Source organism: Myxocyprinus asiaticus, chromosome 30, assembly GCF_019703515.2.
Source record: "Myxocyprinus asiaticus isolate MX2 ecotype Aquarium Trade chromosome 30, UBuf_Myxa_2, whole genome shotgun sequence".
Taxonomy (NCBI): Eukaryota; Metazoa; Chordata; class Actinopteri; order Cypriniformes; family Catostomidae; genus Myxocyprinus; species Myxocyprinus asiaticus.
In genome coordinates, this window is record NC_059373.1 from 1,675,327 (window position 1) to 1,793,138 (window position 117,812).

Genomic DNA, 117,812 nt, shown 5'->3' on the forward strand with positions numbered 1-117,812 from the left:
GTAGGCAGCTCACTAAATTTTAAATAGTCAGCTGGAAAAGTTTTAAGATGCCTAACAAATGATGTCTAGGTAGGCAGCTCACAAAGTTTTGAGATGCCCAAAATGAGGTCTAAGGAAGCAGCTCACTACAGTAGGTAGGCAATAATGCTGTTTATGGAGGCAGATCACTAGGTTTTGAGATGTCCAAAAATTATGTCTAGATAAGAAACTTGGTAGGTTTTGGGATGCCCAAAATGCTGTTTAGGTAGGCAGCTCGCCAGATTGTGAGACACATGCCCCAAAATGTTGTCAGCTCAAAAGGTTCTGAGTTGGAAAAGGTTGAGTTTGTAGGCAGCTCACTAGGTGGGCAATAATGCTATCTAATTAGGCAGCTGCAGATCACTAGGTTATGGGTTGATGAAAATGCTGTCTAGCTGTATGAAGCTCGCAAGATTTTAAATAGTCAGGACTAAAAGTTTTAATATACCCAAAAAATGATGTCTAGGTAGGTAGCACACTAGGTTTTGAGATGCATAAAATGCTGTCTAGGTAGGGGGTTCACTGGATTTGAAGATGTCCAAAAATGCTGTCTATCACATGTATGCAACTCAACTAGTTCTAGGGCGCCCAGAAGTGCTGTCAATCTCATGTATGCAACTCAACTAGTTCTAGGGCGCCCAGAAGTGCTGTCTATCACATGTATGCAACTCAACTAGTTTTAACGTGCCCAGAAGTGCTGTCTATCTCATGTATGCAACTCAACTAGTTTTAAGGCGCCCAGAAGTGCTGTCTATCACATGTATGCAACTCAACTAGTTCTAGGGCGCCCAGAAGTGCTGTCTATCACATGTATGCAACTCAACTAGTTTTAACGTGCCCAGAAGTGCTGTCTATCACATGTATGCAACTCAACTAGTTCTAAGGTGCCCAGAAGTGCTGTCAATCTCATGTATGCAACTCAACTAGTTTTAAGGCGCCCAGAAGTGCTGTCTATCACATGTATGCAACTCAACTAGTTCTAGGGCGCCCAGAAGTGCTGTCTATCACATGTATGCAACTCAACTAGTTTTAACGTGCCCAGAAGTGCTGTCAATCTCATGTATGCAACTCAACTAGTTCTAAGGTGCCCAGAAGTGCTGTCAATCTCATGTATGCAACTCAACTAGTTCTAGGGTGCCCAGAAGTGCTGTCTATCACATGTATGCAACTCAACTAGTTTTAACGTGCCCAGAAGTGCTGTCTATCACATGTATGCAACTCAACTAGTTCTAAGGTGCCCAGAAGTGCTGTCTCATGTATGCAACTCAACTAGTTTTAACGTGCCCAGAAGTGCTGTCTATCACATGTATGCAACTCAACTAGTTTTAAGGTGCCCAGAAGTGCTGTCTCATGTATGCAACTCAACTAGTTCTAAGGTGCCCAGAAGTGCTGTCTATCACATGTATGCAACTCAACTAGTTCTAAGGTGCCCAGAAGTGCTGTCTATCTCATGTATGCAACTCAACTAGTTTTAAGGTGCCCAGAAGTGCTGTCCGTGTAGGCAGTTTTGAGTGGTTTTGAGAAGCGCAGCGGCAGGAAAAGAGACGCTTCCTCCTCCCTCATTGTTTGTTCTTCAAGTAGATTTCCTGTCTAACTCTGAATGACTCATGTTCTTCTAAACACGTTTCTTCGCAGATGAAGGAGGAGTAACAGAACTAAATCAGACGGATATAAGAGCATCGATCAGGACTGAGACGCGATCAGATTGATGGACGTGTGATGGAGCGGTTCTGTTTATTTAGATCGGTTCTTCTCGCGTGCTGTCTGGTATCTGGTGAGTTTCGCTTCAGACCCGTTATATCTGCTGCTATTATAATCAACACAGTAAGCGCGCGACGCGGCAAAACTGCGCAGTATTTAACGATGTTACAAGCGCGCGTTTCCTTGGGTACGTTCGCACCGAACTCGTTTCCATTTCCATTTTTCATTGTTTTCAGTGTAAACATGCGATAGACGGACGTCTTCCATCGGAAGAAGTTCAACTTTAAAAACGCGTCACGAAACACCGGTGGCGCTGCGTCTAGCTTTTTATTTATTTAATTAATTTTTTGGCGCAAATACGCGTTCGGTGTGAACGGCACCTTATAATGGAAGTGTTTGTTTCTTTTTCGGAAGCAATCATGCCACGCTCCAAATCACTGAGATCACATTTTCCCCCATTCTGATGGTTGATGTGAACATTAACTGAAGCTCCTGACCTGTATCTGCTTGATTTTATGCAGTGCACTGCAGCCACACGATTGGCTGATTAGATAATCACATGTTTGATTGTTGGTGCCAGACGGGCTGGTTTGAGTATTTCTGTAACTGCTGATCTCCTGGGATTTTCACGCACAACTGTCTGTAGAATTTACTCCGAATGGTGCTTTTGTCAAGGTGATTTTTAGTGGATGTATGAAGTTATTTCCTTTAAAGTTCACACAGGTGTTCCACCATAGCAGAGAAACCACAGGTGTATGGTGTTATATTTGTGCCACAACTCTGCACACAAGATGATATTTTGAGCCAGTGGCGTAGCCAAGGGTGGGCCCAAATTAGACCCAGGCCCACCCAGAATATTAGAGATTATTTTATGACTTCAGATATATATATAATAGTTTTAAAAAATGCCTAAATTCGGATTTCTGAAAGTGTGAAAGAACTGTTTGTATGCGCTGGTAAAGAAAAAAAAAAAATGGGGTGAAAACTTGGCCCGTCCATTTTTATTGAGGCTCACCCAAAAGTAATTTCCTGGCTATGCCCCTGTTTTGAGCACACAAAAAGTAATTTGCACGTGCGTGAACTCAGTGTAACTTCTTGCAAAGATGAATTCATCTTGAGCAAACAAAAATATATTTTGATTTATTTAAAGGTGAATTTGCACAGAATTCTGACATTTACGTTACTCCAGAAATATTTAAAAATAAATGTCTGTGGGACTCCAAATGTATATTTAGCATTTGCACTTGTGTCTTTTGTGAATTCAAACACGTTGTATTTGATTCTGCTGCATTCATTGATGCATTTAAAGACGTGTGACGGTCCATGAATTCTGATGTGCTTCTCTGTTTGTGTGTCACAGGTGCATCAGTGATGGTCCATACAGCCAAGCACAGTATGTGTAAGTCATGTGGCCCTCAGCCGGCTAGAAGCAGGGCACATTATTGTTACCCAGACTGCAACGTGTCAAAAGTCTGCCCGAATCCAGAGGACATCTGCGCTGCCGCCTGGTATGACTACACATGTAAACATGAATAATTGAGCTGTGCAGAGTTTTGTTCTAACATGTCCTCACCATCATGTGATCCAGCATGCAACAGACTGACACAGAGGGAAGATTTAGGAAGCCTTTGTACTCTTAAAAATATAGTTTTCAAATAGAAGCCAAAAAGATTTTATAGCCTGATCATAGGACAGTTCCCACGTTTTTGGAAAACCTGGAAATTTGATAAGTCGTGGAAATGGAGAATGGGGTGGAATAATAGGGTTCAAAACAGTGTTATATGAATTCAAACTTTCATCCAGTGAAAAATACACTCTATTAGCATAAAATATAATACACATTTCCAACATTCTTTTGAATGTCCATGTACTAAAATAAAATATTTGATGCCATGAGTGTACCTTCATTTACTATTACTATTATTTTGAATGGCCATGGAAAATGAAGCAATGTGATAACAATTTTACCTGGTTGCAAAAAGTAGTCTGTTAATTTACCTGATGAACTTTCACCTTTTGCTGACCCTTTATGCTTCGCAGAGCTAATGTGTGCTTCTAAATCACTTGCACCTTAATTAGCAACTGACACATAAGTGCCAGCTTTACATTCTGCTTCCCACGGATCTCGACCTGGACGAAAGCATGGGAATTTTGTGTGCAAATCTTCTGTAAATTTGCACTTTCGTTTGGGCATTGTTTCAACTCAGCTGTCATTTGCTGCTACTGCCAAGCAACTGTTTGATGCTGAACACAACAGCGCTTCACGTGTTCGCGGAGAGATTGACATGCAGGAATTTGGCCAATAGTTGCTGCAAGCCTCTTATAATCGACCAATTGGTGTGCGAGAAGGCGGGACTTACAAAGACGGGTTAAAGCAATGCAAATATGCGCGCGCACACAATGAAGTATAAGACCAGATGCACATCATAATGCGTTTTTTAAGGTCCGAAAAAGAGGACATGTCCGGGAAAAAGAGGACGTATGGTCACCCTACGTAATAATGTAATAATAAGTAATAATAATAAGACTTTTTATTGATATAGCGCTTTTCCGAAAGCTTTACAATCAGTAATCAAATGTTCAAGATTTCTTGATGTTTTATTATGCTTTTTTTTTTTTCAGATCTGTGTATTCTGGTTCTTTAAAGCACAGTCCAATCAAATAATTTATGGAAGCCAATTTCCACTAGAGGTAGACCGATATATCAGTTTTACCGATTAATCGATGCCACTAGTTGCTTTTTGGAACTATTGGTTATCGCCAAAAATCTACGCCGATAGTTGCCGATAGTTTTAATCTAGTGAATGTAGGCTATAAAAAGCTTAATTTGGTAAATACTTAAATATAGAGGATTGTAACGGAGCAAAGTGTCCATCATTTTAAATAAAAAAAGGAACTTTCATTATATTTTTAGATTTTTTTGAATCACATTTCTATTAAAAACATATATTTTGGCCTATGTATCTTCACTGACCAGAAATGTAAAGAATATGGCAATAGTAATGCACATTTGTGATAGGTCACCCAGGTGTTCCACGTATATAGAGAGGATTTCGCAAAGTAAACATACTGCATACTTGTGAAATAGTACTGTATAAAAAGTATGGTGTTATGCTATTTGGAATGTAGCCTTTGAAATTGTCTTCCAGGTGGAGGGAAGCTGGAATTGTTACCATGGAGACCATGTGTCATAACCCCGCGCGGCCGCTGTACAGCGTGACGTTAAAGGACTACAGCAGCGCAGACTGTCTGTTGATATCGAAACATGTAGCAGGTCGCAACCTTCGCGTGTGCGCCTGTACTGGTGATGACTGTAATGAGCGCGTGCTTCTGGCCAAACTGTCAATTGAGGAAGAAATGACACGTAAGTTCTTAAAGGTACAGTATGCTGCATTCAAAGTACCAGTTTGGACACACTTCACTAAATTTTTCATTCTCATGAATTTTTGATCTAAAAGCTTCAAATTAGCTTTTCTATTAAATATTAATTATGTAATGTAAAGAACAAATGAAACACAAGTTTTCAAGTTTAGTACTGTATGAAAACATTAATTTCTCGCTTTTTTCTTCTGTTTTGGCACATAAAGTGCCTTTCAAACTCCGCAAAATCTGTAGGTTCTGTGACATTGAATCCACAACCTGCAACGCCACAGGTGTCTGCGACTCTGCATGCAATATCACATCCATCTGCGAGAGTCCAAACGAAGTGTGCGTCGGTGTATGGTACGTCCTATGCAGTTCTGTCACTCAGAAGTTGCTCTCTGAGCACAAACTAAAGAGAAACATCTGAGACAAAGTTGATACTTCAAACTCCAAAGGATAAATAAAAATAGATACAAATGAGTGAATTGTTGACATTAGATGTTGACCGATATATCGGTTTTACAGATTAATCGGTGCCGATAGTTGTTTTTTGGAACTATCGGTTATCGGCAAAAATCTATGCCGATAGTTGCTGAAAGTTTTTTATTTAAATTATTATTATTATTATTTATATTATATCTGTGTTCCTCTGTGGCCGGCCCTGGAAGATTCTAAATTTAGAACGTTGCTGTTCTGTGTTCTGTTCTTATCAGTGATAACGAGAGTTCATTAGTGATTGTGACGGCTGAATGTGACCAATTCCGTCTGGTCCTGCTTTATATAAGTCTGTCACGACTCATAATGTAATTTTCTGTTTCAGGAGGAGAAATGAAGGAATCTCCTTCGTGGAGACGGTATGTCATGATGTGGCATTTCCGTTTTATGGTCAGTACCTGACCGACTATAACAGCAGCACCTGTGTGTTGAAACCGGTGAAGGGGATGGAAGACGAGTTCTACATGTGTTCTTGTAATGCAGAGGAGTGTAATGACAAACTCATCTTTGGGTTACGTGCTACTGAAGGTACGTGTGTGAGTCCTCTACGCTCTCGGTTTGACAGTGATGACAGAACCAGAGAGATTTTGGAGAGCTGACGAAGAGCAGCTTCACACTGGGAACTGAACGCCTGATACATCAAATTTATTTATTTATTTTTATTGATTTGTTCATTTTGCAATATTGCAATACTATATTTTGTTAGTTTTTTTGTCTTTATTAGACCACAGACAGCAGGATCAGTCACATGCAATAAAATCTAATAACTGCTAAATAGGGCTGTCACTATTATGAAATTTGACTGACGATTAATTGTCAAACAAATAATCGCAATTATGACGATTCATTGTCAAACAAATAATTGCGATTATGATGATTAATTGTCAAACAAATAATTGCGATTAAGACGTTTAATTGTCAAACAAATAATTGCGATTATGACGATTCAATGTCAAACAAATAATTGCGATTATAATGATTAATTTTCAAACAAATAATTGCGATTATGATGATTCATTGTCAAACAAACAATTGCGATTATGACGATTAATTTTCAAACAAATAATTGCGATTAAGACGTTTAATTGTCAAACAAATAATTGCGATTATGACGATTCAATGTCAAACAAATAATTGCGATTATGACGGTTAATTTTCAAACAAATAATTGCGATTATGACGATTCAGTGTCAAACAAATAATAGCGATTATGTCGATTAATTTTCAAACAAATAATTGCGATTAATTGTCAAGCAAATAATTGCGATTAATTGTCAAACAAATAATTGCGCTTATGTCGATTAATTTTCAAACAAATAATTGCGATTAATTGTCAAACAAATAATTGCGATTAAGACGTTTAATTGTCAAACAAATAATTGCGATTATGACGATTCAATGTCAAACAAATAATTGCGATTATGACGATTCATTTTCAAACAAATAATTGCGATTATGATGATTCATTGTCAAACAAATAATTGCGATTATGACGATTCAATGTCAAACAAATAATTGCGATTATGACGATTCATTTTCAAACAAATAATTGCGATTATGATGATTCATTGTCAAACAAATAATTGCGATTATGCTGATTAATTTTCAAACAAATAATTGCGATTATGATTATTTATTGTCTGTTTTAAGGCTATGATGATTAATTGTCTTTTTCAGAGCTTTCACAATTACTTGTCATATAAATTGTCATATTTCTTAAGGTGAATCATGTTTGCTTCATACACCTCAAGAAGTCTTTTTTTACATATTTTACTTCAAATATATAAATCAAATAATAAAACAGGCATATTTGATTTCCTTTTAAGGCTTTAAAATGTTTTTGAAGGACATGAAATATGATTTCAATATCAAAATATTTCTAACTACTTAAAATATCTCTTTCTTTTTGGTCAACATTAGTTTGGGTCAATTTTACATTTACATTGTTGATTTTGGAACTCATTAAAAATTGTATATTTTTTTAAATAAAAATTGTGATATAAAATATTTATTTTGACTATATTTATATTATATTATATTGTGCAATAGTAAGTCTTTATTTCTTCACTTTCACATGCTCTTTGATTAAACCCACGAGCTCTTATTTCTCATGAAGCAAAACCTTTGAGATTTCGTTTTCATCATTTTATCACTCCACAGAAGTAGAGTAAGCGTGCGTCTCCTCTTCTGCGTCACGGTGTGTATGAACCAGGAATATTCAACACACTCTCATGTCAAAATCGTCAGGATTCGTATGAATTTTCTAAATTTGGCTAATTCGTATGAAATTGGGTTGACTGCACTCATTTGAATTCCTACGACTTTCACTACAGCCAATGACGTCGCTGGACATCGTTTCCATCTAATATGCGACAATTACTTGCTTCTGTCACACACAACAGCTTCCTTATCATGTTTATACACTCTACTGATTGGTTAAGTTTAGATAAGGGTTTGGGTAAGGGCATAATATTACTAAGCATGTCCTTAACACCTCGTGCTCGCACTTACTTCTAATTACTAATTTGAAGTGCACAATAATTGCGGTTATCTCAAATAACCACAGTTAGATGAAATAACCATGATCAGATGATTATTTAAGAATCACAACAGGCCTACTGCTAATAATAATAAACTGTTCTCATCTCATATGAATACAGACACAAACTGTCAGACATTTAGAAAGTACAAAAACAACTTTCAGCAAGAATTGCAGAACACTACGAATTATATTTCACTGTGTTGTGTATGTATTATATGGACAACATGTTGTTGACATTATGAAATTGAATTTAGAAGCATTCTTCATGTGCTAAACGTTGCTTAAGTCATGTCATTACAGCTGTCTGCTTCTCTCTGTCTCTGTCTCTCTCTCAGACATGTGGTTTCCTGTCTGTTTAAACAGCATTCTGAAAATATTTCATGTAGAAATGTCTCGTTGTTTTAACAAGCACATGTTGTTTTTGTGTCTGTGAGCGTGCTCGTGTTCGTGCAGTATGTCTGCTAGCATGTGAGAACATTTACAGTAACATGTACTGTGGGAAGTGCTTCTATTTTGCAATTCTTGTATTTAATACAGCATTTCTCATTACATTATCATCAGCCAATCAATTTGAGTGAGAGGTTGAGCTGAAACATTAACATGAAATTTAGAATATTTTAGTATTTTGTTTGACCCTCTTTTACTGGCATGAACAAAACCTGATGATCATGTTGTCCAGCCTGGATTTTTAACTGAGATTAAAATCGATTATTATAGGGCAAACGTAAGCACATGCTGAGACCTGTGTTTGATGTGGCATGATCGTATCTGTACATGCGTCTTGTGAAACTGTATGTTGTTTTACGCAAAACCTCTTTGCACAAATGCGATGTTTGATATCTTGTTAAAAACAGGAAGTTGCATCATGTGATTCGGTGGGGATCTGATGTTAAGAGTGCTGTTGCCCTTGTTTTGTTTTATGTACAAATACATTTACATTTATTCATTAAGCACAGGGATTTTTTAAAGTGGGGAACCCCAGAGGGCCTCGGGGCGTTGCTTGGGGTTCTGTGAAAATGTTCTGGGAAAAAAAAAAAAAGTGAAACTCTGATTCTTGAGATAAGGGACAAAACATGTCTTACATACAAAAGTCATCTTAATGTTAAAAATCAAGAAATTCATAATAATAAAAACACTTGAAAAGTTAAATCTAAAGGAAATGTGTATAGTCAGGGCATTTATTACTTATATTTTTAAATAATTTCATTATAATTGTTAAAAATGCATGCTCTAAACTTGGAAGCACATGTAACTTAACCTGTCCTCAGCATGAGGTCACAATGTGAAACTGCCAAACAAAGGGTTTAAAAATGCAACATAATAATTAAAGACTTTACACTCTTGTTGGATGGATCATATTAAAATAGCATGCTTTTAGTGTGTCTGACAGAGTTGACACAAATGACAGTAAGATGTAAGTTATAAAGTGAATTAATGTTCATTTTCAGAAAAAAAGCGTTTTTATAAAAACCTGTTCCCTTACATGGTTCGTTAGCTGAGACCTTTGATTACAAATACATCCATTTCAATTTAATTTAGTATTAACAACTAAAAACTCAGATTTTAAACATGTTTTGTCCCTTATCTCAATAATCAGTGTAAAATAAAAATAAAAAGTTAAAAGGTTTTATTTGAACACAAGTTCACAACAAAGTTTGACACTAATGTGTAATTCTAATTTCTAAAGACTACTTGTTGAACTGAAAAAGTGCAATGCCCAGCCTTCTCGCTCATATTTTTCTCTACTTGTTTTGTTTTATTTGAAGACAAGAGGACCTCTCTGCTGGTTCTCTTGGTCAGTCTGGTTCCTCTCCTGGTCGTTGTTGTCCTGCTCGCCTCGTGCTTCTACACCTGTCGAGTGTTACGCCAGCAGAAGCTGAAGGTGTCCAAACACAAGACAAAAGGCATGGACAGCGAGACCTGCGCTATCTTCAGCAACGATGACGACCATTCCGATAGCAGCTCCGCCAAAGCCAACAATCTGAACCACAACAACGAGCTGTTGCCCATCCAACTGGACTCCGTCGTCGGAAAAGGTCGCTTCGCCGAAGTCTACAGAGCCAAACTCAAGCAAGGACTCATGTCTGCCGGAGAAGCCTTCCAAACGGTCGCCGTGAAGATCTTTCCGTATGAAGAGTATGCTTCATGGAAAAACGAATGGGAGATCTTCTCTGACTCAGAACTTCGGCATGACAATATTCTGCACTTCTTGACCGCTGAGGACCGGAAGGCCGAGAGGCAATATTGGCTGATAACGGCATATCACGAGCGAGGAAACCTGCAAGACTTTCTGTCCAAGCACGTTGTGAGTTGGGAGGAGCTTTGTCGATTGGGCGTGTCACTGGCGAGGGGCGTGGCACACTTGCACAGCGACCAGACGGCATGCGGCCTAGCCAAAGTGCCCATCGTTCACAGAGATCTGAAGAGCTCCAACATCCTGGTGAAGACGGATCTCACCTGCTGCCTGTGTGACTTCGGGCTCAGTCTGAGACTAGATAACGCCATGTCTCCGGATGAACTCGCCAACAGTGGACAGGTGAGAACATGAGTGTTGCATGTACCATCTGAGAGCTTCAGAACTGACTAAAAAGTGCGAATGCATGCAAAATAGGGTTGTTTTGGATAGACTAAATAAGAGGTCTCAAACAGATAGTTTCATACGGCCCCTTAAGTTTTAATGGTTAATCCTAAAATCTGACCTGCAATTCAATTTACACTTTTGATTTTTTTGGTTTGGCCTTTAATGTTATGTCATAGTTTGCTAAAAATGATTGTTTAACATTCGCCTAATATTTAATGCTTCAGAATATTTAAGTTACCGATACTATAAGATTTTGAGTCAGGGTTAGGGGTAGTTCCAATTTTCTCTAGCAGAGGTTTTGCATGTTGGTTTCAAACTCCTAGTTCAAAAGCCTCTGAAAGAAGGCCAGTATTTGGATGCAATCTTTGGGGGGGCATTTTGATCTTTAGGTTGGCAGAGTGGTTGTCTCTTTGTCCTGGCCCCTTTGATCGTTTTACTGTCCAACCGAGCTGGGGGTGCAGAAGGAAAATCTAGGGGGCCAATGCCCTCCTAGCCCCCCCTTGATTTGAAATTAGAATATTTTTTTTGTGATTTCTGTCATCCAAAGTATATTTTCACATTCATCATATTTCTGTTATAGCCCTTGGGTAAACAAGCGAACATAATGAAATGGGCATGCATTCAGGAAAGAGTGAACTGTATGGTGAAAACTGAAAGGTTTAAATATGTTCTTAAAGGCCCATGTATCCATCGTTTTTCTGCGTTCCAGATCGGATCGCGCTCGGTTGACCTTGTTGCTTTCAAAGTATACTCTTTAGAGCACGAGCGAATACAAACGCGTTTGATGCATGCCACTACAACTGCAGGCGTATACGCAGATGAGGACTGTCCGCATGTCGAGAAAACCTGGCCCGCACACGGTCTGTGCTGATGACGAAATTTGCGTCACGCATTCTGTATGCAGAGCGATCAACAACCGAAGTATACTTTGGCCTTAAGACAAAGGTGCTTTTCAAGACAGGTCAGGGCATGTTTTCAATTTTTTTTAGTCAGGTTGTCATGTATGTTTTAATTGTCATAAATTTATACATACCTGTATACAATTTTAGTGGTTTAGTGAATCATTTTATAAATAATAATCATTTACTTTTTTAAAAATGTGCTGAAAATCCTATCATTTGTTGTGTAATTCAGTTGTAAATTTAAAGACGGCCTTATTTTTTTGATGTGGTGTTTGTGACTGCGAGGTGATGGGACAACGAGTCCCCCACATTTTTTTGGGGCATGTTATTGGGGCATATTCTCACAACAGGTCTTTTTTTACTGGGCAGTAACAGTGAAAATATTCACTTTAATGTGTATGTGGCTATGCAGAAACTGACTTTCCACAAATCAACCTATTCTCTGACAAACACTCACTGAAGTACAAAGTTTGACAATGAGCAAAGGCACAAATATTAATGTGCAGTTGTAGCCTACTGTAGGTGACAACAACAATTAAGCTTGTGCACTCATTTCCATCAAGAATGTGTGCATATGGGGGTCTGGGTATCTCAGCGAGTACTGACGCTGACTATCACACCTGGAGTCGTGAGTTCGAATCCAGGGTGTGCTGAGTGACTCCAGCTAGGTCTCCTAAGCAACCAAATTGGCCCGGTTGCTAGGGAGGGTAGAGTCACATGGGGTAACCTCCTCGTGGTCGTGATTAGTGGTTCTCGCTCTCAGTGGGGCGTGTGATGAGTTGTGCGTGGATCGCGGTGAATAGCATGAGCCTCCACATGCTGTGAGTCTCCGCGGTGTCATGCACACCGAACCACGTGATAAGATGCACGGATTGACGGTTTCAGAAGCGGAGGCAACTGAGACTTGTAAAATCTGTGTTAACCCTGAATATTCCTTTAAGCAGTAAAGTGTAAATATCAGTTAAAAATGTCGGTCTGTCTCTAATGGAGTTCCCCACCTGAGGTTTCCAAGCCATTACAGTTAGTGTGCCATGATAAAGAATGTGAACGAGCATTGAAAAGTGTTGTATTTAAACTTGTATGTCTTCTCAGGTTGGCACTGCCAGATACATGGCTCCTGAAGTTCTGGAGTCCAGAATTGACCTGGAAAACATAGAGTCCTTCAAACAGGCTGATGTTTATTCCATGGCTCTGGTTCTGTGGGAGATCACGTCCAGGTGCAGCGCGATTGGAGGTAATAAATGTCCATGAAGTCATCTGACCAATGATTGTAAAGAACACATACTAGAGAGAGCCATGTCTGCAAAACCTGAACGTGCACAACGATTGACAGACAGAGAGTGTTTCTGATTGGCTAAAAACACAGGTGTCAGGTAGTTGCAACATTTTAAGTGTGCAATTCCCAAGTATGCTGAAAAAGTACGGCAGAGTTGCAATGTTCACTGCTGAATACTACACGAGCAGTGATCCAGATGTGTGCTTGAGGAAAACTGTCCCACCCCGTCTTTAACCTGTTAAAAACCACACCAGCTAAGTGAAATTCTAATGTTCTGTTTAATAAAAAACAAATCTGATCCGATTGATTACTTGCTCGTGTGCTTTCAGTTCCTTATGCTGACACACAGATAAATGCTCTCCTCTCATGGACTCAAACTCTCTTTCACTTTCATTATCTCTGTTTCGCAGCACTACATCTGGCTTTTCAGATTTGGCTGAATTGCTTTCCATTTAGCGCTTGAAACAAGGAACTGTTTCGCTTTTGTTTCGGTTTAGTTTAGAGCTGCAGTTGATTTTGAATCCCATTTAAACTCCAAAAACAATTCCAGAAAGATATTTATTGAGCTTTTTTGTAACGTTTAGAGGAAGTGTGTGTGTTAAACAGGAAGTACCAGTGTTCTAAACTCAGCTGTGACATAGAGCCCACTTCCTCTCTTCCTGCACGTGTAATTCCGGAAATTGTTTGTTGTAGTTTTGCAGTCATTGATCTTTGCTTCTAGTGTATTTACTGTAAGTTACTCAATAGTTTGATGTAATACTGCCTATAAAACCTCTGGTTTCCATCATGTGTATGAGCATTAGAAAAATGTATGTTTGACCCTGATTATTTGGGCTGGTAGTTCTTCCAGCTTAACAAAGACCTATTACTATTAGTATTACTATTTATTTGCGAGTAAAAAGTGACCACTGAAACAGGTCAATAGACCCAAACAGACCAACTCAGGCCAATTAAAATGTAAACAAACCCACAAAAGGCCTCGTTTTATATTGTGCTCTCTTTTCTCTTTCTGTCTGACAGTTTATATGTCTATCTACAGTATCTAGCTAGCTGGTGATTTTTCTTACTGTAATGTCTTTATAACCATTAAACTTCAAACTTCTGAAACTGGTTTAAACTTTAAGACAGGTTTTGTCAAGCCAACATCATAGTTCGTCTTGACAAACCTTACTGTCTGCTTCTAATAGTTCTGTTCTTTATTAAATGTTTGCTTTGCAAGTTGTGTGTGTGAGCAACTGATGTTTTTTTTCTCTCTCTCTGTAGATGTTCGGGAATATGAACCTCCGTTTGGGAAGCTCAGAGAACATCCGTGTGTGGAGAGCATGAAAGATGATGTCATCAGAGACCGACTGAGACCAGAGATACCAGCCAGCTGGAGTCAACACACGGTAACACGCATGCAAACCTCAGAGCTATTAATGGAATTGTTGTGCATCCATGCAGAGATTGCGTATCCTATGGCACCGAAGGGGTTAAATTGTCTAACATGAGTTTTATCCGCTCCACATCTGCTGTCGAATCTCTGACAGTAATGGGATTTTACATTTTAGCAATTTGCTCTTATCTTTAGTTCATTTTATCAAGCTAACTAATTATGAACATCAGATAACTTTCCTGAGGTAAATGTACCGTTAGGTGAAAATTGTTATCTTCTCTCGGTTAAAACTGATCCACATTTCAGCCAATGGCACTGTATCTTTCAACATCCTTTCTGATGTTCATTCATGTGTCGTTTTCTTGCTGTACTTTGTAGTAAAGAGGAGCGCTGATCAGATTTCACACACAACAAAACATTTAGAGTTTGAATGTTTTATCAAAAACTATAGAAAAGCCAAACAGAGTAAAATTTCAAGCTTTTCCTAAAACGGCCTATTGGGACTGCTGACTCATTTTGATGGAGCATTTCACATATTTTCTGTGCGCCTAAACCTTTACGCAGACCAGTTAATATCAGAAGATTTCAAGCAAAACATGTCATATTTTACTATATTATATACACTATAATTATACTATATTTACTCTATTAGTGAGTCATATTTTACTATATTATATATACTATAATTATACTATATTTACTATAATAGTGAGTCATATTTTACTATATTATACATACTATAATTATACTATATTTACTGTTTTAGTGAGTCATATTTTACTATATTATATATACTATAATTATACTATATTTACTCTATTAGTGAGTCATATTTTACTATATTATATATACTATAATTATACTATATTTACTATAATAGTGAGTCATATTTTACTATATTATACATACTATAATTATACTATATTTACTGTTTTAGTGAGTCATATTTTACTATATTATATATACTATAAATATACTATATTTACTCTTTTAGTGAGTCATATTTTACTATATTATATATACTATAAATATACTATATTTACTCTTTAGTGAGTCATATTTTACTATATTATATATACTATAAATATACAATATTTACTCTTAGTGAGTCATATTTTACTATATTATTTATACTGTAATTATACTATATTTACTCTATTAGTGAGTCATAATTTACTATTATATATTATAATTATACTTTATTTACTCTATTAGTGAGTCATATTTTACTATATTATATATACTATAATTATACTATATTTACTGTTTTAGTGAGTCATATTTTACTATATTATATACACTATAATTATACTATATTTACTATAATAGTGAGTCATATTTTACTATATCATACATACTATAATTATACTATATTTACTGTTTTAGTGAGTCATATTTTACTATATTATATATACTATAAATATACTATATTTACTCTTTAGTGAGTCATATTTTACTATATTATATATACTATAAATATACAATATTTACTCTTAGTGAGTCATATTTTACTATATTATATATACTGTAATTATACTATATTTACTCTTTTAGTGAGTCATATTTTACTATATTATTTATACTTTAATTATACTATATTTACTCTATTAGTGAGTCATATTTTACTATTATATATTATAATTATACTTTATTTACTCTATTAGTGAGTCATATTTTACTATATTATATATACTATAATTATACTATATTTACTGTTTTAGTGAGTCATATTTTACTATATTATATATACTATAAATATACTATATTTACTCTATTAGTGAGTCATATTTTACTATTATATATTATAATTATACTTTATTTACTCTATTAGTGAGTCATATTTTACTATATTATATATACTATAATTATACTATATTTACTGTTTTAGTGAGTCATATTTTACTATATTATATACACTATAATTATACTATATTTACTATAATAGTGAGTCATATTTTACTATATTATACATACTATAATTATACTATATTTACTGTTTTAGTGAGTCATATTTTACTATATTATATATACTATAAATATACTATATTTACTCTTTAGTGAGTCATATTTTACTATATTATATATACTATAATTATACAATATTTACTCTTAGTGAGTCATATTTTACTATATTATTTATACTGTAATTATACTATATTTACTCTATTAGTGAGTCATAATTTACTATTATATATTATAATTATACTTTATTTACTCTATTAGTGAGTCATATTTTACTATATTATATATACTATAATTATACTATATTTACTGTTTTAGTGAGTCATATTTTACTATATTATATACACTATAATTATACTATATTTACTATAATAGTGAGTCATATTTTACTATATCATACATACTATAATTATACTATATTTACTGTTTTAGTGAGTCATATTTTACTATATTATATATACTATAAATATACTATATTTACTCTTTAGTGAGTCATATTTTACTATATTATATATACTATAAATATACAATATTTACTCTTAGTGAGTCATATTTTACTATATTATATATACTGTAATTATACTATATTTACTGTTTTAGTGAGTCATATTTTACTATATTATATATACTATAAATATACTATATTTACTCTTTTAGTGAGTCATATTTTACTATATTATATATACTATAAATATACAATATTTACTCTTAGTGAGTCATATTTTACTATATTATTTATACTGTAATTATACTATATTTACTCTATTAGTGAGTCATAATTTACTATTATATATTATAATTATACTTTATTTACTCTATTAGTGAGTCATATTTTACTATATTATATATACTATAATTATACTATATTTACTGTTTTAGTGAGTCATATTTTACTATATTATATACACTATAATTATACTATATTTACTATAATAGTGAGTCATATTTTACTATATCATACATACTATAATTATACTATATTTACTGTTTTAGTGAGTCATATTTTACTATATTATATATACTATAAATATACTATATTTACTCTTTAGTGAGTCATATTTTACTATATTATATATACTATAAATATACAATATTTACTCTTAGTGAGTCATATTTTACTATATTATATATACTGTAATTATACTATATTTACTCTTTTAGTGAGTCATATTTTACTATATTATTTATACTTTAATTATACTATATTTACTCTATTAGTGAGTCATATTTTACTATTATATATTATAATTATACTTTATTTACTCTATTAGTGAGTCATATTTTACTATATTATATATACTATAATTATACTATATTTACTGTTTTAGTGAGTCATATTTTACTATATTATATATACTATAAATATACTATATTTACTCTATTAGTGAGTCATATTTTACTATTATATATTATAATTATACTTTATTTACTCTATTAGTGAGTCATATTTTACTATATTATATATACTATAATTATACTATATTTACTGTTTTAGTGAGTCATATTTTACTATATTATATACACTATAATTATACTATATTTACTATAATAGTGAGTCATATTTTACTATATTATACATACTATAATTATACTATATTTACTGTTTTAGTGAGTCATATTTTACTATATTATATATACTATAAATATACTATATTTACTCTTTAGTGAGTCATATTTTACTATATTATATATACTATAATTATACAATATTTACTCTTAGTGAGTCATATTTTACTATATTATTTATACTGTAATTATACTATATTTACTCTTTTAGTGAGTCATATTTTACTATATTATTTATACTTTAATTATACTATATTTACTCTATTAGTGAGTCATATTTTACTATTATATATTATAATTATACTTTATTTACTCTATTAGTGAGTCATATTTTACTATATTATATATACTATAATTATACTATATTTACTGTTTTAGTGAGTCATATTTTACTATATTATATATACTATAAATATACTATATTTACTCTATTAGTGAGTCATATTTTACTATTATATATTATAATTATACTTTATTTACTCTATTAGTGAGTCATATTTTACTATATTATATATACTATAATTATACTATATTTACTGTTTTAGTGAGTCATATTTTACTATATTATATACACTATAATTATACTATATTTACTATAATAGTGAGTCATATTTTACTATATTATACATACTATAATTATACTATATTTACTGTTTTAGTGAGTCATATTTTACTATATTATATATACTATAAATATACTATATTTACTCTTTAGTGAGTCATATTTTACTATATTATATATACTATAATTATACAATATTTACTCTTAGTGAGTCATATTTTACTATATTATTTATACTGTAATTATACTATATTTACTCTATTAGTGAGTCATAATTTACTATTATATATTATAATTATACTTTATTTACTCTATTAGTGAGTCATATTTTACTATATTATATATACTATAATTATACTATATTTACTGTTTTAGTGAGTCATATTTTACTATATTATATACACTATAATTATACTATATTTACTATAATAGTGAGTCATATTTTACTATATCATACATACTATAATTATACTATATTTACTGTTTTAGTGAGTCATATTTTACTATATTATATATACTATAAATATACTATATTTACTCTTTTAGTGAGTCATATTTTACTATATTATATATACTATAAATATACAATATTTACTCTTAGTGAGTCATATTTTACTATATTATATATACTGTAATTATACTATATTTACTCTTTTAGTGAGTCATATTTTACTATATTATTTATACTTTAATTATACTATATTTACTCTATTAGTGAGTCATATTTTACTATTATATATTATAATTATACTTTATTTACTCTATTAGTGAGTCATATTTTACTATATTATATATACTATAATTATACTATATTTACTGTTTTAGTGAGTCATATTTTACTATATTATATATACTATAAATATACTATATTTACTCTATTAGTGAGTCATATTTTACTATTATATATTATAATTATACTTTATTTACTCTATTAGTGAGTCATATTTTACTATATTATATATACTATAATTATACTATATTTACTGTTTTAGTGAGTCATATTTTACTATATTATATACACTATAATTATACTATATTTACTATAATAGTGAGTCATATTTTACTATATTATACATACTATAATTATACTATATTTACTGTTTTAGTGAGTCATATTTTACTATATTATATATACTATAAATATACTATATTTACTCTTTAGTGAGTCATATTTTACTATATTATATATACTATAATTATACAATATTTACTCTTAGTGAGTCATATTTTACTATATTATTTATACTGTAATTATACTATATTAACTCTATTAGTGAGTCATATTTTACTATTATATATTATAATTATACTTTATTTACTCTATTAGTGAGTCATATTTTACTATATTATATATACTATAATTATACTATATTTACTGTTTTAGTGAGTCATATTTTACTATATTATATACACTATAATTATACTATATTTACTATAATAGTGAGTCATATTTTACTATATTATACATACTATAATTATACTATATTTACTGTTTTAGTGAGTCATATTTTACTATATTATATATACTATAAATATACTATATTTACTCTTTAGTGAGTCATATTTTACTATATTATATATACTATAATTATACAATATTTACTCTTAGTGAGTCATATTTTACTATATTATTTATACTGTAATTATACTATATTAACTCTATTAGTGAGTCATATTTTACTATATTATATACACTATAATTATACTATATTTACTGTTTTAGTGAGTCATATTTTACTATATTATATATACTATAAATATACTATATTTACTCTATTAGTGAGTCATATTTTACTATATTATATATACTATAAATATGCAATATTTACTCTTAGTGTGTCATATTTTACTATATTATTTATACTGTAATTATACTATATTTACTCTTTTAGTGAGTCATATTTTACTATATTATATACTCTATAATTATACTATATTTACTCTATTAGTGAGTCATATTTTACTATATTATATGCTCTATAAATATACTATATTTACTCTTTTAGTGAGTCATATTTTACTATATTATATATATTATAATTATACTATATTTACTCTATTATTGAGTCATATTTTACTATATTATATACACTATAATTATACTATATTTACTCTATTAGTGAGTCATATTTTACTATATTATATACACTATAATTATACTATATTTACTCTATTATTGAGTCATATTTTACTATATTATATACACTATAATTATACTATATTTACTCTTTTAGTGAGTCATATTTTACTATATTATATACACTATAATTATACTATATTTACTCTATTAGTGAGTCATATTTTACTATATTATATACACTATAATTATACTATATTTACTCTTTTAGTGAGTCATATTTTACTATATTATATACACTATAATTATACTATATTTACTCTTTTAGTGAGTCATATTTTACTATATTATATACACTATAATTATACTATATTTACTCTTTTAGTGAGTCATATTTTACTATATTATATACACTATAATTATACTATATTTACTCTTTTAGTGAGTCATATTTTACTATATTATATACACTATAATTATACTATATTTACTCTATTAGTGAGTCATATTTTACTATAATATATACTCTATAATTATACTATATTTACTCTTTTAGTGAGTCATATTTTACTATATTATATACACTATAATTATACTATATTTACTCTTTTAGTGAGTCATATTTTACTATATTATATACACTATAATTATACTATATTTACTCTTTTAGTGAGTCATATTTTACTATATTATATACACTATAATTATACTATATTTACTCTATTAGTGAGTCATATTTTACTATATTATATACACTATAATTATACTATATTTACTCTTTTAGTGAGTCATATTTTACTATATTATATACACTATAATTATACTATATTTACTCTATTATTGAGTCATATTTTACTATATTATATATACTATAATTATACTATATTTACTATATTAGTGAGTCATATTTTACTATATTATATATACAATAATTATACTATATTTACTCTTTTAGTGAGTCATATTTTACTATATTATATATATTATAATTATACTATATTTACTCTATTATTGAGTCATATTTTACTATATTATATACACTATAATTATACTATATTTACTCTATTAGTGAGTCATATTTTACTATATTATATATACTATAATTATACTATATTTACTCTTTTAGTGAGTCATATTTTACTATATTATATATATTATAATTATACTATATTTACTCTTTTAGTGAGTCATATTTTACTATATTATATACACTATAATTATACTATATTTACTCTTTTAGTGAGTCATATTTTACTATATTATATACACTATAATTATACTATATTTACTCTATTAGTGAGTCATATTTTACTATATTATATATACTATAATTATACTATATTTACTCTTTTAGTGAGTCATATTTTACTATATTATATACACTATAATTATACTATATTTACTCTATTAGTGAGACATATTTTACTATATTATATACACTATAATTATACTATATTTACTCTATTAGTGAGTCATATTTTACTATATTATATATACTATAAATATACTATATTTGCTATATTAGTGAGTCATATTTTACTATATTATATATACTGTAATTATACTATATTTACTATATTAGTCAATCATATTTTACTATATTATATACACTATATTTATACTATATTTACTACATTAGTTTGTCATATTTTACAATATTATATTTACTATATTTATACTGTTTTTACTATATTTTACAGTGTTAGCCAGATCTTTAAAATCTCTCTCTTTCAGGGTGTTCAGTTCGTGAGTTCTGCAATAGAAGAGTGTTGGGATCATGATCCAGAGGCCCGTCTCACAGCACACTGTGTCGTGGAGCGTTTTGATGACATCATCAGTGCAGTGATCCTCCCCATCAGCTCGGAGCCCAAGAGTCCGGAGGATTCTGGGAATGATGACAAGTAAACGACTGTAGAACAAGCACTGCGATGCTTGGAAACCAAACCCATAACATCCTGTACAATCATTCATGAGATCACCAGATTACCATGGAAACAGACTTCAGACAGATTTTATTTCACACAGAGACACGTGTTTTTGTTGGGCAGCAAACTGGAGACTTGTAACATTTGCACTTTGCGTTTACACACATGGAAATATTACAATGCAAATTATTTTTATATAGCTTAAAAACTCATTACCAGAGAGCAAGATTATGAAATCAGTTGTTATGTTATTCTGCTTAAATGATATTATTATTATTCTGTATAAATAACAGAGGAAAAGGATGGAGTTGAGAGAAAAGTTTTGAGTATTTCAAACCAAAGAGTGTTCCTTAACTCCAGCAGCCAATAAGAAGAGAGAATTCTGACACAATAGGATTGTAGGACATCATGAGAACATACCGACTGAATCAGTTCATATGAGCAACAGTGGATCGGATGTGACATCATGCTGATATAACCTACAGAGACATCTACAATTGAGTCAAATATATACGAGAGAAAACAGGGATGCTAAGGGAATGATTGTAGCCTGAGCTGAGCCAGATTACCTTCACATAAAGGATATTTATGATGGATAAAACCAGATTAAATCCAGCTGATGTTAAACAGAAGAGTGCACTGAGGTTCCAGAGATGAAGTATTAAATCTGCCATACGTAAGGACTGTCTAACAAAACACATTTAAAAATAAATAATAATTAAAAACTGGATAGGTAAAGTACTCAGAATTGGAAATTTTGGTTTCTGTTTCAAGATTCTGGAAAACCCCTAAACCAAATCTGTAGAATAACAGTATGTTGACTTTTTCAAGCCAACATAATTAAAAGAAAAAAAGGAAAGACTTCAGTTCTGAGATGGTGTGCATCGAAAAACAAATAAATCACCGTCATTTGCTTTCAGTGGCTTTTGTTAATATCTAGGGCTCTATTTTCATAAGTGTGCAAAGCACAGCGCAACGTGCGTCAACTGTGCACTAATTCTAATTGCTATTTCGTGCCAGCGCAAAGCGCAAGTGGGCATGGGTAGGAGTGTTTGCGCTATCTGTGTGTGTATGTGCACAAACTGTGGGTGTGTTATATGTTAATGAAGTTTTCCTATTTTCCTGAGAAATAGGTCATTGTGCCAAGACGTTTGACAAGCACGTCTGTTTTCATCGCAAAGTCTAAACTCAGTTCCTGCATTTGCAGTTTGGAGATTCCACCGGTGAGTGGTGATAAAGTTCACGTCCAAACTCTGAAAATATGCTGGAACATCAAATTATGTCACTGATGATGAGTTGTAGCCGTTTTATGAAACAAAAATGTATGAGATTTGTGTGAAAATTTTAGACGTCATGGTTTATTTTTCAATTATTATTATTATTATTATTATTATTATTATGTTTATATTTACAATTGTATTATATTTACTCATTTGTATTGGTAGTTTGAGCTGGAGGAAAAGTTGGAGAGGATTATATATATATAATAACTTCATTATTTTGATTATATTTTTGTGTTATTTGAATTTAGAAATATATTTGGTTTAAGTTTTTCGTGTTTCAATAAATGAATTTAATTTAAAGCAAAATCGACTAGTAGAAGTGAAGTGCGTGCAAAAAACGATCCCTCGATCCTCAGCCAAACCAGTTACAATCAGTTAACACTAGCCATGATTCTTGAGTCAGTAGATGAAAATGATTCATAATACTTACATTCTCTATAATTTAATGGAGCATACATCCAAATCCTGACAAGAATCGCATTCTCCATGTGTATTAAAGAACGTAAGTCCATATTTCTATTCTATTCTTTCTATTTACACTTTCAACTTCTTATAAATGTGCTGTCTTTGTTTATATTGCTGGTGCATGGCAGGGAATAAACTAAATAATAGGATACAGATGATGGAATTGAAGAACCTCAGGATTAAATTGCACTTCCATTAGCGCTTTGCACGTGCAATTACGCCAAACCCACTTGCGCCAACACTTAGTGCATGCTTGCACTAAAATTCAGAAACTTCATGGCCATGCGCACTGACTTTGCGCTTATAATTTATTGCATAGCGCTGCATTTAGCACTCTTAAAATAGTGCCCCTAGTGTTGATATTTGTTTGTTTTTTTAAAGTGAGAGATTTCATGTATCCCGTGTGTTTGGAGTGGCTGGACCACTGGTTAGTGATCTGGACCGGTGCTGTCCTCTTCAAATGTGGTGAATTCTACAAACCGAACACTGACATTCTGTAAAAATCTCCAGAGGATGCTTTCATTTAAAAAATCCACACTGCACACACACACACACACACACACACACACACAAAGAGAGACAGATTGGTTTGAGAATTTCAGAAAATTTGTCCCTGAATGATGACATATGTTGTGAGGTGGTTGCTGATTGGTTCTTACCTTTAACAGCATCACTACTGTAATAAAGCATAAGATAACTCCGGCCACTGCACTTGTGCCGACAATCAGCCCTCGACTGGGTGCAATGAAAAACTCCACATTCACTGTAGTCTGTGAGAAACAGAGATCAATTATTCACCATAACAACTGAGATGTTCTTTGATACTCACTATTGACCTGTTTCAGTGACGTCACTTTTCCCCGCAGCAGCCATATTTGTGGCAAATTGTGGTGGGAGGAAACAATGATGGTGAATGTAAAAACAACTGAGAAACGATATCAAGAAAAACATCAAAAATGGCTTTTGGTCCAAGTCCCAGGAGAAGTTCACACAGGTCTGAAGACAGCACAAATATTGCAAAACTGAACTTTTGCGGGTATTTAAAGATATTTTATCCACGATTCATCTCCGTACGCCGGCGAGACTGATGTGTGACTAGTGAAACACCCACCGGTACATCACCGTAAACATCTCTCATTCAGAAGTTACAAATGTTTCACATTGTTTTCTGGTCTGATTTAGTCACAGTATTTAATAGCGTATGTGATTATCCCGTCTGTATGAATGTAGGAGCTGCTTTTAACTCCTGAAGAAGGCATTTTTGCATCTCACAGCGCAGCTTAATGTAGGAATATATAATACTGATCACAAACATCAGAATCAGAATGGGTTTTATTGCCATGGGTGCTCACGTACATAAGATATTTTTGTTTGGTGATAGGAGAAACAAGCAAGTGCACACAGAACATTACAGTGAGACACAGAATATAAAACAAGGTAAGAGTATAAACAGACATACAAAAAAATAGTACATATAACATAGAATGGCGTATGTACATGTGCAGGTGGTAATATACGTGCAAGGTTCGGTGCGGTCATACAGACTTCACATGAAACAGGTTAATTAATTAAAAGATTTCACTGGCTTTATATAAGTGAAAGAACATGGATAAATCTTCATATAAGTCAAAGGTGCTGCAAGTGATTTTTTTAATGGATTGGCACGTCCATCCATGTATATTTACGCAAATTTTGGACATTGCATAAAAAACATTCAATGGAAACAGCAAGAATGAATGAAATCTCCAAAATGCACATATAAAAGCATATATACGCTCCCACTGAGATGCGATGCTGCTCTCCTGCTACATCTCTCATTACATAGAAATAGGTGATATTTCAAATATTCATCACTTTATTGCAATGATTTTGCTGGCTATATACAATTAAGCAATATCGTGAATATCACAATGATTTTGATGCACTTTATTTGTTTCCTCAAGAGCGCATCATTAGACTCACTATCCTTTAGGGCTGCACATTTAATCAAAATAACATTCATATATGTTATATTTTGGTCATATGTGGTTATTAAACCACAAAAAGCTGTGATGTAATTACATAAATACATGGTCTGTGTGTGCTTCAGAGTGAATGGGTGGCACGCTGTTCTGTGTGCATGCGCGGGGCTCATAAACTGTTCCGTGCATTGTAAAAGCAAAGTGCTGCAGTTTCACACATTCACGCAATTCCAAATTTGTTATCACTTTAAGTTGTTATTAAAATCTAAAAGTGCAGCACAGTATCACAGAAAAGATGACAGCGTTTTACTAGATTTAACAAACTGTAAATGGTCAAATACACACCACTCTTTCAGTTTTTTCACTAAAATACAAGCTCCAGGTTAAGGTGACAAAAATACGACGGAAATGTGTTACTATTGTATAAACAAATGTAATCCTTACCATTATAATAATAATTCAGTATTAAAATTATAACTTGACTGGGTACCACAATAATAATTCAATATCATAATAATATACTCAACTGGGTTCTCTAAAATAAGTGAGTGAAGTTGTAGTGTTTGCACACACAGTCCATATAATGCTTTTTATTAATGTATAGATGCATTTAAATGAAAGTGATTAAATATTCTTCATTGTGTTAATTTAGTGAAAAACTGTGTCTTATTGTTAATTAGATTTTTTTATTTCATTGATGTTTCCTCTGATTTAAAAAAGACTTTTATGCTATACATAATTATTGAGATATCGTATATTGCCAATAAGCAGTAAAACAGATATTTTAGAGATATATCAAGAGTTCCCCTTCTGTCACTCACTCGACGTTGTGTCGATGTAGTGACACTAGGGGTTGCCCTTGGGAGCCCCAAACACCTCAGATCTTTGAGAAAAGGCCAATGAGAATTGGCGAGTGGAATTTGCATGCCACTCCCCCGGACATATGGGTATAAAAGGAGCTGGCTCGCAACCACTCATTCAGATTTTTTCTTCGGAGACGAGCGGTTGTGTGTCAGCAAGCTGTCTTCCACTACCGATCCATTCACCTCCCAAGAAGCGTTTGCTGTTGGATATATGGCACATTCCAACAGCTTTTCTCTCCCTCTGCACAGATCTGTGCAGATTACGCCCCTTGGCGCTTCGACGGCGGTAAGAGAGTTTATATTCCTGCAAAGAATATATTTTCTCTATTAGAGCAAACACATTGACATGAACATCTTTTTAAAGACCCAGGGAGTGAGGAAACTGCTCTTTTATTGAGAATGTGGGTACCGCAGCCTGTTCGGGGTACGGCAAACATAAAAGAAAAGGAAACCAAGGATTTACCCCCCATCGCCGACCCCCCTGATGCTGGGTACATGGAGGCAGGTAAGTGCTTCGAGGGTCCCCTCAGCACAGCCATGAGTTCGAGATGAAGCGAGGCTCCTCGACGTGGCATCCCCTGTTCCCTCCCGCCACGAGGCGTCCCCTTAGTCCCCCTCACCCGGAGCTTGGACGCGTGGCTAGCTCTTTCCAACCGTTGGCCAGGACCGTCCGACTTGGCTACGTGATTCAGTTCACCAGGCACCTGACCCGGTTCAGCGGCATCCGCTTCACTTCACCTTGCATGCGGAGATCTCGACCCTTCTGCGCAAGGGCGCGATAGAGCCTGTCCCTCCAGCCGAGATGTAGAAAGGGTTTTTACAGCCCTTACTTCATCGTACCGAAGAAAGGCAGTGGGTTGCGGCCAATCTTGGACATGCGAGTTCTGAACCGGGCCTTGCACAGACTCCCGTTCAAGATGTTGATGCCAAAGCACATTTTGGCATGTCCGACATCAAGATTGGTTTGCGGCAGTAGACCTGAAGGACGCGTACTTTCACGTCTCGGTTCTACCTCAACACAGACCCTTCCTACGGTTTGCTTTCGACGGCCATGCGTATCAGTACAAGGTCCTCCCCTTCGGCCTGTCCCTGTCCCCTCATGTCTTCACGAAAGTCGCAGAGGCAGCTCTTGCCCCATTAAGGGAAGTGGGCATCCGCATACTCAACTACCTCAATGACTGGCTGATTCTAGCTCACTCTCGAGAGTTGCTGTGCGTACACAGGGACATCGTTCTCAGGAACCTCAGCCGACTGGGGTTTAGGGTCAACTGGGAAAAGAGCAAGCTCTCCCCGGTTCAGATCATCTCTTTTCTCGGCATGGAGTTAGACTCAGTCTCGATGATAGCGCGCCTCATGAACGAGCAAGCGCACACGGTCGGTGCTGAACTGCCTGAAGTCATTCAAGCAGAGAACAGCAGTTCCACTGAAACACCTTCAGAGGCTCCTGGGGCATATGGCATCCTCGGCGCCGGTCATGCCACTAGGGTTGATGCATATAAGACCGCTTCAGCACTGGCTTCAGACTCGAGTCCCGAGATGGGACATCATGCCGATCTGCCACCACTTGTTCAGCCCTTGGACAGACCTTGCATTTCTACGGGCAGGAGTTCCCCTACAGCAAGTGTCCAGGCGTGTCATCATTATGACAGACGCCTCCAAGCAAGGCAGGGGTGCCGTGTGCAATGGGCATGCAGCCGCTGGCTCCTGGACAGGACCGCGACTGTGTTGGCACATCAACTGCCTTGAGTTGCTGGCAGTATTGCTCGCCCTGCAGAGGCTTTTACCGTTGATTCGGGGCAAGCATGTGTTGGTCCGGATGGACAACACAGCAACAGTAGCATATATAAATCGCCAAGGCGGCTTATGCTCACGTCGCATGTCGCAACTCGCCCGCCGTCTCCTCCTATGGAGTAAGACTGAGGTCGCTGCAGGCCACTAACATCCCGGGCAACCTCAACACCACAGCGGATGTGCTGTCGCGGCAGGTGATGCTCAGGGGAGAGTGGAGACTCCACCCCCAGGTGGTCCAGCTGATTTGGAGTCGGTTCGGCAAAGCACAAGTAGACCTATTTGCCTCCCGAGAAACCTCCCACTGCCCGCTCTGGTATTCTCCAACGGGGGCTCCCCTTGGCCCAGATGCGCTGGCACACAGCTGGTCCAGGAGGCTGCGCAAGTATGCGTTCCCCCCAGTGAGCCTACTTGCACAGACTCTGTGCAAGGTCAGGGAGGACGAGGAGCAGGTCACCCTCGTGGCCCCGTATTGGCCCACCCAGACTTGGTTCTCAGACCTCACACTCTTCGTGACAGCCCCTCCTTGGAGGAAGGACCTTCTTTCTCAGGGACGTGGCACCATCTGGCACCCGCGCCCAGACCTCTGGAACCTTCACGTCTGGCCCTTGGACGGGACATGGAAGACCTAAGTGGCCTACCACCAGCAATGGTAGACACGATCACTCAAGCCAGAGCTCCCTCCACGAGGCAGCTTTATACCCTGAAGTGGCATCGGTTCGCGAATTGGTGTTCTTCCTGAGCTGAAGACCCTCAGAGATGTGCAGTCGGGTCAGTGCTTTCCTTCCTGCAGGAGAGGCTGGAGGAATGGCTGTCCCCCTACACCTTGAAGGTGTATGTGGCCGCCATAGCAGCACACCACGATACAGTGGACAGTAAGACCTTAGGGAAGCACGACCTGATCATCAGGTTCCTGAGAGGCACCCGGAGGCTGAATCCTCCTAGGTCATGCCTGTTCCCCTCATGGGATCTCTCCGTGGTCCTCCTGGGCCTTCGCAGAGCCCCCTTTGAGCCGCTAGAGTCAGTCGAGTTGAAAGCCCTCTCCTTGAAGATGGCCCTCCTTATTGCGCTCACCTCCATCAAGAGGGTTGGGGACCTGCAAGTGTTCTCTGTCAGTGATACGTGCCTGGAGTTCGGTCCGGGTGACTCTTGCGTAATCCTGAGACCCCGGCCGGACTATGTGCCCAAGGTTCCCACAACCCCCTTCAGGGATCAGGTGGTGAATCTGCAAGCGCTGCACCAGGAGGAGGCAGACCCAGCCCTGTCGTTGCTGTGTCCGGTGCATACCCTGCGCATCTACTTAGATCGCACGCAGAGCTTTAGACGCTCTGAGCAGCTCTTTGTCTGCTTTGGTGGACAGCTGAAAGGGAACGCTGTCTCCAAACAGAGGCTTGCCCACTGGATCGTGGATGCCATCGCTATGGCATAACAGGCCCAGGCCGTGCCCGCCCCTTCGGGAATACGAGCACACTCCACAAGGAGACTGGCATCCTCGTGGGCACTGGCCCATGGCACCTCTCTAGCAGACATCTGCAGGGCAGCGGGCTGGGCAACACCCAATACCTTAGCGAGATTTTACAATCTCCGAGTTGAGCCGGTTTCGTCCTGTGTTCTGTCAGGAACGAACAGGTAAGTTCGGGAATATGGACAGCTGGCTGGGTGTATCGCTTGCGTATAACGCCTTTCCCCTCCAAAGAGGAGAAGATGTGCGCTGCTTTTCCCATGCGAGTTCACGAACCCGTGAACCCTGGATGTCCTTCCTCCCTAGCCCTGTGGCTTACGAATTCAGCGAAGGAATTCACAGCCGGAACAGTATGTGTGCTAATATGCCCTTACTGAGGTAGATGCTCCACAGGTGCCAGTTACTCCGGTAACCACCTGTGATGTATTTTACGCAGTACGATCTCCCTGTCGGCAGACCTGCATCTCCCTTCGACAGAGCCCTCTCTGTCCCGGTCGCCATGATTGTAGAGCTCCTCCCCTTTCATGCAGGACCTACCACCGCACCTCTTCCATGTGCGGCTCTGAGCCCATATGACATGTTTGCCACATGTTACCTCCCCTCTGGCAGGATGTGGTCTCTGCGGGGTCTTTTCTCCATGAAAGAATAGGACAGGAAAAGAACACCTTCCCCGGCGCATATATAGCCAAATAACTTAATACTCTGTGGAAAGAAAACATAGAGAGAAAAGGCTGCAGCTGGCACCTCTATACTAGATGCTCCCATACTAGATACGTCCCCCCCCCCCATGGATGTGGGGAACTATATGACATTTTTTGGGGGCGCTGGGGGAGGCTACGTGCAGACCGGTGCACCTGCTACTACGCATGCAGCTAGTTGTGGCATTTCGTATAGGGACCCCTAGTGTCACTACATCAACACAACGTCGAGTGTGTGACAGAAGGTTACTGTCGTAACCTCCGTTCTCTGATGGAGGGAATGAGACGTTACGTCCCCCCTGCCACAACGCTGTACTACCCTCCTCAGCACAAAACCTGAATGAGTGGTTGCGAGCCAGCTCCTTTTATACCCGTATGTCTGGGGGAGTGGCATGTAAATTCCACTCGCCAATTCTCATTGGCCTTTTCTCAAAGATCTGAGGTGTTTGGGGCTCCCAAGGGTGACCCCTAGTGTCACTGCATTGACACAATGTCTCGTTCCCTCCATCAGGGAACGGAGGTTATGACAGTAACTGAGACGATTAATTTTTGTTTGACCAACAGCAGACGGGGCATATTCAGAAAGCTGTTTTGAAAGCAAAGTTTATTTTTGCAAATCCATTTGGTGGCACTAGTGTCGCAGGAATTATATAATTCAGTTTTGATCATTTTCACCTGATACACCAATATGCAACAATATACAGAAATAAAAAGCATTATTTACTAATGCATATTTTTACAAAAAATAAAATAAAAAAAATAATTGTGAATGGACAGGGAGTGAAAATACTACAACTTCACTTCTTTGGAACTCAGCTGAATATTATAATAACACTGAATTAATATTGTGGCACCCAGTCAAGTTTATTATTAAAATAAAATGTTTTTATTAGCAATTGTTATTATTAGCCTACTATTATTTTAAGGATTAAATTTGTTTTATACAATTGTAATATATATATATATATATATATATATATATATATATATATATATATATATATATATATATCTGTCATATTTACTTCAACTTCACCTGGAGCTTTTATTTTGGCATATTTTGTGGCATAGATTTTATCATCGAGATATTCACATTGTTTCTTAATTAGGTATTGGCCAGCAAAATCATTGTGATTATATTGTGAATATTGGATATATTGCCCAGCTCTAACTGTGTATGTACTACACATTGGTTTTTCTTGGACTGCAATGATAGTAAAATCAAGGGTCTAGTGTTTTAAGGTTTTTTACATGTTTTTAATACCACATATAATGACAAATGTTCAAATCAGACTTAGTGTGCAAGATTCTGGGGTATTTGCTTCTTGCAATGTAAATACTAATAGTAATCTCAAATTATAAAAACATATTGTACTCAACTTAATCTTATGTTTCTACTATTTTTTTTTCTTTTTCTCCCCAATTTGGAATTCCCAATGCGCTCTAAGTCCTCGTGGTGGCGTAGTGATTCGCCTCAATCTGGGAGGTTGAGGACGAATCTCAGTTACCGCTGCGTCTGAGACCATCAATCCACGCATCTCATCACGTGGCTTGTTGAGCACGTTACCGTGTGGAGGCTTCACACTATTCTCCGCGGCATCCATGCACAACTCACCATGCGCCCCATCGAGAGTGAACCACATTATTGCGACCACGAGGAGGTTACCCCATGTGACTCTGCCCACCCTAGCAACTGGGCCAATTTGGTTGCTTAGGAGACCTGGCTAGAGTCACTCAGCATGCCCTGGATTCGAACTCGTGACTTAATCATTTCGAGCTTTGATACAATTTGGATAAAAGCGTCTGCTAAATGAATAAATTATGTGGTGTCAGTATCAGTGGAAGTTCAGCGTCAGATTGGCCACACAGATGTGCATTAATTTACAGTTCCTTTGAAACAGCATCTATACATGGAGATAAAAAGATGCAATGGTAATTAAAGGGACATACATGTACACATTTATAAAAGTTTGAGGGCTGTCAAAGTTAATTCATTAAGATAAATTAATTCATAAAGTTAACACAATTTAATGTATTTACCATAGTTAACACATTTAGCTAATTTGACATTTAAAGTGTTTAATAGAGGTAGACCGATATATCGGTTTTACAGATTAATCGGTGCTCATAGTTGGTTTTTTGGAACAATCGGTTATCTGGCAAAATCTATGCCGATAGTTTTTATTATTATTATTTCCTCTGCGGCCAGTGCTGCAGGATCCTAAAGTTAGAACAACTTGATTCTACAATATAACAGCAGCCTCTAGAGGTGAAATAAAAACAATCACTGACACATAGTTGGAATTTGCTGTATATAATTCTTTCATCATTGACTATAATCATCTGTATTTTTTATCCTCACTTCAATGCATAGTTTGTTATTTTGAAAAGAGAGCATACAAAAAAAAAATTAGACTATGGAAACATGCCCCATCAGCAAATACATTGTGTCTCAAGCTTCATATATTGTGAATAATACTAAACGTCATGGTTACTTGCGTAACCTCAGTTCCCTGATGGAGGGAACGAGACATTGTGTCGATGTAGTGACACTAGGGGTCACTCTCTGGAGCCCGAGACACCTCTGGTCTTTGATAAAAGGCCAATGAAAATTGGCGAGTGGTATTTGCATGCCACTCCCCCAGACATACGGGTATAAAAGGAGCTGGCGTGCAACCACTCATTCAGGTTTTATGCTGAGGAGCCGAGACAAGGTCCGGCCATTTCAGCGGGTAGTTCAGCGTTGTGGCAGGAGGGACACAACCTCTCGTTCTCTCCATCAGGGAACGGAGGTTACGCAAGTAACCATGACGTTCCCTATCTGTCACTCACTCGACGTTGTGTCGATGTAGTGACACTAGGGTTCCCTATACAAAACGCTGCAACTGGCTGAACTGTGTTACATGAACTGGCAGTGTGTGATGGGCAGACAACTGTGTGTCTCGTAGCCAGCGCACCAGGCCGACACGTAACCTCCCCCAACATTGTTATGAGTGTCGAACGGCCCATTGGGGACAAGTCAACTACCCAAAAGATAGAGACAGGCTAGCCCAGTCGTGGCCTCTTTTCCCCTTCTTTTTTTCCACTCCCTAAAAAAAAGGGGGATTATCCGACTGGGCCAACCATGTCTAGTCTGGGGGTGTCCCTCCCAAGTGGAGGTCACCGTGGACACCACACTTTGCCCAGAGAGAGGGGGGGTATTTAAGTGGAAATACGTCACATGGTCTTGCCGAGCTATGTCGGAAGTATGTCATGTGGGGAAGTCTCATGGTAGGTCCTACCCAACGGGGAGGAGTTACTACAAACATGGAGACTGTGGCAGAGGGGCCTCTGCCCAAGGAAGACACAGTTTGCCAACAGGGAAATGAATTAGCGGAAGATATACATCGCATAGGGTTACCTATGAGGAAACGCCACATGCAGAGCACCTACCCCAGTACAGAGCTTTTAGTTAGCACTTGTACTGGGCCGGCAGCGAGTCTCCCCGAAAACTCAACTGCCACAGGGCTCGGAGGAAGTCAATCAGGGAACATAGTTTTTGAACACTACTGGGAGTTAATGGCGTACGTCTTCAGCTCAGGGGAGGAGAAAGGCGCTATGTGCAAGCGATACACCGGGCCAGCTATCCTGGATTTATCTGCTTGTATTGCGTGCCACTACACGGGACAAAACCGGTTCCACCCGGAGGTTGTAGAACCTCGCAAAGGTGTTGGGTGTTGCCCAGCCCGCTGCACTGCAAATGTCTGTTAGAGAGGCACCCCTGGCCAGGGCCCAGGAGGTCACTACACCCCTGGTAGAATGGGCTCATAGCCCTACAGGGGGCGGCATGTCCTGGGTGTAATATGCCGTAGCTATGGCGTCAATGAGCCAGTGGGCGATCCTCTGCTTGGAGACAGCACTTCCTTTCCGCTGTCAAAGAGCTGTTCAGAGATTCTAAGGTTCTGCATGCAGTCCAAATAGATGCGTAAAGCACGTACCGGACACAGCAATGACAGGGCTGGGTCTGCCTCCTCCTGGGGCAGCGCTTGCAGGCTCACCACCTGGTCCCTAAAAGGGCCTGGTCGGGGTCTCAAGATCACGTGAGAGTAGCCCGGACCGAACTCTAGGCACGTTTTGCTGACAGAGAACGCTTGCAGGTCTCCTACCCTCTTGATGGAAGTGAGCGCAGTCAGGAGGGCAGTCTTCAAGGAGAGTGCCTTAAGCTCAGCTGACTGCAAAGGCTCAAAGGGGGTTCTCTGTAGACCCTAAAGAACTACAGAGAGATCCCATGAGGGAACGAGGCGCGGTCTGGAGGGGTTCAGCCTCCTGGCACCTCTCAGGAACCTGATGATCAGGTCATGCTTCCCTAAGGACTTACTGTCCACTGTGTCATGGTGTGCTGCTATAGCGGCTATGTACACCTTCAAGGTGGAAGGGGACAGCCACCCTTCCAACCTCTCCTGCAGGAAGGAAAGCACTGATCCGACTGCGCATCTCTGGGGGTCTTCCCATCGGGAAGAACACCACTTAGCAAACAGACGCCATTTAAAGGCATACAGGCGCCACGTAGAGGGGGCCCTAGCCTGAGTGATCGTGTCTACCACCAAGGCCAAACATGGAGATTCCAGAGGTCTGGTCGCGGGTGCCAGATGGTGCCCCGTCCCTGAGAAAGAAGGTCCTTCCTCAGGGGAATTCACCAGGGGCGCTGTCACGAGGAGCGTGAGGTCCAAGAACCACGTCTGGGTGGGCCAGTAGAGTGCTACCAGGATGACCTGCTCCTCGTCCCTCCTAAACTTGCACAGGGTCTGTTTAACCTAAACTGTTTAATCCGTCAATGTAAATCTGTAGGCTTTCCCATTGTTTTGATCATCTGCTGTGCAAAAACCATAAGTTCAATCAGTTAGAAAAGTCAAAGCACACTATTCCAGAACAATCTGAAGGTCTGCACCAAGTTTGGTGAATGTAGCTTGAAAGCTCTAGAAGGAGTCAGTGTTAGAAATTTTGGTTTCGGTTTAGGGATTTTCAAAAAACAACGTTTTAACAGTATGTTGGCTTCAACTTAATGGAACAATTGAAAATAAAATAGAAGTAAAATGTATAAACTATAATAGCGTAACATTACCTATGCTAATGGTCCTCTCCGTCACATTGAAACAAGAAGTGAGGTTAAATGCGAGAAACACATCGGCACTCGGACATTCAAGGTCATTTAGACTGATTTCACTGGGGTTGAAACTCAGTTGTGAAGATACAGACATCACTGGCCAAGCTCTGAGATAAAGACGAAGATAAATTAGTGAATAACTAACAGTATCAGGTAGACACACTGATTGATTGTGTTATTTGAACTGATGTTGAAAGTGAATCTTTCATTTATAATTGTGTGGTGAAATGTCCTACTTCAGCAGTACGATCGCTCCTTGAGCTCCGACTACAATATCAGTCAGATTATCATCGCTCATGTCCATCTGACCTGATAGAGACACTCCAAACTGATGGATCCCAGGAAGAACCGACCATGCTGGAATCCACTAAACACACACAGACACACGTTTTTCTGTCATAGTGGAGACTTTCCATTGACTTTATACTGAGCTGATGATATTTTCTGCATTTTTATACACACAAGTTTGATCTTCTGGTTAGTTTTGGTCAGCTTGTGTTCCTCTGACCTGAGGAGAGCGTGTCGGGTGGGCGCCATGTTTCCTCTCACCGAGGTAAATGTAAACAACTCCCCATTCATCCTCTAGCGGTGCCCCAACAGCTACATCTGGCACACTGTCTCCATTCAGGTCCTTTAGTGATGCCAACGACGCAGCAAACCTGCCTGTTATTGACTCACTCACAGTGAGAATCTGCTGCAGAATTAACTACAGACAGAAAGAGAATGATGAATGATGACATAAATCAACATGAGCAGCTGCTGAGAGAGGTAAAACCATAAGTACCTGCTCCGTTAAAGCGTAAACGTACATAAATCCTTCTCTCCTCGGATGAGGCTGGTAAAATAATGGCGCTCCGACAAGGAGAAAATCTGTGTTTCCATCCAAGTCGACATCTAACAAACTTAAAGATGCTCCAAAATATGATCCAATCTAAAAATCACAAAATGAGCTCAATATGTATCTAATGTCATGTTAATGTTATTGCTAATGTTGTTCACAGTCAATGGAAAAGGGTCTAAAACAATAACCATGTGTAAATGTGACGTGTCTGAGTGTCAGTGCAGACTGTAAACTGTACTATCACTGACCTGTTCTCCTGTGATTCTCCCCGTCACACTCTATGTATTTTCAGTGTTAGTGAAGAGGGTCACCAGACCCCTGTGTTCAAAGGACGGACCCCCAGAGAACAGAAGAGACACGTCACCTCTGTGTCCCACCACAGCAGAGTAACCTGAACAAAATCAGCACCCATCAAAAAAAAAAACTAACATTAACATTAAAATTAAACATTATAACACAGAAATAAAACATAAACAAAAGGCACAATGTAACATGAACACACCCATGTAAGAGTCTTTACTGAGAGCTGGATCTTTAATCTCTGTCTTTCTGAAACCAGATCCCGAATCAGTCACTTCATACAGAACTCCACGCCACTCATTAGATCCAACAAAACCCACAATCACAGAGTCCTGAGTTAAAAACCCGTCAAAATCACTTTTGTCTGTAATTTATTCTTCACTGTGACTTTTAAATGGTACCACACATACAGTATATATACAGTTTGTATGTGTGTGTGTGTGTGTGTGTGTGTGTGTGTGTGTGTGTGTGTGTGTGTGTGTGTGTGTGTGTGTGTGTGTGATATATATATATATATATATATATATATATATATATATATATATATATATATATATATATATAGGGAGACCGGAGCTAGTTGTCACACTTATTACTCCAGTGAATATTTCTTGGGGGACAGTAAAATTTCTGTAACCACATACCTTTTCTAGGTCAGTACTTTTGTACCACACAAAATAAAATATGAATATCTTCTTTTTCCTAGTTATTTTTTTGTAATATTGGGGAGAAATGCAGTTATAGTAATGAATAGTATAATAAATGTTTTTATTCGACAGCACTTTTCATATAAAGCACAAAGCTTAACCCTATAAAGCCTATATGAAATAATAGTCAGAAAATTCACATTTTTAAAGAGTGGCTCAAAATATTTTGTATTATAAACATGAAGGCAAAAGGGTCCTATAAGCTGGCTGGGGGCCCTTATAATCACAGGGCCCTATTGAGGGGGCTTGTATAAGCTGACAGCTGTGGGGGCCACATATTCAAGCATATATAAACATTTGTTTTCAGAGTTGATGGGTTGCCAGATCTTGCAGCCCAGGTGTGTATGAGTTACTGTGTGGTCATTCGAGCAGGTTCAGTCATTTTTCATATTTGTAGCTCAATATGAGATGGAAAAAATGGAATAACAGAAATAATAACATGGTGAAATATGCAATCTCGTACCTTGTTGTAGACCACACTGAATCCTCTCTGTGATAACTCATTCTGTCTGTCTGAGGTGAGAGTGCTCAGTGACCCTGAAACCAAAGCAGATCCTTCAACAGGTAAAACTTACTGTGATTGTACTTGTACTTCAAATCTACATTTAGATTGCACCTTCAACGCTGTAGATCTTCTTTTGCAGGTTGTCAATAAGCCCTTTGAGTCCAGCGTATTCATAAATGTAGAATGTGTTGTGTTTTGGTTCTGAAGCCAGACTAGTGAGCTTCATCATGTCAAGACTTCCAACCTGACAAACAGAAGATTTAAATGTATCTTATGCAAAATAATATTCTCAACCTTAATAATATTATGAATATGTTTTTTTTTTCACAAACTTCCCTATTTTCTGATTGATTCAGTCTGATTTGTTTACAGAATAAACCGGTTCTTTTAAAGTTGATTCGGTTAAAAAATCAGACTGATCTGGTTCTCGCTGGAGGGATATTATCAGTGAATAATGACTTTAATTTTGGTCTGTTTCTCACACAAAGCTATCTTACGGCTTTAGAAGACCTGGAATATAGCACACGAGTCATCTGGACTAGTTTTATGCCGTTTTGTCATTTTTGAGGCTTGACAAACATGGTCACTATGAACTGTCATTGTATGGAAAGAGTTGAATGAAGGTTCTTAAGAATTATTCTCATCTTCAACAGAGTAAATAACAGAATACAGGTTTGGCACAACCTTATGGCGAATTAATATGCTTAATAAGTCTTTGCATATATGCATAATTCTTGTTGAAATATGCATCACTGTTGTATCGGAAGAACTCACCCCAATAAGAAAGCGGAGGATATTTTTTGAGGACATTTTGAGACTTATCCATCTGTGATAATCAGCAGAACATTTGTAGCATTCAGATCTGCTCCAGATGTTTGATTATTGAAGAGGTTCATTCTGTGGAATCAATAAAACAACATGGACACAAAAACAAACAGCTCAACTCATCATGTTGAATCATAAATCAAGTATTCCCCACAACATTAACATCTTGTTAAAGGTGCACTCTGTAATTTTTATTGGGATTAGATGAGTAGTGACCTGCTCCATGTAGAAGAAATAGCTGTTTGTAGACCACAAATGTATATTATTTTAACCCTCCTGTTGCATTCAGAATCTGCACAAATCTTTTGCATTAGCAGGTCGATTTTGACTGGGTGGAATTCAAGCTTATAAATCATTCATAACCGGACAGTTTTCATCTAAAACTATATTTTAAGTTGTTAATAACTTCTTAACTGTTCAAACATGTAAACAGATGTATATTTTTGACATGTTAACTGACAAATATAAAAGTAATTATTTATTATGGCTTTTTTTTTTTTTTATAAAAAAATGTAGAAATTCTTTGACATTTCAAAATTAACTACAGCAAAAACTTGTATGATTCATGTGAAGACATGTTTTTTTATCAACATTTCTGTGAAATTGTATCCAAATATAACTATATAAAATTAATATTAACATCTAATGTGAGAATTACTAGTAAATTTTAATGAATTACTCAGAATTATTCTCAATGGGGCAGTTTGAAATGTTCATGAGATGGATGGCTTGAGGGAAAAAACTGTTCCTGTGCCTGACGGTTCTGGTGCTCAGTGCTCTGAAGTGTCGGCCAGAAGCCAACAGTTCAAAAAGTTAGTGGGCAGGGTGAGTGGGGTCCAGAGTGATTTTACCAGCCTTTTTCCTCACTCTGGAAGTGTATAGTTCTTGAAGGGGGGGCAGGGGGTAACCAATAATCCTCTCAGCAGTCAGAACTGTCCTTTGTAGTCTTCTTATATCCAATTTCATAGCTGAACCAAACCAGACAGTTATTGAAGTGCAGAGGACAGACTCAATGACTGCTGAGTAAAACTGTATCAGCAGTGCCTGTGGCAGGTTGAATTTCTTCAACTAGCGAAGGAAGTACAACCTCTGCTGGGCCTTTTTCACAGTCAATGTGGGTCTCCCACTTCAGGTCCTGTGAGATGGTAGTGCCCAGGAATCTGAATGACTCCACTGCTGCCACAGTGCTGTTTAGAATGGTGAGGGGGGTCAGTGTTGGGGTGTTCCTCCTAAAGTCCACAATCATCTCCACCGCTTTGAGCGTGTTCAGCTCCAGGATGTTTTGACTGCACCAGACAGCCAGCTGTTTAACCTCCCTTCTGTATGCAGACTCATCGTCATCTCGGATGAGGGCAATGACAGTAGTGTCGTCTGCAAACTTCAGGAGCTTGACAGAGGGGTCCTTGGCGATGCAGTCGTTGGTGTAAAGGGAGAAGAGTAGTGGGGAGAGCACACATCCCTGGGGGGCACCAGAGCTGATTGTGCAGGTGCTGGAAGTGAATTTCCCCAGTCTCACTAGCTGCTGCCTGTCCGTCAGAAAGCTGGTGATCCACTGACAGATAGACGTGGGAACAGAGAGTTGGTTTACTTTAATCCGGAGAATAGCTGGGATGATGGTGTTGAAAGCCGAACTGAAGTCCACAAAAAGGATCATTGCATATGTCCCTGGTCTGTCCAGATGTTTCAGGATATGATGCAATCCAATGTTGACTGCATCATCTACAGACCTGTTTGCTCGATAAGCAAATTGAAGGAGATCTAGAAAGGGTCCAGTGATGTCCTTCAGGTGGGCCAACACCAGTCTCTCAAATGACTTCATGACCACAGACGTCAGAGCGATGGGTCTGTAGTCATTGAGTCCTGTGATTTTGGGTTTCTTTGGGACAGGAATGATATTGGAGCATTTGAAACAGCAAAGAACTTCACACTGCTCCAGTTAACTGTTGAAGATGTGTGTGAAGATGGGGGCCAGCTGGTCAGCACAGGATTTTAGACAAGTGGGTGAAACACCATCTGGGCCCTGTGCTTTCCTTGTCTTTTGTTTCCGCAAGCCCGGCACACATCATCTTCACAGATCTTAAGTGCAGGTTGAGTAGCAGGAAGGGGGAGGAGGGGGGTTGCAGGAGGTGTTGGTGTTTGTGTGAAGTGAAGGTCAGAGTAGGTGTGGGGTGTGAGATTGGGCCTTTCAAATCTACAGTAGAACACATTCAAGTCGTCAGCCAGTTGTTGGTCCACTACAGTGTTGGGGGATGGAGTTGTAAATAGGGATCATTTTCTATCCGTTCCAGAGTGGAACTTCAATAAATTGCCCTTGAAGGTCTCTGCATTGTTTTGTCTTTTCTGAGCGCTGAAGTAAAGCAATTATTGTTAATTCACACTTTTGATTCCGTTATTCACTTTATCTGACTCCAATTTTATATTAATCTGACTCCAATTTTAAATTGACCTCTAATTTATATTTAAGCTCTAATTAATTTCTGATCATTCTTTTAATTTAACATTTTTAGGTTATTGATTACTCTAAATCCTCTTCTATTCATTGTCCTTTGGATCTTTGGAGACTTCTGCCGGCCGTTATTAAATTACGTAAACCTCCCGAAATGGATAGCCAGTTCCGTTCTTAGTGAGTGGTTGTAGGGTTAACTAATATCGTCTGGTTTGGCTTGTCTCCTAACCAGATGATATTGCCGCTTAGTCATGTACATACAACTTGCTAAGACGGGTGGTGAGCTGTGACTGAGAGTCTTTAAATGGCTTTCTCCTATCCGATTGTCCTAGGTGGTTGTCCTACCTGGTTGTACTTAGTGGTTTCTCCTATATTAAAGCTCCATTATGGTCTACCCTGGTCTAATGAAATTCAAATCCTACCCGGTTGTCCTAGGTGATTGTCCTACCTGGTTGTCCTGAGTGTAATTCAAACTGAGAGTCTTTAAATGGCTTCCTCCTATATTAAAGCTCCAGTAATTATATAAATGATTTTGGAGGAATTCAAAATAAATCAAATAATAACAATTTATTTGTCAGGTAGGATATAAAACATTCTTGCAGAAATTCAAATCAAAGGCAGTTTCACATGATCAGAATAAACAAGCATTACTAAAAATAAAAGACAAGTCAAAGAAACATACCTGACAAAACTACATGCAGCGGTACTGCACGGGAGATCTGCTTACAGATTCCCCGACAAATATAAACTACATGAAGCGGTACAGCATGGGAGATCTGCTTACAGATTCCCCGAGCTTCTTGCCAACTTTCCTTAAATACCCAGACAGAATAAACATTGTGTACCAAATGGTATTATCCTTTGAACAATGAGAATTTGGGGGTGAATGGGTTCTTGACTTCCTGGGGTTTAACCTTGTTAACATATAGGAGATCATTTCAATTGTAGGTCAAGGAGGGGCATAGACCTCCAGAATTATGCAGTATTTGGCAAAGACCTTATAACTTTATTACTATTAGTTTTATCAACATGGGAAAGAGACCACTATACCAGTTGCACAGAGACCTCTTAAATGATATCAAACACATACAGTTGCATTCTTTGTTTTCATGGTATTTGATATATTTTTACATATAAATCTTATGTCTTTGTATTGGTCCAGAGCTGTTGAAGGAGAGAAAGGGGAGAGAGAAGAGGGGGCAGCAAGGAGATTTGCAATTTATCAAGTTAAAAAAGAACTTCAAATTGTTAAAAACGCATGTTGAGACACCTGCGCTCTGTTTCATTCTATGCGCTGTGTCTTAGTTGTCATAAAGATTCAACAATCTGAACAAGTCATGCTGCATAGAGGCGATTGTTGCATTGTTTCATTTTATTCCAGATTGACTGACTTACTGACTATTACTTATTGACTTACTGACTATTACTTACAGACCTACTGACTTACTGACTGACTTACTGACTATTACTTACTGACTTACTGACTATTACTTACTGTCCTACTGACTTACTGACTGACTTACTAATACTTACTGACTTACTGACTATTACTTACTAACTTACTGACTATTACTTACTGACTTACTGACTATTACTTACTGTCCTACTGACTTACTGACTGACTTACTATTATTTACTGACCTACTGACTTACTGACTGACTTACTGACTAATACTTACTGACTTACTGACTTTCTGACTTACTGACTATTACTTACTGACTTACTGACTGACTTTCTTACTGACTATTACTTACTGACTTACTGACTTACTATTACTTACTGACTTAATGACTATTTCTTACTGACTTACTGACTATTACTTACAAACTTACTGACTTAATGACAGATTTACTGACTTACTGACTTACTTTTACTTAGTGACTTAATGACTATTACTTACTGACTTACTGGCTATTACTCACAGACCTACTGACTTAATGACTTACTGACTATTTCTTACTGACCTACTGACTTACTGACTGACTTGCTGACTTACTAGTACTTACTGACTTTCTGACTTACTGACTTACTGACTGACTTACTGACTATTACTTACTGACTTACTGACTTTCTTACTGACTGACTTACTGACTGAATTACTGACTATTATTACTGACTCACTGACTTACTGACTGACTTTCTTACTGACTTACTGACTATTACTTACTGACTTACTGACTTACTATTACTGACTGACTTACTGACTGACTTACTAACTTACTGACTGACTGACTTACTGACTGACTTTCTTACTGACTTACTGACTATTACTTACTGACTTACTGACTTACTATTACTGACTGACTTACTGACTTACTTCCTAACTTACTGACTGACTGACTGACTTACTGATTAAATGACATCAATGAGCTCATATTCTTCAGCATCTCGCGCTGGACCGGCACATTTTAAACACCATGTCAAGTTAAAAACAACTTCAAATTGTCAAAAATGCATGTTGAGACACCTGCGCTGTTTCATTCTATGCGCTGCGTCTAGATTGTGTTTAGCGCAGTTGTCACAAAGATTCAACAATCTGAACAAGTCATGCTGCATAGAGGGGGCTGTTGCATTGTTTTGTTTTATTCCAGATTGTTCTGCGCCATGTGAAGATTCAGCAAATAAAAACAGTAAGGCAATGCTTTTTCCCCTTCTGCTCTAGTGTACTAAGGGGCTACTGTGCCTTGTTAAACAGTGTATGTTTACTGTTTCAGTACTGTTACGAATGTTGCCTATATGCTTATATAAATATACAGCCTATTTCAACAGTACTTGCTAGGAGAAGAAATTAGATAGTAAGCGATTTCGGGTTCAGGTCGGGTTTCATTTTAAGGTCCATGCAGACCTCTAATATTGAATTTAACAGCTTTTATAAGGTTACTGATATTACTGGACTGATATTCATTTTAATGTGAGTGCTCATGATTTTATACACGTTTCAATATTACCATTCATTTCTCATGTGCACAGAAAAATCACATGGATTGAGCATGATCCAACTTTAATAAACACTAATCATTCTAATGGTGACTTTTAATTAACAATTAATTAGAGTAAAACAACATCTAAACATCTAAAACACAATACTAAAAAGAGCTAAAAATCTTCATGAATTCTTCAAAACAACTAATTCAGTGCCTTTTAAGTTCTGTTTGACTGAACAAACATGCTTAAATTATTCAAGAGCAAGGGCTTATGGGTATCCCCAAAAACCAAAGTTATGTACTATATTGTTTGAGTTAGTTTTACTTTAAATTTTGATTTATGGATTTTTAAGCCAAAAAGGTTCAGGGAGCTCATAATTATTCTTTTACTGTATGTATCACTAAGCTCACCTTATAATTAATATTTCATGTTGTACACATTAATGCAAATTAAGTAAAGCTAAAAATGTTATAAATATGTGCGTTTCTGAGTAGAAGTCATTTATTTTCTTACGTTATGGTTGTTGAGCCAACAAATAGTTTTACTTTCAGTGATACAGTGCTGTGATTTCTACACAGCTGACCAGGACTTGTGATGTCTCAACCTGGCAGATGAAGATCTGCTGTCTGTCTGGCACATTTTCCCACAGTGATTTTATGCATTTAGTCGACAAACATGCCCCATTCCGTAAATAAGGTTTCAATTTATCCCTGGTTTACACAAGAGCTGGCTTTCCTGCAGTAGGAAAACATCTTCTCTGGGATAAAGGCAGGAACTCCAAGGTGGAGATTGACTTCCTTGCTTTTATGAAGCTGCACAATCACTGTACTTCCCATATGGAAAAGTGACACTTGAGATCAACACCTCGTGAAACATCTAAGAATCTGAAAATAAATTCCCACTAATTTTTGACAATTATCATGTCATTGTTTTCATATGAAAGCAGTATTGACTAAAGCTGCACAATTAATCAAATACATAATTGAGATTACGATTATGGCTGCCATGATGAACCACTGAATCAATATGTTACATTTAAAATGTGTTTTTGCACTAAAGATTTACAGAAGCCTCTGACCAGGAGTAACAGTTGGAATAAAACTGCAAACTGATTAAATGACATTAATGAGCTCGTATTTTTCGCGACAGACTTCAATTCTTTAGACTTTACACTCATTTACATTTATGAAAAAAAAATAAAAAATAAATATATATATATATATATATATATGAGAAAACATAAAAAACAAAAAAATGTAATTAAAAAAACATACTTTTTTAGTAGTTTTAGGATAAACCTGATGTAAAAGTTTCAGGTGTGTCACCCAGAGTCAGAAGAAATTAAGGGTGGGTATTTACTTACAGACTTACTGATTTACTGACAGGGTTGGGAGGGTTACTTTTGAAATGTATTCCACTACGGATTACAGATTACATGCTGTAAAATGTAATTTGTAACGTATTCCGTTAGATTAGTCAAGGTCAGTAACATAGAGTCTAAACATTTTGGATTACTTCTTCAGCACTGGTAGATTTTTTCACTTGTTTTGACTATAAAAACTCTGCCAGTACAGTAAGACAAAATACACGTTAAAAATACATTCTCTGAAAAACCTAAATATCTTATGCAGTGTTGTTTCTAAAACAAGATAAATCAAATTGATCTTGTTTTAAGGATTTTTTTTTGTATTTTCTCCCCTTTTTCTTCCCAATTTGGAATGCCCCATTCCCAATGCGCTCTAAGTCCTCGTGGTGGTGTAGTGACTCGCCTCAGTGGAGGATGAATCTCAGTTGCCTCCGCAACTGAGACCGTCAATCCGTGCATCTTATCACGTGGCTTGTTGAGCGCGTTACTGTGGAGACTTAGCACGTGTAGAGGCTTCACGCTATTCTCTGCGGCATCCACGCACAACTCACCACACGCCCCACCGAGAGCGAAAACCACATTATAGAGAGGAGGAGACGGCGGGTGAGTTGTGACATACAACGGGTAGACCACCTTGACAGTTGATATATGCTACCGTTGCCATATTGTCTGTCCGAACTAACACATGCTTGCCCTGGATCAACGGCCAAAACCTACGCAGGGCGAGCAGAATTGCCAGAAACTCGAGGCAGTTGATGTGCCAATGTAGCTGCGGGCCTGTCCAGGAGCCGGTGGCTGCATGCCCATTGCATACAGCCCTGCCCATTTTGGAGGCATCTGTTGTAACCACAATGCACCTGGAGACCTGCTCTAGGGGAACGCCTGCCCGTAGAATTGTGAGGTCGGTCCAAGGGCTGAAGAGGTGGTGACAGACCAGCGTGATGGCCACGCGATGTGTCCCGCGGCACCATGCCTATCTCGGGACTTGAGTCTGGAGCCAGTGCTGAAGCAGTCTCATATGCATCAACCCGAGCAGAGTAGCCACCGCTGAGGATGCCATATGCCCCAGGAGCCTCTGAAACAGATTCAGTGGAACCTCTGTCTTCTTTCTGAATGCCTTCAAACAGGTCAAGACCAACTGTGCGCGCTCATTCGTGAGTCCAACTCTAAGCCGAGAAAAGAGATGCTCTGAACCGGGAGGAGCTTGCTCTTTTCCCAGTTTACCCGAAGCCCTATTTGGCTGAGGTGTGAGAGCACCAGGTCCCTGTGTGCACACAACATATCCCGAGAATGAGCTAGGATTAGCCAATCATCGAGATAGTTGAGGATGAAAATGCCCACTTCCCTTAACGGGGCAAGGGCTGCCTCTGCGACCTTCGTAAAGACGTGAGGTGACAAGGACAGGCCGAAAGGGAGGACCTTGTACTGATACGCCCGACCCTTGAATACAAACCGCAGGAAGCATCTATGTCGAGGTAGAATCGAGACGTGGAAGTACGCGTCCTTCAAGTCTACCGCTGCGAACCAATCTTGATGCCGGATGCTCGTTAGAATGCGTTTTTGCGTCAGCATCTTGAACGGGAGTCTGTGTAAAGCCCGGTTCAGTACTCGCAGATCCAAGATTGGCCGCAACCCACCGCCTTTCTTCGGTACAATGAAGTAGGGGCTGTAAAAACCCTTCTTCATCTCGGACGGAGGGACAGGCTCTATCACACCCTTCCCTAGGAGGGTAGCGATCTCCACATGCAAAGTAGCGGCGTTCTCGCCCTTCACCGAGGTGAAGGTGACGCCGCTGAACATGGGCGGACGCCAGGTGAACTGAATCGCGTAGCCGAGTCGGACGGTCCGGACCAGCCATCGCGACGGTTTGGAAAGCGCAAGCCACGTGTCCAAGCTCCAGGCGAGGGGGACCAAGGGGACAATCTCATCAGACATACCGGGGGTGGGGCCTCATGGCGGGGCGGAGCCTGAGGTGCCACGCCAGGGACATCGAAGCACTTACCTGGTTCCTTATGACCACCCCCGGAACAGCCTGGGACGGGGGAGGAAGAGGCCTGTCCTCGTGACCCGTGGAGACTGTTACATCGGGGGCGGATTTGTGCCACAGCTGCCAAAATGGAATGGTGGACGGTGGTCGTTATGACGGCCATGCACACCGGGTATGTGACCCAGGAAACAAGGAAACCGCTCTTTTGCTGAATTCTTGGGTACCGCAGCCACTTGGGCATGTGGCGAAATTAAATGAAAAGGCAACAAAAGATTCTCCTCCCGGCCCTCCACCGGGGGATGGAGTGGTCTGCTTACCAGCTCCAGAGCAGTGGGTTTCGTCATCCCTGGGTCGCCCGTCTCAGGGGCGCTTCGAAGCCTTTCGTGGGTTCTTGACGGCCGGCCGTGAGACGGGTGGCGTCTGCTTCCTATGGTGGGCTCCACGCTGGGGCCGGGCCACAGGGGCAGGCTGCGGCAGAGCCGGTGCAGTCACCGCAGGGGGACGCCCTTCGCGACGAGCAGGCAGGGTGCAGGATCTTGAGCCGTGCCGGGGCAGGATGTGCCAGATAGCCTCCGTCTGCTGCTTCACTGCCGGGAACTGCTGGGCAAAGTCCTCGACGGTGTCGCCGAACAGGCCAACCTGGGAAATGGGGGCACCAAGGAACCGTGCCTTGTCAGCCTCTCCCATCTCGACCAGGTTGAGCCAAAGGTGGCACTCCTGGACAACCAATGTTGACATCGCCCGCCCGAGAGACCGCGCCGTGACCTTCGTCGCCCGGAGAGCGAGGTCAGTCGCCGAGCGCAGCTCTTGCATCAATCCCGGGGTGGAACTAGCCTCGTGCAGTTCCTTTAGCGCCTTGGTGGACTTGCATCCTCCTCCTAGGCCTCCTGTCTCTGACTTTTGTCCGCCTCCCAGGCCTCCTGATTGTCCACTGGCTCCTCCCTGGCCTTCAGTGTCGTCCTCTTCATTTTGGGCTTCGGGAGTTGCCCGTGGAGGGGGGGTACTCTCAGGCACTCATCAGTCTCTGCTCCCTCTCTTCCCTGCTCCAACTCTCCCGAGTATCGATTACACTCAACTGATCTCCATCAGCCACCTCATCAAAGACACTATAAATACTCACCTCTAGCTCCCATTCTCTGTCTAGTCTTGTTTGGACTCCTCACATGTGTAACACTCATCCTTGTGACTTTCCCTGAAGATAATCTACGAGTTAAGTTATTAGTTTGTTTGACTTCACCTTTGTTTTGATATCCAGCTCTTTTCTCTGTATATACCTGTGTTTTGTTTGTATCCCTTAATAAATCTGCTTTGGGTTCATCATCTCTGTCGTCCTGTTCCTCTGAGTGTAACAGACACATGGTTTATTTTTATATATAATTTCACATTAATGGACATAATTATTATAATATTGAATATATACAGTATATATGAAAATATGTAATATAATTTAATACTAAGAATTTATGTTAATGAGCTGATTGCAATGAAGTATTTGACATAAAGGATGATACATTGTATATTTTTAAATCTGTGTATCTATACTGTAAATGCTTTCACAAAGGTACAAATCTGGGACTAAAAACAGTTCAAGGAATGAAAACAAAACCGAAAACAAACTAAATTTTTAGCAGAACATAACCAAAAACTGGAAACAAAGTGATTTTCAATTGTTCTGGAATGAAAACGTTATTTTTAAAAGCTGGTAACTGGTTATAACTGGTTAATTTTGTTCTGATAATTTTTTCATGAAACTAAAGGCCAAAGGGTTTATCACAGAATATTTCTGGAACTACAACCACTTCATGTTGCCCAAAAAAAAGAAGCATGTGCTTTGATCCTGAAGGAAACTGTTGCATAACACATTTCTTTGCCTATTGTGGATGTTGCATTCTGTGAATGAAGAACTTTTTAACAACTATATATAATTACTACATATACATGCACAGCTAATCCAGATACAATGAAAACATTATTAGAGATAAAAGTACAGTCTGAATTATTGTTATATATGATGCATTAATACAGGTTTGATGCTGTCAGGTTTTGACAGAGAAGCAGATCTGTAATTAAAATGATACTTAACTGTTAATTAACTGTATGCTTGTTATGATTTCTATGCTGATAAATCCACCACATCAGAAATAATTTATTGCTTTTTTTTTTTTAGCTTATTTTGGTGAGGCAAGTGGCTTATTTTGGGCTTGTTTTTATAGACCATGTTGCTTGTTTCTCTTGTGAGATCTGGCAACACTGCGATTGGTATTTCACCCACCCATTAGCGCAAAGTAATGTCACTTTTAAAAGAATGTTATTAACAGTTCTTTAATTTTTTTTCTAACTGGTAACCATTTGGAAAGGAGTCTGTGGAACTTTTGAACTGGAACGAAAAAATATATCGAAATGAAAAACATATTGTTTTTAGTCCCTGGTAAATGGAAAATTCACGGGGCATATGTTGTCCCTCAACCCCCTGGCATGCAAAGTTTGAACACATACAAAATATATAAGATATTAAAATGAATAAATGTCTATTTGTCCAGTCTGTTGTATTAGCATTTATTTATTGTCCCTTGTTAATTTTAGATACAGTTTCTGAATATTATTATTTATTTCAATATAAGACTGTTTTTATATTTATGCATTATATTTCAATGAAAATGTAAATTATTACCACTAAAAGTTATGCGAGACAAAAAGGTCTGCTCATCATCTGTAACAACAAAAAACGTACATTTTTCGACTGCTTATTGGATCAATAAAGGTGTGTAGGGAGAGTGACAGATGTGTACCTGGACTGGCCAGTGGTGTACAGTGTAACAGATCTGTGCTGCAGGTGTACATGTCTCCAGATGAATTTCTTCCAAACGGGGCACCAACAATGATCCTGCAAAACAAACACAGCATCAATCATCCAAAAATAACAAATCATGTATGAACCCGATCCTGAATAGATTACAATTAAATATAATACATGAGTGTGTGCAAATAAATTGGTGCACAGGTTTAGCTGTACTTGTAAATGCCTTTTTGTTTTTGCTGTTCTCATAAATATAGTAAAACCTGTTAAAAAACTGACTTCTTAGGATATTTAAAGTGGACATCATTGAAAAGGCTCATAAATCAGCCATATCATGTTTAATTTTAAATCTAATAATGTCAACAGATTTGTGTCAGGGTTTGGGTTTAGGGGTAGGGGTTAGTAAAATAAATAATCTTGAATAGTCCAGCCTCTCTCAGCCTGTTGCAGACAGTTTGAGCACTGATGGAGGGATTGTGATTCCTGGTGTAACTCGGGCAGTTGTTGTTACCATCCTGTACCTGTCCCGCAGGTGTGATATTCAGATGTACCGATCCTGTGCAGGTGTTGTTACACGTGGTCTGCCACTGCGAGGACTATCGCTGTCCTTCCTGTCTCCCTGTAGCGCTGTCTTAGGCGTCTCATAGTACGGACATTGCAATTTATTGCCCTGGCCTCATCTGCAGTCCTCATGCCTCCATGCAGCATGCCTAAGGCACGTTCACACAGATGAGCAGGGACCCTGGGCATCTTTCTATTGGTGTTTTTCAAAGTCAGTAGAAAGGTCTCTTTAGTGTCCTAAGGTTTTATAACTGTGACCTTAATTGCCTACCGTCTGTAAGATGTTAGTGTCTTAATGACCGTTCCACAGGTGCATGTTCATTAATTGTTTATGGTTCATTGAACAAGCATGGAAAACATTGTTTAAACCCTTTACAATAAAGATCTGTAAAGTTATATGGATTTTTACAAAATTATCTTCAAAATACAGTGCTGAGTTTATAAATACTGTTCTATATGAATATTGTATTCATGCAGTAGTATCATGATACTGTATCAAAGTGCCATCATGGTTTTGTTGACAACATTTCTAAATATACACTGGTGGCCAAAAGTTTGGAATAATGTACAGATTTTGCTGTTTCAGAAGGAAATTGGTACTTTATGGTACCACAGTATGCAATACACTGGCATGTCTTAAGGTCAATATTAGATCAAAAATGGCAAATAAGAAACAGCTTTCTCTAGAAACTCGTCAGTCAGTCATTGTTTTGAGGAATGAAGGCTATACAATGCTTGAAATTGCCAAAAAACTGAAGATTTCATACAAAGATGTACACTACAGTCTTCAAAGACAAAGGACAACTGACTCTAACAAGGACAGAAAGAGATGTGGAAGACCAGATGTACAACTAAACAAGAGGATAAGTACATCAGAGTCTCTAGTTTGAGAAATAGACACCTCACATGTCCTCAGCTGACAGCTTCATTGAATTCTACCCGCTCAACACCAGTTTCATGTACAACAGTAAAGAGAAGATTCAGGGGTGCAGGCCTTATGGGAAGAATTGCAAAGAAAAAGACACTTTTGAAAAAGAAAAACAAAAAGAAATGGTTAGAGTGGGCAAAGAAACACAGACATTGGACAACAGATAATTGGAAAAGAGTGTTATGGATCTTAACCCCGTTAATTAATGTCCTGACTATACATTGTGATCAGTTGAATGCCACTTTGGTGAATAAAAGTACAAATTTCTTTCCATAAGAGCAAAATCTGTACATTATTCCAAACTTTTGGCCACCAGTGTATATTTTGTATGAATGGTTATTTTTTGCCCATAACATCGTTGACAGTTTTAGCTACTCGTTATTATATTTACCATTGCATGTCTTTCTCAGACTATAACATACAGTATATTAATATTGGGCAGAAATGCTTGTGTAATTCTTGTTATGTTGTTTATATAATATAAAATAGGAATAGCCTTCGATATATGTTTATGCATACGATTAAATAAATATGTTATAATTATTTTATAATACGAACTCAACTGCTAACATTGAGAAACGCCTCGGATGCTAATGATTGGCGGCTGCCAGCATCAAGTCCCGCCTACTCTTCCGAAAGATACTGGCAGGCACTTCCTGCTGCCAGCTGCCGTTTATTCGCTTAACCCCTCAGACCAAGGAGTGTACGTGCGGTGTGAGCGCGAGAGGATGCAGGAGGCCGCGGAGCAGCAGCGGAGCTCGAGTGACGGCGCGTCCGCCAGAGGAGCGGGAGTCCCGGGCAGCGGAGGCGGAGCGGGTCCCGGAGGAGGCGAGCGGGATAGAGAACGGGCCACTTTCGAGTGTAATATCTGCCTGGACACCGCCCGAGACGCGGTCATCAGCCTGTGCGGACACCTCTTCTGGTACAATCAATAACCGATCGATTACTCATCGATACACATAAACACAATCATTATCACAACAGTTGCAGTGAATGTAGATCCTGACGCGCGCAGGCCGGAAGAACGTTAAAAACACAATAACATGCCAACTGAGACTAGTTACACAAACACAAGATTGATTGATTGACAGTTTTACATGACTGACATGAGAGTGACCCCGTACAAACATTCACCAGGGTAACCATAGTTACTGCTGTTGGTGTTTTTAAAATAAAGTGTAGGAAAATAAACACAAGTCAAAGAGAAAGATTGATTGACTGACTGACAGTTTGACATTTTAGACAGGAAGAAATGTGTTAGAAATTAAAATTAAAACTAAATGAACGCCCTTGCATTAATTTACTACAGTAAAATGCTATCTAACGTGGTTATTAAACACTATAAAATACTGTAATACCATGCTAAAAGTTAAAGTGCCTTGGAGCACCATGTAAATAGCATGGTACATCAATATTGCAGTCAGTTTGGTAGAAGGAAAAAAAGCAGTTTGACAGTGATTGACATGTGATTTGATTGACAGTTTCAGACCCACATTAATGATGCCATCATGTTGCTGCTGCTTCTAAACATCAGCTAGTTTGTCTGTGATGTTGCTGTCATGATGCACTGAACTAAAATAATGTGTTTTACAGTGTTTGTCAGCCTGTGAAGTCTGTAATTACACTTTATAGATCATCAAATTAAATCAGATAGTTTGTAAACTTGTCCTATATTTCCGGATATTGTTAGTTTGCATGTCACTTTGACCCTTGTGCGTCAATTCAAAAAAGTTACTCAGAGGTCCTTACAGGACAAAAATGTCCACGACAAAAAAATGCCATAATAATATAATATATTAATATTATTTTCCACTTTCAATTAGTTAATTTAAGCAACATCAGTCCTGATTATAACTACCAAATATTCATTCATTTTCAAGATTTTAACCCTTTAAATGCCAGTTTGTTTATATAATGCCACTGTTGGTGTTTTTTATTAACAAAACACAAAAATACATTATTTTACATATGCTAAATGCTAAGGGGAATTTAATTATTTATTTATTTTGATTATCACAGTCTGGGATATGTCATCGATTAGCAACAACATTGATTTTGATGCATTATGTTTTATTTCTTTTTATAATTTTTTTTTTTTTCTCCACTTTTCCACTGCGCTCTAAGTCCTTGTGGTGGCGTAGTGACTCACCTCAATCCGGGTAGCGGAGGACGAATCTCAGTTGCCTTGTTGAGCGCGTTACCGCGGAGATGTAGCACGTGTGGAGGCGTCACGCTATTCTCTGCGGCATCCACGCACAACTCACCACACGCCCCACCGAGAGCTAGAACCACATTATAGCAACCATGAGGAGGTTACCCCATGTGACTCTACCCTCCCTAGCAACCGGGCCAATTTGGTTGCTTAGGAGACTTGGCTGGAGTCACTCAGCACACCCTGGATTCAAACTCACCACTCCAGGTGTGATAGTCAGCGTCAATACTCACTGAGATACCCAGGCCCCCAACATTTTGATGCATTATTATTTTTTGTGCAGTGTCAGATTAAAAAAATAAATAAATCACACTCGGGACCTTAGAGGGCAAAGATGTCTGCATCAAAAAAACTGCCATAAAAATATTAAATGCTAATATTATTTTCCACTTTCACTGACTTAGATTTATAACCAACATTAGTCCTGATCATAACTACCAAATATTCATTCATTTTCAGGATTTTAACCCTTTAAATGCCAGTTTGTTTATATAATGCCACTGTTGTTTTTTACACACGCACACACACACTTCTCAATACACACATACAAAACACACTCTGACCTCCATACCAACACACACACAATTTTATCTGCATCATTTATTCAGTTGTCCTGCAGTGCTCTATAATACAGCAAACAGAGAATAGGGGAAAAGCTTGTATTTGCTCCATAGGCTAAACATGAGAAAAATGGCGCCATCTGGTGGAAAATATTAAAAATGTAAATTTTGAAGCCAGGGCTCCGGAATGAAAGCACAATATGATAGAATTCATGATTTTATGCTTTAATGGCACTGGGATCAAATATTGCAGTTTTTATGGGTTTCAATGGGGACATTTTTGTCCTGAAGGTCCTGAGTGTAACTATTTTGTGTACACAGTGTATTATAGATGTATTATAGGAACTGAGCTTGAAATATCAAAATTCCCCCCAAAATACACACCTTTGGCAGAATGTGTGCCGCTGGCATTAACAGCCAAAATGATCGAAAAAACAAAAATGAAAAAGACAAAAATGTCCCGAAGGTTGCACAAGGGTTAAACACTCGAAGAAATGTGATCACTGCAGTTATGCAATGACCTGATTAGTTAATGAGATTAAAGGAGGTCATGGTTGAGATGATCCGTGTGTAAACAACCCGTAGATGTAGTGTAATTATAGCTGGTAAGCTGTATTAGCTGGTAATTAATGCAAAATATTTGGTGAAAATAACTGGTTGATTGTGCTCATTTGACAGCTACTCAACAAATAAATAAAGTACATGGACATGAAAGATTGATTGAAGATTCTGTGGTGCTGTTAACGAGTGATTATCAGGTTAAAGAGAGATTACTCGACAGCTGGTTGTAGTGAAGGAGTAAGAATAGATGCACAGAAAACACTGACACACACTCTTTCTCTTCTTTGAAGATAAACAAAGATATGACCTGAAGTCCTCTTCTGCATGTGTAGTGTGTTTGGTTTTCTATGAGCCATTATTCAGGTTGTTGTCTTGTTTGTTTTGCAGATTCACAGGTGCTCTAGTCACTTTGATACTATTGCTGACGAGACACACCTGTGTTTGTGATGTGCGCATGATAATTAAAGGCCACATGAAACAAAATGAACCTTATTTACTCCACAAAATGAACTTTCACTATTGTCAGACGTCCTCCGTCCTTTCATGTTTGTTCATATTACTCAAAAATAGCATGCAACCAAGGGAACTTCAATGAACTGAGTTGAGAGTACATGTTTAAATTAAGTGTTATTTTATGTGCTTTTGTGCAAGATGAATATAAAGGGGCATACTTGTTAATGTTTAATGTTTTGTTATGTTGAGTATGTATGTTGTAGTTTTGGGGTTACCATCATAATTCACTAAGCTCCGCCCCCCCCTTGGTTACGGTCGCTCGCTCTGAGAAGCTCTGCAGAACTCTTCATTGAAACGTATGGGAGATTGCTGTGAACGGCACATTTTTTGGCAAAATATTCTCATAAATGGAATGGGTAATATTTTTGCGTGGGCTGATATGAAGAGTGACATTGTAATGCATATTTATCTGAAGTTATTTGTATAAGAAATTGTTAAATTACAAAGTAATTTGATTAAAAACTGTGGAGATGTGAATCAGAAGGCAAACGATTATTACAGTCACTTGAAAAGAGAACAACTTCATTTAATGGCGATTACACATCTAATAACATTAGCATAAGTGAACAGAGCTATTTATAACACTCATTTTGATGCTGTGAGCTGTTTATTTACTGTCGCTTTTATTATGACTTGAATCAATACATAAATTTACATTTACATTTACATTTATTCATTTGGCAGATGCTTTTATCCAAAGTGACTTACAAGAGAGGAAAACATAAGCGAATCATCTTAAGGAGACAGTGGTACGAAAAGTGCTGTATTACAAAGTATCACTAGCATCATAATAGTATTCAAAACAGTATAAAATGCAACAGAAATTATTATTATTATTATTATTATTATTATTATTATTAATGACTGGTTATTTGCTCATGGAACAGATGTGTTTTTAGTTGTTTTTTGAAGACTGAGAGTGAGTCAGCTTCACGGATGGAGTTGAGAAGGTCGTTCCACCAACGTGGTATGATGAAGCTGAAAGTCCGGGATAGTGTTTTGGTGCCTCTTTGTGTTGGTACAACAAGGCGACGTTCCTTAGCCGACCGCAGGTTTCTAGTGGGCGCGTAGCTCTGCATAAATGATTTTAGGTATGCTGGTGCAGACCCAGTGACTGTTCTGTATGCCAGCATCAGAGCCTTGAATTTGATACGTGTATCAGCCGGCAGCCAGTGGAGAGAGACAAGGAGTGGTGTAACGTGCTCTCTTTGGTTCATTAAAGACCAGACGTTCTGCTGCATTCTGGATCATTTGCAGGGGTCTAATTGCACATGCAGGAAGGCCTGCAATGAGAGCGTTACAGTAGTCCAGTCTAGTTATGACAAGTGACTGGACAAGCAGTTGTGTGGCATGTTCAGAGAGGAAGGGTCTTATCTTCCTGATATTGTAGAGTGTAAATCTACATGATCTTGCGGTCTTTGAGATGTGGTCTGTGAAATTTAGTCTGTTGTCGATGGTTACCCCTAGATTTCTGACCGTTTTGGAAGGCGTTACTGTAGTTGCACCCAGCTGCACGGTGATGTTGTGTTCAACAGCAGGGTTGGCTGGAAAGATGAGGAGTTCAGTCTTGGCTGGGTTGAGTTGCAGGTGGTGCTCCTTCATCCAGGCCGAGATGTCCACCAGGCAGGCAGAGATTCGAGCAGTCACTGTGGTGTCGTTGGGCTGGAAAGACAAGTATAGCTGTGTGTCATCAGCATAGCAGTGGTAAGAGGAACCATGTGCCTGAATGATGGGTCCCAGTGATGTTGTGTATATAGAGAAGAGAAGTGGCCCAAGCACTGATCCCTGAGGTACCCCAGTAAGTAGCTGATGTGGCTTGGATACCTCACCTCTCCAGGCTACCTTGAAGGACCTACCTGAGAGATAGGAATTAAACCAGTCATGAATGAATGAACGTTCAGCTTTAATTTATCTTGGAGTAAACGTAGGTGTCGTTGCAGATGTTATATGTTCATTTGGGAATGAGGACTGACACAGTTGAATCCAGAACATTTATTTATAGATTTTTTTTTTTTTTTTTAAAGAAAGAAAGACAAACACTGCATTCTGCATCTCTGGGTAACTCGTGTCACTATTACAAATGACCCGGCATTTTTGTTAATTTTTTTTATAAATCCCGCTAAAAAGTACTCAAACACACATTAGGCTCTTTTATTTATTTATTTGATTTTTATCCCTTTTTCTCCCCAATTTGAAATGCCCAGTTCCTACTGCTTAGTAGGTCCTCATGGTGGCGCGGTTACTCACCTCAATCCGGGTGGCGGACGACGAATCTCAGTTGCCTCCACTTCTGAGATGTCAATCTGTGCATTTTATCACGTGACTCACTGTGCATGACACCGGAGACTCACAGCATGTGGAGACTCATGCTACTCTCCACGATCCACACACAACTTACCACACGCCCCATTGAGAGTGAGAACCACTAATTACGATCACGAGGAGGTTACCCCATGTGACTCTACCCTCCCTAGCAACCGGGCCAATTTGGTTGCTTAGGAGACCTGGCTGGAGTCACTCAGCACACTCTGGATTCGAACTCACGACTCCAGGTGTAATAGCGTCAATACTCACTGAGCTACCCAGGCCCCCACATTAGGCTCTCATTGGAAAATAGCAAACGCCTGTCAGAGTAATGGTGGCAGGGCAACAGACAGGATTGGTCAGAAACGCTTTTAAGGTGGGGCTTAGCGAAGGGTCAATTTCTGTGCTAATCACAGCATAGTGATCAAGTTGCACTCAATAGTGCCAGAGACTATTTAGCAGAGACGGGTCACTTTTATTAAAAGGAATGGCCAACGGATGTAGAAAGGAAGTCCCGTCTTACAGGTTTAAGAGCCAATCACCTTTTAGATACAGACATCACCTGTCAATCAACTCGAGCTTGTGAATTAGCTAGACAAGCCGAGAAATTGCGTTTTTTAGCGTAACCTGAGGTCAAGAAGCACAGTTTATGGGGGCCTGTGTAGCTCAGCAAGTAAAGACCCTGACTACCACACCTGAAGTCCCAAGTTCGAATTCAGGGTGTGCTGAGTGACTCCAGTCAGGCTTCCTAAGCAACCAATTGGCCCGGTTGCTAGGGAGGGTAGAGTCACGTTGGGTTAACCTCCTCGTGGTCGCTATAACGTGGTTCTCGCTCTCGGTGGGGCACGTGGTGAGTTGTGCGTGGATGCCGCGGGGAATAGCGTGAGCCTCCACACGCGCTACGTCTCCACGGTAACGCGCTCAACATGCCATGTGATAACATGCGCGGATTGACACAAATAAAAGAAGCACAGTTTATGATACCATAGATTTTACTGCAGATTTGAAATATGTTCTTTGATCGTAACCTTGACCAACCGTTTTTGAGATTTCGGTCTTTCACCATTCAAGTACATAGGAGTTGCACTTGTATGCCGCTTATTTACAAATAAAAATAGCTGGAGCGTTCCAACAATGAACAAAGAGTGACTTGCTAAAAAGACCTCTGCATGCGTTTAGCATGCTAACATCTCTTGTCACTAGTTAGCGTATTACTAAAAGAGTTTCTTTGAGTTATTTTGATATGTCACATTTTATTGGGTTTACTTGATTCAGTTAGTAAACATGTGGAGCCACTGTGTGTGATTTGACTCAAGTTCAGTCAAAGAGTTTTTTTTTATTGATAAGTGACTGTACTTTCTTTGTTTTTTCATTTAGCTTAAGGTTAGCAATGCTAACTAGGGCTGCAGCTAATGATTATTTTGATAATCGATTAATCTAACGATTATTCGACTGTTAGGCGATTATTGCACTGATTAATCATTAGCTCTTAATGATTATTTTGATAATCGATTAACGATTATTCGACTGTTAGGCGATTATTGCACTGATTAATCATTAGCTCTTAATGATTATTTTGATAATTGATTAATCTAATGATTATTCGACTGTTAGGCGATTATTGCACTGATTAATCATTAGCTCTTAATGATTATTTGGATAATCGATTAATCTAACGATTATTCGACTGTTAGGCGATTATTGCACTGATTAATCATTAGCTATTAATGGTTATTTTGATAATCGATTAATCTAACGATTATTCGACTGTTAGGCGATTATTGCACTGATTAATCATTAGCTCTTAATGATTATTTTGATAATCGATTAATCTAACGATTATTTGACTGTTAGGCGATTATTGCACTGATTAATCATTAGCTCTTAATGGTTATTTTGATAATCGATTAATCTAACGATTATTCGACTGTTAGGCGATTATTGCACTGATTAATCATTAGCTCTTAATGGTTATTTTGATAATCGATTAATCTAACGATTATTCGACTGTTAGGCGATTATTGCACTGATTAATCATTAGCTCTTAACGATTATTCAGCTTGTGCCCGACGTAAAAGTTTGTATTAAATGTGCTAACTAAACAAAAAAGAGGACAAAAACGTATTTTAAAAATACCTCTACATGACATTCACTGAATTAAAGGAAAAAAATTATTTTTATTAAGTTTAATTCAGTAAAGAAATTCACTGCAAAACAAATCCTATTATTATCAAGTGTTTTTGTCTTTTTTTCCATTATAAATTGTTTAAAAATCCTTAAAACAAGATACATTTACTTGAGAAGTAACATAAGATATTTAGACGTGCTTTAAGAGAATGTATCTTAAATATAAGTGTATTTTTTCACTTGGTTATACTTCTGTGAGTGCAGTAAAGATAAAATACACTTATATTCAAGATCTGTTCTCTAAAAGCAAGTCTAAATATCTTATATGCGGCTTCTCAGGTGAATGCATCTTTTATTAAAGGATTTTTAGATATTTTAAAATATTTGTATTTTTAATATTATATTCAACATTCTCAGATAACAGTTTTGTCTTCTGCAGTATAGCTGCTAAAGTAAATGTACATTGTTTTAAAGCAGTTTTAGATATTTATATTGGAAATCAAGCCAAAACAAAAACAAATCAAAAACATATTTTGTTGCGGTGTATAATGGGGTGAAGACTACCCTCTCTCACCTTTCTGTTGACTTCAATCCATCTTTAACTTAAACTCTCTGTTATTAATAAAGCTGCGTATTGCTAATGTTCCTCATGATAAGAAACACACAGTGACACATATGTTATGATTCAATAAGTCTCGAGTCATCACGTTATAATCTAGCTGCATTAAGCGTGTGCGGTTGAGGGATGAGCGTCCCGTGACCGAGTGTGCATCAGCCGGTGCAGTTTCAATCTCTCCCCCTTAGATCGGGACATTCACACAACTCATAGAAGAGGCGCTGACCGCACAGAGAAATGACCGTTTCGGAGTTTGTAGTTATTTACATGATCTGCTTCCGTATTATTTGAACTTTAATAAAGCTATAATGCATTAAATATAACTGCATTAAAGATGTAATGCCGCTTATTCCACAATGAGAGTGCTTCTGTATTTATTTTGTGTTTTTGTACAAATCCTCATACTTTGTGATCTACATCAGCTGAAGCTGTTTGGAAAGTTTAGAGTTCATCTGTGATCTGTGTAATTCTTCCTCTCCTCAATCAGTCGTGAACTGCAGTGCTGCTCTCACTCGTCATCATTAGAGTTTAATGTGATCTCATGTTACTTTAAATGACATCAAACGACTATTCGACAATGAACATTTTTGTTGACAATTTTTTATTGTTGATGTTGTCGTCGACTAATCGTTTCAGCCCTAATGCTAACTCTCCCTCTCTCTCTCTCTCTCTCTCTCTCTCTCTCTCTCTCTCCCCATTCAGTTGGCCATGTCTTCATCAGGTGAGTCCATTTTTATTTCAGTTTTTTCTGTCACTACTTTAGTGTTTTTGTGGTCTTTTCAGGTTGTTTATGGGTGTTTTAGTAAACTTTGAGCACCTTCAGCACTTTTCTCACTCTCACTAGTTTATTAAATTCATCTACTAACAATGTTCAACAGTGTGTGTTCATGCATCTGTGATGGAAATGACATTCCCCCCCAATGTGGAATGCCCAATTCCCAATGCGCTCTAAGTCCTCGTGGTGGCGTAGTGACTCGCCTCAATCCGGGTGGCGGAGGACAAATCTCAGTTGCCTCCGCGTCTGAGACCGTCAATCCGCGCATCTTATCACGTGGCTTGTAGAGTGCGTTACCGCGGAGACGTAGCGCGTGTGGAGGCTTCACGCTATTCTCCGCGGCATCCACGCACAACTCACCACGCGCCCCACCGAGAGCGAGAACCACATTATAGCGACCACGAGGAGGTTACCCCATGTGACTCTACCCTCCCTAGCAACCGGGCCAATTTGGTTGCTTAGGAGACCTGGAGTCACTCAGCACGCCCTGGATTCAAACTCACGACTCCAGGTGTGGTAGTCAGCGTCAATACTCGCTGAGATACCCAGGCCCCGGAAATGACATTTTTAACACTTTTCAAATAAAATGACAGACTCTGTCTAGCTAAGGCTCATTTCATAGCTAACTTATTATGTGTCCTAAATACACACAATTAAATCATATTTTCAGTTTTTGCATGATTTGGCAAAATTACAGCTTGATTGGAAATGACGGCCAATAAAATATTTGAATATTTGATATTTCCTTCCTATATCTCATGCATGCTCTTCACTGACACTTTTGTCAAGTACACAAACTCTATTAGGGGTGAAACAGTTTGGTGTGCTGGAAATGACGCCACGCCAAGTAAAATCACATGTGAAATCATGTACTAAAACATTATAATTTACAGTAGAAATGATTGAGAAGTGTTTCAAAATTGTGAAAATAATTTGTGTATTTCAGTGGTTGGAGACGCGGCCCAGCAGACAGCAGTGTCCCGTGTGTAAAGCAGGAATCAGCAGAGATAAAGTCATTCCACTGTACGGCCGCGGCAGCACCAGCCAAGAGGATCCCAGGTACAGGAGGGAGTATATACTGCATACTACCTACTACTTATGTCAAACAGTACGTGGGCATGAATCAATAAGCCTTTCAAACTGTAGTGTACAACATTATTGTCGTGTGACCTTTTTTACATTGTTTATCATCCAAGAAATAAGTGCAGTTATTTAGTATTTTTAATCTAATATTTAGATGAGAATGTTTACAAGTGTAATAATTTGTAGTTATTTGTCTACTTTGAAAAATGATTAATGTATGTGTGTTACAGATTGAAAACCCCACCACGACCTCAGGGTCAAAGAACAGAGCCGGAGAGCAGAGGGGTGAGTTGAACACGTGAAAATATATTTGATATATAATTACACTCTGATTATGAATGTCTCTCTCTGCAGGCGTTTCAGGGTTTCGGTGACACAGGGTTTCACATGTCGTTTGGAATCGGGGCTTTTCCGTTTGGCTTTTTCACCACAGTCTTTAATACCAACGACCCATTTCACAGACCAGGTTAGTACTCCAACACTCCTGTAACGTCACTTCAATGTTATATATATATATATATATATTAGGGCTGTTGATTTAACTGGTTAATTTAGTGTGATTTAATTACATGAAAAATGACACATTAAAAACGTGTACGCAATTAATCATGCCCCCCGTACGTTACTTCAGAAGTTCAACCTTGATGCAGTAGGGGGCAGTCAGCGCAACTCCAGCTGTACAGGCAACACGCCTCGTCAAACCACATTCACAGATGCGCTTTTGCGCTTAAAGACAGCTGGACTCGTTTAACTCGTCGATACATGTCCTAAAAACACAGCGCTTATGACTAGAGGCGCTGAAAACGAGTGAGACGTGACGCAACCGAAGTGAGACAACCAAAAGCATCCGTCTGACGCACGAGTACATAGAACAACAATTAAAAATAGAGCAGAGGGATGTAAGCCAATAATAGGGTTATGTCCAATGATATGGAAATGACCCTTCCTTGGACTTGGCAGTCATGAACCGCTGTTGCACTTCGTGGGTCAAATTGACCCGGCTTGTTAAATCACAGTGAAACAGTCACAATTTGCAAATGTTTTCCTCAACAACTGTTTTATCATCAATAACTTACCTTTCACTAATTTTCAAATGTAAATTGACTAATTTTATATAGAGTAAATGCTCCAAATTTACATTAGAATATAATGTAAAAGTTTGTTTGTGTGTTTGTTTGTGTGTACTTGTGTTTGTCTGGGTGTGTGTGTGCGTGAGTCAGGATTTGCACACACACACACACACACACACACACACACACACACATTGCCATTTGTTCCCATTGACTTCCATTGTATTTATTTTGAACTAATAATATGGTGACAACTTATACAGTATGTGTGTGTGTGAATGCATATGAATGAATGAATGAATGAACATTACACATATAGCGCTTTTCTGACACTACAATCAAAGCGCTTTACATACAGAACAGGGGGTTCTCCTGAAACACCACTAGTGTGCAGCATCCACCTGGATGATGCGACGGCAGCCAACCTAGTATGCCAGTACGCTCACCACACCAGCTATTGGTGGAGAGGAGAGAGTGGAGTGATGGAGCCAATTAATGGATGGGGGTTATTAGGAAGCCATGATTGAGAAGGGCTAATGGGGTGACACCGGGGTTACACCCCTACTCTTTCACGAGAAGTGTCCTGGGATTTTTAATGACCACAGAGAGTCAGGACCTCCGTTTAATATTTCATCTGAAAGACGGTGCCTTTTATAATTTTTTTTTATTTATACAGTACAGTGTCCCCGTCACTATACTGGGGCGTTAGGACCCACATATACCGCCCCCTTCTGGCCTCACTAACACTTCTTCCAGCAGCAACTTTATTTTTCCCTAGGAGGCCTCCGATCCAGGTACTGACCAGGTTCAACCCTGCTTAGCTTCAGTGGGCAACTGGTCTTGAGCTACAGGGTGATGGCTGCTGACGTGTGCATGCGTGCGTGCATGCAAGCAAGCAATTATGAGTATGAGTGTACTTATATAAAATATTTCAAACTGTTCTACCATTGTACGGCTTTCTCGTATATTTTTATGTGAACCGGGTCAAATTGACCCATGAGTAGTTCTTTGATACTTTTTTTTATAGCGTCGTTTATAAATGGCTAAAATGACATATCACAATTTACAGCAGGTGATCCTGAATCAAACAAGCCCTCACTCAACATCATATGTTGTGGAAATCCAGAGATATTCCTCAAAGAGTGTCCTGAGAGCTACAGTGGTTAGCGCTGATGGCGATCTCTATAGCAACACTGTTCTCTGGGAGTGTCTCACTGAAACACAATTCTTCACGTCATAGATGTGTCAGATCATTCTCACTGGATCTCTAGAGAGTGTCAAATTCCATATTTGGGCAATCCATGTGTCTTGTGTTCAGCGTGTGGTCAATAATAGAACCAGAGCGCACATACATTGACTGCGCACAAGAGGGTGCCCAACGCACATATTTGGAGTGATGGAATTAGGGGCCAAAGTGAAACGTTTCATATGGGACATAGTTGATATAATTTGAAGTGTATTTATATATATATATATATATATTTCGTTTTCTGCTATTCTGTTGTAATGTTTAATAAAACACATGAATTATAGTTTGGAGAGGTTTTTGGACACTTTGATCAATTAAAAGCCACCTTGGAAACCATGGCTCAGTATTCTATAACTTTGGATTGCTTTGTCCTATCAATTTTCCCAAAGTAATTTTTTTGACCATCCATACTTCCTCTCTAAAATGTATAATGTCAAACTGAATAATAACTGAAAAGTTAATTTTTTAGCGCTCGTATTTTGTGTTTTGTCAGCAGTGTTTTAGCATAAGAGTCTCTGAGCAGGATCCAAATATATTTTCTTTCATTTTGAAAGGTTTTCTAAAAATGTATACCATGCAATTGGCGTTCTTTGGCAATTTTTGTTTTTTTAGAGTTATAAGCTCTTAAATGTGATTTTAGCGGAAATACGTCAATATTGAGATGCGATTAAGTTTGATTAATTAATCGGCACATCCTAAAATTAATTCAATTAAAATTATAATGGATTGATTGACAGTGACAGCCCTAATATAAATATATAAATCTATACATAACAGTAGCTGAAACTCTGAATTGTACGTTTAAATGTCACAATTTGCTAAAGGCACACAAAATTCACCCTAAAGTAAAAAACAAAACAAAAAAAACAGTGTATAATCAGTGGCTTCCTAAAAAACACTTTCAAGATGGAAAAATCATATCATGATGAATTAAAAAAATCTCAACATTAAGCAAAATATGATTTTATTTCTTTTGATTTTCTTAGATGCACTATATTGAGAATATTAAGTTTAATTCAAAAAAAAAAAAAAAAAAGTACAAGTTGTACAGTGAACACATAATAGTCGATTCATATTGTTTTACTTATTGTTTGTTTAGATCCTCATTATGCAGCAGATCACCAAGGCGACGGTAATGCAAACAACGGAAACAACTGGCAGGACTCGCTCTTCCTCTTCCTTGCCATCTTCTTCTTCTTCTGGATGTTGAGTGTGTGAAACGATGGGCACACACATGCACACGCACACGCACACACACACACACACACACACACACACACACACACACAAAGGTGGACTTTGTCTCTATTTTAGCCCATCTTTGAAGTGTAAGATACATACACTCGCCATCTCTATCTGTCTGTCTGCACATGTACATATATGCACACACACATGGCACGGGTTGAACTGTAGCTGGTATAAGTGTTGAGAAAGAGAGACAGTATTAATGACTGCTGTCAGTAAAACAAACACTTCATGAGTTTATTCAGAAAATAATTGTGAGCTCTGTTAATAAAGGAATAATTCACCCAAAAATGAAATTCTTGTCATTATTTACTCATTATTATTTTCTTACTTTTAGAGTTCACAATTAACTTGTATGGAAGGGCATAGAGGTTTGGAACAACTTGAGGGTGAGTAAATGATGACAGACTTCATTTTTGGGTTCTCGAGACGTTATTAAACATTCACTGCTCTCTGTAGCGAACTGTTTTCATGCCAAAGAAGTTCTGAAATTCTTAGAGAAATATGCAGACAGAATGCGATTCATGTAGTTAGGACAAACAAATTTATTTAGATACTCTTGAAAGAGATTTGTCTAGAAATTTGTGTTTTGGACTGAAACACGTTCAGGCCATTGCACTGTGCTTTCCAAAATGGGAATAAGTTTGATATTTTATAAACAGTTATTTACTCTGCCAAACACTGCGCACGCTGAGGGACTTTCTTATATTGTCTCGTATTAGTTTTCTTATAATAAATTCTGCTTAACTAAATCACATCTCTTATAAATCACTGACTTACTCTTCTGTGGCCGGATTCACGAAAATCAGAAGAAAACAAGAAAGTTCTTTGGATGTATTTTAAGACGTTCCTAAGGTATCTAGCCATAAATGTTGACTATTTAAGAAAAAAAAAAGAACATCCTTAAGAAATCTTTTTAGGGAATAATAAATGTTCCAAACTAATTGTTTTGTTTGTTTTTTAGGTTAGAAAATAATTAATTGAGAACACTGCAAAAACATATTCTTACGGATAATTTTTGTCTTGTTTTCCAACATTCTTACACTTAAGAGACAAGTGTACACAACACACAACAAGATACACTTAAGAGAAAGACCGGTAATCGGTTTGACCGATATTTTTAACCGATATTTACACTTAATCGGTTATCGGTTCTTTAACATGGGGTGTCCCTATAAAGTAAGACACACAAGACTTGACATTTTAAATATTATGTTACAGATAGACTGATAATCAGTTTGACCGATATTTTTAACCGATATTTACACTTAATCGGTTATCGGTTCTTTAACATGGGGTTTCCCTATAAAGTAAGACACACAAGACTTGAAATTTTAAATATGAATTGAGTTACAGATAGACAATAATCAGTTTGACCGATATTTTTAACCGATATTTCCACTTAATCGGTTATCGGTTCTTTAACATGGGGCTTCCCTATAAAGTAATACACACAAGATTTGACATTATAAATATTAAGTTACAGATAGACCGATAATCAGTTTGACCGATATTTTTAACCGATATTTACACTTTTCCACTTAATCAGTTATCGGTTCTTTAAAACCAGGCTTCCCTATAAAGTTAGACACAATTAAATAAATATTAATTGAGGGGCTTTGAATAAGTGCATATTGCAGCTTAAAATACTCAAATTAATTCTTTGTAGACTGTGTGCAATAATAATTTAGTAAAACAGGTTATTCACCTTCAGAGGATAGTGATAAATGATTAAGTTGTTAAAGTATTTTGCCTTAAAGCAGAAAAAAACAAGAATTGAACATTGATTATGCATATTGTTTATCGGACACTAAAACACAATCAGTCATTAAAAACCAATTTCGGTCAATCTCTTATTTACTTGAGAAGCAAAATGACACAAAATAGTTTTTCTTGTTTTCATCAAAATCTAACAAAATTTAGTAACGGTTATGCTTGCAACAAGAAAAAAAAACTTGATTCAAAGGGCAAACAAAATATTTTTGCCAAATTGTTTTAACCATAAACCCCACCAAATTTGGTTAAATTTATCTGAAAACAATACTTAATATGTCCGTGTCATTCTGCTTCTCAAGTAATTGTTTATTAAGGAGCTTTAAATATTTTTACTGGAAAATAAGAGAAATATTCTCAGTGAGAAAATTATTTTTTTTGCCGTGACAAATTTTTATTTTTTAAGACTGTTTAGTGAAAACGCCCCCTGGTATGAAGATGAATCTTATTAAACCTGTCAAGAACATGTTTAGCTCATATTTCACCACAAAATCAAAAATAAGATTTTTTTTTTTTTGTGCTTTAGGAAAATGAACCCTATTTTTAGATACGATACTGTACTATGTTTTTATTTAATTTATTTTTTATATATACACATGTATATACATGTATGTATGTATATATATATACAGTTGAAGTCAGAAGTTTACATACACTTAGGTTGAAGTCATTAAAACTCATTTTTTAACCACTCCATTTAGATTTAATTATAGCAAACTATAGTTTCGGCAAGTCATTTAGGACATCTGCTTTGTGCATGACACGAGTAATTTTTCCAACAATTGTTTACAGACCGATTTTTTCACTTCTAATTGACTATATCACAATCCAGTGGGTCAGAAGTTTACATACACTAAGTTAACTGTGCCTTTAAGCAGAAAATTCCAGAAAATGATGCGAAGCCTTTAGGCAGTTAGCCAAATAGCTTCTGATAGGAGGTGTACTGAATTGGAGGTGTACCTGTGGATGTATTTTAAGGCCTACCTTCAAACTCAGTGCCTCTTTGCTTGACATCATGGGAAAATCAATAGAAATCAGCCAAGACCTCAGAAAAAAAACTGTGGACCTCCACAAGTCTGGTTCATCCTTGGGAGCAATTTCCAAACTCCTGAAGGTACCACGTTCATCTTTGCAACAATAGTACGCAAGTATAAACACTACATTTACATTTATGCATTTGGCAGACGCTTTTATCCAAAGTGACTTACAGTGCCCTTATTACAGGGACAATCCCCCTGGAGCAACCTGGAGTTAAGTGCCTTGCTCAAGGACACAATGGTGGTGGCTGTGGGGATTAAACCAACAACCTTCTACTTAACAGTTCAGTGCTTTAGTCCACTACGCCACCACCACACTATTGGACCACACAGCCATCATACCGCTCAGGAAGGAGACGCATTCTGTCTCCTAGAGGTGAACGTAGTTTGGTGCAAAAAGTGCGAATCACTCCCAGAACAACAGCAAAGGACCTTGTGAAGATGCTGGAGGAAACAGGTAGACAAGTATCTATATCCACAGTAAAACGAGTCCTATATTGACATAACCTGAAAGGCTGCTCAGTAGTGAAGAAGCCACTGCTCCAAAACTGCCATAAAAAAGCCAGACTACAGTTTGCAAGTGCACATGGGGACAAAGATCTTACTTTTTGGAGAAATGTCCTCTGGTCTGATGAAACAAAAACTGAACAGTTTGGCCATAATGACCATCGTTATGTTTGGAGGAAAAAGGGTGGGGCTTGCAAGCCGAAGAACACCATCCCAACCATGAAGCATGGGGGTGGCAGCATCATGTTGTGGGGGTGCTTTACTGCAGGAGGGACTGGTGCACTTCACAAAATAGATGGCATCATGAGGAAGAAAAATTATGTGGATATATAGAAGCAAAATCTCAAGACATCAGCCAGGAATTTAAAGCTCGGTCGCAAATGGGTCTTCCAAATGGACAATGACCCCAAGCATACCTCCAAAGTTGTGGCAAAATGGCTTAAGGACAACAAAGTCAAGGTATTGGAGTGCCCATCACAAAGAACTGACCTCAATCCGATAGAAAATTTGTGGGCAGAACTGAAAAAGCGTGTGCGAGCAAGGAGACCTACAATCCTGACTCAGTTACACCAGTTCTGTCTGGAGGAATGGGACAAAATTCCAGCAACTTATTGTGAGAAGCTTGTGGAAGGATACCCAAAATGTTTGACCCAAGTTAAACAATTTAAAGGCAATGCTACCAAATACTAACTAAGTGTATGTAAACTTCTGACCCACTGGGAATGTGATGAAAGAAATAAAAGCTTAAATAAATCATTCTCTCTACTATTATTCTGTCATTTCACATTCTTAAAATAAAGTAGTGATCCTAACTGACCTAAGACAGGGAAAGTTTCTATTATTAAATGTCAGGAATTGTGAAAAACTGAGTTTAAATGTATTTGGCTAAGGTGTATGTAAACTTCTGACTTCAACTGTATATATGTATGTATGTCTGTATGTATCTATGTATATGTATGTATGTATAATATATGTGTATGTATGTAAATGTATGTATGTATGTATATATATGTTTGTGTGTATATACTGTGTGTATATATATATATATATATTACACATCATTTTTGTTTTTAGACGAGCACATTTCTGGTCCTAAAATAGGCTTTATTTTTTATGCGATTTTTTTTCTCTACTGATTTTAAAATAAAATACACATTTCATGGGTGACATGGATGAGACATGAGTGAGGTTAACCGATGAAGAAGTTAGATAATATTTGCATTACTGTGCTCTGTAAATGCCTTTTCCGTAAGATTCTACAGTGTTGTGTGTCACGTTCAAAGGTGTTTTGAGAAATGTCCCAAAGATGCACACTAGTCATAACTAAGCTAAACATGAGCCGTTTCCTGGACGTAGAGTTCTGATTTAGACCAGATTCTCTTAACAGATGTTTAGACCAGGATGAAGCTTCATTTCAAGTGTTTCCACAACACTTTTATCTGTTTGGTGTGTAAAGCAGATGTCCCTTTCTTTATAACGACTTACAGTAAACTCATCAGGCATTATTTGATGTTATAACCTTCTAATCACCACATAATAAAATGAACACAAATCGCACATTAAAATCATGAAATTGACTCCCGTCAATTTTCATGCAGCCTCTGCAGTTATCATGGTTATGGATAATGTTATATATATTTATATATATATTAATATATTTCTCATAGTGGCAAGTCTTTTCTGGAGCGTTAGCTGCTTGTGTGTATGTGGGTGTGTGTGTATAAATGGATATTGTAAATGATGTTTTTAAATGTTTCTCTGTTATTGGCTGTGAAGTTGATTGACAGGAGGGTGGTTTGTAATTCTGCTGGTTTTAATTCTGTTTGTCAATGTTATTTCCTCTTGCTGCAACCAGATTGGCTGGTTTGGACCTTTTGATTAAAGCGAGCCAAAAGATGAGTAGAACATGACCACGTTTTATTAAGTCATAATTCAGATGATTGACATCTGCTGGGCGTGGCCTCAAATTAGGCAGAATTAAGAGATGATTCATTCTTACTGGGTGACTTTGGTGGACACTTCTCATTTGTCTTCTCCCTTTTTGCATTATCACCGGTTAATCAAACCTAAACGTTTGTAATTAAAGTCTTTTTGCCATAAAAAAGTATTTTGGTTGATAAACTGCTCAGTATTATTGTGCAAATGGACTGAAACTAAACTGGGTGTGGCCTGTTCTCTGGCACTTTTTATTTAATACGGTTTGCGTAATTTGTTATTTATATAAAAAGGCTATTGGGGCGTGGGTATCTCAGCGAGTATTAACGCTGACTATCACACCTGGAGTCACGAGTTCGAATCCTAGGGCGTGCTGAGTGACTCCAGTCAGGTCTCCTAAGCAACCAAATTGGTCCGGTTGCTAGGGAAGGTAGAGTCACATGGGGTAACCTGCTCGTGGTCGCTATAATGTGGTTCTCGCTCTCGGTGGGGTGTGTGGCGAGTTGTGCGTGTATGCCGCGGAGAATAGCGTGAAGCCTCCACACGTGCTACGTCTCCGCGGTAACGCTCTCAACAAGCCATGTGATAAGATGCGCGGATTGACGGTCTCAGACGCGGAGGCAACTGAGATTCGTCCTCCGCCACCCGGATTGAGGCGAGTCACTACGCCACCACGAGGACTTAAGAGCACATTGGGAATTGGGCATGAAAAATTGGGGAGGTGATTTCTTTAAAACAGTTTTCCCTCAAATTTAATTAAAAAAATGTGACTATGACATTATAGATGTACAGATTGTCTCTTTATATATATATCAAATATCACTCTTTGTGCAGTTTAATATTTTAGTAAATGAACGTACCAAATATCACACCACTGTTGCGCTGTTTGCTCAAGGAGCTCTAAGGTTTCAACTCAACACTGACCGGCTCCGTCATTATATTTCAATGGAGTAAAGATCAATGTTCACTGGACAAAAAGCTCTAAGCGCGTCATTTTGGGTCCTGCCTGGACGCCGTGCATCTGATTGCTTATTGGACACCGGGTTTTCAATCAGTGTGTTATTTATATGATGATTGGCCGAGCCCTCACATGGGCAGGACTTTGCAACAAGCGGCCAATCAACAGTTTTCCTGAGCAACCATTGGGTGGCACCATGATGATTCGAATTGCCTGTTTTCTATTTCTGGTCTCGAGACACCAAGTCAAAACTGCCAAAACGAGCGATCCAGAGGAGAACAACTATTTACGTGTTACTTGGAGTAAAAGTGAATTTCAGGCTCAACTTGTGCAGTTGTTGGCTGTCATAACAACTCCGAATAATTAATGGTATCAGCGTAACTAACCTCGGACCATCGCTTCATGTCATCAACGCACTCAGGTGAGGCACTGTCTATAAAAACACAGAAATCTCGACAAGGAAAAAGGTGAATAATTGAGACGGCAAAATGCGAAATGTACGTGAAATGCGATGGCTTCGCTCGTTCAGTTGGATTTAAAACATTTATTTTACCTATCTTTTGCATATTGATAATTATTGTAAAAGCGGTTCCAGACATGGTCAGTTGTTTTGGTTAACTTTTGAGGTCACTGTATTAGTAGTTTCGTTTGAGAAGCAGCTTGTGAGAGCAACATTGCAGACACCAAAATAAAAGTCCTTCCTCGCTCTTGAAAAGCACCTGTCGTAAAATAATTAATGGTCCACTCCAGCTCCGACACTGATGCTAAATAAACCTAAACATGCAAAATATAAAATCAAAACACCTACCTACTTAAGTACAAAAGAACATTAAGTATACACATAAATACCAAATACATTTTTTATATTCATACGTTCTTTGGAAAAAGATCAAAGTACAATATCCACGATTCCAACACTTTTCAAAATGTATTTTTTGTACATAGCTATTTATAACTGGGGATGCACCATTATCAGTACTGGGATCAGGTCCGATACTGTGCTAATGTAGTTGTACTCGTAAAAATCATCAGATACCATAAAATAAATATAGTGAGGTATATATGAAGAGGTGTGAAGCTGTCCTCAAAAACATACAAACTAAAAGGGCTACGCTCGGTTTCAAAATAAAAGCTCCACTGAAACGGTGGAAAACATGACAGAAAAATATCACAACTGTATAGTTACGTAATATTCACTGTCATTATAATAATAATTGTATTATATTTAAGTAATATCTCACATCTGTGATGCTCTGTTGTGCACTCCATTGAAGATCTGTATAAAAGTACATATTATGATAAAAAATAATGCAACGTTATGTTGAAAATGTATTGTTCCATTTTTATTTTACTACAGTTTAAATGAATTAATTCATTAATTAAACTGTTGAATACAGGACTTGGGGAAAACACAGAATTTGTGAAAAAATACAAAAGAATTTGGAAAACAAAAGTGGTATTGGGATGTCCCTATTTTATAATCTAATTTAGCTGCAATTTTCACCTCAACATTCTTACAAATGTGAAACTCTGAATCACTTTTATTTACTCATGATAAATCACATGGGGCTCTATCTATAAATAGTGTCAGTTATATTATAACTGATAATGAAGAAACAAGAGGAAACGAGCACAGCTTAATATTCCTCATTTTTATTACACTTTAATGTCTCAATAAATATCTCTGTTCATTTCCACTTTAAAAATCACACAGTACCAGATATACAAATCATATAAAACAGTGTTGACATGTGAGCACACACTAATGCAACTATAAAACAAATAATAATAAAAAAAGAGCTCTTTAAAAATTAAAAAATGATCTAAAAATGTTGGACTGTGTTTTTATTTGTGCATTTCAAAGTGAAAAAAGTGGGTTATTTTGGTATAACAAACTTAAAATATAATTATTCATCTACACCAAAAATCAGTCATCAATAACAGTTATACATGCAATATATATATATATATATATATATATATTGTGCTGTGAAAAATTATTTGCCCCCATCCTGATTTCGTCTGTTTTTGTGTATATCTTGCACTAAATCGTTTCAAAAATTCAAACAAAATCAAACATAAAACAAAGGCAATCTGAGTAAACACAAAATACAGTTTTTAAATGATAATGTTATTGAAGCCAAAAAGTTACCCAGCAGCATGAAGTTGGCTAAAAGGTCTCATCCAGTAGCACACTATGCTAAGGTCGAAAGAAACTCTGATGAGGAAAAAGATGATTGAAATACATCAGTCTGGGAAGGGTTACAAAGCTGTTTTAAAGGGACTCCAAAGAACCACAGTGAGAGCCATTATCTCCAAATGGAGAAAACTTGGCACAGTAGTGAACCGTCCCAGAAGTGGCCGTCCTTCCAAAATTCCTCCAAAAGCACATTGACGACTCATCCAGGAAGTCACAAAAAAGCCAAGGACAACATCCAAGAAACTGCAGGCCTCTCTCGCATCAATAAAGGTCACTGTTCATGACTCCACTATCAGAAAGACACTGCCCAAAAATGCCATCCATGGAAGAGTGGCGAGGAGAAAACCACTGCTAACCCAGAAGAACATTAAAGCTCGTCTGAATTTTGCCAAAACACACCTTGATGATCCTCAAAACTTTTGGGAGAATGTTCTGTGGACTGATGAGTCGAAAGTGGAACTGTTTGGAAGACAGGGGTCCCGTTACATCTGCCGTAAATCAAACACAGAATTCCTCAAAAAGAACATCATACCTACGGTCAAGCATGATGATGATGGGAGTGTGATGGTTTGGGGATGCTTTGAGGGAAACATGAATTCTGCTCTCTACCAGATCATCCTAAAGGAGAACGTCCGGTCATCAGTCCGTGAGTTGAAGCTCAAGCACAACTTAGACAATGATCCAAAGCATAGGAGTAAGTCCACCTCTGAATGGCTCAAAAGAAGCTAAATTAAAGTTTTGGAGTGGCCTAGTCAAAGTCCTGAACCCGATTGAGATGCTGTGGCAGGACCTTAAACGGCCAGTTCATGCTTGAAAACCCTCTAATGTGTCTGAACTAAAGCAGTTCTACAAAGAAGAGTGGGACAAAATTCCCCCCCAGTGTTGTGAAAGACTGATCTCCAGTTATCAGAAGCGTTCGGTTGCAGTTGTTGCTGCTAAAGGTGGCACAACCAGATATTAAGTTTAAGGGGGCAGTTAGTTTTTCACATGGGTGATATAGGTGTTCGATAACTTTTTTTTGCTTCAATAAAAAATATATATATATTTGAAAACTGTATTTTGTGTTACTCAGGCTGTTATATCTTGTTTGAAGATCCAAAAGAATTTAGTATGAGAAATACAGGAAATCAGGAAGGGGGCAAATACTTTTTCACACACACACACACACACACACACATAGTCTAGCTGTGCATATCTTGGGTTGTAAAATAAAAAAATTGAATAAAAATGATATTTATGGTGCTAATAATGGCGACTACATGCTTCGGCTCTCAGACATCTTCAGTCCAAATGCACTGACCGTTTCTCGAGTCAGTTTCTTGACTTCGCTTTAGACAAAGTGCCTCAAACAGACAAACAAAAACAAGCTCAAATTCACTGGCACATTTTCAGTAAAAGCAGAAAGCATGTTAACAGTATCCTTAAATAATCTTTGGTGGTTGTGATAGACGAGTTAAAACAGTAACTTGTGTTTCCCTGCTGAAAGATGGCTTAACAGGTGCTGCAGTCTGGTTTGCTGGTTTTAGAGGGTTTTGGGGCACTTTTCAGATAAGCTCAGTAAACCACCTTATATGGATGTTTTTTAGCAGGACTAAAACTCTGTGACATGATTTTGAAAATTTGCATTGATTTCAGAAAATGAAATGGAGAATAAAGTGGTTTTAAAGTGTCTGAACATGAATTGCGTTCTGTATATTGAGTTTAAAAATGACTGTGCTTGAGTGTGAAAAGTTTCATCATCATCATCATCATCACCATCATCAGCCTGTCTTTGGCTGTTTGTTCTTCTTGTTTAAGATCTTCATCAGGTTTTTGGACATGAAATAAGGTTTCTGTGGACTTCCGTCGTTACGCTCCAGATCCTCCACTGAACGACAGACAACAACAACAACAACGGTCACGTGATGATAAACTCTAAAACACTTCAGATGTAAATCACCAGCGCAGTGTGTTTGAATGTGTGTGTTACTCACAGAAACACAGGAAGAGTGTGTCGACGCCCATGTTATAGACACTGAAGAATCCGTGAGCAATGAGGTACGCACCGAATACAACAGTCTGTTATAACACACAAGACAAAACCATATCAGAGCACATCTCTCTTCACACGAAATACTCAAGACAAACACTTTCCATTGCCTGAAAGACAGAGCACGGGAATTTATTTTCTGAAATCGTTTTGCATTCCCTATAGCAATATCTTCATCCATCCCTTAATAATATAAACCATGGTTTCACACACAGTAACCATATTTTAACAGTGATGCTTTTTTGGAAAACTACAGTAATAATACAGCAAAAATAACAATGGTAATTGTAATCATTCTGCTGAAAAACATGGTAAGTTGCTTAATATGTGGTACATGTACCATAGTTTTTAAAGCTACGGTTCACACACTATTGCAGAACAAAAATGAAGATTTTTAGAAGAATATTTCAGCTCTAAGTCCATACAATGTAAGTGAATGGTGACCAGAACTTTAAAGCTCCATAAAGCACAAAGGCAGCATAAAGGTAATCCATACGACTCCAGTGGTTTAATCCATGTCTTCAGAAGTGATATGATAGGTGAGGGTGAGAAACATCAATATTTAAGTCCTTTTTTACTCTAAATTCTCCTCCCTTCTCAGTCAATTTCCACTTTCACTTTCTCCTGTTTTTGGTGATTCATATTCTTCATGCATAATCGCCCCCTACTGGGCAGGGAGGATCATTTATGATAAAATAAAAAAGGACTTAAATATTGATCTTTTGTCGTATGCATTACTTTTATGCTGCCTTTATGTGGATTTTGGAGCTTCAAAGTTCTGGTCACCATTCACTTGCATTGTATGGACCTACAGAGCTGAAATATTCTTCTAAAAATCTTCATTTGTGTTCTGCAGAAGAAAGAAAGTCATACACATCTGGGATGGCACGAGGGTGAGTAAATGATGGGAGAATTTACATTTTTAGGGAACTATTGCTTTAACTATGGTGTTACTATATTAAAACCATGTTTTGGTTAAATGATTACGTTTTTATTACCATAATTTTGGTTTTCCAGTATTATTACTAAGGAATATTAATTAGGAAAGGGTTAGGGTTAGGTTAGCAACACAACTGAGTTTGAATGGAGTCAGTTCAAGCCGTACAAACACCATAATGAATCTAAATGTTCTGAAGTGAATCAGGTGTGAATGTGAATCTCACTATGATGGGCATCCAGTAGTAGTTCAGAGCAGCGATTTGAAACGTGGTTCCTGAAGCCTGAATTCTTCCGGAGAAGAAGAAGAACGCCAACACACCTGAGGAGAGACCAGAGAGAGATCAGTTCATTCATGAAACTCTGGAAACCTGCTGTGTGTGACGGGAACTTCAACATCTCTCACCAACTCCACCAACAACCAGCAGCTTCCCGAAGAACAGCAGAAGATCCGTCACTTTATCCAGAACCACCACCCTGAAGAAACAACAGATGAACATCAGACGACAGTAAACAAGAGTTAACATCTTCTCATCATGAGCCGGCTGTTCTTGAAGTTTCATTAGATGTTCTTCACGTCACAGTTTTGGTTTCTGCGTTCTTTAAACAACAGTCCATCGTTTTCTGGAGAACTTAACTAGAGAATTAAACTCTCTCTGTGGGACTTCAAGGAATATTCTGGGTTACCACAGAAAATCATTTCGACTCAAAAACAACGTAGTCAGCTATTTTTGGTATTTTCCAAATGTCTTTTACAGTATGTGAAGATTTGACTGTTTTAGGCTTGTCCCAGAGCCAAACATACAAACTATGATCATCTAAACAAAAAGATTAAATAAACATAAACCATTTTATTATTTACTGTGTGAAAATTATCTGTGTTTTTCAGAAATTACGACAGTCCCACAGTTGTGGCGTCATTTCCAGCACACCAAACAATGTCGCCCCTAAAGTTTGATCAAAGCAAGTTCACAAAAGTGTGAGTGAAGAGCATGCTTGAGATGAAATATGAGACAAAACAAAGAAAAATCAAGGGAAATATCAAGTATTTTTATTGGCTGTTATTTCCAGTCAAGCTGTAATTTTGCCAAATTGTGCCAAAAAGTGTGAAAATATAATTTAACCCTTGGTTACTGTTCAGGTCTTTTTTGACCCATTTGACATTTCTTTTTAAAATTAAAAATGATTTCCTTCATCCGAGCTGTACAAGGCTTGGTGACTTTTCCTCCACTTACCGTCTGAATACACACACACACACACACACAGACATACATAACACAGACAGACACACACTCTCTCACACATGCATATATACACACACACACACAGACATACACACACACACACACAGACATACACACACACAGACAGACACACACACAGACAGACACACACTCTCTCACACATGCATATACACACACACACACAGACAGACACACACACAGACAGACACACACACAGACAGACACACACTCTCTCACACATGCATATACACACACACACACAGACATACACACACACAGACATACATAACACAGACAGACACACACTCTCTCACACATGCATACACACACACACACGCGCGCATATACACACACACACACACACACACACACACACACACACAGACATACATACATACATAACACAGACAGACACACACTCTCACACACACTACACACACTCTCACTCACACACACACTCTCTCACACACGCATATACAAACACACCCACACATATATACGCACATATACACGCAAACAGACACGCACACACTCACACACATATACACACACATACTCACACAGACACACACACACACACACACACACACACACACACTAAACACACATTCACATTCACACACTCACACACACACACATACAAACACACACACATACACAGACACACACATACAAACACTCACACACATACACAACACACACACACATACAAACACTCACACACATACACACACTCACACACATACACATACTCACACAGACACACATAAACACATACACATACTCACACACATACACTCACACACACACACACATAAACACAGACACACACAGATCAGTCTTCTGTTTGTACACAAACTGTATTATCACTGTTCAGTGCGGTTCATATTTGTTTATTGCTGTTTGTCTTATTGAAATTGTTATTAATTTACTCTGAGTTATTGAATTTTGATGTCTGAAATAAATATGACTAAATAATATAAAAATATATATTAATATTAAGCATTAATTAGCAATGCTGCAAAAACTGACACATCAAAACAAATGGTTTAAAACAAAAAGCTAAACTTTGACAAATAATAATCTTTGATGTCTAAATATATATCTAAATTCATAACTTGTGAACTATATCTGGAAACTTAAGTTTGTTTCTTCATTGGATTACAGAGACTCATTTAAATCAAAGGATCACTGTAGCGCCCCTACTGGATGTCAGTGTTATTTCATGTCATGTATTATTTTTATTATTTCATCAGACGCCAGCGAATGCTCCAAAAGCCTGACACAATCTCATTTTTTTCTTAATTTGTCAGATTAATGAAGTTTATAAAAATGTGTTTATTTTTTGAATTATAATATTAATCAAATTCAAGATGAAATGCAAAAGCTTAATACAATGAATTTATTGAAATTAATTTCCTCTGTTAAACAGTAAAGATGTCAGCCTGTAATGAACAGTAACAATATTATTCAGTGTTGCCGACAGCAGGCAAATGCACTAAGGAAAATCACTTCACGATATTTGAGCCGTGTTTTTAACAGTCAACTAGTTTGAGCAGAGAGAGTACACATCTCTAGCTAAATATGAACTCTTCTGCTTTGACATGTCTATACTTTGTGTTGATGATGTTATGGGCTCACCTCACAATATTCCTCATGAGCAGGAAGAAAGCATTCTTAGCCGACACACAGAAGTTTTTCCCGTATATGGCGATCTATAAACCAAGACTGACAATTTAAATAACCAACTGAACTGAAGAACTTCACTTAAATCAATGACATGCTTTGTGTTTTTATTGGGTTAAAAAGACATATGTCGTAAAACAAATGCCACGGAAATATTGCTACTCAATACAAAAGTTACTTCCTGAGATAGTGAGAGTGTCATGAGGAGGTTTACGTACCATGATGTAAGCGTTTCTGTTGATAAACTTGATGAACTTCTCCAGACAATAGAAACAGCATTTGAGACAGCACATGATGAACCGCGCGCACGGGTTCTGAGCCTCTACAAACACACACGGCTCTTTCAATCAACGCTTCAGGGAAAATCTAATATTGGATTAAACCTCAGAGTTCGGTACAGTAGAGATGTTGATTGAGTGTATAAATGATCTCTTACCTTTAAACTTGTGATCCAAATACTCCAGAATGATTCTGACGAGCTGAACCAGCGTGAGAATCAGAGCGCCAAACGCCAGCGAGCCCACGTGATACCTGATGATAACAAGAAATATGCTTAACGATACCAGCATTTCAATTAAATGAACTTAGCACCATTTATAAAGAGATCTGAGCACTATATGCTCATTGACATTGGCAAATAAGGGTGATAAAAATGAGAAATCTTTTAGAAATCTAGTTTAAAATGCACATAGTACTTAGAAATGTCATATTTATGTCAAACTTGTTTTTATACATTTTTGAAAAACATATATATATATATATTTGTTTTTGGGTTTTTTTGAGTCAAGAATATCAATTAGTTTTCTCAAGGTCACACCACATGACCTGAACAAAATGTGCCTTTTCATAAAATGTCAAATATCTGATTTTTTTTTTTTACTTCACACACAGTCTTGAGGTGGACAAACATTTTTCAAATATTAATCATATTTTAAAATCACAATTGTTTCACTACTTTTTTATATATATTAATAAAATATTATTTTATACTCATGCCAATTTTAAAGAATTACAGCTTTTAACGAGACTCTATTTATTTAGTCATTTATTATTTGTTTATTTGAAGTCATAGCAGTGGATTATAGCGCAAGTTGAGCACTTTATTTTTATTATTATTAGTTATTTTTATTGTTATTTTTTATTTGTTTATTTGAAATCGTGGAAGTGAATCGTAACGCGAGTTGGGCTCTTTTATTTGTTTATTTATTTTTTACTTAGTTTTACTTAGTATTATTTATTATTATTACTATTTATTTATTATTTGTTTATTTGAAGTCGTTGATTTTATTTTACCATCTCCGGACGTTTACGCCACATGACATATTTGATTTTAAGCCCCAGAAAAATATGAAAAACTCAAACTCAGAAATGTTCATCACAGAACATCATAGTGTGTAAATTGCATTTTACATGTATTTATTAATAATTTAATAGATCTGGACAGAAAATGAGCGTCACGTCATTGACCCTCAAATCACTGTGATTAGACGGCAATAAAAAATGTGATTTTATAGCCAACATGAAATCAACTGAATATTTACTTTCTTTAGAAATGCCTCGGATCTTATTGTGCATGATTAATCAGTCCACATTATTTGAAAGAAAATAAATTAAAAAAAATAAAATAATCTTTCACCAAAACGTAGTAACTTTCTCTGCCTCAAAAACAACTTTTCTTTTCTGCTGATGTCACGAAGGCCTCACGGGCGGGGAAAAATAATATTAAAGGGACAGTTCACCCCAACATGAAAATTGTCTCATCATTTACTCACCCTCATGCCATCCCAGATGTGTATGACTTTCTTTCTTCTGCAGAACACAAATGAAGATTTTTAGAAGAATATCTCAGCTCTGTAAGTGAAAGTGAATGGTGACCAGCACTTTTAAGTTCCAAAAAGCACATAAAGGCAGCATAAAAGTAATCCATACGACTCCAGTGATTAATACATATCATAGCCTTTGTGCTTTTTGGAGCTTAAAAGTACTGGTCACCATTCACTTGCATTGTATGGACCTACAGAGCTGAGATATTCTTCTAAAAATGATGAGAGAATTTTCATCTTTGGGTGAACTATCCCTTTAACCAGTAATATCATAGTCTACTGATCATGATCCAATAAAATCCTGATGGATAAAATCAAATTCCACCCTACATTATTTCCTGCTCTATATTCTGTTTCGCACTGAAATACGTCACACTACGGACATAAAATGTGTTTCGAATAGCGTTTTAAAAAGGAATTCTAAGATGAATGCTTCCACACACTGTTGCTGAATCAAATCAAACAGACTCTTTCATATGGTTTGAATTGCATCATATTGCACTGTATATTGCACCAAGAATCAACACTTTCCAGTTGATCGGTTTAGCCTGGTGTAATTTTATAAGCAAGAAGTCTACAATTGAAAATGTCATACCGTAGTGCTCTCATAAAGGACTGTGTCAGAGGGAATGTTGGGATATCTGCAGGTTTACTGAAGGCCCAGTAATACGAAGCGAACGCTCCAGCCAGCGTACAGTGTCCCAGAGCAATGACGAAATTAGCACACCACAGGAACGCCACCACGTTATAGATCTGCAGGTTAAAGAGATTCCTCTGGAACAGACCCTCGGTGTTATAGTTTATAAACACACAGCGAGCAGACGGACATGTGGGGTACTGCGTACTGTTAAACTTCTGCAGAGAGAGAGAGAGAGAGAGAGAGAGGTTTAGGAACAGAACTATGCAATCCACATTCGTTTTATAGCACTATACTGTTACTGTATGTCTACGGTTTTCTCATTTCTCTGTTTTTTATTAAACATTCCTCCACAAGCATGCTTGAACGCAGCGCTGCAACAGTTGGCTGATCAGATCACAGACATGGAACAACAATACCTGGACTCACTTATTATTTATTCTGGGAGATTTTAATAAAGCTAACCTCACCCGTGAACTGCCCAAATACAGACAGCACATTACACGCCCCACCAGAGACAGAATATACTGCATCATTGCTACACAACAACAAAGGATGCATATCGCTCTGTCCCTAGAGCAGCTTTGGGACTCTCTGATCACTGTCTGGTTCATCTTCTTACAACCTACAGCCAGAAACTAAAATCAGCTAAACCTGTAGTAAGGACTGTAAAGAAATGGACCAATGAAGCAGAGCTGGAACTACAAGCCTGATTTGGTTGCATTGATTGGAGTGTTTTTGAAGCTGCAGATACCAATCTGGATGAGCTCACAGATACTGTGGCATCATATATCAGTTTCTGTGAGGATATGTGCATTCTTACTAGGACTTAATTAACATAAAACAATGACAAGCCGTGGTTTACAGCAGAACTCAGGCAGCTTCGTCAGGCCAAAGAGGATGCTTACAGAAGTGGGTATAAAATCTTGTACAATCTGGCTAGGAACACACTGAATAAGGATATCAGAGTGGCTAAAAGAAGCTATTCTGATGAGCTGAAAAACAAGTTTTCAGCTAACGACCCTGCATCAGTGTGGAGAGTCCTGAAAGACATTACTACAAGAGTCCAGCCCCCAACACTGTAGTGGACCAACAACTGGCTGATGACTTGAATGTGTTCACTGTAGATTTGAAGGCCCAATCTCACACCCCACACCCACTCTGACCTTCACTTCACACAAACATCAACACCTCCTGCAACCCCCCTCCTGCTACTCAACCTGCACTTAAGATTTGTGAAGAGGATGTGTGCCAGCGCTTGTGGAAAAAAAAGATGAGGAAAGCACAGGGCCCAGACAGTGTTTCAACCACTTGTCTAAAATCCAGTGCTGACCAGCTGGCCCCCATCTTCACACAGATCTTCAACAGTTAACTGGAGCAGTGTGAAGTTCCCTGCTGTTCCACATGCTCCACCATCATTCCTGTCCCAATGAAACCCAAAATCACAGGGCTCAATGACTATATACCCGTCGCTCTGTCATCTGTGGTCATGAAGTCATTTGAGAGACTGGTGTTGGCCCACCTGAAGGACATCACTGGACCCTTTCTAGATCCCCTTCAATTTGCTTATCGAGCAAACAGGTCTGTGGATGATGCAGTCAACATGGGATTGCATCATATCCTGCAACATCTGGACAAACCAGGGACATATGCAAGAATCCTTTTTGTGGACTTCAGTTCGGCTTTCAACACCATCATCCCAGCTATACTCCAGAATAAATTACACCAACTCTCTGTTCCCACGTCTATCTGTCAGTGGATCACCAGCTTCACATCATATTGTCTTATTATGTATTTCTATACATCCTTATATTTTCTATTCACTTATATTTTCATTTATTATTATCTCTGTCTTGATGTGTTGTTTGTGCACTGGAAGCTTTTGTCACCAAGACAAATTCCTTGTATGTGTAAGCAAACTTGGCAATAAAGCTCATTCTGATTCTTTTATTTCTCATGAGGACTTTTAGAAGAATAAAAGTCTATAAAGTCTCATGAGCAATGAAAGAGCAAGATCTGAGCAATCAAAATGTAACTGTGTGTGTGTGTGTGTGTGTGTTTCTCACCTCAGGGTCGCATGTCTCATTGGCGCGTATGGTGCTGCAGTCGCCCTGAGTGGCATTTAGTGCCACAACCTTGTACACGGGCCCACCTGACGTAGCCAGATATCTGCACACATGCTCAGTTAAAGTCATAGAAAACATAAAAACGCATTAAATAAACAACCGTATGTTACAATACAATATATATAACAAAGAAAAAAATAAAACACAGGCAAACATTGTAGTGAAAGAAATGACAGTATGATCTCTACTATTGTGACACTAATGCGTTCAGAGTTAATTTAGAAACTAGATAGTAAAGTTTGCAGAGACAATCTTTGATGTTGACTTGACAAAACCTTGTCTTAAAGTTTAAACTAATTTTCAAGTTTATACAGAGATTACAGTAATCTCTGTAATCTCAGAGTAGCTAGCTAGCTAGATGTTGCTAGGGGGTGTGTATCTATGTTCCCAGGGTCCTAAGTTCCCCATATCCATATTCTGTTAACACACATTAACCCTCCTGTTGTGTTTGGGTCAAATTTGACCCGTTTCAAGTTAAAATATTTTATAAATATTATCCATATAATATATATTTCATAAATATTTTTTTCTCCCCAATTTGGAATGCCCAATCCCCAATGTGCTCTAAGTCCTCATGGTGGAGTAGTGATTCACCTCAATCCGGGTGGCAGAGGATAAATCTCAGTTGCCTCCGCGTCCGAGACAGTCAATCCGCACATCTTATCACGTGGCTTGTTGAGCATGTTACCGTGGAGACATAGCGCGTGTGGAGGCTTCACGCTATTCTTCGCGGCATCCACACACAACACACCACGTGCCACACCGAGAGCGTTAACCACATTTTAGTGACCACAAGGAGGTTACCCCATGTGACTCTACCTTCCCTAGCAACCAGGCCAATTTTGTTGCTTATTTGACCTGGCTAGAGTCACTCAGCACGCCCTGGATTCGAACACGCAACTCCAGGGGTGGAAGTCAGCGTCTTTACTCGCGGAGTTACCCAGGCTCCCTTATATTTCATAAATATTAATCCTAACCCCTAACTCTATAAATCTGGGGAACATAGGACCCTGGGAACATAGGACCCTTTGTCATGTGTCCATTATGTGCCATATAAATCTGGGGAACATAGGACCCTGGGAACATAGGAATGACCCCTTTGCTAGGCATTGCTAGCATGTAGCTGGGCATTGCAAGCATGTTGTAACATGTTCCTAGGTATTGCTATCATGTTTTATATGTAGCTAGGCACTGCTAGCATGTAACTGGGCAATACTAACATGTTTTAGCATGTCCTTAGACATTTCTAGCATGTTGCTAGGTGTTAATAGCATGTAGTAACGTTTGCTAAAATGTTCTAGCATGTTGCTAGGTGTTTCTAGCATGCTCAAACATGTATCTAGGTGTTGCTAGTATGTTGTTAGGCATTGCTAGTATGTTTTAGCATGTTGTTAGGCATTGCTAGTATGTTTTAACATGTAGCTAGACATTTCTCAAATGTTTTAACATGTCCTTTCTAGCATGTTGTTAGGTGTTAATAGCATGTAGAAGCATTTGCTAACATGTTCTAGCATGTAGTTAGAGGTTGCTAGCATGCTCAAACATTTTTATAGGCATTGCTAGCATGTATCTAGGTGTTGATATCATGTTGTTAGGCATTGCTAGTATGTTTTAGCATGTTGTTAGGCATTGCTAACATGTTTTAGCATGTAGCTAGACATTTCTCAAATGTTTTAACATGTCCTTAGATATTTCTAGCATGTTGCTAGGTGTTAATAGCATGTAGTAGCGTTTGCTAAAATGTTCTAGCATGTTGCTAGGTGTTTCTAGCATGCTCAAACATGTATCTAGGTGTTGCTAGTATGTTGTTAGGCATTGCTAGTATGTTTTAGCATGTTGTCAGGCATTGCTAGTATGTTTTAACATGTAGCTAGACATTTCTCAAATGTTTTAACATGTCCTTTCTAGCATGTTGTTAGGTGTTAATAGCATGTAGAAGCATTTGCTAACATGTTCTAGCATGTAGTTAGAGGTTGCTAGCATGCTCAAACATTTTTATAGGCATTGCTAGCATGTATCTAGGTGTTGATATCATGTTGTTAGGCATTGCTAGTATGTTTTAGCATGTTGTTAGGCATTGCTAACATGTTTTAGCATGTAGCTAGACATTTCTCAAATGTTTTAACATGTCCTTAGATATTTCTAGCATGTTGCTAGGTGTTAATAGCACGTAGCTAGATGTTGCTAGCATGCTCAAACATGATGCTAGGCATTGCTAGTATGTATCTAGGTGTTGCTAGTACATTGTTAGGCATTGCTGGTATGTTTTAGCATGTTGTTAGGCATTGCTAGCATGTTGCTAGGCATTGATAGCATGATTTAGCATGTCTTTAGACATCCATTATGGCGATGCAATGCCTTGAGGCTGTCTACACTGGACGTGTCGAAATGAATGTCTAAACCATTTTATTTGTGTAATGGAACACGACACCCATTTATTGTCGGCACAACGGACACGCCACAATGGACGCTTCCAGAGCAGACAGCATCATTGATTATAATGGGGTTCTATTGCTTCTGACACGACGCTTGCGTTCGGTGTAGACGGGGTGTAACTGTCATGAAAACAAGGTCACAATATAAAAGCATCGTAATGGCCCCAAAATAGGCATCATTTTATATATGCAAAATGTAATTTCTTTTTTCCCTTAATTTTGAATGAGAATTGCCCATTTATTAATTTGGCAGATGCTTTTATCTCAAGCTATATTCAAGCTTGACATTTTATCCGTATCTTTACACCCTGGGGAAATAAACATATGGACACACACACACACACACACACACACACACACACACAGGTAAAGGATACAGTGCTGTAATGCCCCAGTACGACACACACACCAACAGCAGCACAAATGTGATGATGGGGTAGAAAAGTGTCGACATCATGTGACCCAATGCCCTGCAAACACAAAAGCATCTCCATTACTCAATATTCAACACTTTCACAACTCATTCCCAGACAGCATTGCAAAAACATTAAATCCTGCATGTGTGTTTGCATGTTTCTATTTCACCTGAAATGAGCTAAACAGAGCAGGCAAAAGTCCCCACAATTCAAACAGCTTAATAAACATTCTAAATAATGTTTTAATAAAAATCTTTCATGCAAGAAGGTTTCAGTGTGGGTTGATATAAAAACAAGAAAAGTTCATGGAAAGGCCTTGTAATGATAGTAATAACAACATGCGTGTGTGTTTGCATGTTTACATCTGTGTTTGCATGTTTAAATGTGTGTGTGTGCGTTTGCATGCGTTTACTTGCTGGTCTCTTGAATAAGTGCGATGGCAATGAGAATACGAGTCCTCAAGAAGATTAACGCCAACAGCAGAATTGCTTCGACAATACACAGAATAATCACTACAACAGTCAGAGAGAGAGAGAAAGGTATAGCATTATAATATTTTAATTAAAGATGCATGACGATTTGTCAATTATTATTTAAATACACAAGTTATAGGACTTACAGAATGCCAGCCAGGTGTCTCGCACCTGTAGATAGACTTTAACATTAGAGGTGAAACCCACATTATTGAAGGTCAGGCTTGAGTTAGCTAGCGACTGATATTCATTATAGCAGTACCAGATCCCTGACAAGGAGAGAACAGACATGATTTGTACAAGTTTATGACTTTAACTATCATCCATACAATTGACTGAAGCAGGCAGATATTAATTGATCATTTGTGAAGTTTATACGGTTTATAGGGTTTATCTTTGTGCTGTATGACACCTAATGAGTGCACTTAATGAGTGTGTGAACTAAACTGATCACAGAACTGCAGGTTTGCAGGAATGAGCTGTTGTAGAGGGATTTTGAGCAGACAGCTATTAAAAGAACGTTTTGAAAAACTCACCGAAGGCGCCCACAGCCAAAACCCCAATGATGAGCACCCACACCATGATGGGCGCCGTGAAGCGCAACAACAGCAGGAACAGAACACTCACTACCATCGCAATAACCAGACCACTGAACGAGAGAAAGATTTATTATGAAAATCACATTAGAGATTTCACACTATACTGACAAAAAACAATTTGACAACTTTTTACAATCAAGAAAATATCAAGGTGTTCTCATAAACATGTATCTGTCGTAATATAAAGATGAAAATGACAGTTTCCTGGAGTGTGATTTCATTCATCACCACTAGAGGGCGAAAAACAATAAACAAACAAATGAATACATATAATAATAAAAAATAAACAAATTAATAAACAGTATATTATAATAATAATAAAAAAAGAATAAACAATTAAAATAAAATAAAAAATTAATATACAATAAATTATAACATTGAAAATAATAAATAAATAAAATAAACAAATAAAAATAAAATATAAACAAATTAATAAACAATACATTATAATAATAAAATAATAAATAAAATAAAACGAGTAAAACAGCACAACTCGTGCTCCAATCCACTGCCACAATTTCAAATAGACAAACAATAAATACAGAAATAAATATTAATAAAAATAAAGAATAATTTAAACAAAAAAATAAATCAATAAAATCTCATGTTATGATCCACTCTCACACCTTCAAATAAACAAATAATAATAATAAATTAATAATAATAACAATAATATAAAATAATAATAAATAAACAAACATATATATATATATATATATATATATATATATATATATATATATATATATATATATATAAACAGCCCAACTCGTGCAATGGTCCGCCACGACTTCAAATAAACAATTAATAAAATAAATAAATAAATAAAATGTACAAGAGCCCAACTTGTGCAATGATCCACTGCCATGACTTCAAATAAACAAATAATAAATCAAAATAAATAAATAAAATAGCCCAACTCAAGCAACAATTCACTGTGACAGTGACAGTGAGTTGGGGGCGGGACTATCTGACCGAACAAAAGCAGACGAGGGGCGTTTTCAGAAAGCTGTTTTGAAAACATTGTTTATTTTTGCAATTCCGTTCGGTGGCGCTAGTGTTGCAGAAATTACATACTTCACCTTTAAGAAAATTAACAAATAATAAATATATAATAATGCAAATAATAAATAAAAGAGCCCAACTCACGCTACGATCCACTGCCACGACTTCGCGAAGTCCTCAAAGATGCGCAAGCCGACGTCTTTGGCGTTAAAACCGTTTGCCAGGTCGCTGTGGACAGAAGTAGTGGTAACAGGTGAGAATTACCATAAAATAAACTTTGAGTCCACCAGCACCAATCAAAACATCTAGCTACACACACAGCAGCGCTTCTAGAAGTGGATGCCAACGATCTCCTTTGTAAAGCTGAATGAATGAAGCTCAAACAGAGACGACTAACACACTACAAGAGCACCACCTGCACCCTACAGAGAGACAGAGACACAGGTGATCTGAACACAAACAGACAGACAGAGAGACAGACAGTTGTCTAACTGCTACACATGAACACTTTCTGTCACTCACTTTGATGCACCTGCAACACTGCCAATAAGAGAGACACACGTCATTATTACTCATGTGTGTGTGCGGCACATGTGTGTATATGATTAATATTAATGGCCGACAATAATGCCGATATTTTCATTTTTTTTTTAAATCACTGAAAACAGAAATTGTTTATTATCATTGACAAGGCTCTCTGTGGATTTTGAAACCGACACAAGAAGACTAAATGGACGTTTCTTCTTCGTCTGCACTTTCATGTTCCAAGGGTTGTTTTTATCCAGAAATCATTAGAGTTTAAATCAGGATATGAGTGTTAAAGTGTGTTCTAGTAGTGGTGTGTATACTGCATTCACCCTGTCGCGTTCATGATGGCGGTCACAGACTGATTTGCACTCATGCCATGAATGCTGAAGTTTGAGGGAATGTTACTCGGATTAAACGCATCTCCTCCGAAACTGGGCAAACATCTTCCCAACACTACAGAGAGAGACAGAGCGATATTCAGTAGTATCTTTAACAATAGTGGCACCTTATTCATATTGATACTTGAGCAATGAAGTATGTAGACACATTTGAGATGAGGATATTATTCACAAATCGATTTATTATCGGTCTACAAATACAGAATATCTGATGTCACTCACCAGAGGTTGTTGGTGTGAGGAAAAATGGACACAGCTCTTGATTTGTGATCTGTATCGATGACTTTGAGAAAGTGAATAGGGAAAGAGATTGAAAGGTGTAAGAAAACAGATGTTTCTTTATAAGATCAGGTGTTTTGTTTCTTTAGAGACACTTACAAGGTTTGTGCCTTGCAGTTGAAATGACGGCACACATAATTCCTGTTTGAAATAATCCGCTGGCTTTGCGTTCGGTGAGTATGCTAACGGAGACAACACCCAGAACTCAGCCGGACACGACTTCACACAAACCTACAGGAAACACAGACGAAACTATTATTTCTGTACATCACACACATAGTGAGACATATTGAACACAAATATCACAAATGCATTTTTGCTCAGAGGTTGCTCTTTCATAGCTCAGAAGAGTAAAAGTTCTCAATTATGTTTTCCTCCAATTCTTTTGGAGAAATAAAAAACAGACACAAATGGGTGAGTTGTTGACATACAGTTGAAGTATAGAGCTATAAAATTAACGTGGATAGAATAGAGTTATTTGAGTTCATAATGAGACTTTTTGATTGCAGACTTTGAGATATTGTTGAGATCTCTTCTAAACTCTCCAGCAGACACATGTGAGATTACTGGAGCCTTTTTTCTCAGGAGAAACATCTGAGAAGCAGGAGACTTCAGCAGATGCTTTAGACTCATCGTTGTCTAGGAGAAACTTTGTTGAGACCTCATGTGTGGTTTGTGTTTCACACACCTGTGTGGTTGGACACTGGAGTCCCTGTAGAGCTGCAGCCATGATGTTGGTCGCTGTGGCGCATTTGAGGATGTCAAAATACAGGACATTAGGCTTATCTCTGAGAGACACAGAGACAGACAGAATTTTAAATTAACAACAGAACAATACATAGAACAACAGACAGACAGACAGACAGACAGAACAATACACAGAACAACAGACAGACAGACAGACAGACAGACAGAACAATACACAGAACAACAGACAGACAGACAGAGAGAACAATACATAGAACAACAGACAGACAGACAGATAGATTGATAAAACAAACAATAGATAAAACAAACTATAGAACGAATGAATGATAGATAGATAGAACGAAACAAGAAATGGAAGACAGGAAGAATAAACAAATAAAATGAATGATAGACAAAAAAACAGACAGACAGAACAATACATAGAACGACAGACAGACGGATAGAACGATACATAAAAAAAATTATAGAACAAGTGCATGATAGACAGAATGTAAGACAGGAAGACAGAATAAACAAAATGAATGATAGACAAACAGACAGACAAACAGACAGACAGATAGATAGAATACATAGAATGATAGAACAATACACAGAACAACAGACAGACAGAGAGAACGATACACAGAACAACAGACAGACAGAGAGAACGATACACAGAACAACAGACAGACAGAGAGAACGATACACAGAACAACAGACAGACAGAGAGAACGATACACAGAACAACAGACAGACAGAGAGAACGATACACAGAACAACAGACAGACAGAGAGAACGATACACAGAACAACAGACAGACAGATAGAACGATACACAGAACAACAGACAGACAGAGAGAACGATACACAGAACAACAGACAGACAGATAGAACGATACACAGAACAACAGACAGACAGAGAGAACGATACACAGAACAACAGACAGACAGAGAGAACAATACATAGAACAACAGACAGACAGACAGACAGACAGAACAATACATAGAACGACAGACAGACAGAGAGAACGATACATAGAACAACAGACAGACAGACAGACAGAGAGAACGATACATAGAACAACAGACAGACAGACAGAACAATACACAGAACAACAGACAGACAGACAGAGAGAACAATACATAGAACAACAGACAGACAGACAGATAGATTGATAAAACAAACAATAGATAAAACAAACTATAGAACGAATGAATGATAGATAGATAGAACGAAACAAGAAATGGAAGACAGGAAGAATAAACAAATAAAATGAATGATAGACAAAAAAACAGACAGACAGAACAATACATAGAACGACAGACAGACGGATAGAACGATACATAAAAAAAATTATAGAACAAGTGCATGATAGACAGAATGTAAGACAGGAAGACAGAATAAACAAAATGAATGATAGACAAACAGACAGACAAACAGACAGACAGATAGATAGAATACATAGAATGATAGAACAATACACAGAACAACAGACAGACAGAGAGAACGATACACAGAACAACAGACAGACAGAGAGAACGATACACAGAACAACAGACAGACAGAGAGAACGATACACAGAACAACAGACAGACAGAGAGAACGATACACAGAACAACAGACAGACAGAGAGAACGATACACAGAACAACAGACAGACAGATAGAACGATACACAGAACAACAGACAGACAGAGAGAACGATACACAGAACAACAGACAGACAGATAGAACGATACACAGAACAACAGACAGACAGAGAGAACGATACACAGAACAACAGACAGACAGAGAGAACAATACATAGAACAACAGACAGACAGACAGACAGACAGAACAATACATAGAACGACAGACAGACAGAGAGAACGATACATAGAACAACAGACAGACAGACAGACAGAGAGAACGATACATAGAACAACAGACAGACAGACAGACAGACAGAACAATACATAGAACGACAGACAGACAGAGAGAACGATACATAGAACAACAGACAGACAGACAGAACAATACACAGAACAACAGACAGACAGATAGAACAACAGACAGACAGACAGACAGAACAATACATAGAACGACAGACAGACAGAGAGAACAATACATAGAACAACAGACAGACAGACAGACAGACAGAACAATACATAGAACGACAGACAGAGAGAACGATACATAGAACAACAGACAGACAGACAGAACAATACACAGAACAACAGACAGACAGATAGAACGATACACAGAACAACAGACAGACAGATAAAACAATACACAGAACAACAGACAGACAGATAGAACGATACACAGAACAACAGACAGACAGATAGAACGATACACAGAACAACAGACAGACAGATAGAACGATACACAGAACAACAGACAGACAGATAGAACGATACACAGAACAACAGACAGACAGAGAGAACGATACACAGAACAACAGACAGACAGATAGAACGATACACAGAACAACAGACAGACAGATAAAACAATACACAGAACAACAGACAGACAGATAGAACGATACACAGAACAACAGACAGACAGATAAAACAATACACAGAACAACAGACAGACAGATAGAACGATACACAGAACAACAGACAGACAGATAGAACGATACACAGAACAACAGACAGACAGATAGAACGATACACAGAACAACAGACAGACAGAGAGAACGATACACAGAACAACAGACAGACAGAGAGAACGATACACAGAACAACAGACAGACAGAGAGAACGATACACAGAACAACAGACAGACAGAGAGAACGATACACAGAACAACAGACAGACAGAGAGAACAATACATAGAACAACAGACAGACAGACAGACAGAACAATACATAGAACGACAGACAGACAGAGAGAACAATACATAGAACAACAGACAGACAGACAGACAGAACAATACATAGAACAACAGACAGACAGACAGACAGAACAATACATAGAACAACAGACAGAGACAGACAGAGAGAACAATACATAGAACAACAGACAGACAGACAGAACAATCCATAGAACAACAGACAGACAGAACAATACATAGAACAACAGACAGACAGACAGAGAGTACGATATATAGAACAACAGACAGACAGACAGACAGACAGAGAGAACGATACATAGAACAACAGACAGACAGAACAATACATAGAACAACAGACAGACAGACAGAGAGTACGATATATAGAACAACAGACAGACAGACAGACAGACAGAGAGAACGATACATAGAACAACAGACAGACAGAACAATACATAGAACAACAGACAGACAGACAGACAGAACAATACATAGAACAACAGACAGAGAGAACAATACATAGAACGATAGACAGACAGACAGAACAATACATAGAACAACAGACAGACAGAACAATATATAGAACAGACAGACAGATAGAACGATACATAGAACAAGAGACAGACAGACAGATTGATAAAACCTAACAATAGATAAAACAAACTATAGAACGAATGAATGACAGACAGACAGACATACAGACAGACAGACATAGACTTTATATAGATTTGATCATTCCGTCAATTTCAGTCTTTGGAATTATTCCAGACATTTGATCGTCCGCTGTGCAATAACTGTAAGTCCAATCAGTTAGAAAAGATACGGCACAATATTCCAGAACAGTCTGAAGGTCTGTGCCAAGTTTGCTGGATGTAGATTGAAAACTCTAGGAGGAGTTACAACTGATAATTTTGGTCTTGGTTTAGGGATTTTGGAAAAACCTTTAAAGAAGTCTGTATAATAACAGTATGTAGGCTTTATCAAGCAACATAATAAAATGCAACTAACCATATAGTCATGCACAGTTAAAACACTGCACAAGCCACATCTGTTTTTGTTAACTTTTGTGCAATAAACAATTTTGTTACAACCCGATGTTCAATAAAATCTTGAAGTAAAACCAGTTGAGAATCACTGCATTACAAAGACCATCAGACACTGCCAATTCTCACTTGTTCACTCCAAGCCCACAGAACATTCCGGTGGAGTTCCTGGGATACAGCACATGCCGTGGGTCTCCATATAACCAGGCTGCAGGAAACAAAACAGATTTCAGTCTGATGATCAGCTCCCATATGAAACATGTCAGATACATGAAGGGCGTGGCATTCAATGACAACAAATATAGTTAAACGTCAATAAACAGGTCATTTTAAAACTGATGTTTCTGCCTCTGAAATCTGATTGAAGTGACATCAGTTTAATTGCAAGCCATTCGTGTAGTGATGCTTGAACGTGCTGCACGAGTCTGTTGGGTGTACTGCAGTCTCGTCACATTTTCACTTTTTGTTCAGCCTCCCATTCAGCTCATGAAAACATGCTGCGTGATCATAAGGAAGGATTACATGAAGATGTAAATTGGAATGCAAGTGCGGAGTCTACTCCTCTCTTGCTGTTGCTGGCGTGCCAGTGATTATACATTGGCACGCGTGCCATATGTTCCCAACTCCAGCAGTATACTGTTTCCAAATTCTTGTGCAACCCCGCGTCCTTCTGCGTGGACTGTGTGTCTCCGCTAAACGCTATGCATAATTTCATTTCATTTAAACCGACTGATCTCAGTTCAGGAGACTCTGTGCTGTCAGTAAAGGGTTAAACTTTTGACGCACGGAGTCATGTGACAAAACAACATGGTGCCGATCACAGCAGAGTTTGTCTTTGGGGAAAATGCCAACAAAACTACATCTGGTAAGAAACCGTATTAAGTTTTTACATTGAAACCTGTTTGAGTCAAAAGAGTCTGTAGTTTCATCCGATATGTCATTTATAAAAATTGAGCGATTTATCGTGAAACTGCACGCTGTTAAACACAATGACCACTGACGTGAACTATAGGTTTATTTTTCCCTTATAAATCCTATATGTGCATTATCACATTGAGAATAAATGTATTCATGCAAAAGCTGGAAAATGTGTCTTTCAGAGGCTTTATATGGAGTTAGGATGATAATAAGGTGCATTTCTAACTGTTCTGAGACCAGTGCAGACAGACAGCACACTGGAGGTTAAGTCATTCACTAAATAGGGAGCAAGGGAGCATCCTATAGCTCTCTATGCAGTTAAGTGCCTCCTAAAATCTGAACAAAAGTTCAGTTTCAGGCTGCAGATGATGTTTGGATCACTCAACATGTTTGACATGGTTTAGTGAATTAACCATGTTTAATCTTGTGGTTATTATGTTTTTACTACAAATACCACGATTAAACCATAGTATTTGTAGTAAAACCATAATAATCACAAAAGTATGATTTTTATTACCATTTATTTTCTTCTCCTGTATTATTAATATGGTTTCACTGTTATTATCATGGTTAAAATATGGTAACTTTAGTAAAATCATGGGTTTTTTTGTGTGCGAGGGCACACAAACTATTTCAGAAAAAAAAAAATCTCGCCCTGTCCTCTAGAGGGCACAGTAGTGAAACAACAGCCCTGACCCATGGTAAAAATCACCGTAACGCATGACCTCTCCTACCAGATCCTAATTAGTTTTGAAAAGTCATCAGACTGTAATTAGTCATTATTGCACATGACTGTAGTTTTAATGAGCTGCTCATGGACACACAAGTGAGACGTGAATGTGTAAATGTTTAATTAAGATAAACTCAAAACCTCATATCTGTCATCAGCAGTTCAGAGCTCATATAATGCACTGAATGAACTGTTTTGTGCCAATCCTCAATGAAGTGTGTGTGTGTGTGTGTGTGTGTGTGTGTGTGTGTGTGTGTATGTGTTTACTTTGCTATACTTTGGGGATATTAAAGGTAAAAATGATTCATTTAATCATTGGTAATTTTTTCAGCTTTATATAAATTAATACAACTCTATAGTATGACTTCATTCACATCAAATAAACTTGTGTGTTTGTGTTGTTTGTCCATACTCAAGTTTATTTTACAAAGCGTCACACAATCTCATGATCTCCTGCCCACTTATATACTATATTTACATGATGTACGTTAAAGGATGCAGCACAAGGTACATTTCCGCAAAGTCAATATTCTATTCTAATCACAGACATACCACAAACAGACGCGCACACACACACACACACACACCACAAACAGACGCGCGCACACACACACACACACACCACAAACAGACGCGCACACACACACACACAGACACACCACAAACAGACGCGCGCACACACACACACACACCGCAAACAGACACACACACACACACACCGCAAACAGACACACACACACACACACACACACACACACACACACACACACCATAAACAGACGCGCGCACACACACACACACACACACACACACACCACAAACAGACACACACACACACACCGCAAACAGACACACACACACACACCGCAAACAGACACACACACCACAAACAGACGCGCACACACACACACACACACACACACAGACACACCACAAACAGACGCGCGCACACACACACACACACACACACCACAAACAGACACACACACACACACACACACAGACACACACACCGCAAACAGACACACACACACACACACACACAGACACACCAAAAACAGACACACACACACACACACACACACACAGACACACCACAAACAGACGCGCACACACACACACAGACACACCACAAACAGACACACACACACACACACACACACACACACACAGACACACCACAAACAGACACACACACACACAGACACACACACCACAAACAGACACACACACACCACAAACAGACACACACATATACACACACACACACACACACACACACACCACAAACAGACACACACATATACACACACACACACACACCACAAACAGACACACACACACACACACACACACCACAAACAGACACACACATATACACACACACACCACAAACAGACACACACATATACACACACACACACACACACACACACACACACACACACACACACACACACACACACACAGACACACCACAAACAGACACACACACACACAGACACACACACCACAAACACACACACACACACACACCACAAACAGACACACACACACACCACAAACAGACACACACATATACACACACACACACACACCACAAACAGACACACACACACACACACACACACACCACAAACAGACACACACATATACACACACACACCACAAACAGACACAAACACACACACACACACACACCACAAACAGACACACACATATACACACACACACACACACACACACACACACACAGACACACCACAAACAGACACACACACACACAGACACACACACCACAAACACACACACACACACACACCACAAACAGACACACACACACACACACCACAAACAGACACACACATATACACACACACACACACACCACAAACAGACACACACACACACACACACACACCACAAACAGACACACACATATACACACACACACCACAAACAGACACAAACACACACACACACACACACCACAAACAGACACACACATATACACACACACACACACACACACACACACACACACACACATATCCAGGTGAACTACAGTGAGAGAGAGAGAGACAGGAAGAAAGGCAAACAGATGATCATTGGAGAGAAACAGAGAAATGGAGCAACAAATAAAGAAAGAGGAACTTACCAAGAATTCCTACCACCATGTAACCGGTGATGACCAGCATGAACAGAACGCAACATATGATGTCTGTACAACTCCTACACACACAAAGAATGAGTTTACAAACAACACACACACAACATGTCCAGGTCATAATTCACCTACAAAAATTACATTTTGATTATAGACTTTATACTTGGATTGAAGAAATGAAAGCCAGTTTTAAGACCTTTAAGATTTTTTGCATTGTCATTTTTTTTTTTCATGACAATTCAGCACATTTCCCCCCCAAATTCTAATTACTGTAATGCAAAAAATAACAACAATGATACATTTAAATCGTAAAGACTTTATACACAGTGTTGGGTAGTAATGGACTTTATGTAATCTGGATTACATAATCAGATTTAATTACATTTTGAATTGTGTTTAATCAAATTACAATACATTTGTATGGATTACATGATTACATATCATTTACAAATGAGTGCAAATTGGTACTTAATAAACGTAAAATAAAATGTATCAAAACATGCAATAAGTAATCCGATTAGATTAGCTAAAAAGTGTAATCCAAAGGATTATGTTACAATCACTATCAGATTAAATGTACCCATCTACCCAACACTTTTTACGGCCGTATTTGTTGTGCTGCCTTTAATTTATGCAGATTTAAAACGAAATAATTAAAAAAAATAGTTTGCTTTACTGCAATACAGTATAAAAATACAGTACTACAGTAATGAGACTCGCAACTGATTAATGAGGGAAAAAAAACACATTGCAATAGTGAAAATTACAGAGGGGCGTGGCTTAATTATCATGTAAAAAAATCCTTAACGGTCCTAAAATATTTGACATTTTCTTCAATATAATTCAAGTCCAAAATATAATCAATTGGATAACAAAACCCAGATTTCCTCATTTGATTCGATGATTCAGATTCACAAAGTCTTTGACGATTTGATTAAATTTACACTCATTTGGGTATATTTCAATGTCCATTTTGGTAACATATGAAAGAAATTCTCTCTCCGCTTATGCTGTAAATTATACAGAACATATAAATTAAAAGATTAAAAACAGGACCCAAACTATGCAGTTTAATTGATAATTAATTGATATAATCAACACAAACAAAACTGAAGTGTAATCTTTAAAATAAAAGTAAAAGATCGATCTTGGGATTTTAAGAATTAATGGGTTGTTCAAATGAAGATCACAGTTAATAGGAAAATCGATATTTTCACCCAGCCCTACCCCACACACATGCAGCAGAGACATTTGGTGATGTTTACACACCTTTTGTGAATGGGGCCATTGAATGTGGGGTCATATTGAGCCTGTTCACCTGTAATAACAAACACAATTACATCAGCGGTTAGTGACATGTATTGCTGTTAATTTGTGGTGTTACGCACTGTAAATTCTGAATCAGATATTTATAGTGACTCTTTAGTAAATTTGCTTTCGCTTAATTTTGTAATGCAAAACCAGTTAAACCGGAACTACAAATACAAAATAGAGACAGTGAAGTATGTGGCTTCTGCATATATTATCTAACTTTTACATACAATTCTCACTGCATGAAAACAGGTAGTTTACAAACAACATTTCAAAATCAAGAGCAGCACAAATGTAAAAGCTCTCCTACACAAATACCAAACCAAGTGACAACTTGCCCCGACCTGATATTTATGGAACATGCATGTGCTTAATTTTGTCCTAATGCATGCCAGTGTGGTTTTATTGCATTTGCTTGTTCACCCAACGACTATTATAAAAATATGATGATATTGTAATTTTAGTTTGGAGGACAGAATTCCCCTGAAATTAAGCTGTTTTGAATGAGGTGTTTAAAAGCAACATTCAAAACCTCTGCTAGAAAAATAACACCCATTTGTCCAACTATTAAGATGCGTCCCGTGTGATCCGATCACATGTGTTCAGGTGAGACACCTGGTCGCTGAAATGCGTCTCCTGTGAACACTTGTGATCAGATTTGGATGGGAGGGTCTCTGATTTTATGACGACATACATCAATCACTGTCAGTTCTCATGCTTGTGTATACAGTATATCCACTTTAATTTTTTCAGATAGGACGGTTATTTCCTTTTAAAGCCACTCATAACCGGCAAAGTTTACACTCTTGTTTTAGCGTAGCGGTTGATTGACAGGCGAGTGTTGGCGTTTCACTGCTGCCAGGATGCATACAGGACGGATTAGCGTTTACACCTCAAATCTGATACGTTCAGATGCGTTTTTGACCACATACGTATGTTGTTTTTGTGATCCAATCACAAAACGTTTTAGACCCCGTTTAGACCAATATTTAGCACTAACCACATGTGATCCGATTACCAAATACGCATCTTAATGCCAGGTGTAAACGGGGTCTTAGTGTCATAGAATGAACGTTACTGTGTTACTAATGTGCACTTTTGGACAATATCGGTTAGGTTTAGGTGTTGGTTTAGGGTAAGGATGTCTGTTATGTTCACCTCTTATTTGATTTTAGATGACAACTAGTTAAATTTAGGTTAAAGTTTTAGGTTAGGGAGGTACGTTTTATTCCATCTAACATTCACCTTAAAAATCTCGTCTGATTACGGCACCATTTCACTCGCTTTTGGCGCCCCCCGCTGGACATTTCACTGGGAAACTACAGCGAAAAGTGTAACGAAGCACATAATTTCATTTTGCAATGATGTTGCCACGGTCACGTTCACTAGTTCAGGATGCATTTGTGTAATTAAACTTTTAACTCAAAACTTTATAGCTACTAAGGGGGCCTGGGTAGCTCATCGAGTAAAGACGCTGACTATCACCCCTGGAGTCGCGAGTTCAAACCCAGGGCGTGCTGAGTGACTCCAGCCAGGTCTCCTAAGCAACCAGATTGGCCCGGTTGCTAGGGAGGGTAGAGACACATGGGGTAACCTCCTCATGGTCACTATAATGTGGTTCTCGCTCTCGGTGGGGCGCGTGGTGAGTTGCGCGTGAAGAATAGCGTGAAGCCTCCACACGTGCTATGTCTCTGCGGTAACACGCTCAACAAGTCACGTGATAAGATGCGCGGACTGACAGTCACAGACGCGGAGGCAACTGAGATTCATCCTCCGCCACCCTGATTGAGGCGAGTCACTATGCCACCACGAGGACTTAAGAGCACATTGGGAATTGGGCATTCCTAATTGGGGAGAAAATAAAACAACTTTATAGTTCTGAGATATAATCCTTGTGACAACTAGCCCGGGTACACTTCTAGTTTCAACATGATTTGTACTTCAGACCTTTGTTTTGTTGGACAAGAAAAACTAGCTTTATACCGTGTGACCCACATTTGGTTTTCGACCATTGAAAATGGATAAAAGTTTAAACAATTTACGCATGGAGCCACATTCAGAGCCCCATATCTCTGGGGTTTAACCATCTAGGGCCTTAAAAATGAAGATACAAAAAGGAAAGTTTGTTCTAAACCAGAATGTAAAAGGATATTAAGATATTTTTAATACTTCTGGAGTTAGAGGTGCTCAAACAACACAAAAAAGTGTTTTTTTCCCCATTTGTGGTCTCACACCACTGTCATATAATGCAACAAGAGGTGCTGAATTAAACTGATTTTTGTAATAGACCTACCAATTTCTGTGTAAAAATAAAATCAAGACACCAACACCTTTCTAAGGCCCGTTGTTTTGCTCCAAAATCACGGGTGAAATTTGTCATTTTGAACCCCCTATACAAAACAATGGATCGCTCAGTAAATATAGATCCACTGAATTCAATATTTTAGCTTTCATCATCATTAATGTTTCTCTTTCACCAGTAAAAAAAAAAGATCAAAATTATAACAATTATAGCAACAGTTGGGGACCTCTGGCTGAGTCGACATGAAAAGACCCATGTAGTTTCTCAATTAATCTCTCATAATAACTGCGCAACAATTAGCAAAATTTTGTTTAAAATAGTTTTAAATGAAGTCTAGCACATCAAGGGCACGTCACAAACTACCCAAATGCTAAAGTTCTGCAACTTGCATAATCGTTCTGGTTTGCGACCGTGTGTGTGTGTTTGTGCTTCTCAGTTGCCGGTGCCGTGAGGGTTTGTTGCCTGGCAGCTTCAGTGTTTCGTGTTAATTTCTGGCCACACAGGACTATTACACAGTGAAGTAATGATGCTGAAGCATTTCTATTCTTTACACCTTAAACATTCCCCATTTCTCTCAAGAGAGAGAGAGAAAGAGAGCGAAATGGGATCATTTGAATCTTATTTGAATTAAAAAATGGAGGTAAATGACCGACATTAACCTGCTGTGTATAAACTCTCTCAAACGGCACAGATTTCACTCAAAGTGTCAGTGAAACACTGTAACAGTGATCGGTGATCAGATAATCATAATCTCATGCAGAAACTATCAGCTTGAAACATTCAACAACATTTCCTCAAATGAAACCTGTCGATCAGGACTGCTGTTGTGTTTGACTGGATCTTCCTGGAGTTCAGCATGTACAGATGACAGTTTATTTCTATACATTAGTCACTGTCTCCATCAAACGATTAAATATAAGGGCTGCCAAAGTTAAGATGGGACAACATGTTTATCATTGTTAAAATTATAAGTTAACACAGTAACACTTTAACATTAAGGTTCTATTTGTTAACATTAGTTAATGTACAAATGATCATGAACTAACAATGAGCAATATTTCTTTACAACATTTATTAATGTTGGTTACTGTTAATTTATAAAAATGCAATTACTCATTGTTAGTTTATAATGCATTAATGTTAACATTTTCTCCACAATTTCTCATGCCCAATTCCCAATGCGCTCCAAGTCCTCGTGGTGGCGTCGTGACTCGCCTCAATCTGGGTGGCGGAGGACGAATCTCAGTTGCCTCAGCGTCTGAGACCGTCAATCCGCGCATTTTATCACGTGACTTGTTGAGCGTGTTACCACGGAAACATAGGAGGTGTTCTCCGCAGCATCCACGCATAACTCACCACGCGCCCCACCGAGAGCGAGAACCACATTATAGCGACTACGAGGAGGTTACCCCATGTGACTCTACCCTCCCTAGCAACCGGGCCAATTTGGTTGCTTAGGAGACCCGGCTGGAGTCACTCAGCACGCCCTGGATTCAAACTCACGACTACAGGTGTGTTAGTCAGCGTCAATACTCGCTGAGATACCCAGCCCCCGACTGTGATCAGAATTAAACGTTTATTTTTGTTGTCTTTGCTCGATAACAGGCTGTAAAGAACAGAAAGGATATTAAAAGTGACATTATTCAATAATAAATGGATTGCTTTGATCTCGTCTTTGGACACACATTACACAAAGCAAACTTTTACTCTGAACACGCCATGAAAGCATCTCGCTGCTGAACCTCTTTACCAGTGTACTACTCTCAACATTTACCAGCAGTTAGATTATTATTTATTAGTCGCATATAGCCTGAAATTTGGTTGCATATGCGAGTAAATGTCATAATGGATAATACGCATGTTTGCTGTCTTTATAAAGTCAGTAAAACACCAGACTGTTAGAACATTGTTGTCATTCTGTTTCAACATCATCACAAATGTCTCAATGCTCGTCTTCCTGTGCATTACCTTTTGAGCAACAGATAAGAAGGATGTGTGTGAACTTCTTGACCACATAAGAGTCGTTTTCTAATTTTAGATGGTTTTGCTGCATATTATTGGATGTTACCTACTCAACTGCAGCTGTCTCATTTAAACTAAACACCTCATGGGCGTTTGCAAACTCATTTTTACCAAATAATTCAGAGAGTAACAGTGACTTTGCAGTCTAAAAGATCAGTTGCCTCCGCGTCTGAGACAGTCAATCCGCGCATCTTATCACGTGGCTTGTTGAGCGTGTTACCGCCGAGACGTAGCATGTGTGGAGGCTTCATGCTATTCTCCGCGGCATCCACGCACATCTCACCACATGCCCCACCGAGAGCGAGGAGGTTACCGCATGTGACTACCCTCCCTAGCAACTGGGCCAATGTGGTTGCTTAGGAGACCTGGCTGGAGTCACTTAGCATGCCCTGGATTCAAACTCACGACTCCAGGGGTGGTCGTCAGCATCTTTACTTGCTGAGCTACCCAGGCCCCCTATTGTATACAACTTTTAATTTTAATAATATATTATTAACATGGTTAACCCTTGTGTGACCTTTGGGACATTTTTGTCTTTTTTGTTTTTCCCGATCATTTTGTCTGTGTTAATGCCAACGGCACACATTTTGCCAAAGGTGTGTATTTTGGGGGGAATTTTGATATTTCAAGCTCAGTTCCTATAATACATCTATAATACACTGTGTACACAAAATAGTTACACTCAGGACCTTCAGGACCTAAAATGTCCCCATTGAAACCCATTAAAACTGCAATATTTGATCCCAGTGCTATTAAAGTATAAAATCATGAATTCTATGATATTATGCTTTCATTCCGGAGCGCTGGCTTCAAAATTTACATTTTTAATATTTTCCACCAGATGGCGCCATTTTTCTCATGTTTAGCCTATGGAGCAAATACAAGCTTTTCCCCTATTTTCTGTGTGCTGTATTATAGAGCACTGCAGGACAACTGAATAGATGATGCAGATAAAATTGTGTGTGTGTGTTGGTATGGATGTCAGAGTTTTATATGTGCGTGTGTGTGTGTGTGTGTGTGTGTGTGTGTGTATAAAAAAAACAACAGTGGCATTATGTAAACAAACAAACTGCCATTTAAAGGGTTAAAATCTTGAAAATGAATGAATATTTGGTAGTTATGATCAGGACTGATGTTGGTTATAAGATCTAAGTCAGTGAAAGTGGAAAATAATATTAATATATAATATTATTATGGCAGTTTTTTGACGAGGACATTTTTGTCCTCTAAGGACCTCCGAGTACCTTTTTTAAATTGACGCACAAGGGTTAATGTTAAGTTAAACATATGAAGTGCTGTAAAAGTGTTGTTTGTTAACTAATGTTAACAAATACAACTTTATTGTAAAGTGTATCAATATTGTATGTCCATGTATTTATTATTTCGTTAATAGCCGTGTAATAAGCTGGATGATGTATAGTCAGCCGGTTGTCTTCGCAAAACAACGATAACAACCAGTTGACTGTTGTTCAGTCTGTTTATTTTACGATAAAAACTGGCTGATTGTACATTATCCCTTACTTGACATATACAACTTTTAATTTTAATAGTGTTAGTGTCTGTTGAAATTAACATTAATCCACATTAATAAATGTTGATTTTAAGTTCATGCTAATCAACGTAACAAATACCACCTTATTGTAACGTTACCTAATTTGACATTACGTCGGTTTTATTCTAATATTAACGTGCAACTTTGTTATATAATATTATGTTTTCTGTGCTTAAAAGAGTTACTGAATGGACTACATTCTTGAAAGGATAAAACATACATTTGTCCGGTTATGCCACACTTAAAAAAGTCTTTGCATTATATATACATACATTAAAAAAATCAAATCAAGTGCAATTGTTTTTAAAGATAGCACAAGCACACTTTCCAACCAAAATGTTTGATAAAAAGACGTTTTTCAGGTTTAAAAATGATAAAACAATATAGTGTTGAGATTTTTTTGGAGTGCGGTTGTCACTGCTGTAAATATTGAATGTCAAAAACCGTATTTAGCTGCCCTTAATAAACGTTTACACTCGCTTTAGTCTGTAATCTTTCTCGTAAACACATACATGAGTTAAGAAACGTCTGTAAAGTGTAAAATAATGAACTTAGTAAACTCGAACACAGAGAAAATCTACAATTCAGTGCAAGTGTGTCAATTATTGTACATGAATAATAATGAAGGAAGTCTTATTCTATCTGAACACAACCAAAAAAACAGGAAATTAAATCTTGAAACCTCTCAAATGATTCATGTGTACTGAAACACACGGGCGTGTATTTAACACCAGGACACAAGATAACAAACCACAACACATTGATGGCACTGTCAAATATTAATAAACTCTGTGGTTAAATAGCAAAGACAAAGTCAAACACTGATTAACAAAAACATGTGACTAATAATACAATGTTAGATTTTGGACCACTGAATTTCCATGAACATTCCAGTCATTTGTGATGCCGATATTCACACATTGTGTGGCCTGTTTGAACACTGCATCAGTGCAAGTCTATGGGAGTTTGGGGATTTTTAATCATCCGTTATGGGACAATCGTAAGTTGAATCAGGGAGAAAATTCATAGCAACTTGAGTCAGAACAGTCTGAAGGTCTGGTGAATGTTTGGTGGATAAATCATTCAGACCCTTTGACTAATTCATTGAAAAGAATCGACTCAAAAGAATGATTGAACATCACTACGACTATTGCTCACAAGCAGATGAAACATGTATATTCACAGTAGAAATGTACTATGACTTCTATGCTGAAGAACACTATTTTAAAATGTCCATGTTTTAAACGACGGTGGGAAGACTGTACGGTAAGAATAAAGAAAGACATGATGCCATTCCAACAAAAATCCTGTCAGACCCAACCAGTTTCTCTACATATCTCTATGTACAATCCAGTATCATATTACACTGAACACACATGATCAGGTTTTGCCCTTAGGACGCTGGAGTTGTGCTCATGTTCAAGACCTTTACAGCGTCTTGTAAAATCGAGGGCGTGTGGATGGGCTGTAGAATTTATATGCCGTTTTATTTGGTGTTCACTTGCTCCGTGTGACGTGTTAGAGAAGTTTACCGTAAACCACACACATACACACCTTGATCAAAGAACACACAAAGCCCTTTAAGACATAGATGTACGCTTAAATAATATAATAAACTTTTTTTGTTGTTGTTGCTTAGAATAAAGATCCTGATTCTTCTACGATTTTGAAGAGAAAATAAATTATTTCAGTGATTTACAAAACCTGAGCATTAGGCTGCTAAACAAAGTAACATATAATGTTATAAAGGCTCTGATTTAAAAATATTCTTTGCTTCAGTCTATTAGAAACAATGCAATAAACAAAAAGTAGGAAGTGTAAGTTGCAAATCAAGAACATGCATCAAAAATTCCTAAAGAGGGCAAAACTAATACATTATAAACCAAAACAGCACTGTGTTATTATTGCAACAACAACAAAAAAAGCGATGGTAAATAAATAAGCAAATATGCTTTAAAAAAACAACAACGGATCCTTCTGTGTTTCTTTTGTAAAAGTTGCTTGAAGCTTTTCAAGTTATTATTCAAGGTCCATTAATTAAACAGAGCACAGAGTAAACAGTACTTTAAGTTTTAACTTAAGTAGCAGCCACTTGGGGGTCTGGGTAGCTCAGCGAGTATTGACGCTGACTATCACACCTGGAGTCGCGAGTTCGAATCCAGAGCGTGCTGAGTGACTCCAGCCAGGTCTCCTAAGCAACCAAATTGGCCCGGTTGCTAGGGAGGGTAGAGTCACATGGGGTAACCTCCTCGTGGTCGTGATTAGTGGTTCTCGCTCTCAATGGGGCGTGTGGTAAGTTGTGCGTGGATCGTGGAGAGTAGCATGAGCCTCCACATGCTGTGAGTCTCCGCGGTGTCATGCACAACAAGTCACGTGATAAGATGCGCGGATTGACGTTTCAGAAGCGGAGGCAACTGAGACTTGTCCTCCACCACCCGGATTGAGGCGAGTAACCGCGCCACCACGAGGACCTACTAAGTAGTGGGAATTGGGCATTCCAAATTGGGGAGAAAAGGGGATATTTTTTTTTCTTTTTTAAAGTAGTAGCCGCTGGAACATTAACACACATTTAGGAATAAGACTGCGTGTGTGTCTGAATCGAGACTGCGATCTTTTAACGATTATTCGTCAAGACAACATTGTCTCCTCAAAGTTAAAAATTCTTCATAAATAATAGTGGGAAAAAAAATGGTATCGGATCGATGCATCCCTAGTCAACAGTAAAAAGGTTTGTATAAAAACAACAGAAAACAATGGCATGTCCTCATTTAGACATCTTAGCAAATGTGTTTATGGGTGTTCATAAAAGTGTGAGTCAGCGTATCTTCTTTCAGGAAACTATTTTAAATGATGTGCATGCTCAGTTAAACCGGCTAATTAAGTGATAAAATGTTGGCAGTGTGCCCATCTCCTAAAACAAAATGAGTGTGTGTGTGTGTGTGTGTACGTATGCGAGATTATCCAATTGTTCCTGGTTTAAAATGTTAACCAACAGGCTGGTTACCCAGTGACTGAGGCGCCAGAGAAATGCCTAATCTTCAGCTCGCTCTTACTGACGTGTACTGATGATGTCCAGGAAGGAGAAATAGCTGGTTGTTAACCCTGACAGTAAACATCTAACGTGAAATAGGTGAAAGACCAAATGATTTTTTTACATTTCCCGAATAAGGTTCGAGTGATGTTTGGCCATTCAGAACTCACTGGCACAAGGTTTCTGGGTGACTCTGATATTTTGCTCTCTAGATATGACGAGTCCCTCCTTCAATGCAAGTCTATGGGATTCTTTAAAACTGATAAGACTGTTCGGAAGTAACACCAACTTATCAACAAGACACATGAATGATCCGAGGTATAATTCACATATGTAGCACAAATGTTGCAGGATGAGTCCCACGCTGAAGTTTAATACTTCTAGTGATCAAATCACTACCCTGAATATGAGCAATAGAAATACACACTCACTAAGAGACCTATCTACGAGATCTGACAGACTTTCCTTACACATAACTGATCTTTTAGACTGCAAAGTCATTGTTACTCTCTGAATTATTTGGTAAAAATGAGTTTGCAAACGCCCATGAGGTGTTTAGTTTAAATGAGACAGCTGCAGTTGAGTAGGTAACATCCAATAATGTGCAGCAAAACCATCTAAAATTAGAAAACGGCTCATATGGTCAAGAAGTTCACACACATCCTTCTTATCTGTTGCTCAAAAGGTAATGCACAGGAAGACGAGCATTGAGACATTTGTGATGATGTTGAAACAGAATGACAACAATGTTCTAACAGTCTGGTGTTTTACTGACTTTATAAAGACAGCAAACATGCGTATTATCCATTATGACATTTACTCGCATATGCAACCAAATTTCAGGCTATATGCGACTAATAAATAATAATCTAACTGCTGGTAAATGTTGAGAGTAGTACACTGGTAAAGAGGTTCAGCAGCAAGATGCTTTCATGGCGTGTTCAGAGTAAAAGTTTGCTTTGTGTAATGTGTGTCCAAAGACGAGATCAAAGCAATCCATTTATTATTGAATAATGTCACTTTTAATATCCTTTCTGTTCTTTACAGCCTGTTATCGAGCAAAGACAACAAAAATAAACGTTTAATTCTGATCACAGTCGGGGCCTGGGTATCTCAGCGAGTAAAGACGCTGACTAACACACCTAGTAGTCGTGAGTTCGAATCCAGGGTGTGCTGAGTGACTCCAGCCGGGTCTCCTAAGCAACCAAATTGGCCCGGTTGTTAGGGAGGGTAGAGTCACATGGGGTAACCTCCTCGTAGTCGCTATAATGTGGTTCTCGCTCTCGGTGGGGCATGTGGCGAGTTGTGCGTGGATGCCGCGGAGAATAGCGTGAAGCCTCCACACGCGCTATGTATCCGCAGTAACACGCTCAACAAGCCACATGATAAGATGCGCAGACTGACATCTCAGACGTGGAGGCAACTGAGATTCGTCCTCCACCACCTGGATTGAGGCGAGTCACTACGCCACCACGAGGACTTGGAGCGCATTGGAAATTGGGCATGAGAAATTGGGGAGAAAACTGGAGAAAATCCCCCCAAAATAAAGAAAAGAAAAGGAGGGACGAGTTTAAATACATTTTTGTGGTTATTAACATTATGCCACAAATGCTGCTGATTGAGCTCAACTTGTATTGAACCCGGAATATTCTTTTAAAGAACCGATTACCGATTAAGGGGGAAAGTATGAACATCAGTTAAAAATAACGGTCAAACCAATTATCGGTCGTCTAACTCCAACATACATATATATTTATTCATTTATATATATATATATATATATATATATATATATATATATATATATATATATATATATATATATATATATATATATATATATATATATATATATACACACACACACACACACACACACACACACAATATAATATATTCAATTTCAAGATATCATATTTATTGATGGAATACGTGGATTAGTACATCTTTAAAAGCTAAAATTTGACCAAAATGATGAAAAATTAATGAAAAAATAACAATACCCAGCCCTAATTATGACATCATAAAAAATGCATCTGATTTCAAGATCCATTGTGACAATATCAAGAATGCAACTACAGTGCTGTGGAAAAGTATTTGCCCCCATCCTTATTTCTTCTGTTTTATTATATCAGCCACAACATTAAAACCATCTGCCTAATATTGTGTAGGTCCCCCTCGTGCCACCAAAACAGCGCCAACCCGCATCTCAGAACAGCATTCAGAGATGATATTCTTCTCACCACAATTGTACAGATTATCTGAGTTTCCATAGACTGTGTCAGTTTGAACCAGTCTGGTCATTCTCTGTTGACCTCTCTCATCAACAAGGTGTTTCCGCATGTTCCGTGAAGTTGGCTAAAAGGTCTCATCCAGTAGCACACTATGCCAAGGTCGAAAGAAATTCCAGAAATGATGGGGAAAAAGCTGATTGAAATACATCAGTCTGGGAAGGGTTACAAAGCTATTTCAAAGGGACTCCAAAGAACCACAGTGAGAGCCATTGTCTCCAAATGGAGAAAACTTGGCACAGTAGGGAACCGTCCCAGAAGTGGCCGTCCTTCCAAAATTCCTCCAAGAGCACAGCAACGACTCATCCAGGAAGTCACACAAAAGCCAAGGACAACATCCAAAGAAATGCAGACCTCTCTTGCATCACTAAATGTCACTGTTCATGACTCCACTATCAGAAAGACACTGCCCAAAAATGCCATCCATGGAAGAGTGGCGAGGAGAACACCACTGCTAACCCAGAAGAACATTAAAGCTCGTCTGAATTTTGCCAAAACACACCTTGATGATCCTCAAAACATTTGGGAGAATGTTCTGTGGACTGATGAGTCGAAAGTGGAACTGTTTGGAAGACAGGGGTCCCGTTACATCTGGTGTAAATCAAACACAGAATTCCTCAAAAAGAACATCATACCTACAGTCAAGCATGATGATGGGAGTGTGATGGTTTGGGGATGCTTTACTGCTTCAGAGCGACTTGCAATAATTGAGGTAAACATGAATTCTGCTCTCTACCAGATCATCCTAAAGGAGAACGTCCGGTCATCAGTCCGTGAGTTGAAGCTCAAGCACAACTTAGACAATGATCCAAAGCATAGGAGTAAGTCCACCTCTGAATGGCTCAAAAGAAGCTAAATTAAAGTTTTGGAGTGGCCTAGTCAAAGTCCTGAACTCGATTGAGATGCTGTGGCAGGACCTTAAACGGCCAGTTCATGCTTGAAAACCCTCTAATGTGTCTGAACTAAAGCAGTTCTGCAAAGAAGAGTGGGACAAAATTCCCCCCAGTGTTGTGAAAGACTGATCTCCAGTTATCAGAAGCGTTTGGTCGCAGTTGTTGCTGCTAAAGGTGGCACAACCAGATATTAAGTTTAAGGGGGCAGTTAGTTTTTCACATGGGTGATATAGGTGTTCGATAACTTTTTTTTGCTTCAATAAAAAATATATATATATTTGAAAACTGTATTTTGTGTTAACTCAGGCTGTTATATCTCGTTTGAAGATCCAAAAGAATTTAGTATGAAAAATACAGGAAATCAGGAAGGGGGCAAATACTTTTCCACAGCACTGTATAAGCTCAGAAAGCATAATGATATCTTTACACCACCTCATGCAATTAATTTTCAAGAACAGTTATCCCCACTAAAGATTATAGAGATCATATTTCTTTCAGAATAAGTTGCAGTGAATGACTGAGCTGATTTTGAGTGTTTAACTTGTTGAACTGAATTACCAGGGCAGTTTCAATAAGGACAAGGTCAACCTTTATAAAATAATTGATTGTTTGCAAGAGTCATTGTGTACACATACTGTATATATACTAATACACCTTTGCTTAGCATCTAAATGAGAATATATCATATACTTTTATTGTTTTATATGAAGCTAATAATAATTATTAAATGAACACTAACACAAACCCTACCCAAAAAGACAACTTTGCAAAAACCAGGTTATGAATCACTATGAATTGTTTGGAGTATAGATAAGTAAACACAAACAACCACTTTTTGTGCCAAAACACATTTGACTTCAAATCACTCTTCCTGTTCTTAACCCTTTGTGCAAAACCTCAAACAAACAAATAAACTCAACGTTGCATGTTACGTAAAATAATAAAATAATAATCGGAATAAAGCAGGCAAAGAGTACAGGAACTGCCTATTTAGGAATACTCTCTTACCATACTCGGAGCTGTTTTGCTCTTCCTCCTGACTCTTTCCGCCCATCTGTTTAAAATAACAAAACCTCTGAAGTGCTCTCGAGCCGTTTTACTCCTTTACAGGACCTGATAAACTCCAGTATGTCCGCGCGCGGATGTGGTGTATTTGTCAGTAAATCTTTGGAGGAGTAACTAGGCACTGGCGGTGACGTCACAGAACACCTGCAAGCGCTGCGGCGCGCTCCTGTTGCTCACCTGTGTGGCGCGCGCTCACGCTCCGCCCCCCGTTGACGCGTCCTCTGCATGTGAGTGTTTACTGCAACATTTATTACTTCAACCAGTTTACAGATACAAAACAAATGTAATGATGAGTTAGTCTAATAAGCAGTAATAAACAAATATCTGACAAAACATACCTGTACAAATGACTAATACAATTAATCTCCGGTGAACACGCAAGTTTTTCTCCTTATGACATGTTAATGGTGATTAAAAAAAAAATCTAACATATTGTATACATATATGTTAGTGATACACATGCAGTGACCAGTGTTGGGTAAGTTACTCTAATAAAGTAACTAATAATTACATCTTCTACAGTGTAATTAGATTACTAATTAGATTAGTAATTGCATTATTTATTACTAATTACTTTCAAAAACCCTGATCAACCTCGACCTGATGAAAAATACAAGGATAGACATGAAACTGTTCTTTTAATTCTTCCAAATAAATCATATAAAATCAAATACATTTTTCACGAACTGTCTAAAGAATTTAAAGGGGCGGCGTTAAATTAGAAAACATACATTGTAACATTAGACGTTACATTTCGATTTTAAATTCACTATTGTTTTATATAGAATTGTTCTAGAGTCAATACAGTATTTAACGCAATTACATCACAAGTAACTGTAATTAAATTACTGAAAAAATAAGAGTAATCCCTTACTTTACTTTTTTCAATTAAAAAGTAATTTAATTACAGTAATTAATTACTTAGTAATACATTACACCCAACACTGCATTACACATGTAAGACTTTTCTTCTATATAACAATAATAAATATAAAATTTAAAAATTGTGTATATTTAATCCGAACACAGTCATGAAATTCCAGTGTGGCAAGAGTTCAAACAGAAGAGTTAATAACAGTATATTACTGACACACAGAGAGCTTCTGTTTATAGTTACGTTTCTTCATTAGCCTCATATCAGAACACGGTGCAGTTAAGGCAGATAATACATTGACCATAAATTATATATTTATCTGTGCTTACACACTTTTAGAGTAATACAAACAACTCAGTGACACGCTGACACACTCAAACACCTTCTGAGACAACTGCAAGATATTTACCATACAGTATGTATCTTGAAAATATTGTTTGTGGGTTTGTTTACATTTAGATTTTTGACAGTTGGTGTTTGAATTAACAAGCATTCCGTTGGCCCATTTGAACCTTCCGTCAATGTAAGTCTATGGGATTTGATGGTAGTGCCCAGGAACCTGAATGACTCCACTGCTGCCACAGTGCTGTTTAGAATGGTGAGGGGGGTCAGTGTTGGGGGGTTCCTCCTAAAGTCCACTATCATCTCCACAGCCGACTCCATGATAGCTTCTTCCCCCAAGCAATCAGACTTTTGAACTCTTGATCTCCCACGATCAAAATACATCAGCACTGCACTTTATTATTCTTATATCTCACACCGGACTGTCATAATTATATTATTATTATATTATATACTCTCTTAACAACTTACTATCAACCGACAGCCTGAATGTCAATACAGTACAATACAACCTACTGTACATTCTATATATACTATATATACTTTTTTTTATTGAATAATGTGTATCTATATTGTGTGTATTGTATACTGTACAGTGTATGTTATTATTTGTATATTGTTGAGTGTAATTATGTGTATATTAGACTTTAAATTGTTGTGTTAATTTGATGTTATTGTAAATTGGTATATGTCTCATCACTGTCACGACTGCTATATTGATCGGAACTGCACCCAAGAATTTCACGCACCATTGCACTTGTGTATATGGCTGTGTGACAATAAATGTGATTTGACTTGATTTTGATTTGATTTTGATTTGATCTGGGCCTGAAGCATTCCTCGTCTTTTGTTTCTGAAAGGTGTGGCTCACATCATCTTCACAGATCTTAAGTGCAGGTTGAGTAGCAGGAGGGGGAGGAGGGGTTGCAGGAGGTGTTGGTGTTTGTGTGAAGTGAAGGTCAGAGTGGGTGTGGGGTGTTAGATTGGGCCTTTCAAATCTACAGTAGAACACATTTAGGTGGTCAGCCAGTTGTTGGTCTACCACAGGGTTGGGGGTAGGAGTACTGTAATTCGTAAGTTGTTTCATGCCACTCCACACTGATGCAGGGTCGTTAGCTGAAAACTTGTTTTCAGCTTCTCAGAGTATCTTCTTTTAGCCACTCTGATTCCCTTATTCAGTGTGTTCCTGGCCTGATTGTACAAGACTTTATCCCCACTTCTGTAAGCATCCTCTTTGGCCTGACGAAGCTGCCTGAGCTCTGCTGTCATTGTTGAACTTTAAATAAGTCCTAGTTTGAATGCACATATCCTCACAGAAACTGATATATGATGTAACAGTAACTGTGAGCTCGTCGAGGTCCCCTCGTTTTCCCCGTTAACTCCGCGATGCGATCCACTCTGAGCAGCTGAAAGCCCGGCAGATGTAATGCGCTGTCCGGAATGGCTTCACTCAGCCAGGTTTCTGTGAAGCACAAGGCAGCAGAGGTTGAAAAGTCCTTGTTTGTGCGGGTGAGGAGATGTAGTTCGTCCGTTTTGTTAGGAAGAGAGCGGAGATTCGCTAAATGAATACTCGGCAGCACTGTGCCTCCAACTAAAATGTCTAGCAAAACGTCTGAATATTCAAAAACCGGGAAAAGATTGTCTGGTATAAGCTGTCAAATGTTCAGCAGTTCGTCTCTGTTAAAACTGACTGGAAAAAGATTACTAAACACAGGACAAACAAACAAAAACAACAAAAGAACTGAAGAGCTCCACACCAAGGCAGCCATCCGCGGCGCCATCATGATGATTTTATGTATGTATGTATATATATATATAGAGAGAGAGAGAGAGAGAGAGAGAGAGAGAGAGAGAGAGAGAGAGAGAGCAACTTAAAGCACATCAAAGGCCTTTGGTGGGTTTGTTTACATTTGAATTTTTGACAGTTGGCGTTTGAATTAACGAGCATTCCGTTGGCCCATTTGAACATTCCGTCAATGTAAGTCTATGGGATTTTTAGATTTTTGTTTATCTGCTGTGTGAAACCGTGAGTCTGTTCAGTTAGAAAACATATATATATATATAGAGAGAGAGAGAGAGAGAGAGAGAGAGAGAGAGAGAGAGCAACTTAAAGCACATCAAAGGCCTTTGGTGGGTTTGTTTACATTTGAATTTTTGACAGTTGGCGTTTGAATTAACGAGCATTCCGTTGGCCCATTTGAACATTCCGTCAATGTAAGTCTATGGGATTTTTTAG

At 37.9% G+C, this 117,812-nt stretch overlaps 4 protein-coding genes and 1 long non-coding RNA gene across 7 annotated transcripts; 2 read left to right on the top strand and 3 right to left on the bottom strand.

Annotated features, from left to right (window-relative positions):
- The first annotated feature begins 1,584 nt into the window (after positions 1–1,584).
- tgfbr2a (transforming growth factor beta receptor 2a) lies at positions 1,585–23,934 on the top strand. Its single transcript, XM_051664592.1, has 9 exons — positions 1,585–1,792; positions 3,080–3,227; positions 4,869–5,083; positions 5,307–5,442; positions 5,903–6,105; positions 9,886–10,655; positions 12,695–12,836; positions 14,142–14,266; positions 22,155–23,934. The coding sequence occupies exons 1-9, from the start codon at positions 1,738–1,740 to the stop codon at positions 22,323–22,325; spliced, it is 1,965 nt and encodes a 654-aa protein (XP_051520552.1). The 5' UTR covers positions 1,585–1,737; the 3' UTR covers positions 22,326–23,934.
- On the bottom strand, positions 22,304–37,219 carry LOC127421515 (uncharacterized). Its single transcript, XM_051664608.1, has 7 exons — positions 37,098–37,219; positions 36,793–36,939; positions 36,471–36,714; positions 36,245–36,375; positions 35,967–36,115; positions 24,753–24,863; positions 22,304–24,630 (listed from the first exon to the last, which is right to left on the bottom strand). The coding sequence occupies exons 3-7, from the start codon at positions 36,585–36,587 to the stop codon at positions 24,617–24,619; spliced, it is 522 nt and encodes a 173-aa protein (XP_051520568.1). The 5' UTR covers positions 36,588–36,714; positions 36,793–36,939; positions 37,098–37,219; the 3' UTR covers positions 22,304–24,616.
- Positions 37,220–38,471: 1,252 nt separating this feature from the next.
- On the bottom strand, positions 38,472–50,783 carry LOC127421519 (uncharacterized). Its single transcript, XR_007894006.1, has 3 exons — positions 50,701–50,783; positions 39,136–39,258; positions 38,472–38,605 (listed from the first exon to the last, which is right to left on the bottom strand). It is a non-coding gene; the product is annotated as an uncharacterized LOC127421519 (long non-coding RNA).
- A 1,992-nt stretch (positions 50,784–52,775) lies between these two features.
- LOC127421513 (E3 ubiquitin-protein ligase RNF5-like) lies at positions 52,776–66,739 on the top strand. The gene is made up of 6 exons (XM_051664606.1): positions 52,776–53,119; positions 61,793–61,811; positions 62,812–62,924; positions 63,179–63,233; positions 63,303–63,414; positions 66,367–66,739. The coding sequence occupies exons 1-6, from the start codon at positions 52,785–52,787 to the stop codon at positions 66,483–66,485; spliced, it is 753 nt and encodes a 250-aa protein (XP_051520566.1). The 5' UTR covers positions 52,776–52,784; the 3' UTR covers positions 66,486–66,739.
- A 7,620-nt stretch (positions 66,740–74,359) lies between these two features.
- On the bottom strand, positions 74,360–114,559 carry LOC127421500 (choline transporter-like protein 4). 3 transcript variants are annotated; one of them, XM_051664589.1, is made up of 23 exons: positions 114,304–114,553; positions 101,163–101,211; positions 99,885–99,958; positions 96,208–96,286; positions 92,225–92,324; positions 91,636–91,767; positions 91,480–91,540; positions 91,189–91,312; positions 90,854–90,871; positions 90,476–90,559; positions 89,264–89,376; positions 88,874–88,996; positions 88,667–88,766; positions 88,216–88,308; positions 85,344–85,446; positions 83,236–83,495; positions 81,254–81,348; positions 81,036–81,139; positions 80,773–80,846; positions 78,294–78,364; positions 78,115–78,209; positions 76,896–76,980; positions 74,360–76,789 (listed from the first exon to the last, which is right to left on the bottom strand). In XM_051664589.1, the coding sequence occupies exons 1-23, from the start codon at positions 114,347–114,349 to the stop codon at positions 76,683–76,685; spliced, it is 2,190 nt and encodes a 729-aa protein (XP_051520549.1). In that variant the 5' UTR covers positions 114,350–114,553; the 3' UTR covers positions 74,360–76,682. The 3 variants fall into 3 exon arrangements, 2 of the variants coding, with proteins under 2 accessions (XP_051520549.1, XP_051520550.1); XM_051664590.1 differs by lacking the exon at positions 90,854–90,871 and having other exon boundaries at positions 114,304–114,552; XR_007894004.1 differs by lacking the exons at positions 74,360–76,789; positions 76,896–76,980 and having other exon boundaries at positions 78,132–78,209; positions 80,773–80,859; positions 114,304–114,559.
- Between the last annotated feature and the right edge of the window lie 3,253 nt (positions 114,560–117,812).

Excerpts from the sequence above, each read along its gene's own strand:
- tgfbr2a (XM_051664592.1), top strand. The coding sequence starts at position 1,738 with ATGGAGCGGTTCTGTTTATTTAGATCGGTTCTTCTCGCGTGCTGTCTG. Across the intron at positions 5,084-5,306 it reads AATTGAGGAAGAAATGACAC|TGCCTTTCAAACTCCGCAAA; the intron begins GTAAGTTCTTAA and ends TGGCACATAAAG. Across the intron at positions 14,267-22,154 it reads CCAGCTGGAGTCAACACACG|GGTGTTCAGTTCGTGAGTTC; the intron begins GTAACACGCATG and ends TCTCTCTTTCAG.
- LOC127421515 (XM_051664608.1), bottom strand. The coding sequence starts at position 36,587 with ATGAATGGGGAGTTGTTTACATTTACCTCGGTGAGAGGAAACATGGCG. Across the intron at positions 36,376-36,470 it reads CTAACCAGAAGATCAAACTT|TGGATTCCAGCATGGTCGGT; the intron begins GTGTGTATAAAA and ends GTGTGTGTTTAG. Across the intron at positions 36,116-36,244 it reads GGAGCGATCGTACTGCTGAA|AGCTTGGCCAGTGATGTCTG; the intron begins GTAGGACATTTC and ends TCTTTATCTCAG.
- LOC127421513 (XM_051664606.1), top strand. The coding sequence starts at position 52,785 with ATGCTAATGATTGGCGGCTGCCAGCATCAAGTCCCGCCTACTCTTCCG. Across the intron at positions 62,925-63,178 it reads ACCAGCCAAGAGGATCCCAG|ATTGAAAACCCCACCACGAC; the intron begins GTACAGGAGGGA and ends TGTGTGTTACAG. Across the intron at positions 63,234-63,302 it reads CAGAGCCGGAGAGCAGAGGG|GCGTTTCAGGGTTTCGGTGA; the intron begins GTGAGTTGAACA and ends CTCTCTCTGCAG.
- LOC127421500 (XM_051664589.1), bottom strand. The coding sequence starts at position 114,349 with ATGGGCGGAAAGAGTCAGGAGGAAGAGCAAAACAGCTCCGAGTATG. Across the intron at positions 99,959-101,162 it reads AATGGCCCCATTCACAAAAG|GAGTTGTACAGACATCATAT; the intron begins GTGTGTAAACAT and ends TTGTGTGTGTAG. Across the intron at positions 78,365-80,772 it reads CTCATGAGGAATATTGTGAG|GGTGGTGGTTCTGGATAAAG; the intron begins GTGAGCCCATAA and ends TTGTTTCTTCAG.